At 37.1% G+C, this 144,179-nt stretch overlaps 5 protein-coding genes across 7 annotated transcripts; all 5 read left to right on the top strand.

Moving 5' to 3' along the window:
- The first annotated feature begins 17,317 nt into the window (after positions 1-17,317).
- On the top strand, positions 17,318-21,008 carry rpl38 (ribosomal protein L38). Its single transcript, XM_023340377.1, has 5 exons — positions 17,318-17,359; positions 17,555-17,581; positions 18,110-18,170; positions 19,087-19,209; positions 20,936-21,008. The coding sequence occupies exons 2-5, from the start codon at positions 17,579-17,581 to the stop codon at positions 20,959-20,961; spliced, it is 213 nt and encodes a 70-aa protein (XP_023196145.1). The 5' UTR covers positions 17,318-17,359; positions 17,555-17,578; the 3' UTR covers positions 20,962-21,008.
- A 1,833-nt stretch (positions 21,009-22,841) lies between these two features.
- Positions 22,842-78,232, top strand: ttyh2 (tweety family member 2). Of its 2 annotated transcripts, XM_014471794.2 has the most exons (15): positions 22,842-23,344; positions 43,015-43,187; positions 49,135-49,246; positions 55,816-56,036; positions 60,239-60,334; positions 67,202-67,274; positions 69,074-69,143; positions 69,243-69,298; positions 72,501-72,593; positions 72,690-72,782; positions 73,182-73,324; positions 73,492-73,677; positions 73,773-73,851; positions 74,870-74,896; positions 76,363-78,232. In XM_014471794.2, the coding sequence occupies exons 1-15, from the start codon at positions 23,216-23,218 to the stop codon at positions 76,441-76,443; spliced, it is 1,632 nt and encodes a 543-aa protein (XP_014327280.1). In that variant the 5' UTR covers positions 22,842-23,215; the 3' UTR covers positions 76,444-78,232. The 2 variants fall into 2 exon arrangements, with proteins under 2 accessions (XP_014327280.1, XP_023197389.1); XM_023341621.1 differs by lacking the exon at positions 74,870-74,896 and having other exon boundaries at positions 22,843-23,344.
- Positions 78,233-79,930: 1,698 nt separating this feature from the next.
- Positions 79,931-117,916, top strand: kif19 (kinesin family member 19). Its single transcript, XM_014474105.2, has 20 exons — positions 79,931-80,452; positions 83,962-84,042; positions 102,997-103,107; positions 103,220-103,307; positions 104,060-104,196; positions 108,701-108,826; positions 108,908-109,102; positions 111,197-111,343; positions 111,565-111,687; positions 111,777-111,933; positions 112,054-112,228; positions 112,621-112,819; positions 112,899-113,169; positions 113,869-113,993; positions 114,090-114,253; positions 114,347-114,446; positions 114,967-115,090; positions 116,069-116,457; positions 116,669-116,840; positions 116,923-117,916. Exons 1-20 carry the CDS (start codon positions 80,414-80,416, stop codon positions 117,048-117,050), a joined length of 3,051 nt encoding a protein of 1,016 aa, XP_014329591.1. The 5' UTR covers positions 79,931-80,413; the 3' UTR covers positions 117,051-117,916.
- A 636-nt stretch (positions 117,917-118,552) lies between these two features.
- Positions 118,553-123,693, top strand: LOC102238095. 2 transcript variants are annotated; one of them, XM_005794817.2, is made up of 5 exons: positions 118,553-118,661; positions 119,671-120,316; positions 120,463-120,663; positions 121,044-121,173; positions 121,255-123,693. In XM_005794817.2, exons 2-5 carry the CDS (start codon positions 119,920-119,922, stop codon positions 121,724-121,726), a joined length of 1,200 nt encoding a protein of 399 aa, XP_005794874.1. In that variant the 5' UTR covers positions 118,553-118,661; positions 119,671-119,919; the 3' UTR covers positions 121,727-123,693. The 2 variants fall into 2 exon arrangements, with proteins under 2 accessions (XP_005794874.1, XP_023197352.1); XM_023341584.1 differs by having other exon boundaries at positions 118,564-118,661; positions 120,272-120,316.
- Positions 123,694-124,319: 626 nt separating this feature from the next.
- On the top strand, positions 124,320-130,337 carry LOC102237836 (rap1 GTPase-GDP dissociation stimulator 1-like). The gene is made up of 5 exons (XM_005794816.2): positions 124,320-124,768; positions 127,151-127,258; positions 127,848-127,970; positions 128,083-128,208; positions 128,793-130,337. Exons 1-5 carry the CDS (start codon positions 124,675-124,677, stop codon positions 129,263-129,265), a joined length of 924 nt encoding a protein of 307 aa, XP_005794873.1. The 5' UTR covers positions 124,320-124,674; the 3' UTR covers positions 129,266-130,337.
- Positions 130,338-144,179: the final 13,842 nt, after the last annotated feature.

Genomic DNA, 144,179 nt, shown 5'->3' with positions numbered 1-144,179 from the left:
CATTAATGTACCTAAATTGCCATTCAAGTGAAGTTATTGATTTGAGTTCAATTGAATTAAACTGAATTGAATTGAATCAAATTGAACTGAATTAAAACTATGGCTTAGCTAATGCAGTCAAATGTCAGGACAGCAGGACATTGTGCCCTCCAGACCAGGCTTGTGAAACACTGGTTGAAGTATCAGTTTTAGTTATATACTTTAAAAGTCATAAGAAGTTCATTGAAATTTTCATAGTATGTTGCTGTAGAACACAAGTGTACTAACTTTCCCTGCATCATATTCGACACGGCCCAACAAGGTAAGAGGCAACAGTTGCATATTGCACTGTGAGGTCCTCACAGCTGATCTGACTATCAAGTAATTTATGTTCAGAGCAGTTCAGTGACATATGCGCGGCAAAAATACGTTATAGAAATCATTAAGGAACTTCATTTGTCACAGTTTCTCCAGCTAAAAAGCTCTGACAACTCACAAAAGATACTCACTGTTTGGGAAAAAGAGGTATTTGTAGGAGAAAAAAAAGTTCATTTTTGAAAATATATTTTGACAGTGACAAAGGTATGGCCATGCAGCACAAGATTAGAGGAAGACTTTTTACTTTTTCAGCTGAACCACATCGCTGTGTTTATCTTTGTTGTGCATTGTACATTCTTGTAGATGTTTTGTTTGCTTTTCTTGATGCCATGAATAAGAATAAATGATCACAACACAAGTTATCATGGAAGTGGTGTATGCACATCATAAAAACAGAATCTGAGGTTACAGTACGTGACCAACTCCTTTTATTTTAGGGGGAAAACCATTTAAACAAAATCAAATCCTGGGCAATATATCAAGATTGTTGTCTGAAATTTAGAAGTTCTTTAGAAAAAGCAACTTCTGTTATTAAGGTCACCTCAACAGCTGATAAAACAAATGAAATCAAGGACTTGTCACATGGAAGATGGTTTTCTGGTTAGATAAGACAAAGCTAAAAGTTCTTACTTAGATGTTTCTCATAAATTTGTCAATAAAAGTTTGTCTTAGCAGCAAGCCATTTAGTTCTAAACAGAGCATTGATTATTACTGCAATGCAAAGTTTGAATCCATGAGGCAAAGCATTGCCATGCAATGTTCAAAGTCCATGGGTAATTTTAACACCATTGTAAAAGTAATTCAAAACAGAGAAACCAATTAAAGAAAAGACTTTGTCAGTTGTTCAACCAGCAGTGTTTTTAGTTAAAGAAAGAAACTGCTAAAAAAAAAAATCACTTGATCTTTGCAGGCTAACTTCACATTCCTTTGTTGTATCTGGTGGACAAATCAGCTGGTGAGGTCCTATCATCAAATACAAAGAGGCAATCTTCTTTAAAATAATGGAGTATGGAATGAATGATGGGAGCCAATAAGCCATGAAAGGAAATAGATTTACATCATGATTATAATTTAAAATGGAAGCTGAGTTTGTGGTCAATGTAGAGTACAAATATACATTAGAAAATCAGACTCTGTGTGCAGCTCAGCGAGCACTCCTCAATATCACCAAAATAATGGGATCCCAGGGTTTGGTAATAGTTTTTGCACAGTGAGAATTCTTTTGTTTTCTTCTTCTTCTTCAAAAATATGCTTATAAAAGAATGGTCATTTGCCCTCTTGGAAATTCTCTACCAGCTGGTTTTCTCCATCATATTTGTTTAACGCCACAGTCGTAGACGCTTGACAGATGACATATGACTTAATTAGTGATTTTTAATCCTTTAAATTTCCTGTCAAAAAAATTAAGCACTTGTAAGGATCCCATTATTTGATGAGAAAATGCCAGGAGAAATGAAAACCTATCTTTCCAAATGATAGTGATTGAGTTCATAGTCAGGAGATTGTGGAAGAGCATTCTCACGTGGGCAATTTGTTATAATATCTTCATCTGATAACAGTCATTTTTTAATCGTTTTTCCCCTACAGTCTCTCCTGGTTCCAAACTGGGTGTTGAATGAGAATCTTGTGAATTTCCTGAGAGAGTCGTTCCACTAATGGCTTTTTAATCACCCTGAAAATCACTAGATTCACCGTAGGGCCCACTCTCCTTTTACTTGTAATGCACTCTGTTATTGTTTCTTCGTCAACAGGTTGACGAATTCAATATTTTCACCACTTAAAAGTTTATTTATTTCATACTTATGTCACACTTTATGACACATCAACAAAATGACATTGGCATAAAATACAAAATGTTGGAGGAGCCAAAAATCATGATGCTAGTTAAAAATTGCAGCAGCTTTTTATAGCATATACCATCATTTTGTTAAATTTTATGATTAAAATGAACAACAAAAGAAGCACGAAAAATAAACTGTGAGCTGAAGGCAGGCAGTCAAGAATCTCAGTGAAAGTCTCCAAAAAGTAATAAAGTCTAATTTGGAATCCCAAATACACAATGAGTATCCAGCACATGAGCTTCCAGGTGATAGGACAAAACAAAATAGTGCATAACTACAAAGGGCAAAGAAAATCATATATCGGCATCCTTACTCTGACACCCTTAAGTAAAATACAGTGCCACCAAATGTCTTCAGATGTCACCTGATTAATAAACACACTTTACGTGTGTTTAATCCCAGTACTAATAGAGCTGTTTCATGGGGTTTACAAAGGAGCTAGATGTCAAGTTTGCTGATGGCAACACAGTGATTGGATGCATTTCAAAGGGTGACAAGTTAAATCTTTCTTAAGATTTAACTTGGAAAAAAAAACAAGTAAAGGTTGTGAATGCTATTGAAATGAACTGTTCAACTATCATTGCGGGGTTTTGCAAAGAAATTAAACAACTCACTTTGTCTGGGTGACCTTAACGTATTTCATATTACATTTTTAATGGGTAGAGGCAAACAAAATGTGGGTGACAATACAAATAACCTCTAACATGTTACACAATTTCTCCTGCACCTAGCACATTTTTTAATTCTGTTGACTTTTACAGAGTACCTTTGCTAAATACCCTGGGAATGAGGATAAAAGTAAGCATAGCAAGATTCCAAGAAGACTTTTTAAACTCGACTTCAACACAATATGAAGACTGTGGCCTTAAGTTTGGCTTATGAAGGACAATCTGGAATTAGTTCAGGAAGTGAATTTTTATGGAGTAAGCGATGTTACACAGGTCTACCAACTTTATGGCCCCGTGTTTGTCCCGTAAGATCATCCATAATTCATCCAGCAGGCTTGCACTTGCCCCAGTGCCTTTAAAGAGTGAGTTCGGCTCAAAGGGTGTGGGTGAATGGCATAAAGAGTTTAATAGCATCTGTCCAACCTTTTTTGGTTACTTTTGCACTATGATAAGTTGTTGTTCTATTTGTGCTACACAACTACTCTGGGGAAAGGGGCTTCCAGACATCCCACTGCAGTCAGTGGAAAAGCCATGTACAACCTTGCTGCTTCCATAGGATATAAGAAGGACAACAATTGCCAATTACTGCTAAATTAATGCAAATAATTAATCGATAAACAGCAGCTTACAGTTTCCTGATCTAAATTGTGCTCTGTCTGCTATCACAATGGAAATTTAGAACGAGAAAAGCAATTACTTTCATGAAGTAATTATTACTAGGATTTTACGGCCAGCTCAACCCAAAAATTAAGTCCATCATTTAGCAGTGAGAAAGAATATTCTCCAGTGGAAACAACCTCTCACACCAAACATCAACAACAGTGGCAGATGGGTGATGGTTTGGGATTGTTGTGCAGGAGATTCCCATATAAATGTGTTTTTGTTAAGATCTTTTTAAATACTATTGTGCATTTGCTTTTAATTGTCTGCATAAATTAATGTAAATGTATCTTTTTATCTTTTTTGACTATGCTTTGATCTAAAGTTTTCTTGTTATGCTATTAAGGCTTTCTTTGTTAAGAACTTTGTTATCTGTAAAATGGGCTACATTATAAATTTACTGAAGTTTGTAGGATCTGGGCATCTTATAGCTATTTAGTTTACCTTAAACTCTTATGTAAATCAATATATTCTGCAGTCAAATATAAGCCTAGCTGAGATTGGCCCATGCACACAATAAAGAAAAATAAAACATATTCTCAAAACACAATTTAGCAGTTGAAGTGACTTGTGATCCTGACTCCAGGCTGAGTGTAAAAGCATGGCCAACCAGTTGATCAAATTAAAGTGCAGAAATGAAACTTTATAAGCAAAAATAATTGCCTTGTTTCACTGGTAATCAACCTATGTAAACAGAATAACTTTCACTTGCTGCTTACTTCCACGATGTGTAGTTACCGAACAAATGTTGTAACAGTGAGATGTTCCCGGTTTCAGGATCAGAAGCCATATTTTAAATTGCTTTATTCCTATCTTTTTCTGTTTTTAACCTTCCGAAGGATCTACTGACGTCTCAAAATGCATCACATATTTATTTATATTTATTTTACTTTCATATCAAAGCGACATTTTTGATAATGTCAATAATGTTAATAATACATTGACATTATTCGTCAATGTATTGGTTTTATCTACTTGTATCTTTATGTTGGTAAAGCATAGATATGTATGTTTTCCAAGTGTATTGACATTGATCTTAAAAAAACTATGTCAAGATACCCAGTGGGGTTCTTAACTTCAGGGGCCACTAATATAAAGATCCTCTTCAACTTATTGCTATTAAGACAGTTAGTTTTCAAAATGACTAACAGCATTCATGGAAGCTTTTTTCCCTATAAAACTGGATAACATAATAACATTAAGACCCAAACATCTGAAATTGTGCTACCCGGAAAGAACCCACATATGCACAGGGAGAACATCCAAACTCCATGTAAAAAGACGCCGGGCCGGGATTCAAACCCGGGACTTTCAGGCTACTAAGTGTGCCACTGTCCAGCCCAACCTAAAGTCTATCTATATGTAAAGAAAATCAAATAAAAATAAAAAAAAGTATTGCACAAAAAGAAAAGTTGGCAGAAGGGCCTTGGTGGAATATACTGTATAAATAAGTTTGATTAACATGTGAGAAAACAATTTGTTCAATTCCTTCTAAATTCATAACCACTGTGTAGCGCTGAATGGGTATCAGCGAATCATTAACTGGCTTCTTTGCCACCAACTGACAAATGGTGTCCAATCAGGGTCTCACGCCTGGACTAATCACAGGCACAGGCTGCAGCGCCAACCATCAATTCAAATTTATCCATATGAGCCAGAGTGGCAGAATGTAATGCTCATGTTCATGTTTAAGGACAGTCTTGTTAGAATATTTAAGTTCCTGCTGAAAAAGAAATATCTTCCTTTGATGGATAAAACAATTTCTCAGCATCACTGTCGTAATAAATGAGATTTTCTGTGAACTTAAACATCAAGAAGACATTAGTAATTATTTTTCTTTTTGGAACTAAAGCATTTAAAATTAAAAGCAATATTTGAGGCTGCTTTTTCCTATCAGATTCCATGAAACATGTTGGTATGAAGTGACCTAATTTTCCCTCAGAGACCCTTAATATTTCTTTTCATTAATATTCTTTTTGATCTCAACCCGAGCAGCTATTTTTACACAGCTCCACTCCTCCCCGGGACAAAATTTTTGTTATCACTGTTTTGCACTTTAAAAAAGGTCCTGCAAAAGGTTTTAATGTGTCCATGACCTTCGGGGAATTCATTGACTAAAATTTAACTGTAGGTTTTAAATTTGTGATCTCCAGGTGCACAAAACTGGATTTCAGAGCACAGTTTTTAAGGAACTGAATACAATTTTTTTTTTCAGTGGTGGTCAGCTGAAAAGATGACAATTTTTTAAGAAAATGCTATACTAAACTCTTTAGTTTGCTCATTGAGGTGATTTATTCAGTTAACTTCATTATTCGTGTGTCGAGATTGACTTGTTTGTGGAACTACACAATAGAGGGATGAATTGAATCATTGAATTTTTGTCCTCTGATCTTATTATTGTTCATTGACTGTTGCACTAATCTGCTTTTGTAGAGCTCACTCAATGACCCCCCACAATATTTCCATCACGTTTGGATTTTGAATGGCCAGTTAAAACAGCTTGATTCATTTCTTTTTTGGCTATTGTGCTGTTGATTAGCTGCTGTGATTGGCATCATTGTTTGGACCTAGCTTCAGTTGTTGGAAAGATGGCCTCGTATTTGACTGTAGAATGCTTTGGCGTAGACAGATCCTGTCTTCAGTTTTTGGTACAGCACTTTCATTCAATGACTTCCAAGTAAATGGTAATTTACCAGAATTTGAAGAAATAGGCAACACACTTTTAACCATTGCTCTATTTTACCTCACAAAATTCCTCTACAAAGCATCTCACATTACAATTTTACTTTATGTTCTGATCCCTCCCAGTTTCCAAAAATCAGAAGTAAATGAAAAACATAGATGGTAACTCAGTTAGATGAAAAGAAGTTCAATTTTTTTTTCCTATGTGCATGCCTCAACATGATATAATATTATAAACATTATTCCAAACATGGAATCTCACAAATCACCATTCTGTGCATCATAAGGAAATGGAAACAGTATTGTTTTCCATTTTCAAAACTATCAAGAAATCAGTGCCCTCTACATTGGCAGGCATCACATAACAAGGGTATTTTATTTGAAAGTAAATGTTTGCTTATGTATTTATATTAAATTAAAAGCCCATTTACTGCCCCCCTTCCACCCCCAAAGTAAGCCATTGCCCCATAGTTAAATTATACTGGAGTGAGTCTGATGCAAAATACCCTTTTGAAATATTTATTACATCAAATTTGAACATTGTAATGTGATGAAATGTAAACATTTTCAATAGTGGTATTTCAGTTAGAGTTTAATAACTAATAGGATTTTTTACTGAAGTGCTTATTAGGAGAGATTAATTAAATCAACATGGTGACCGTTTCATGCAGTGTAACAAGGTGGCCTTTTGCGACTGGGTTTTACAGTGAGGATGAACAGTTGAGGCAGAGTCAGGTGGGACAGCAGTTTATTCTTCTCACAGCATCAATAATCATTTCACAGGTGAAACTTCAGCCTTAAATAGTCCCAGCTGTGATGGACCAAACCACCTTTAATTCACAGGGGAGACAGAAAAGACAGGTGAGTCACTTCATATTAGCACTCCACACTTAACAGATTATGCACAAACATTTGCTCAGTTTTACCCACCAGCAGCTCATTGCTCTGAGTAACAATTATCCTCCCTTCACAGGCAATCACCTCACTTCTCAATGAGGAGCAGCTGTGGAGAGCCCAGAACAAAAGGCTACATGCTAATCACTAAAATACTCAATAAATACAATTAAAACTTCTTGTGTGCAAATTGTTATTTATGTGCAAATCTATGCTTAAAGTGCAGAGCTAAATAAAGTGCTTGTTAATAAAGTGCAAAAAGTGCTTTTAAAAGTGCTATACAGAGATGTAAAAATAGTCCCAGTAATGAAGATCTCTTCATTACATGCAGGGAGAGCACATCAAAATATTATAAGATGTAAATATATCTAAGGGTTTTTTCTAATAAATTATCTCTGGTGTAGATGACATTATTAACACATAGTGTTTGCACCTTATCTGGATTGGTGGAGAATATTATGTAATTTCTTACACCAATCCAGGTGTATTCTTACACAATCGGTGCTATGTATTTACCGTTTAATACATATACAAGAAACAAGAAAAAAGGAATGGTGATTTCTTAGTGCTTTATAATAAGGCTGGTTATAAATGCAAGAAATATGCACATGTGAAGATGTCAGAAATTACTGTAGTGGTATATTTTTAGACTATTTTCAGATGTTTCACAGTCAGTGCAGCACAGTTGCAGAAAGGATAAATAGACCCATTTTCAGATTATAAATATCTCAACTCACTATATCAATATAACGGTGGAGAGATTCGATGAATATTCAGAGATGCAACAGGATAGGTGGAAAGTGAGAGATTTCAAAATACCATCTTATAGCAGTAGAAATGCAACAGTAATAGAGGCACAAAAGGTACTGTGCTGCTGAAGTGATTTTGGCATTTGAACATAGATTTTGAGCCCCATCTTCCCAAAGTGCCCTCTAGCTATTTTATAGTTTAATAGGGGTGTTTGAAGATGGCCTTATCTCATTCTGTAATAACTCCCATTGCCCTCAGAATTCATATTAATATTTTTTTGGGTACAGATCATCTAATTACCAGTAGCAAAGAACAGCTGGAAGGTACATCCATTAGAAGAGCTAATGAGCCAATGGTAATAAAAGCAGTGAGTAAGATATAGACATCATGCAGACATGGGATATTCCTTATTAGCATAATAGAATCGGTCCTATTTGACTGTCTGTCCCCCCAACTCTCTATTCCCTGAAAAAAAGAAAGAAAAACATGGAACAATTAAAAAATGAAACAATTCTACAATGCATTGTTTTAAATGTATATATACATTTGAAACAAAAGCCTAATGTGCATATACTAATGTAAATGTACATTAGGCTTCCCCCTCTTTATAGACAAACTACTTTTTCACTTAGCAAGTTGCAGAGAAACCATATACATCCCAGCCATCTACTGTCTGAACAGCTTGAGAATAAATGAACTCCTTAAAACCTTATTCTTAGTGGTTTTTCTTATTATGACAACATAATCACAGTTCTATTGTCACAGCTCATGACAATAGAATATTTTATTTATCATTTAGTGGTTGCCAAGGACGTTTTAGTTGGATATTCCTCTTCATTAAACTCCTACAGGAAAGAATCAGCACATTGTCCTAAAGTCTGCTGAAAAATATAACTACTTGAGATGTATTAGGTGGAAACTTTGATCAGCTTTGATTTTTACTGCTACAGACCAGGCCCAGCGGCATTCGGGGGCACTGCAGAGTCAAATATGCCTGCCCTGGATGGGAAGTTATTGTTTTGGGGGAGTTTTTTTTAATTTTTTTTATTTCAGAGTGGCCACCTTTTATTTTTTCTTTCTCCATTTTTCAGCCATACAATTCAACCTATCACTGAGTGATGGCAACATGCTAGCCAACTACAGGTAAAGAAGAGTGGGTCAGGTCAATGATTCATAAAGACCTGGTTCTTTTAAGTACAAACTTTTCTCCTTATCCCTTTGAAACTGACAAACAAGGGGAGAAAAGCCCTTTATCACACAATAAAAATGTTTTCTTTTAACTATTTGACTGAATCAATAACAATGGTGTTAAAATGCAGCATTAAACCTGTGTAAACACTTGCAATGATGACACTAATCCACTAAACAGATCTTACTGAAATTAATTCAACTGTTCCCACTTTGTGGAAATGATCCAAATGTTTCTGAATCCCCACAATAAGATTAAAGTTATGAGTTAACAATAGTTTCAATGTGGTAACATTTACGTTTAGATTAAAGTTATGTACTATAATTAGATATACCAGCTATAATCCCCTTATCCATTTAATTATTCAGGCTTACTTGAAGCTTATTTAACATTTGACAGTTATTAAATCAAATAAACTTTTGATCTTGATTAGCTCCTGATTGTGAACTTCTGTTCAGAATGGAAGGTTTACAGTATATCTACTTAAAATGGATGAGTTAGAGAACAATTTTATTTTTAAAAACGTACTTTTTTGGCTATTGATATCTTTGGTGTCCAATCAGTTCATCTGAAATATCTGAGAGATAAAGGACAACTTTTTAATGACAAATTATGTCTTGTTTTTCTCTTTTAGACTGCAGTTTTGATTTAAGAGTAGCTAGTGACGAATTTGTAACGAAGCTGTGCGTGACTGAAGAATCAGACAGAAACCAACAAAAAACAACATCTCTGCAAGTTTTTTTTTGTCAAATAAGCATTTTCATCTCTCCCTAAAGACAGAACCTAAACCATAATAAATATTAAAAATAATGTATTTGTAGGTTGAGAAGCACAGTTGAGTATATGGGCTACACCCATGAAAAACTTGCCAAATACTTTCTACCAAAGCCAGACATTTTATTCGCTACTCACTCATATTTGGAGATGGTGATGGACGAGTGACCAAAATGTACTAAATTTGTATTAATCCAACAAACAGGGGCCTCTTCAACAAGCATTTGCCACACATCTGCCAATGTGGTTGTTGGTTCAGTCTGGCAGGAACAGCATTCTCCAGCTGATCAAACAATTGCTTAGGCTATGTTCACACTGCAGCCTAAAGTGACCCAATTCTGTTTTATGCCTTAATACTACCTTTACCTGATCTTTTTATGACAGTCTGAACAACACAAATCAGATTTTCTTTTTATGCGACCCAGGTCACTTGGATATCCGATATCTGATCTTTTCAAATGTGACCTGAATTTGATCGACTCTGTCGCTTTTATCTGACCTGAATGTTATTGATACATTCAGGTATCAATGCTTTCTTATACGGGCAAGCGGGAAGAAAAACAACAACCATGGCAGGCTATGATGAGAATTAAGCTGATAAACTGCTGGCTGCGGTCTGCCAGCAACTTCAAAATTGTAAGATATGCTCCACCATTAGCTTCCACATTTATGGCAGTTGGCAAAACACTGAGCACCCTCTCTGTCTGTGTGCCGTTATTGTGCCCTAAACATCTAAAGCTAAAACTGAAGAGCATAGATTACCAACACAGAATTGGTGACTGCTTGACACTTTTTTCTTATCTTATAGTTTTTTTCCTCATCATTTACTTGGGTGTTTTTTTCCCCAAAACAAAAAATTGTTTCTCCAAGCTAATACGTTACTTAATTTCTATCTAAGGCAGGTGAAACACTGACATCCAAAGAAATGCTGAACAATTGTTTTAGGGTGCAAATGTAAGATCAGTCTCCAATTAGGTGCAATTATGGTCTTAATGACTCTACCTGTGGGTTGAATTTGTATGAAGAGATGAGACATGCACATGGCGCTGAGCAAACAGAGGCCAGGAAATAAAAGCTGGCGTATCAGGACCTGCTGCTCAGCAAGGCTTACATTGTGTGTGCTGAGTAGTTCAGGCAAGAGCAATAAGGTCGAGGGGATGAGAGACAGCAGACATGCTGACATTGCCACTGCTTGCTGCCAGTTCTATGTGTGTGTGTGTGTGTGTGTGTGTGTGTGTGTGTGTGTGTGTGTGTGTGTGCGTGTGTGCGTGTGTGTGTGTGTTAACATTTCCTTGTAAGGCCCCTTTTTCTAACAAACACTACTTTGTGATGACACACTGCTTCTTCTCCAAACCCCATGCTTAGACATAAATGCAGTTTTTAAAATGAATAGAAGTCAACACAATGTCTTCAGTATAACTATACATAACATAACTATACTATAACATGATAAACTAGAATGATTTACTGTAGAGAGACAGACTTAAATAAGAATTGAACTCCCTAATGGAAGAGTTACTCTAAGTAAGAGATGGACCAGATTGTTATTAATGCACCAAAATGAATTGCAGAATTAGTACCATTTTTTCTACTGCAATAAATGCTGCCTTTATTATAAATATAGTTGGATATTTTGAAAGGCAATGTTTAAATGAAGTCTAACTTATTTAGCATATTATATATTTTTTTATCTTGGTTTTTCTTTATTTTTGTCATATTTTATTAACAAAAACTAAACTTTTTTACAAAATAAAAAACTTTAAGAAACTTAAAAACAAAAGAATATAGGGGTATAAAAGCAAGCTTCCTTTTTGGGGGTATTTTATTACTTCTTTTTTGTTTTCTTCTCATATTTCGTCCTTTTAAAAGAGTAGATTTATAAAATATTACTTCTGTAGTGATAGGGTTATTTGGTTTAAGAAACACAAAATTCAATTCTAAATTTTTGGTATTCATTTGTGTCTCAAAATGAGGGTTTTTCATTAATCACATTATTAAGACGCACTAAAAAAATGTATCCATGAAGTTATCGTTCCTGCACTCCAAAAAGTCTTTCTTTCTTCCTTAACTTTTTGTCTTTTATGAAATCCTCTGTTGCTGCTCTGAAGCCTTCAGTGGATCTTCATTCTACGGCACAGAGATTAACTGTCACAAAGTCAGAATATGGGATGGATGGTCCTGTCCAGAAGCCTTTAGGCTGAGATTGGTGGGAAAGGTGAAAGAAACACCTGGGAGCAACAAGTAGAACAAATGACAGAATGGTCAGAATAGATCAGGTGTCATAGTGTCTGGAGCTTACTGAGTATCCACCCTGCAGTAAATAGCATTCAGAACAATCTTGGTTTGGGGAATCAGGTAGTCACCTTTATTTGGGTGGAGACTATTTAGAGCAGGGACTGATTCAAGCAGTTTAATTTAAATTATGTTCCATTATTTTCATTTTCACTTTTCATTATTTTTACATAAAATTGTCTTCATTTTGCATGAGACATATTTATGTGTGTGTTGCTGCACTAAATGTACATATATGCATGGTGGCTGCTGAACATATCCCTTTCTCAAGCATAAGCAGCTTGAAAGTGCTTTGTAAAAGAGACAAAAGTGAAGTGTTAAAGAGAACAAACATAAGCTCTGCTCAGAATAAGTTAGCTTGACTCTCCCGTAACAGTTTCTCTTCATCTTTCCGAACTGAAATCCTCCTAATGCGCTCCATTAAAGTCAACTAGATAAATAGAAAGATAGACATTTATTGTCATTGTATGCCAAGGAAATACAATGACTTTTTTGTTAGCAGTCGAGTGTCAGACAACAAAAGCTCAATGCAAAATTGCTCAAAGTGTAATAATTACTATTCACAGTTACGCCACAAATCTCTGCCACAGATGTCGAATGTTTTAAAGGCAACATTTGCATGTGTAGAAAGCTCTTCTTTCTCCTCAATTTTTCTCCCTTCAGTGTCCTTGTTTTCTGATTGAGCAGGTCTGACCAGTGGGGGAGTTGTGACAAAAAACACCTCTGATTTCTCAGACAAGCCGTTTGCAGCTCTGCACAAGTCTTTGAATGTGATAAACGAGAACCTCACAGTAAATTTCCTCAACAGTTTACTTGGCCACACTGACAAATCCAAGTACATTCGCAATTGATATTCAGTCAGTGTAAACTTGCAGTCGTTCTAATAATCTCTTCTCATCCACACATGTACTTGAGGTTTGCCTCTGATAAGGCAGCTGAAAAAGGAATCAATATTTGACTGATCAAGCTGTTCAATAACCAGGGAGAGATAAGGGTAAGCGACCCAGAAGAGAGGATTTTGAAGTACCCTCCTTTTGCTTTTCTAATGAAACTTAGACATAGCTTCAATTACGCTCACATTAATTTTATTGCTCATTATCACAGTAAGAGGTTTTCTGCAATAACAACTTTTCTATATGCCTTAAATGAAAAAAAAACCCAACTCATATTCTCTATTTCCGTTAATTCATGTTAAATGTGGATTTAAAAAAAAAACCTCTTGATGGTGAAAGCACATTTAATAAAGATGGAAAGGTAAGACATTTTAAATGATCTTTGATCAATTCTCACCCATATAATAGATAAAACGATGATTAATAATTGGGCCACCTCCTGAACTAATCACCAGATCTCAGATAGGGCTGTGGTTGTTATCACCTTTGCAGGCCTAAAGGCAGAAATGATGTGTATCATTACCTACAACTTCTGTGGGGAAGCTACTGAAATTCCATCAACTTCACTTCATGCGTCCACTAAAACTCAAAAAGGATCCCCAAGTTAACATGATTTTTGTTCCCTGTATGCCTTTTTAATAAGCCCGAGCACAGCTACAGAGTGCTATCATCCTTCAGCCCGAGGCAGTGCATTTTTATTCCAATTACTTCTTTCACACGAAAAAGGGAATCATGGTTTTAGAGAACTATTTTAACACCAGGTGTGTTCCCATAAAAAGAGGACCTCAAATGAGATTTTGGTGCTGTATGAATTTACCAACACTCTGAAGCTGCATAAATGAATCAACGCTGCCTGGGGCAGCGCTCATTGAATCCAGCTCTCTTCAGAGGTGAGTGTAATGTGAAATTACACATGTTAGCAGGCAACAGAAAGTTTACTTTAGTAGGGACTTTAAATTAAAATAGAAGAAATGTGCATTCCTTTGTGAATTTTTAGTTGAAGTAACTTTGACAGAGTCTGGTGCTAAATTTTATGATGGTTAATTATATTTATGACAAAATGCAAAATCCAAGGCATTCCTGTGAGCATCCAAAAAAGAGATCAGCTCTGCGAACACCCTGCTTTCCCAACGGATAATGGATACCGATAGATCTGATTCCTTTGCACACAGCGTCTCCCAACGTTGCAAGTGAGAATGAGTCGCCAAATTGGCGGCATTTTGCTGCCCTCTACTGTAGGAAAATAAGAACAGCAACAAAACGAACATTTCAGGTCAGGCTGGGCTTCAACAACGGTGCATAATGCAAGTCCCAATAGGAGGAAATAAAGGAAGCATACAGATGTTCATAAATAAATAGTGTAAGTGATACTTTTAATCATATTCTGTAAAAAAATTTATCTGATCGCAATAGATACTTTATGATTGAAAATATATTGTACACTGAAGATCATTCATCTATCCAGATGGAGCCAAACTCCAGCAGTCAACGAACGAGAGGCGGGGTACACCCAGGACAGGTCGCCAGACCGTCACAGATATTTAGCACTATTTATACAATTAAAACTATTAACAATGTGAAATGTATGTATTCATAGTGAAATAGTTGGGAATGCAGGACAGCTGCATTGAGGACAAGCCTCTGTATATGGGGCACTTGCTCTACCTCTATAGCAGCGCCCCTATTTACCTTTAATTCTTACAGAAAAGAGCTTATGATGTAGCATTGATCCACATCAAAGGCATTCCTTCCCTTTACAGTTCTCAAACCTTTTTCTGTTAATCCTCTCACGTAATATAATTCCTAAAATTTTGATCCATCTGTCCATCTAATTCAATCTCCAGATTCATTTAACTGACAAGTTATGAGACTGAAATGAAAAAAGCTCTGTATACTAATATGTTGTAAGGTAGTTGAGATTCACTGCACAAAGTGAATGTGAAAGACTTCCTCATCTTCCACCTTGATTGACATGAAACTTGTGAAATTTTTCAATCTTGAGCAAAACATGTCCAGGAGGACGAGCACAGAGAGGTTTGGTGTGTGAGCATTGACAGACAGGCACTAAGTATCCGTTAATTAGAACACCTGGGATGAGTCTAACTGGGCCTAAATGATATCAGATATGTTTCTCAAGTTCCATGTACTTTCACTTTTAAACATCATAAAAAACTAACTGAAAAAAAAACAGAACAGGGAAAAACAGCAATGGGTCTCTTTATTATATTGCTATTTTCTGAGCCACAAAAATCCTCTAAAATAAAATCTATGTGCACAAAATTACAAAGCCAAACATCCCCGTAAACACGACACAATATAATAAATTTAGCTCCATTGAGCTTACCAGACAATATCGCAGAACTGGCTCATTAACTACACTATACTGCTAGAGAAGTGCACTTTATCCTTTCAGTTTTTGGAGATAATAAATGAGAGTACCCTTAGAGTGAAAATGTATATACCCAAAGGCATTTTACTGCAGCAGCATTTAGATTTATCTGTTTGGACCGGAAGGTGTAATTGAACTCATAAGTCAACAAGACTGTGATAATGTGATCGGTATAGGAGGTATATGTTGGATTTTCTTTTTCTCTCTTTCCGAAAACAGATTTGCTGTTCATCTTTATCTTAAAAAATACAATTCAGATTATAAATCACAGAAAAAACTTTCATGTACACATTCAGTCATTTTTTTAATCTTGATGATGCCTTCACTGCAAACGTTATTGCTATTGTGGTTCTCTTGCTACTGCAATATTAGTCTGGAAAGACTATTTTAACACCTATTAAAAGAAAGTACATCCTATGTCAGTTTTTTTGGATTTTAAGTATGCAAAACATATAACAAATTATTGGATATTTATCAAGTTCCAAACTATTTCAAATTGAACTGCAGCAACTTCCATTTTTATTAAAGAGAGAGGAAATGCTGTGTGTGGACAAAACTATGTACATCCTTGCTGCTTCTATAGAAACTAGAAGGGGAAATATCAACCAATGCATTGGCATTTTTAACAAAATACTACTGTTTGAAGATATTTGAGTGTCAAAGGTGAGACTATATGTTTGTCAACTGAAGGTTGGCCCAGACTGCCTCATCATCAACATCTTCTAAATGAGAAATTGCTCCTAATGTTTTGATAAAACAAACAGTTGAATCATGAGATGTACTTAAAGTTTTACAAGTGGCTTTTTTTTTACTAGTTAAATAATGACAGCATGAAATGTGTTCTTTAAATTTGTTCTTGATGTTAAATCTAAGCCCTGAACTCTGCTGTAATTTTTCCCCACCACTTTATCCCTGACTTGCCTGCTGTTTTTTGACTTTATGATGCTCTTTGTTCTTTAATGAATTTCTGAAGCTGCTTTTTTGTTGAGATAAAATTACACATAAGTGCATAGATGGACTCTATTTACCAGCATGACTTACTTCTAAAGACATTGTGTGCTGGATTTTTTCACAGTATGAAGGCAAGTTAAATCAAATAGATGTCTCACTTTTCAGATGTTTTTCGGATATTATATATTAGAAAAGAAGAACCACATTCGTTACACCTCACAATTCTGCGTTAGTTTATGTTTATCTATCACAAAAATGGCAATAAAAACATCAATTATTTAATTTATGTTTGAGATTGATAAAGCATATGTCAATTTTAATGTAACCTAAATACTTTTGCTAGGCTCTGTCCTATATTTCTGTTCAGAGAATTGAAAAGCAATGGATGAAATGAAGAATAAAGAACCACAACCGTTTTTATAATGACCTTATGAAATACATTCTTTACATATACAGGAATCTGCATAAATTTCCAGATGACTGCTGTATGAGGAGTGCCTTGCTAAAAAATCAACAAATGGAATTGCAGTTTAATAATTGAATATATCAGCTCTTCAGGGTTCTATTTCAAAACAATCTTACCCAATTTCAGTCATCAGTGTAACCAGATAAAGTGCTTTAGTTCTTCTATAGTAACAATCTGTCACAAAAGGGAAATTTATGTTAACTAATCTCTAATTTCAGTTTTAAGCTTATTGATCGAAAGGGTGTGTAAGCTCTATGTTGGTCTTTTTCAGGCTTCTGGACCAAGAAAACACAAATTGTCCCTTGAATTGTTTGAGTAAATAAATAAATAAATAAATAAAGTGTTCAACATAAATGCTGTAGTTTGTTGTGCCGTGGTAGTCACTGTGGGTATAAATAAAACACTTTGCGTTTTATTTTTTAACAGAAACGATTCATCGTAATTGTTAGTTCGCTATTCAATATTTTTGGTGTCTGGCGCTTGCCGTAGGGAAATATAAAACATTGTTGAACCGGAAGTCCCGCCCCTTTTCGTCCCCTTGCTGGCTGATTGAGTAAGTTTTACGTTCACACACGGACAAATTTACCGAATAAATCTTCATCCATCCTCTTTTTCAAGCATATCCTCCAATTTCTAACTTACGGATTTGAACTATATAACCTTTTATTGTTATCGTGGTGTACACATTTTATTTTTAAGGCTATATTTCTCTGTAATCTGATTGTTGGATTTATCTTTCCTTCCACAGCCTTCAGTCCGCTCACACGGCATCATGGTGAGGACATTTATTCTATTTAAACGCATAAATAGCATTGCTCATAAGGTTGTTAGCTATATTTTTACCACCTGTGGGTTCTTTGAATGCTTAAATTTTGCTTTGGTGAGAAAATTACTTGGGCTTATACGACATTAGCATTGGAACTTAGCATTAGCAAGACTTAGCTCTTGGATCCACCAATGGGCCGTGCAGCGTTTCAGTGACGTTTTAGCCCATTTAAGCGCTTCGTATTAATGTTAATTATAATATTTATTTAGCAGCTAAAACTTAGAGGTTTGGCCAAAGCTTTCAAGATCAGTTGAAAGTGCTATTTGAACGCAGCAAGAAGTCCAAACATCACAGTCTGAAGTGTCAGTGATGCATTTCACAAACTTGCAAGAATAAAGGATGGACCAAGTGCTGGGTTTTGGATTTAAACAGAAACTTCAGTTCCACCGGTCCACTTACAAATGAACTCAGATCAGTTCTTGTCTGTGCTTCCAGTTGTTTTGTTGTTGCTAATTTATTTGTACCATTTGTTTGTAGCCTCGCAAGATCGAAGAAATCAAAGATTTCTTGCTGACAGCCAGGAGGAAGGATGCCAAGTGTAAGTTGACACTGCCAGCAACATGCAGTGTATCGAGCTTATTGTTATGTTTTTGTATGACAAAACTTTGCAATAGTTCTATGTCCTAATTTTAGGATTGCAAGACTGCAAGCTAAATGTATCATTATTTCAAGGCAAGATGTTCCCTATTGCTGCTGCTTTTATTTGTAAAAAATATAATTTATCACTAATGCGGCCTCTTTGTTGAATCAAGAGACTGGCTACACAGAACCAACCCAAAAAAGCTAGCAAGTGAATGAAGTTGATTATTTTTGATGAGGTCAGCTGCCTTGTCATTCTGTCATTAAAAATTCCTCTTTTTCTAAAGTAGGTTTCTGCAGCGTCGTGAAAACAGCTTTTGTCTTATTGAAGAAAGGCTTTTTTTTTCTTCACACAATTCATTACCAGTTTGTTCATCGTTAGTGTGCATTTAAAGAGGTTTCACTTGAAATCAGGGGTTTTGATAGTTCTGTAGAAGCCTCATGTTGCCTTTTGATATGGTTGTCAGTATCTGAATGTTTGAATATGGCTCAAATGTAAAAGTGCTGAGTGAAAGTTGTGATTAGCAACTTGGCTGCACAAGTTTGCATTCTCTTGCTGATTCGTATATAATACTGTTCTTGTGATGCTGAAAAATGAAGTTTATTTCAGCTTTATATAACTGACTCATGAAGGTTTTGGGCCAAAACTGACATTTGGATCTGTGGTTTTTCCATTTTATAGTTTATCAAATAACAATTTCCAGGTATCTATTTCTAAAACATTCCAAGTGTTTCACCTTTTGCTGAGTGCCAGTAGTATGTAATGAAACTGGTAAAGGATTAAGAATTGAAACCTTGAATATCAAATTCTCAAAACCTTTTTGCAACTTTAACTGTAAGATTAATTTAAAAATATTTCCATTTGTGCCGCTTAGCCGTAAAGATCAAGAAGAACAAGGACAACGTGAAGTTCAAGGTGCGCTGCAGCAGATACCTGTACACACTGGTCATCACAGATAAAGAGAAGGCAGAGAAGCTCAAACAGTCCCTGCCCCCAGGTCAGTAGTAATGAAGGTATTTGGCAGCAAGTCCTCGTCTTTTCACAAATAAATCCCAGTTAGAATAAAAAATGAACTCTGACAGTGTTGCACATTTATTTGTCAGAGATATGTGGAGAGCTTTGGAGAACGTAACTGACTTCTTTAAAGAGGATGTGTTCAGTCAAATGTTTTTCCCCACCAGCTTGTTGAGAAACAATTCTAGAAATAAACATATCTGCTTTCTTACAAATTCTCTTAATACCCAACTAAGTAATGAGTTTCAGAACACAAACAAAAATTCAATGTATAATGGAAAAACTCATTATGTTCACTGGGCAGGAAAATAACCCAAAGTAAATGTAGCACACTTTGTACCTGATTAAATCAAGTTAATGTGTTGTGGGCAGGTTTTTTCACTAAAAATGCTTTATCTTGTGTTATTGGGTCTGTGTTGTAAAACTAGTGACAAATTCAATTGGGGTAACTGGTGCAGTTGACATGTTACAGTAGAATCTCGTGAAACCCTGTCATTTGAGTCAACTAAGAGTCGAACCAAAACAACCAACGTTTTCAGAATAAAAGCAAATATGAATAACCTCTGGGACTAACATCATTAATTATTTTAAGGAACACCATTTTTGTAGTAAAAATAGTATTTTTCTTTTTAAGTATTTATTGCCGTCCTTTTGACATTTACGTTCCAAAAATGACAAAACTTTGACATTGATTCTAGTATTGGATTTTAAACAGAGCCATACATCAAGAGTCAGTCATTGCTGCGGTAGCTATGCATGCAATGTTTTCAATTACAAAGGAATGCCTGGATTAAATATTTAGTGAGCTGTAATGTTTTTGTCATCCACTAGTACAAAAACATGATTTATGTAAGAAGGCTGGAAGATTCTATAAAGTTTGATGAATTTGAAAGTATTTACTGGGTTTAAGAGTGCAAAATATGTGGATTAAAAATAAATCTATGAAAATGCATGTTTCTTGCAGTTTCTTACTGCGCTTACAACAGATAAAATTTAAACTAATTAATGTTTATTTTCATTAAAAAACAATTCCAATCATCATATTGAAAGGATTTGATGTCTACAATTCAATTAAAATTATACCCAAGGTCTTGCCTTTAGTCACTGAATGCTAAATACGATCTGAACACATTTAGCACAGATATAGGTAATCCACACATTTTTCCAATCTAGGCTTTTATAGTGTTGTAAGAGTTGAAGAGATTGTGGTTTCTTTCTCGCTATCAAAAGTTAGTTTTCTTAGTGGTTATTGGCAAAAATAGGTGAAGACACCATACAGTATTATCCAGAATGTTCAGATAAATCTAGAAACTTAAGACACTGAAAATACTTACAATTTCTCAAAGAGAAGATCATTTTGAGATTTGAAATTACTGAATTTTGATATACCACTGAAAAATCTCACCAAAAGATCTAGCACCACTAAAGCTTGTGCAAAAACAATTTGGTCACACTATAGTGACTTTGTGTGAAGATGGAAAGTACATGAAAGATTTCTCCCTAATATGTGTAAACCAATATGTTGGCTTAATCAGGTTTTAAAAGGATTATATGTTTTAGTGTTTATTTGAAATCCCAGTTAAGTATTCATCAGAAGCCCTAGCAGAACCTTATTTTATTCGGATAAACAAAATCATTTTCTGCTGCAGAAATTAGCTTCCCTCTTGACATGATCTAAATATTTCCTAACCTTTTTTTTTCTTTTACAGGTCTGGCTGTCAAGGAGCTGAAGTAAATCCATGATGTACAGATAATTGTAATAAAAATGGAAAAAAAAAGTTACTTTGTGTGTGTGTTTTTTTACCTTTTTAGCATACTTTATGTTAAATATCTCCAGTCACGGTCATGTTAACAAGATTAACCCTCTATGGCATGACTTTTTATTTTTGTGGGGAAGAAATATTTTCCTGCATTCTTTGGGAGCTTGGTGGTCCCTAATTACATGTCAATCATAAAATCGGACTCTGACACCTCCTGGAACCAGATTTGGGTTTGTTGCCTCAGGGTAACATTGGTCTAGAACACCAAGATTGTCTACACTGATTATGAGAAATGAAATACAAATCAAACAAAAACTATATTCATAAAAGAACTATTTTTTGGACAAAAATATGTCAAAAATCATGCCCCCCAAAAAATAAAATAAAGGAGCAATGTGAGGTACAGCTATGTGGTTTGTTGCCTGAGGGCAACGCCATGCCATAGAGGGTTAAGGTGTTGAGTTAATGTTTTCAAAATTTTCCTATTGGTGTTTTTGTTAGACTTGTACAGTAAATATTTGCATTTAAAAGTTGATATTCCTTAAAAGAAGGTGCAGATGTATGCAAAAGACATCCTTATTGTTTTCAGACTTTAACTCGCAGTATTTACAAATTTATCTCAAAGTACACCATGGTCCGAGATGATACATTTATTCCTGCTGCTGAATTTTTGATAAAATAATTTTGATAAAGACTCAAGTAGACCCCTATGTTTAAAGTAAATGTGATAAATACCAGACCAAGTCTACTTTTCTGATCATAAATGGACTGGTGATAAGTAATTAACTGGTGCATTGGTTTGGCTGGCTGCTTAACCTGCAGTTGACTGCTGAACATACATGCTTGTGGAAACTTGTGAAACGGGTTTTTGCAGCTTTATGCTTCCAAACAGCTTATGTGAAGCACTGTTCACTTTTTCAACAAGCTGGTGCATGGCAACAGGGTCTGGAGGATAAATGTTCCATACAGTCAAAAGGGATATTTGGCCCTTTGCACCTTGTTGATATTGACTCTGATGGAGTCTTGATGCCTTTACAAATTATCAAATCTCTAAAATATGCAACACGTGTTATCAGAGGTGATGCACAAACTATGAACAATTGCTATGAAACTAAATTTGTGTTGAACAACATTTCAGTAAAAAGCCTACTTCCTGATGTGTAGTTAGTCTAGTTGTTGGGGTTCTGCTAGCAGCTTGTGTTTCTGTAAATATTGCACAACTTTAGAAACAAGTTATTCATTCAGTGTTTTTCTACACTTGATTAATTTTCCTAAACTGCTCATTTTTGGTATCTGAACGATAAAATATTGGAGAATCATGGGTTTCTGATTCCTGTCACCATGCCACACCACCCCAAAATTTACCAGACCTTCCCTGACCAACAAGTATTTACTAAACTTGTCTTTTTATGAATCTACTTAAAAAGAAAAGCTAACAACATGAATGAGTTAATTTTAATTATCTTTATTTAATGTCACTTTTTAATCCATCATTTATTTCTGGCTCAGCAGGATCACAATAAATTGAAAATTTATTTTATATTGGTTTTGGTGTCCCACCCCGAAACTTTCTAGACACCCCATCTGTCCACCTTTGCCATCGCCTTCTGGAAGCGCCTCTCCTTGTAAGTATCTCAATTGACCGCTAGATGGCAGTGTAGATATTAAATCCACATGAACAAATAAAGCGACCGTATAACGGCACAAACTAATCCATAATAGTTTAATAACCGTTTAGCCGTGGGTTTAATATATAGTTATTTTCTAGAGATCAGGTCATTAACTGCTCTTGCAGAGACTGAGGTCTGCGCGCTCCCGTGTCGCTTCTTGTCCCTCACTATCAGTGCGCGCTCCCGTTGCTGACAGTGCTGTTTGGAGCAGCTGTCGGTCGGATAGTGTGTGAAGATCCTCGGACACGGAGACATGAGTGCAGAGTGACTGGATTCTTTTGAAAGGAAGATTTAAAAAATCCTCCCCGGGCTTCAGTTTACGTCACCCCTGCCGCCTGAGCTGGATTTGTATTTCAGCCCATGTTTTCTTTATTCCCCTCTCTTTAGGCTGGAGTTGCTGGTTAAACTGAGCATGCTTATATCTTTGTCTTTGTTTCATGTGAGACTTGATTAAGATCTCGGGGCTGCAGACCAGACCGCCCGCTTCAAGGATTGAGAGAGAGGCTAATCATCCAGGCTGCAGCCCAACTTTTTTTTTTTATTCCCAGTCCGGTCAGGGATGTCTTTGACTCGAGTGGATTACATTGCGCCCTGGTGGACTTACTGGCTTCACAATTTTCCCCACATCAACCTTAGATTTCAGCCCACTGACAAGAGCTTCCAGCCGGAAGATGAGAACTACCAGCAGGTCAGTAGAGCAAAAATGAGATACAAGTGGGACTCAAAATATCGGTTGTGGGCATATCTTTGGGATTACGGAGTGAGTGGGGTAGCTACACAACTCTTGAGTTTATAGGAGATTGTTATTTGATACAGAAAATTCAAAGATTTTTCTTACCTCTAACTTTTCTACGTTGTTAACCACAAATTCCTTAGTATTTTATAGGTATTTAATGTGACAGTCTGATACAAAAGAGTGTCTTGATTTAACAATGGAAAGTAATTGATACCTAGTTCTCAGTCTGATAGTTGTGACATTTCCATCCAGTACCTGTAGACCAGCATTTTCAAGTCTTACCTCAGATTATCAGCCTCATTAAGGTCTGAACTTTGACTGGACCACTTTAACACTTGAAATGTCTTTTATTTGAAGCGTTCTGTTTTAACCCTGCCCAGCTTGTTTGTCCCTGTTAAATTCCAGTGTTTCCATGACATGATGCTACTACCATGTCTTGCTGTGGTGGGTTCATTGTGTTGGTTTTCCACCACTCATATAATCCATCATGTAGACTTAAAAGTTAAGTCTTGGTCTACTCTGTCCAGATGACTTTTTTACCTTTGGTGGGTCCCATAACTTATTTCAAACCTCAAACAACATTTCTTGTAGCTATTTGGTTGTTTATGGAGTAATCAATTAACAGTTGCCATGTGGACAAATTCTCCCACCTGATAATTGGATGATTAATTGAACAAGTTTGAATGAGAATCCTATTGTGCTCCTGTAGCTCCCTAATGTTCCTCTTTGAGTTTGCAAAAAGGAACATTAGGGAATGGTAAGTAGATTAAACTTACCATTAATAACTGTACAATTTCCCACAAAGCCTCTGAACTTCTAGTATTCACATGAGGTAATCATCAAAGAGGGTGAATAATTTATTTTGTGATATAGACCTAAAAACTTGTCATAAATTATGAGCTGCAAGCTTTGTGAGCTCTCTTAAAGACCTTCTTATGGCATTTCACCACTAAAGAGCATTAAGCCATACTTGTGGGAAATGCTGCCATGGGAGTTAAACTGATTCCCATCTCCACATGCTGTAGCAGGAATATTTCACACGCCCTTTCTGTGGACTGGGATTGATTTTTGGATGACTAAAGCTCAAACCATGAACATTTTTAGTCCCATGAATATTTAAATATATCTCTTTAATTTTCTTAAAGTTACAGCCCAGCTTCCCTTGGTGTGAGTAGTTTCATCCCACTGAGAATAAGTGACATTTAAGGTGATTTCTGCAGCACGTTGGCTCAGGAGTCTCCAGAACTTGGGTTTTGTGGCCTTCCAATATTCAGACATGTTTTTTCAAATAGTTTCAAGGTTCCACATTTTAAATTAAAGTGTATTTTCACAGGAATCAAAAAAACAAACTGCACCAGCTTAATTATAGTCTGCATGACAAAGCCACAGGAAATCAGCTCCTTACTCATCAACTTCCTAAACCCACATGTTCTGACACTATCAAGGCAGAACAGACTGCTTATATTTAATCACTGGTGATGTAAAGTGAGCTCTTTGCAGTGCGGGAAACAAATATGTGCATTACATGTTGCACTAGACCAAAAAGTAGAGTGAAAGAGGACTTGTAATTCAGGAAGTGAGTTTGCTTTAATGAACAAAATGTTATACTCATAACTTTCAGAGCTGAGTGAGTGAGCTGAATTAGAAACCCTCTTTATCTACTGGTCATTCTTCTAGTTTCTGTTTGTAATGTATGAACTATGATCTTGAATAGAAGACAACCCAGGCTGACTCCACCAAGCAAAGCCTTTACTGGACATTCCAGTATAGTATCACACGCTGCAATGAATCTCTTACTCTTAACTCAGCGTTGGACATTATGTCTTGGATTTTTTTTTAACTATAAAACTCAAATTCTTTTCATGGACTCACAATCCTGTGTTGAGTAAGGCTAGGACAGACTGCACGGGATTTGTAAAGTAGACATTTACTTTTGAGTAATATGTACTTCTTACTTATTTAACAAAACCTATACCTAAAACTGATGGGAATTTCAGACGCTGTAGAATAAAGAAGTTTCCCTTTTTGAATTGACTTACTAAATAAATAAACTTTGTCACTGATAACTTTGAGATGAACCTGTATAACTTTGATGTTTGATGTTTTGAATCTTTTCTCTTAAACTGCACTTTGAGTTCTGAATAGGAAACATAATTGCATTGTTTCTCATATTTGGCTGCAGTATAGTTAATTTTAGAATAAAGACTTTAAGTTGTCACAGCTGTTGTTTTAGTATTGTAGTAGGAAGAATTCCCAAATGTTGGCATGCTGAATTTGTGTTTTCCCACAAACTCATTGGGTTTAGTGTCTGTGGCTCAGTAGCTTTGATTAAAAGCACTAAAGTAATGTTTTACCATCAGTCGGGAACATAATATTTATTCTGTCTTATTAGGAACTGCAATTATTTATTTTCTGTTCTTCTCATATAAGCTCATCCAAATTGGATTTTTGTCTCTTTTGGTGTTTAGAAAGTTGCAGAATGAGACAGAGAAAGGAAACATGTTTTTTATCTTCTCTTACTGCTAGTTTCAATTCTCGGATCCTCTGAGATGTGCACTCATGGCCATGGGGTGTAGGTGCGAAGGATGGTGTGTCTCAGCAGGTGAAAATTACTTCTTCTTTGTGTAAAAAAAAACATGCCATCCAAGTGCAGTCAGTCACTTGTTTGGTGGGAAACCCCCAACTATTGTCTTTTCAAAGTCTATTTCACTTTCCTTCCCATCAAAGCAAACTGGCTTCATGTATCCATTTACCCATCTACATCTTAACTGTAGTTTCAGTTTTCAACCTCCTTAGGGTTACAATGAAATTTTAGAACAAGGCTATTTATGTACATGGGACATTTTCAGCAACAAGGCAATCCAAAGTGTTTTTCATGATTAAAACAAAAATAAAAAACGCAAATGAGACAGAACAACATTGCAGTGGCAAAGTAAAAGAAAACCATTACAGGTAGAAATGCCCTCTACAGTCTGTGACGTTACTGTTGTTATCAATCAAAGGCAACTTTCAAATTCTATTCTCTGAATCACAGGGAGCCAGTGTACAGACTTTAGAACTGGCATTGTGTTGCTCTACTTTCCTAGTTTTAGTGAGAACACAAGTAGCAGCGCTCTGGATCAGCTGCCACTGTCTGACCTTTGTGATCCCCACTGTTGCAGGGATCAATTTGACTGAAGATAAACTTACAGATGAGTTTCTCTAGATATTGCTGGGACATTAGTTGTTTAATAATTGAAATGTTCACTTGGTGACAGAAGGCAGACTTTGTAATTTTCTTTATGTGTCTCTGAAAGTTCAGGTCTTTGTCCAGTTACTTTCTGTTCAGCTGAAGAAAGCTATTGCATGTCCACTCATGGGTTTGTTCTATGCATCTGCTCAGAATTTTAATGTGTTCTTATTCACCTGGTGACATTGTAGTCTAGCACTGTGTACCATCTGCATGGTAACTTATCTTATTAGTTACCATGAGATTAGTTATGGTAACTAATTTGAGCTAGCAGGAGGATGTAGATATTAAATAAATGGAGCACCAGTCGCTTCAATGATATATCATGGACTACAGTGTCAAATGCCGTGTTAAATGTCATGCAGAAGCAACACTGTGGTTCTTTCTCGGTCTGTATTTATGTGAATGTCATTAAACACTTTCACAAGGGCAGTCTACGTACTCTGGTGAGCACAGAAACCAGACTAAAAGACATCAAAACTGTTGATCACTGTTAGAAAGCTTTTTAAAACACACATTTTTTAAACACTTTGCTGATGAATGGATGGTTAGAGATTGGCTTGTAATTTTGCAATAGTGCTAAATAGAATACTGAGGTTCATATAAATTTCAATAAGGTTAAGGAATGATACAAACCAACCAAATGACAGTCTAATATCCCAAATATTCAATATAAATGAAAAATGTTACTACCATTTGTATTCAGGCCTCTTTCCACTGATACTTGTAAATAAAATCCAGTAGAACAAATTGGCTTAAAGGATCACCTATTTACTGTTTAATATTCTCACTATTGAACATTTATGTAAGTATACATACAGCTGTCCTGAGTAGGCCTCAGAGGTTTGATGAAGTGCAATTCACCCAAGCTGACAAGCTAATCAGAGAAGAAGCAAGGATTCGTGTAGTAACTTTGGAGGAGCATCAAACATCCAGCTCACAGGGGATTAGTGGACATATGACTGCATATCATGTTCTTTGCAAATTTACCTTTTATTAACCCCCTACTTCACATCACCTAAACACACCATGCCCCCCAAAAAATTAGTGGAGGCAGCATTGTGTGGTGGGAACATTTAATTTATTTAATTAAAAATAGATGGGGATGAGCTTCAGTGGAATCTACCACTGCTTACAAATGCTCTTTAAATGTGATTTAGTTTCAGCTTTTTGCAAAAGGTAATAGAGATAAAGTGTGTAACACTTATAGCTGTAAGTGAAACAAAAGGTTGTTCTGCAGAGTATTTACTCAATTGGAACTGAATACAAACACATGTCATAGCTTCCAGATCACTATTTACAAAAAAATGTTGAAACCCATGCCTAAATACCTTCTGCCCCACAGTTAAGACCTTCTTTCTGTTGTTTGATCATGAAGAATTCCTGTGCCATACATGTCAAACTGTTTTGTTTTCATGATCTGACTTGTATCTTGTTTTTATCGTGTTCATACCACTTTTCCGTTTTTCCCTGAAGTGACTGACTGTAGCCCAGATGAGTTTCTGCATTGTTTATTGGTAAAGAATTCAGTGTAATGGAGCCACATGTGAGTCTCAACTGACTCGTCTAATGTTGAGCTCATTCTATTGTACAAAAACTGCTGAGTGGAGGTTTGTTTTTTCCTGCCTCCGTGGATCGTATTGAGGAACTTGGCGACGGCTACAACCCAGGACACATGCTCTGTCAGAGGAATTGTAATTGGGCAATTGTAACATTGGCAAAAAGTCCTGTCTTGGCTTCTTTCCATGAAATTTGAAGGAATTTCAGAGGTTGGGGTCCTCTACTGTTCTTTGTCTGAATTTCTGTGTGCATGTGTGTGTGGTAGCTGGTTTTTACTCTTTCAGTCAGTGATGTCAGTAACATCTGCCTGAAAATTTTCTCTAATTTCTGTCTTCTGACAATAATCAGGGTATTCCCTTTGTATCTAGTAGTTATATATGTAGAGGAATTTTGTCCTGCTGACGTCTGAATAAAAAGCCACTTCTGAATAAAAAGCAGCTTTGCAACCACACCACTCTCATACATCACACTGCTGTATTAAGGGAACTGCTGTATTAAGGGATTACTTATTGTTCTCCAAGTTGTAAGGAAAACCTAAATCTTGTTCCCTGATGGTAATTGTTTAGTGAAAATACCATGTTTTTTTCAGTTCCTCTCCACCAGATCTGTCAGATGTAGAAATATATTTTTTCTGCTCCATCACTCCTAGTGCTGAAGCCTTGAGAATAGATAGAGGACAAAAACTGAAATAAGCTTGTCCAAAATAGGACAGAGGCCTAGTTTATTCTGGATTTATTGTGAGTGTGTTGAGGCAGACATTATGTGTAGGTCAGAAGGTCTGTGTCCATCTGACTTCTCTTTTTTCTCTCCACTTCCTGCTTTGTGAATCTGACATGCACTTCTTGCTAATGACAATGGCCACACAGACTTTCTATCATGAGTCTCCTTTGTAGTATTCTAGTACTTTGTAAAACAAACATAATTCGTGATAACTTTTAGCTAAAATTTGGAGTCTAGGAGAAAGAAAGTAAGTGGACACATACAACTTGGAAAAACTGCTGATGAGTCACTCAGCATTGTGTATAAAAGTAGTTTCCAGCAATTTTGTGTGAATACAAATAATTGACATAAAATGAACTTACTGATTCTGCCTGAAATAATCTTTCATCTTCCGTTGAGCTTGACTCAGAGACTGTAGAGTTTCACATTTATCTAATTCTGATATTTCCTTGTAATATTAATAAATTCACTGTAATGGAAACATTTGACTAAGTGCCGGAGCAGGTCTTCCTTATAGTGTTTTAAGGTTGACGTGTTTAAGACTGCACTATGTAGAGAAAATCGCACTGCCTGTGCACTTGGCCCCGCCCTGCTCCACTTGAGCAGCAGTGACAATAGCATCCTGTCAGTCACACATCCCCAATGATTTACACTAGACTTACCCTCCGGTTACAACAAGCAAAAAGATGAAGTTACAACACGCTAAGCAAAAGCTAAAAAACAAGAGAAGTTACACTGATTACTTAAATTGTGGTCTAAAAACAAAAGTAGTGACATCTTAATTAAAGAATTACTTTGGGCTCGGGCCTATAATTAAAGTTCAGGCTCGGACACAATACCAATGGAGTCAGACCAGGTTGGGTTGGATTTTTTTAGGCCAGATCTAAACTCTAAGGAGAACAACCCCAAAAATACGTACAGCCAGAACTGCAATGTAATGACAAAAATCAAATTGTATTTGTGTGAAAATGACTTAATCAAAGTCCAGGCCTAAATCTAATGTTCACCTCTGACATGTCTCTACAGAATATGTCTCTCTTGTGAGGTAATGTAGCTTATAAGGATGTGAAATAAATGAACAACCCACAGACATAAAGTACTATTCAATTACAGGAGCAAACATTCTCTTTATATGCTTGATTATTCTATCTCATGAGATTTTTCTGTAGTAATTTTCTGAAGAAAGCAGCCCAGTTGAGTGCATCCAGACTGTCTGGATTCCAGACCTTTTGTAATTTTTCCTTCACTTTTGTCTTTTTTTATGTCCAGATCCTCATTCCCTTCACCCTTTCCTTCATCTACCTATGGTTTCATCAGAGCCATTGTAGGCCATAAGAAAACTGGCATTAATTTAGAGGGTTATTTCTTTTAAATTATTATTTTAAATCATTATCTTTATTGACAAAATGTAATTCTCAAGATTATAGTTTGATTTAGCAACTAAATGCACTAACCGTCCGGTTGGGGTATTTTTCTTGAGCTTGTGACGGCAAATGAAAATTATTTGTGCCAACAGCTAAAAATCTATTATCTTTTCAGCTATCAGAGCCTCCCTAATTGCACTGGAAATTTACTAACTCTTATAGCATCCTCCACAAGAAAATCAATCTTAAATCTGTCACTTCTGATTCCCATGCTCCTTGTCCCACCTCAGCCTCCCTCTGCGTGCATTGATGACTATGTAACTCTTTGTTAAATCAGTGATTCACTTCTGCTGAGCTTCTCCAGATCAATTTTTTTTTCTTTCTCTGCTTCCTGTTCCACTCATACTTGCATACAGAATGTATTCATGGTTTCCCTCTGGCTTTCCAGAAGGTCATTAACTCCTATTTGTCTCGATAGTACTTGAAGCCAGCTAGCACCGCAATTGGCTAGACTGGATAGCTCAATACTAATAAAGGGTTGTGCAACCCTCATGCTGATCTGACAACATTCAGTTAGTCGGTCTTAACACCACTCCATTGTTGTCAACAATAATGGAGATTTTCTTTTAACTTGTTTGGTGCTTTGTAATAGCTCAGGTCATTTAGAAATTAAAGCAGGTCAGATCAACAACATTCACCCATTATTCAAAGCTTCGCAAATTAGGACAAGTGGATTGTATTCAAGCAATCACATTCCCCTCCAGTGTAAACAACAATGAAATATCCTCTTCCCTGGAAACTGGGGGGTTGGGTTTCCTTTGTTGTAGGGGTGTAGCATCAGAATTATGACCCCTTGACTTCCCTGAGGGAAGGGTCTCGGGCTTCAGCGTTTGGGAGGGTGTCAAGGAAAGCAAATTAATGGGTTTTGTGGCACTCCTGAAATGTCAAAGTAAGCATGGCCTTCAAGGAGAAGCAGAAAGGGGGCAAATGTCAACAAGGTTTTTTGGAATAAAAAAAATGCAGTTATAGTTGAAGAAATTGAAAATAATACCTTCATAAGGTAAAGTGGTTAAATAACTCTTTTGCTGTTTAGTTTTATATTGCCACCTAACATCACATTCTATCTGTCATACCAAGCCATTCTTTACTTTAAACATAAGGTGACTGTTTGTTGTAGACTATTGCTGTCTAGAACAAACATTATCTGTGCAGGGATGTGTGGGTGCTGGTGCCTATCTCCAGTGGTCATTTAGCGAGAGGTGGGATACACCCTGGGCAGGTTGCAAACAACCATGCACAGATTCAACAGTATGACAGAATTCTGACTATAATTGACTAACAGAAGTTCTGCAGCAATATTTGTCCAACAGATTTAATTAAACAAAACAAGCTAGATGAGCCGATCTAAAAAGTAGTTCTCTGCATCTATCACATACATAGGATTGGATTCTTATTCCCAAGTTCCAACTTTAGCAGGAGTAACAATATTTTTACAATAATGCAAAAAGAACACAACCTAAAGCCTGCAAGAAGCTTACTTAACTTGCCAACCTTCTAATAAACAGCTTACGTCTATGCAACTCACAGCCAAATCACTGTTTTTTTCAGAAAACAACCTTTACAAACTTGTGCTCCAGGTGTTTCTTTGAGACTCTCTTGCAATGTCACAGAGAGCAATTATGCAAGAGCAACTCAAGCAATGTTGTCTTCCATTAATCACTGGGCAAACTTAGTGTATGAATGTCATTTATCAACATCAATTTACTGAATGATGTAATTGAATACAAGTTTTATTGACAACACACCATGGTTTCTAAAGTGTAACTTGCAAAACTGTGTAAATATTCACCTTTAAAACTGCTGTTCTGATATGTCTATTTTTAGGTGGCTTATGAGATTCCATGTCAGTCCTTTTTTTTATTATATCACTTTAATCACGTAATTTCTTGGCGCTTGTCTTCAGTTCAGTTCTTGGCGCTTGCTAGCTGGCAAAGTGTTGATGTTCCTCTGAATGTATTCTTCTTAGCTGCAAGCTATTCAGATTCTAAAATCTCATCCTAGATAAAGCTCTGAAAGAGAAAGAAAAACAGAAAGTGTGTCAAGAAAATATCCCCAACAAACAAACCACCAACACCTGCATGGACCATTTATACAAAACAGGATGGATCCACATTTTTTAAATCAACTTCTGACCCTAAAATCTAAATATCCAGTCTGTTTGGCACAAAAACAACGGCACATTCAAAGTCATGTGAGTCCCAATTATTCCTTATGCTGGTTCTCATCCTTGAGAAGCTCCTATGGGAAAGGGTGAGTCACTGTTTACATTCACAAGCAATTGAATAGGTGTACCTAATTAGGTGCCTGGTTAAGGGTTGTATACAGTGGTGAATTTCAAGCTTGAAGTCTATCAGAATGAAATCTGCATTACTAAGGAATGCATAAACATTTTCTTAGAGGATAAATGCTGCATCAGGACATCAAAAAGTAAAATGGCAGGTTTTCTTATATTGGTCAAAAGTACAGTTTATTAATTTAAAAGTATTCAAAGGAGAGTACCAAGCTCCAGCTTTTTCTGTGTTTTAAGGTTTGAGCAGTCATCCACTTGTCAAAGAAGATCATGTTTTAAATCTGTAACAGAAATGAAAGCCCTAGCATGTCGGCTAATGGCCATTTAATACGACTGTTAAACTCCCAACAAACTGTCTGATTGAATTTGTTTCCATCCATCCCTGTTACGGCTTGGCCATTCCTAGAACTCTGTGTTGTGCTGGTTTTTAAATGACCTGGCGTCCATTCTCCCCTAAGATTACCCGATTGTGACAAATTCAAAGGAAGTCTTCCTAGCATCTTCTGTGTGCTGACCCAGTGGAGTGCACTATTCTGGAAAGGGTCCCGGTCCCTGGGGTATTCAATCAAGTGCAGCAGTGTGACCAAAAGTAGGGAACACAGTCAGCACAGGTGGTTTTGTTGAAATGTAGGTAGAAGAGGTTGCCTTGAGATTATTATTTGAAAAAGCCATCAGAAATCTTAATTAAGCCAGAATCTGTGGAGGGAAGTTGATTATACAAACTTTTTGCACGGCATTAAAGAACGAAGAATTTTTGTGAAACCTTATGGGGATGTATTCCTCACAGAGTGAAATGAAAGTTTCTGCAGCCCACTGACTTTGACATTTAAGGTGGGGTTGCCTCATTCCTCCATGTCGTCTTCACTCAGTAACTGACCTGACACCCATTTAACCCCCTTCATGTTGAAGAAATGTCACTGTCCATTCCAGCTACACACAGTGTCACACACACAAGATATTTATGCATAAAGCGCCTGGAGACCTTCCCACCTACGCACAGCTGTCTGCCACCTGCTGTTGGAGGAAGACATTTTATGTCACTTAGTTTCCATTTAGCACATCTTTACGTTTTTGGACTTTCTCTCATAGACAACTTCGTCCTGCGTTGGAGATGTACAGCAACAGATGGATGTACACTCACTATTTATTAATTATGTTTCTGAGTCATTTACTGTATCAGCTTGACACTGAAATTTTTTTCCATCCACTCAGTTTTTTGTAGAGATGTACTGAAGAGAGATTTTGGCTAGCTGGCAAAGTGTTTCAATTGAGATTTTAAAATACTTTAATTTCTTTTTGGGAACTATAAATAACAGCCATGTACTTTTTACCACCACTAAACAAGTTAACCCTCATCTATAAAATAATTATAGAAAAGTAAAACTTTTTTTCAGACAGAATATTCTCTCTCCATTGTTAATAGTAAAATCCTCCTGTTTACTGACTGATGTATGAACAAAAACAATTAGAGCATATTATTTAGTTCTACATTTTATAGCTTACCAAGTTTAATTTTTTGCATTGTTCAAAATGAAAGGGTTCCCCACATCAAAAAATATATTTTCTACCAAATCATTTCAAAATAATCAGCGTCTGTGTTCAGCAAAATATTAGAGATTCAAAAGCTGTTCACTGTCAGATATGTTAAGTTGTTAAACTATTCCTTTTTATGTTTTCTTCGTGTAGCTTTATATGAGCCTTAAGAAACCTTTCTGTGATCAGTAATTATGTATTTATATCATGACAAGAGCCCAAGTCATATTGTGTGTGAGCCAAAGCAAAAAGGGTGTGTTGCACGTACAGTATGTGATTAAACACAATTTAGCTGTAATTTTTCAAAAAATAAAAACTGTACAAAGATGACATTTTTAATCATCTGTAGTATATTCTACTAATGATTAGCCTGATTAAAGTGGTTAGCATTATTAACTCTTTGTCTGTATGCTGTAAATAGACCTTCAAATGCCAACATTTCTTTTTCCAGCAAGTGTCATGATAGACATGGTATTGTCAAAAGGATGAAACAGAGCAACTTTGCTTTAAAATGTTCAGCTTCCTCTTATTTGCTGGCTCCCCATAGTTACATTTCTCTTTTAAAAATACTGTATGATTCGTCTTTTGGATTCCTTCTTTTTACAATTTCAGTCACCAATTGATTTTCCTGCTCTTCAGAGTGGCACAGCGATGCAGTCTTCATCAAAAAACACTTATTGAGGTCAATCTTTTAGTCTCTAATGCACAAATATGAAGCATTTTAAAATATTTCTCCACTAAATTCACAGTCCTTGTATCAAGCCAGTCCAGGTTCTTCTGACTTTCACATCTCACCCCTGAGTAATGCATTCCCTGGTTGCTTTCTGGAATCAACAATGAGGCACAATAACTTGTCTTGGAGCTGCTCATATCCTACTCAGCGTTGAATTTGGCCTTTTTCTAAGTCTTACGGGTGACCAGAAGATTATATCTTAGTCCATCCTCATACTCTCTGTTATTGAATAACAAGAGTGCCACAGGAAAAAAAAAACTTAATCTGTAAAATGACCACAACTGTTTTCAGTAATGATTTATACCTTTTAAAGACTGATTTGCTTATACTGATTTATTTTTTTTAGAAAGTATAATTTTCAGGCGTGTCCTATTCAGGAGATTTTGTCTTAATAGTCAGAATAATTGAAGAATCAGGATTTGATGATACAGAACCCCAGTTTGATATTTCATTATAACCAGTTCCAAGTATATGCAGTGAAATAACACCACAGTAGTACTGTGACCATTCCCTGCTGACCTCCTAACGACATTACAGATGCTATTTTATTTAGCTTCATCTCATGGGCTGATGTTTTCAAGTCTTTATTACTAATAATTATGAGGCTTCTGCTCACAGCTAATGAAAAACTTTTTTTTCCCCATTTATTTTAGGCTGGTCGTTGGACCAAACTGCAGAAACTGACATTGAACATGGAGGAGGTTTTATTAACGAACACAGAAAACTTACAGGACTTGAATGAGGAGAACAGAATATGGAGCATGTGGAGAGTAACAGGAGGAACTGGTAAAGAACAAAGAAAATAAGTGAACTTATATACTGGAGGAAAAGTGGAGGATGACGGGTTATCAGGGTATGTGAAACAGCTGAGGAAGGAGCAAACTGAATAAGAGAGACTGAGCGAAAGAGACTAATTAATACAGAGGGAACAGAACTTGACACAAATAGAACAGCAAACCAAGGGAAAAAGACTAAAACTAACATAAGAGAACAAACCGAAATGCACAGAAAAGAAAGCTCAAGTTTAAAGTAAGAAACAATACACAAAGAAATGGATCAAGACCAAATAATTATAACGAACACAGAGAAGTGAAGTAATTACGGCAAACTCTTCCAAACATAAACAACAAGAAGAGGAACAAAAAAAAAAACTAAACTAATGAAAACCAAAGCACCCAAAGATCATGACATTGAAACATATGCTTAATGGAAAGTATGTTTAATACCAGCTTAAAGCTTTTTTTCAGAAGGTAATTATAATCTCACAGATGAGCCTCATTAGAATGCATATTCCAATTTACTGAGATGTACCTGCAAGTCAGGTTCTGGAATTCTATAAATAATACAGATTACATCTGAACAAAAAAAAAATAAATACAACTAAAAAAAGCATTGTGTTTTCAGGGCAGTACATGGTGTAGCAGAACAGCATGCACCAATAATACAAAGGCACTTAGGTCTTGATGGAGCCTGGGGTGATTTGATTCTCAATCTTCCTGAATGTGTTCTCCTTTTATCTTTTTGCCTATTCCCTGTCTGATTATTGTTAATAAAGGACACTCATGCCACAAAATATTTAAAACTCATCATAGCTTCTTGATGACCAGTTTTTTGTTTTTTGGGGGGAGGGGAGGGGTTGCGAGTCACACATACAGACTCCCTTCCCCATGACTTCCATTCATGGTAAATTACATCTGTAAAGTAATATTTGTGTGAAGCAACACTAATGTCTTCCTTTATGTGCTGAATTGTTTAATCCTCTGTTAATTTTCTCGGATCATTGTAGCGTAATACAATTAGCTTTTTCTGCTGCAAAAGGTCATGCATTATTCATGTTGGATGCAGTGGTGACATTTCATCTGTGTATCTGATGTATGTCTGTGTATAAGAGAGGAATCACTGGTAAAGAGAAAAACAGAGGGAACACAGTATCAGTGGCAGCAATAGCACTGCTCATAACCTAATCCTGGAAAGAAGCGCAACTGAATACAAGGAGTCGGACCAGAGTGTTTTCTATAAGGAAGGAAGACAGAAATCCTACACTTTTCAATTCGAATTGAACACTCAAAAGATAAAACAGATTTTCTTTTAACTCGATTAGTCTCACTTGTTCCCAAAGCTGAATTTATGATGATATGTGTTTTGAGTGGTAGCCTGCTTTTAACATCGGACATAATTCTGGAGAAAATATTGTTTCCTTTTTTGAATCGTCTCAGATGTTTTATTCATCCTCTGGATTCACATCCTTCTTTAATTTAATGTTAAAATGTCTGTACAGAAGATGTGCAGATGGTAGTGCAAATTTACCACTTAGCTTTGTTTTTAATTGCCTAACTGGTTAATGGTTAAGTTGAAAACATCTAGATAGAAACTATAATACAAATATAAAATAAATATTACATTAAATAAATGTTAGATGAATATTTATAAAGGAAACTTAGTTCAGAATATTTATCAAACAAATAAGTCACATTAAATTATGCTTTATCGTTACCCAAATTTTTCTTTTAGCATATGCATGTAGGACGTTTCAGTAATTCTTGGTGGTTCTGGTACTTTAGGAGAAAATAGATGCTTTCTTGGTTAAGCGCTTCAGATGTGTGTTTATGAATGCGTTAGTGTTTGCCATATTTTAAGGATTGTCATTGTATTGGCCATTATAGGATCACTCTCCATTTATCTCACTGTCCCATCTGTGCCATCACTCTCCCTCTGGCTTTCCTCATACCTCTGATGTGCCTTTGGGGATTTTAAATGTCCTCTGGGTTCTTTTCTGACCCGGGTCAGTGTTGCCTCATTATGCCTCAGCCTTTGTCTTGTTGGTGTGTATGTTAGTTTGAATGTTTTTCTAGTTTTTTTCCTTTTTTAAGAGTATTTTGCACACTAGTTGGTTTCGCTTCACACACATTAGTTCATACAAGCACTGATTTTCCATTCACTTTGACAGACAGCCCAGTGTCAGTGACTAGCTAATGTGCATGTTCTGCTTCTAATAAAAACAGCTATTTTAACAAATTGTACTAATTCACATATTTTTGACATGAATCTTTTCCTCATTTTCCTTTCAAAAACTTAACATTACTTGAGCTTTTTCCATTTTATTTTTAGTTTGGTCTTATGAGACAGAACACCACAAAATACATAGTTGTGAAGTGGAAGGAAAGTATGATCTTCAAAATGTTTCAAAAAAGGGCTGAGAACTGTGTCGTGCAGTTGGATCCCTCTCATCAGCTCTGATCAACTTCCTTGTTCCTGCTGAAAACAAAATATGATGTCCCCATAGGTTTTTGGTATATAAATACAGTTATTTTGAGTGCTTCCTGTCATACCTAATCCAAAAGCCACTCTTCCATTGAGTCAAGATTCGCGAAGTGTATGACTAATCCTACTCAGATCAACATGTTGTTTCTTGTTGTTGACAGGAGACAACAACATGTTGCCCCGCTGAACTGCTTATTATCCATAATTGACTTCTTTGATTAGTTCTCTCCTGGCCTGGACGTTTATAGACGCCCATGTGCTGGTAGGTTTGCAGTTTAGCCATTCTCTTTCTATTTTTCGAATGAGTCGACTCCATTTACTAATTAGGAGACTTCTGAATATTTTAGTGAGGGAAGGCATTGTAAGGGGGACTGCTACAAAGGGATGCCACACTTCAGATTTGTGGGTTTTGAAAACTATTTTTCAATTTAATCCATTCTTTGAAATGGAATCAAAGAAAACTTTTGATAACTATACGTCAAGTGTTATTTTTTTTAAATGAGTCGGTAAGTCATCATTGCGTAAGGTAACACGGTGACCATATCTTGTCATGTGCTTCTGATTTCATGTTTTCAGCGTAATTTTCCTCAGTATTTTAAGAAAATTGTAGTATTATGCAATGTTTCATCCTCCGGGCAAAGTGTCTACAACAGGATTGAAATGATAGAGAAACTGGGCCGAGCACTAGGAGAATCAGTGTGTTTGAGGTAGCTATTTAGATGATTTAGCTACGTCTCTTTGCATCATAAATACACATCCCCCATGCACCCTGCCGTGTCTTTGTCCAACTTGCATTGCTGTCTTTTTCTTTTCTTCATTCTATCTTCTGCCTCACCATTCAACCTCATTTTTAGCATGAGTTACACATTTAATCCCTCCCCCAGTAATTATGTCACCACCGCCTTTGTGCTCATCTGTCCCTTCTACTGAGGCTGCCCAGATCTCATAGACCGCTCAGCTAGGTCTTCCTTCCTGTCTTTCCTGTGTTGTTGCCTCCAGCCTTTTGCAATACCCCAACCCCCCTTGTCTGCTGAGACTGCAAAGAGGAAACAAAGAGGAAGAGGACAGTAGGGCCTCTTAAATTAACGGCGTAAACAATAAGAGCAGAGGTGATAATGTCTAAGGCTTCAATGGGACACTGGTCAATCCAACTTGATGTAGCAGTTAGTGGACTGACCTGCAAGTGTCATCTGACCATAGAGGAAATTTATGAAAATTTCTAATTTTCATAAACAAATTCCTAACTTTTCCTGACTCAAATTAACAGAGGTCTCTATTCATTTTGTTACCTTTTTGTGAGCAAATTCTAAAGTTTATTGTTGGATATTTCCATATTTGTGTCAATCTCATGGATGGCTGCAACATTTAGACAATGGAAAAGAGAATAGAACTAGAAAATACAAATGTGTTCTCTTTATAAATACTTTTATCTTTCAAATCTTATCCTGTGTTTATCAGAATTCTCTCCTTTTCCAAAACCTTTGAGATTGTGCAGGATCCTCGTTTGCTCTTTGCTCTGTAAAAGATAAATGGTTGGGTTTTTTGTACTTAATGGAACGATGGAGTACTGGTTGGAAGCTATGAAAACACATTTGTATTTTCCAGTGCTTTTGTGTTTAAGTGCATGTGTTTGACCATGTGCAGTCACTATGTGCATCCTGAATGGGCTCTCCATAATTCAGAAGCTATTATTTTAACTCTGGACTACAGAGAAGAAAGATGGAGTGACAAGAAAAATATATGTTTTTGTGCGTTTTATAACTCTTTTAGAGGAAATAAGCTGGACTTGGTTAAGTTTTTTTTTTTTTCAGAACCCTTGTTAATTACAGTATCCAACAGATTTTGAATTGATTTATATCTCTAAACTTCACAAGACAATGACCCATGACTCACAAACAGGGTTTTTGTCCTATGGTTTATCTTATGCTTTATATTTCTAATCTGGCATATGAACGGCTTTCCTATTCAGTTGCCCTCTGCTCTTTGCACTGTCTGCCTGCAGAAAAATCACAAGCAAAAGCAAGGTAATTTGAACAAGTCAGTCAGATGGTGCCTAATAGAAATAAACAGGGGTAATTCACCATTTCACCCATCATTCCTCCTCAAAGTGAGAGCATCAGTTAACCTGCATGTAATAAAACCAGGGACACCTTTGAGCCTCCTCCCTACTTCTTCTCCCTATTCAAATAATCTGATTGTCTGTGACCCAACCCCCTCTCCCTGACAATCATATTATCCACATGAGACCGAAATCTTTTTCTCACTTGCTGTGCTCATTTCGCCCACACTCAGGTTATGCTTTCAAATTTCATCATTCCAAACTGAATCCAGACCCAGACAAATGATGAGACGGGGAGCTTCTGTTTTGTTTCTCTCTCACCTTGGTAGACTGTGACATCCACCTGTCTGTCTGAGAATAGTACTTCATTCACTTTCTAATTGCTTAAAAAAGGGACACAACTGAAGCTAATTTGTATAGTTTTTTATGGGATTCTTTATGGTGCATGGAAACTGTTAAAATCTTCTAAACCATTTATTCTCTAAGTTACTAAAGAATAAACTAAAATGCCATTAGCAACACTAAAAGTTGATCAGAAAATTCATCCCCACTTTTGCTGTTATTACTATATTAAGGATATAGCCATAGGACAGCTACCTGATGCCCTATTTACAGTACATTTTCAAAAGCGTTTTCCGTTGTGAATCCCAGAAAAATGTGTTTACATAGACATGGAAAGAGAACGCTCCATGTGAAGATGAAAATGAAATGATCTGGTGCCTAAAGGAGGTGATCAACTGTAAAGGATGGGATAAAACTTTGTGAGCTTATTAGCCTGGCCATTGCCTTCATGCAACTCTGCTTGAAAAAAATCTTGCTTCCAGCACAGTATGGGCCTTCTCCCCTTAACTCTGATTCTGTTTCTCTTGAGTCTCTCCGATGAATTTTCTACCAGACCAATCAGCAAACAGATGGTGAAGTTGTGAACAAAGACGTTGACTTTCTGCTTTCTTTTAGCAATGTAGTCCTCCTGTAGTTTTAGCAATGGCAGCAGAGGAAGTGAACAAAGTCATTCAGTCCATGCTGGCCACACTTCCAAATATTGGATTAGAATAACAGCAGTCTCATTCCACTTGGTACTTCTCTCTTCACAAATGTAAGCAGTTAGGTAAAACTTCAACTGAGTCCACACCTCCAGGAAGTAATTGTTTCTCAATAGCCGAGAGCCCAGTCTCTCTGTACGAAGCAAATAGCGTAGGATAAGGGGCTGGTTTTTACCAGGCTATGAGTTTACTAATCCAAGAGTGGGTTTTTGTAACAATTTGCTTGTACAGAGGTACCCATGTGATCTGATGCATGTAATCCATGGATCTTCGCTAGCGACATAAATATTGCACAATGAACATAATTTTAACACTAAAACAAATCTGAAGAGATACAGAAGCACAGACAGAACACTGAGGTCCGCCATTGTTGTTGTGTTGTGTTTGGGTGAAAACCAGGCCTGCGTGCACAAGCCCAAGATGACGTTTCCAAAACGTGTTTAGTGTTCATTTATTTAGACATGATTTGCATTGTGTTTCTAAAATCTTTCACTCTGGAGCCTGTTATCATAGCTTTGCTTTATTGTCCAGTAAAAATTATGTTGTCTTGTAAAAATAAGACTAAAAACACAACATGCGCATATGTTTTACTGTCCTAGCGTTGTTGTATAAACAGGGCATCTCGTAAATACAGAATTTCATAATATTGCATCCATTTGCTCTATTCAGCTTCATCTCAAGCTAATACACTAATTTCCTTGCTGTTTAGGGTTTAGCATTTAGAGGACATTTCTGTGTGGCTTATGGGGGTTTACCTGCCACTTTGTAGAATCTGAAATAATCCAGCAGACTCTTTTATTCATGCATTCTAATCACACCACTTGGGATGCAGGAGACATGACATCACAGACAAAGAGCAGATGGCTCAGCATCACAAAGATTTCAGACAAGCTAAAAAGGAAGGGGAAGCGTTAAAAAAATAATACAAGAGCCTGAGCCTGAAGAAGCCCATCTGCTCACAGATGGATGGTGAATTCATTTGAGGTTGTTATAGTCTTGTTGCTATTTTCGTCGTTACAGTGTTTCGCAGAAGGTGGGATGGGGGTTAATGGTGACATGAGGAGAGAAGTGAAAGTAAAGGGGGGCTTCTGTTTTCCAGCTGGAGACAGGCAAGCAGAATGCTTTGTTGCCAGCACTGCCACTGACATAATCACAATTTATTGCTGTCATGTGGTTTATTGTTAAATAATGATAGTCACTCTGCAGAGAGAGTGTTTCATTTGAAGCCCTAGAGCACTGGTTCAAATAAACAGTGTAAACCTTTTTTTTTTTTTTTTGGAGGCTGTTGAGTGGCACAGTGCCATTTTCTAAAGTTTGATCTTGAACTGGATACACCTCTGCCCTTCTCAAAGCTAAATTAATTTTTTTAAGTAATCGGGTGAAGTTTTGTTTGTATTTTAGTCAGCAGATGTTTTGCTGTTCTATACAAACAAGCAAATTTACCATTTTAAATTCTAAAGAATAATTAATGACTGAAATGTTTTGCTAAACTTCTTTTTTGATGCCTAAAACATTGTAAACTTCAAATCAGACATAAATACTCTAACTATAGAAATATCTTTACACATATTTGGGACTTTGTGAACAATAAATACATATGATGGGCTGTATAATGTTGTTACATCATGACATTCCATACATAAAATATGATTTCTCTGGGGAAAATTGATCAGATAAACACATGAAAGGTTCCCTGAATTGCATAATGACTCTCTCTGTTTACTTTTGATTGTAAAGCAAACAATCTCCTCCCCCTTTTGTCCCCTTTAGTCCCTCATATTCCTGGGCTGCGTGGCAGCGGCAGGACTCGGCCTTAACCTCCTTTGTTTGGCCGTCTACCTGAGCTTTCTGTGCTGCTGTCGCAAAGATGAAGAAGAGGAGACCAAGAAGCCCAATTCCTGCTGCGTCACCTGGTCAGCTGTGGCTGCAGGTCTTATCACATGGTGAGAAAATCAGTGTTTGCATTTCTTGATTTAGTTTATTTGCTTTATTCGAATGCTTAATTTTCTGTTTTTAATTGTGCAAGAACTCAAAATTTAGGCCTACAATAAGGCAGTCAGCATCTTTTTTTCTTTTGATGAATTCAGTCTTTGATCTGCTTCTGCAAGTTCTCTTTGATCTGTAAGAAATGGTGAGATAAAATTTCTCTGATAACCCTTACTCTGAACATTTTCATAGGACTTGGTTTTAACTTTTTAAAGTTTTGTGTATTCACACAGAGTACACAAAATAATGGAAGAATGTGTTTGTGTTTCATGGCATTTATAGACTAACAGACTCCAGTATTAGGGCTAAAGTATGGCCCCATTCATCTTTTATCAAACCTAGTGATTCCTTGGCATGAAACATATCCCACAGACCTGCTGACCATTTATTTTAATAAAAGTTGTAGAAGAAACTGATGTATTGTTTGTAGTGTGGGGATGTGGACATTTGTGCTTTCCATCCAGCAAAACAATAATCTTCACCTATTTTCTAAATTATATGGAATAAATAGTGCAGACTACAACTAAAATATGTCTAGAAAAATGCTTTGAATTTTTTAAAAATATCTTGTGTAGAGCATAACACAATAAGAATAACACACATTTCATATGCAAACATAAAGACAACAATAAACTATACTTTCTTTGTTATGCATGGATGGACACTGTTAATGGCTTCTTTTTAGTCTCTATAAGCTGCCAGTGAAATATTTCAATAAGTTCAATGCATCTATCCTGTAGAAACCAGGGATAATCTTGTCTGAAAAAGTACAAGATTTAAACTACTTTCAAGATTTGGATAGGTATGAAAAATGAAAATAGTTCAGAATAATATTTATTCCTCTGAATACCACAATTTCCCAACTATAAGCTGCTATCCTTTCACACGGTTTGAACACTGTGATGCGGGTTTCGAAATGCTGGATTTCCATGTGTTGAAGAGGATAGTACAAGCGAGACAGCGGTGTTATTGTGAGCGACAACGGAAGCGAAACCGAGGAAGTGTGTGTGTGAGGCCAGGGATGCCTACGGGATATTTTCAGAGGATACAAACAAAAACCATCACCGCACCTGACCCACATGAACACAACCACATCCCCAACGTGCATCATCGGCATGGCACACTAAACCAGCACAATACACCTGACCCCTTACAAATCCATTCCACATGCGCGCTACACACAAGGCACTTAGAAACAGCAACATTGCACCACTCACCTGACGGTCACTTTCTGACCTACATGAATAGGTCACCTAAGAACATCTGCCCCGCATAAGGTCTAATGTACATAATGCAATGCAGGTACACATGCATGTATACAGACCCATTCAATAAATTAGAATGTTATTAAAAAACCCATTTATTTTAGGAACTTTGTCACTGAGTGAAACACATTATACTGATCAATTACACGGAGATGGATGTTTGAAAGCCTTTATGTTAATTATGAAGATTTTCCACTTAAAAGGAAAAATGACATTTAAAATAAAAAATGTGGGCATTATGAAAAGTGTGAGATTTCAGCAAATCGAGCTTTGCTGAAATCTAGAGCTAATAGCTTAGCTGGACTTTCCCCACCAAGTTCAAGGAAATCAGGATGGCCAACATCATTGGCGTGATGTTGAGTAGGCCACTGGATCCAGCTTCAGATTTTTGTTCCTATATTTGGAGCATAGATTAGTGTTTAGGTTTCTCTTAAACATGGACTGTAATGCTGATGATAAAGTTTAAGAAACATGTGGACTGATTCAGCACCAGCATCAGCAGACCGGCTGTGTTGGTAAGATGGGAGTGCTCAAAGTAGATAATTGAATTTATTACCAGGACTGAATCATGTGACGCTCATCAGCTGGTTGGAGATATTAAATTAAAACCGAAGAATTACGAGCACTGTGGGTTTTTAAGCTCATTGACAAACACAGTGGTGTGTGGCTGTGCAAAATATACTAAAACTCTCATCTAAAGAGAGAAAAATTGGGGAATTATGGTTTTTTGGTTTACATATTTACCGATGTAAAGTTAAATATTTGAATTTAAAAAAATACTCTTTAACATTTTGTAAACTGAATATGAAGAATCCAGACCACCCAGACATAATTGCTTGATATATATATTTGTATAAAAACACGATTAATAAACTTAACTGAGTGACACAATTTTTTTTCAGTGATTTCCGCCTTTAACGATTTCATAGTGGCTGCAGCTCATGCCAAGTGAATAAGCTTTCAATATGTGCATTTTATTTATTTCTGTTTGTTACTTAAAGTGTCCTAAATGTGTCACTCTCCTGCTCTTCAGAGATGCATATTCTAAAAATCCAAATGAGAACAGTAAAAACAAATCCCAGAGTAAATCAGGACAAAATAAGTTGCTTGGAGACAAAATTCATGTTATTGACTTGTAGTCTTAATTCATTGCCCCCTGGTGTCAGATTGTGTTCTTGGCAAACTATGAATGTTTTCCCGTGTTCTTGTGTTACTACATAACACTTTTATGTCGTTCTTTGGGATTTTATATTACAGAACTATAGAAAATGGTGCATTTTGTGAATTTCAAGACAATTAATACATGGTTTTGAAAGAAAAATACTTGTAAAAATCTAAAAATTGATGAAGTCCATTGTGACAAAAATACCTCAGAATACACCGGATAATATTGCCCACCATAGTTTAATTAAACATGTACTGATCAAAGTTATTAATAATAATGCTCATGGTAAACAACACATCCTCCATTGTTTTGTAGCATCTTTTCCTAACTGGGTGCTACGTCATGCTGATCAGATTTCTTACTGAAGAATTTAAGGAAATTTTTATGAAAAACCACAGTCTATGGCAGCTAAAATAAGTAGACAATGAAACAATAGACCAAAACATTACACCAAGATGGGGTAGCTAAAACAAAGAGGCAAAGCTCACTGTGAAGCTCTGTAGGGCCGAGATAAGCTCCACATTTAAGCAATGATTCCTTGTAGCTCTTATTCAAACTGGCATATTGCTTTTCCTCAGGGGATTTAGGATAGTTTCTAATGGTACGTTTATCTTGTAGTGAAAATGAATGCATGTCTCTGCACCTCCAAACCTGAATTTGATTGATCATAGTATCAGCATAATTAAAAACGAACCCTCTGGAATTTGATGCAGATCTCAACAACTTGATTAAAACGGGAATGCCTCATCTGTCTTGGTTGAGGAACCTTGTGTGTACAATTATTATTAAAAACTGCTGAGGTCTTGACCTTAATTACCATGTCCTCTCCGCAGATGGAATATTTTTGAGGATTTTACTGAAAGAATACAGCTTTCATTATGTTTGAGGTGCTTTTGCTAATCTGTACATACAGAAACTTGCAAATGTTGAGGTTTAAATCTAATCGGCGCTTGTTGGTATCAAGAACCAGTAAACAACCTCATGATTGAGGTTGCATCAGTAAAATATTTTAAATCCGGTTTCAGTTAGAAATCTTTATCTGTTTCACAACTATTACATAATGTAGCTATAAAAAGTTGCACTCGCTTTTCTATCACAGATAGAAACTTCAGTTACTATTTATTGTTATTTAAAAGGTGTTTTCTTGGCAAGACTTAATTTTACAAATTACGGTAATTAAAGTCTGAGACCAATGATGTTGGAAATCAACAATCCTTCATCTAAATCCCAACTCTCTCAATTAGAGGCAGCCCATGATGGATGTTGCTGCCAATTGTACTGGACACCAAGCTTGACAGAAATTGTCTTCATGTAAATCCTATTAGTCCAGATGGTTCCTCTCTTTTTAGCCTTTATTTAATTCTTGACAGCTATTTTCTAATGATATGTTGAGATAAACAGTATTTGGAGAAAGTTTATTTACCACTGAAATTTTACCTTTGGTAAATATAAACAATTACCGGTATTTTATTTCCCATTCAGTTATACAAATATGTCACACTTCAATAGCAGCATCCTTCAAGGGCACATTTGAAGACTGATCACATAGAGGACTCATCCAAATGCAGCTTTCACATTTGTTCTTTTATTGTTAATATAAAAACCCTAAGTACTCACAGTGTGTCCTTTGGCGCCTCACACACCCCTAATTCCTTGTGCGACTGCATGAGTTTGGCTGACAGTTGACAAGGGCACAGAGAGGACTGTAGTGTGTCTTACTTAAGTACTTTATCACATTGCAGTACAGACTTCAGTGCATTTTCCTGTCGTTTTATGTCATAAATAACACATAAAATGCATAATGTCGCATGAGCTTCACTTGGTGGGTCTGATTTTCATGTTCCGTTGCAGTGTTTATTGGCAGAAGATAAAAGTTATATCTATTGTAGTTTATATTTCTTGCATGACTCAGCAACATTTCATATTCAATCGGCCAGAAAGCTACAATCGCTGCTCCCCTAGTATTTACTAATATTGTACACCTTGAATGGACTAGCTTGTCAACAAATGAGCAATTTTCCCTTGAGGACCATTCTATTCTATTCTAATCTATATTTAAAGACTTTCAAATAATGCAAAAATAATATTTTCATTTTGAAACATATCTGTATTGATGTTTTAACTGTGGAAGAGTTCACAAAGTAATATTGAGTGCAAAAGGCCTGATTTTCAGTCCGACCTTTCATGTATCTTGGCATACTCTCCAGTGAGCTAGTGCTGGAATTTAACAGACTTTTACAAACCTCTCTTAAATTTTCTAAACTTTTACATGACAAGATTGTTCATTAATATTTTTTTTTAATTATTATTATGTCCACACCTGAAAGCACTGATGGTGCATTTGTTGTAATGAATGGGATTATTTTAGAATATCACAATCACAAGTTATTTGCAGTAAGACACCTTTTTGGTGTGTGTCAGAGACTGACTCAGCTCATTCCTCTTAAAAGTAGTAACCCCTACAATCTGCACTTTGTCGGTTTGCTGTTTTTCCTACTTATTTCCCTAATAGTTTGGACAAAACCTTCAAATTGGGTGGTTTATCTGCAGGAGGTCAGTTAATGAGAGAATGCCTTTGCCTCAGTAATTAGGAAAATAGCTGCTGTTTTTCTGCTTAATCCAAACATAGCTTCCAGTACAATTATTATCAATTCTGCAGGATCAGTGGCTTCAGGTGATTTTTACACTGAGTCTAAGTGTTCAGAAGGCTTACCTAAGGTTCTCCCTTTAGTACTGACCTGACCCAATCTTGGCCTGTATCTGGTGCATGTTCCCACATGGGATAATTATGGATTTCTACAGGAAGAGTTCTGTTTGTGTTATCTGACAAGATAAGCTAGTAGATCCAAAACCTCTGTAACTACATAAAAGAATATCAAAGCCCTGGGAGTGTTTTTGGGTTTTTTTTCCAGTAAAAATGATCTTTTCCTTATCATTTTCTGCGCTCCAGCTGAACAAATCCGACCTATGGATTGTTGCGTCTGCTGACGTGGTTTAAAATCATGCAAACAAATTGTGTCATTTGGGGAGAGGGTATTGTTAACAGGTTTCACATTTTTGTAGGTCTTAAATGAAATGCATTACATAATGGTTTACATTTGTATATTTTCTTTAAAACTGTCAGTAAATGAGTAGATTTTTGTAGGTAGAACAAATCAAAATATTCTTAAGGTTCATCACTGTGCAATATTTGTACTTTGTACAGGTATTGCACACACCCACACATACACCCAAGGGAATTTAGACAGGCCAGTTAACATAACATGCATGGTACTGGGAGGAAGATGGAATAATTGGACATCAAAGTCCTTGCAGAAGGTCCCAGGCCAGGAATTGTAACCAGGACCTTCTGACTGTAGCCTATATCCACAGGCAAGGGTCCTGTGGATATAGAAGACATCAGCAACTGTAGAACTCTGCTCAACTCATTAACTTATCAAAGACTTACCTGTCCTTCCCCTCTTTTCTCTGCAGCATCTCTGTGGGTGTGGGTTTCTATGGCAACAGTGAGACCAATGATGGTGTTTATCAGCTGACCTACTCCCTGTACAATGCTAACCACACCCTGGGTGGTGTAGACAGCCTGGTAAGTTCGACACTGAATCACTTGTATTGATGCCACACAATTAATAGCTTAAATTGCTTCACAACAGAGCTAGAATAGACAGAAAACTCTTGAGTAGTTTTAAACTGCATTTGAGGTAATTTTGATTCGCTCAGACACACTTCAGCACAAACGCCTGAGCAAGGATGAAATCTCAAAAGACTCAACTTACTATGTATTTAAATGTTTTCTGGTGTTTTTTATAGCTTTGATCTACTGTGCGAAAATTGACAGCCTGTCAACACACAAAAAGCTCACCTCCGGCCACTGTAGCCTCAGTGGAAAACAAAGCGTTGCACTCACTCCTGTTTGTCTTGTGTGCACATGATGCTATTTTTACCCAGCCATCACTCAGATGTCTAAATGAAGGTTACAGCTTCAAAATTTCCTATTATAGTCAAATCAGCTTTTGACTAAGAAATATTTTCCCACAAAGCTATGTCCCACAAATATGGCTAAAATTTATATTTGTAATATAAGGTCTTCTGAGCTGTTATTAAACAGAGCTCTTAGAACTGTCTTCTGTTGTCTGGAGAGTAAAGTATAACGTGGTAAAAATAAATAGGAAGTATGAAATTTTTTAATGTTAAATACATGAATCCAGTCCAAATACTTTGGAATCACAATCTGAAATGCATTCTACAGTTGATACACACATGCACGCCTTCATATCAAGTGGTCCATTAAAATCAAAACCAAAATACTTCAGATTTGGAAGTAAATCTGCAAGGCTTCTCATTGGGACACAGACAATGGGGAAATAAAAGTTAAAATCTTTGAGAACCATGTATTTCTATTTATCCACCTAAAGATTAGACACTGATTTGTGACAGATAATACCATTAAAACAAATAGAAGTTTGCATTGGGGGTCTGAAAACTTTTGCTGTTATTCTGTTTTGTAGTGGGGGAAAGTAACTTTAATAGTGCTTTCCTTCTTTTGGTAGTTTATAACCAGCAACTATTCTGCAAAAGTGTCTTCCCAGGCATTGACCCGGGGCCCTCTGGCTGTCGAAGAGCGGGGATTAAGTCTCCATCTGTGTTAATGGAGATTAATGTGCTTCTGTGAGAGCTACTCAGTGCTACGACTCAAAGCGGCCTTGGTGGTAAACACTTTGCAGCGAGAGTGAAGAGCCTACAGCACTCTTATTTTGTAGCTATTTTGTGTCATGTTAGGACATTTAACTGCAATGGCGAGGAAAAGTGAGCTGAGATTTTATTAGAGTTTCAGTCCCATCTTCCTGGTTATTCATAAAAAATGAAAACTGAAAATATGTTTGACAAGTTGAGCTGATGCCTTTGGGATTAGTTCCCACTTTATGAGCATTAACCAGTAGAAGCCACTGATTTACCCCACTTCTGTTTTTCATATGACTGCATCCTAAGCTTGCATTAGACAGAGGCATGGATCTCTTGCATCTCCAAATTGCGTCCATTGATACTAAATATCGCCATTGAAATTTCTAGACTCTTCCCCCATTTTGTCCTCAGTGCCACTTAAGCAAGACACGATAATCGTTACCACATAGTCTGTTTGGGATTTGTGAACTTGTGCAAACATATGAAAGGCCAAGGTGGCCTTTATTTCTCACGTGCACACATAAGAGTTTAGTCCCGTGTGTGTGTGCATGAGTGAATTTGTTGCATGCAGCTATAGACTGTTAAGGAGTCTAATTCTTGAGTTATACAAAGAGCCCAGTGTGCCGCACACAGCTCCCAGTCTCCCCCCACCTAATCAACCATGATCCCAGGAGACAAAGCCCTTTGATTTGGAAGAACAAGAAGCAATGCTAGGATGCCTGATTGGCAGAGTCGGGAACTGAAATCAGTATTGAAATCTTTTGACAATGAGGTCCAAACTCCTTTCTGGCCCACACAAATGCCTTTTAGCCCAACTCCAAGAGAGTTTAGAAGAGAGTTAGCTCAGAGAAGGACAGAATAAGGAAGAAAGACTGTTGACTGTTTGAGTTGAGACGGTGATTAGTTACGGTCTGGAATATATGCTTATCATGTGTCTATCTGAGAGTGATTTAAAGAAATCCCCAGCTTACATCATCTTAAACAGGAATGTTAGATCTGGAAAAGCCATGATTCTTTCTATTCACTGTTAAAGGATTGATGTGACATTAAAGGAGTTTGGCCATGTTCATAATAACTCTTTTGTTTGAAGATGGGTGTAAGTAATCGCCCAGTAGACTGGGTTGACGTCTGGGTCATTCACTGAGTATTCAGCTGGAATGCAAATACAAGCTATATGTTCCTTCACACTGTTTTTTAGCAATTGCATAAAATAGAGTATGTATATTTGTTAGGATTATAAGACATTTCTTGCTCAAGAGATCAAACTTTCCCTTGTCCGTCATGGATGATCGACCATTAACAAAGTAAAGACAGAGCCAATCAGTATAGAGAGGATGGTGAAACTGAATTTTCAAGATGCTAACTGGAGGCCTGCTATAATTACCAACAGCCTTGGCTTTGATATACAGCTCAGTCTGCAATGTATTTTTCCTGCTTATGTCACCACCTTGACTCTAGTTAACTGAACTGTACCACAAGGTGCAGCTTCTTTATGTGTAACCCATAGTGGAAGGATAACTTCTCTTTTTGAATTCAGGACTAAAAAATTTATTTACATTGGGTTTTCAGCTTTGAGTAAAAGGAGGGATCATGATCAGGAGAGGCTTTGCTTTCTGTATGTGGCATATAAATAGATCTTGATAAAACTCAACTCTGAACTAGTGAATCTAAGCTTTTTTCTAAGTTGAGGGTCATCTTGGACATACCTATGTTCAAAACCTAGAGAAAAGCTTAACTGAGCTGCTCATATATTTGCCTAACCTTATTTTTAATAAGAGCCACTGCATCCTCTTTCTATTTTGTATACTTTAAGTACATAAATAGTGGGATGGATTTAAAATAATAATTGTTCCCAAGTGGTAGGTGCGTTTAATGAAACAGTGTACCCACTGAAAAGAATCGGGTGTTAAAATAAACTAAGATGTATATACACCCAAATAATTTTTTTTATAAATGTGTCCCAGTGTCTTCTGCAGAGATACACAATATATGATAGATGTGCATTTATGAACTCTGTGTTATTACATGAAATAGTGTAAGAAAATTGATTTACAGTGGGCAGTGGTGTTATAAAGCTCATAAATCACGTACAACAAATTCTGGTAATTTTTTTACACAAAAACATCACTTGGGAAAACTCAAAAACGATTGACTTAAAGCATATTAGTTTTTCTTCAAGAAACCCTAACCACCCGTTATGCTAATTGAAAAATAACCTCTAAAACTTTCATCGATAAGTTTCAGGCAAAAATAAAAACATAGATTTTTAGAAAGATGCACTGCAAGCCAATGAGACTGGTCTATCTTCATATAGGACTAAGCTGCCCAAGTACTTCCAACCCATGTTCCATTTCATGCTCCAACTCCCACATTCAATATTAAATGAGGAAGCTTGGCAGTAAAGCCAACACAATAAATTAAAGCTGAAGAGAAGTATCAAGCTGTTTCTCGATTTCAGATTCAATAACGCTGAGAGGAAAAAAATATTTTAAAAAATCTAGTTTCAGTTCAAATGTCTCATTAAATTGTGTTGCTCATTACATTTTATCATCATTCTTTTCTTAGGCAAGAGTAACAAGAGTTTGTTCATCATTAGTTTGCCCAACATTTGACCTTATGTAGAAATGTACCCATATACATGGTGTCAAAAAATCCTTTGTGTCCACATTTGCCTATCAGATATATAATAACAAATTAAATACATACTTAAGGTATCATGGTTTTTACACAAAACAACATTTTATCACGTATTAGGGAACAAAATATAAATAAATGTGACACAATGACTCCACGTGAAAAGCAAAACTTTAAATAAAACCCATTTATCCATCTTTCTCAAATGACCTTCAGCCAATATCTGAATTCATAATGTTGAAATACCCTTTTTTTCCAGCCTGAGGTAATACGTCATTTATCCACGTTTTGTCATCTTGATCTTTTTCTCCCTTTGGCAAATAAGCGTCCTCCAGTAAAAAAACAAAAAGCCTTAAACTAAACTGCAAAATGTTTGTGTAGAAAATATGACAGGAAAAGAGGGCTTCTCTGTGGCCTATAAACATCAGAGTGAGATAAAAACCGGGCTAAGAATCCTATCTTTAAGATCGGTGCACATCACTTACACAGTGAGGATTAGACCCAGACAGAGAGTAGAGATTAGTCAGATTGGCTAGTTCCCTAAGGGTTTCAGATAAAATTCTCATTCTCACACAAGCAGCAAGGATCAGATACATTCCTACATTTCTGCATCTGCAATTTTCATCTCCCCGGTCTGCAGAGGGAAAAGTATCTGGGAATGATCAAATAAACTACAAAACACTACAACCTTGAATATAGCAGCTGTACTTTGGGTTGTCTTGTTATTTATTTGTTCAGTGGTCAAAGGATGAAATGGAAACAGAAAAATAAATGTTTGATACGAAAATTGATTTCCTGTTGTACTGCATCACATCTCTGCTTAACATTAGCCTATATGGAGAGAAGAATTAGAAACTGTATAACAGTGGCATAGCCATTAGTCACCCCACTGTGTTTTATTTGAGCAAATTTTCTTCATCCATCCATTAATCTGGTTTATTTGGGGTTGGGTTGTGGGGGAACCAGTGTGAGAAGTGAGATCTAGACTTCCTTCTTTCCAGCCACTTGGGCTCGCTCCTCTGGAGGAATGCTAAGGCATTCCCAGGCCAACTGAGAAACATAGTCCCTCCAACGTGTCCTGGGTCTTTCTCTAGGTTTCAGCCTAGTGGGGCGTGACCGAGCTTCTCACCCTCTTGAGAGCCCAGATAACACATCAACTTCTTCTAGACATGATCTTGCTTATCACAGTGATAAGCAAACTGCAGTGGGTCCTGATATCTACTTACTTGCATAAGGTGGGCGAATATGACACCCAGAGGAGGGTGGGATGTCTGTTTGGTTGGGGGTAGCTGAAGAGGAGGGTGATTAGTTTGTTCCTGAACTAAATCTGTTAAAGACTGTGTTCAATTCATCGGCTCTGTCCAGAATCCCATGTATCTGATCCTCCTTTTGCTTGGAGGCTGTGATCTTCTTCACCCCTGACCAAACATCTGACCAAACATCTCTGACATTGTTCTTTTGGTCTCTTTTAAAATGACATTCACCAATAAGGACTTGTGAAGTCATATTTGTGGAAGCTCATTGGTCACTAGCCAGCCAGCTCATTTCCTTCCTCTTTATTTTAAGCTTCAGTTTTTCTTTTTTTTTTGTTTTTTGTTTTTCTTTTTATAAAGTGTGGTTCATGTTGAAGACAAACCCAGTTAATTACTTCCGACCAACCTGTCCTTGTTTCAGCTTCAGCAAACAATATCCCCGACAAACACAAAAACAATATATGTTGGCACCCGGAGCTGAATGGAGGCATGTATTACCCTTTTTAATTATCAAATAGCAGGATGTCTCAGTGACTGCTATTTCTCTACAAACAGCTTCTCCCCCTGAGCAAAACATATAGCAATTAACTACCAAATTGATGGGTAGTGTTCATAGAGTATATGTTTACACCCATATGTGGGATAATGATGTCCTTGGCAATGGATTACAATAGTGTAATTCATCACATTAAATGCCTGAGCTTTTGTTGTTGGTTGACTTAGAAGACCATACTTTCACCTCATCGAATGAATCAGATGCTGTATGGTTACAGGCTTAAATAAATATACAAAACAAATGGCTTTGTAACAATAATTTTTTTTTAATTCTTTGATTGCAAAAACATCAAAACCACTATTTCACCTTTAAACTCTCTAAAAGGTGTTTATTTAAAATAGACACCAACGCTTGGTGTTACATCTCTCCCACACTGTGCCTTCCCTTCAGTCTCGTCCACTCTTTAACACAGAACCATCTCATTTTTAAGATCATTCTGCCTTTATCCTTTTTCAATATTTCTAAGGCTGAAGGAAGTAGTCAATAATAAATGACAGCTTGCAGCCCCAGCATCTCTTATAAACTTGAAGAAATGTTTGCACAGTTTAAAAATACATTAGATGTGGCAAAATTATGTTTCCATTTGATGTTATCTGAGATGCTATAAAATTTTGTAGACGTGTACACATGCCAAAGAGCACATTAATAATGATATTTATTTTGATGTTCATTTTAATTCTGACTATTGAAATTAAAAATATGCTCAGGCATCACAGTGGCCTGAACCCCCCCTGCTCAAATACAGATAGTTTTATCCTGAAGGGTTTTTCAAGTGTAACAAAGGAATGACCCCACAGGAGCAGCTATTCATCGGGTGGTTGAGTGCACTGCTACAAGCAACAGAAAAATCTATATTTAGACTTTTGTCCTCTCTGCAAGGGAACAATGTACAGCAGAACAGTTCAGTAAGAGCAAGAAATAAAACTATTAGAGCTTTGAGTTTGTATGGTTTAGGATTGAATCTTCCTAAATAATATTATATTTTGTTCAGCAATTTTTTATTTTTTTTTTTGCTCTTCTTTTCTCCAGGTGACAGGCACAATGGGCAACATGAGGACTGGCCTCCACCAGCACCTAGCAAGGCTGGATGAGATCTTTGCCACAAGGGGCGACTACGTGCAGACCTTGCAGTTCATGCAGCAGATGGCGGACAATGTGATCAAACAGCTGCTGGGGCTGCCCGACTGGGACCAGGCCAAAGTGGACCTGGCGACCATCGCTGATCAGACTGCAAATATAGAGTACTACAGGTGAAGACAAAGCCAAAAACACATGTCTGGCTCATTAAGTGGAGGGAGGGGAGCTTGGGTTGTTACAGTGGCTTACAATTGTTGTTATATCCTGTGACATTTTCTACATTTAGGCATTTTCTTGGAATTTTATTCAATTTACTAATATTAAGCAGTGGATAATTGTAAACTGAAGGGAAAATGATACGTGATTTTCAACACTTGCTTTTCAATTCTACTTTGCTTTGTGTTGCTTTATCACATAAAATCCTAATAAGATACATTAACATTGCTGGTTCTAAGATAAAATGTGAAAACATTGTTTATGTTTATCATGGTAAGGCACTGTATATGATAAAATGTCACCTTTTCACACCTGAGAGGACATATTCAGAGTGTGTATCTTCCTTCAAATTTAAAATTCTGACTCTATCCATGAATATTACACAAAGTTGCTGTATAGGCAAATTTATGCAGAGGGCAAAAGTTGAGCATGCATTTTGAAAATGCAGGTCCATTACAGAACGTTTTCAGGATGCAGCTATTTGTGTCCAGAGAGTGAGCTGCATCTTCATACTCTGATGTCCATGCTAGGTGAGCTGTGAGGAATTTATGTGAGGAGACTTCCAAGCATGAGTCAAACTCCCTACAGACCAGGAATGAAGCATTACATGTTTATGAACATTAAATCTAGATATAGTCCTTTGGTTCTTAGAGAAGCAAATATGATTCACCATATGATATCAAGTTTCTTTTTACGGCTGCAATCCCTGAGCAATTCAACCACACAATTATATATCTAATTTATGGGCTGGGAGTGAAATCCAGCATGTTATGACCCGGATATATCACTTTGTATTGCATAATGCATGATTATACATGGATGCATCACCCACTTATTTAAAAAGTGGCTCTAACATGGAAACTAACTTACCAAGCACAATGTGTGGAACTCTAATTATTTGAGATTATTGGCCATTCTGACGTCAGTCAAAAATATTAACAGTTTTCAGAATATTTGAACCTCGTTATAGGATATGACTATTTTACAATACAATAGTTCAATATTACTTGGACTCTTGCACGTATCTTGTGTTATTGTTTTTTGTCACAGACATTTTAGACCATCTAATTTTAATATCATATAACAAAAGTTTGAATAAACTTAAAAAGCAGCTTTAAAATGATTTTTTAGGTTAAAAAAAGGCATCCTAACTAATCGCATCCAGGCTTGAATACTGCCAGAACTTAAGAATCATAAAATATTATTTTAATGATTCTTAAGTTCTTAGGTGGTGGAGCAGGGGATGAGCACAACCCACATAAGGAGGCCTTAGTCCTCAACGCTGCTGATGCAGGTTTGATTCCCGGCCTGATGACCTTTGCCGCATGTCTTTCCTCTCTTTCAATATCCTACTTTCCTGTCTGAGCACTTTCAAATAAAAAAGGCCACTCGAGCCAAACAAAGAATCACAAAATAACTCAAACAGGAACTGTCTGACAGCATGAGGTAGGCTGAAGAATTTTAAGAAGTAGCTTAAGTAGAAGGTTTGTTGTATACACTGAGGAAAGCAGCTGCTATTACCTTTTCATTATCTCTACAGGTCATGGACCTTAAATATTCTGTCTGTTCTGAGATCATTTTTAGTCACAGGCCCAGTGGCCTTTCAGCATTTACAGACATGCTGTATGTTTGTATTGATCTCTAAGGTGACTCTTCTGCTTTGCAGATAAAGTAGTCCCATGCTAATAGGGTGGGCTATCTTGGTGGACTGACACTACAGCTCTCATTAGGCTTGTTTTCAACACTTCATCCAGATAAATAGTTCCTGGAAGGTTTTATGTGTTTACATGAATGTGTAAATGGACGCACTGGTACCGAGCAGCAGCATTTCCAGAAATCGTTTCGTAATGCTTCGAAACAATTTAGATTGACTTACAGCGCTGATGTAAAATTCTTCGAATTCACTGAACCTTTTCACGTTTTATGATGTTACAACCATAAACTTTTATGTATTTTATTGGGACTTTATATGTTGGACCAATGTAAAGCTGTTCATATTCATAAAGTGAAAGGGGGTTGATGCAAATAAAGATCTTAAAGTGTGGCTTTCATTTGTATTAAGCCCTCCTGAATCAATACTTTGTGCAACCTATGCGAGTTTGTCTCTCCTAGTGCCACACATTTAAAGAATGGTCTCAAACTCCAGTCCTCAAGGGCCAGTGTCTTGCAACTTTTAGATTTCACTCTGCTTCAGCAAACCTGGCTCCAGTATTAGCTCATTAGCAGAACTCTGAAGAACTTGAGTGGATGCTCTTGAGGCAGTTTAGCTTTTAATTCAAGTGTGCAGGACCAGGCAAACGTCTAAGAGTTCCAGGATTGAGGACTGCAGTTTGAGACCATAGCCTTAAGGCACTTGGTTGGACTGGATTCTACGTATTTAGGGCTATCTATCAATAAAAACCCTTGAAAATGCATAAACATTTGTAACAGGACAAAACTTTTTTGTTTGCAGCTTTTTGTAATAAAGCTTTCACATTTTCCTCCCTCTAACCAAAAGTTTCTTAGAAAACACTTTTTTTGTGATGCTTACATGAACTCTCTCCACCCCCTCATGCATCTGTGCTTTCCCAGTCTGACTAATTGGATTAAGGATGACAGAGGCAAACACAGTGGCACCGCAGTGCCTCCCATGTTGATGCATCAGCTTCTCATGCTTTACTCCATCAGTGAAGGAAAAGATTAGACAAGGGCGAATCAGTGGAAAGGTGGAGGTGAGGGAGAAATGAAAGGCTAAGAAAGATAGGGGAGGCTGGGATAACATGAAGATTGGGAAAAAGATTAAACAGAGAGGGGGAGGAATAAATAAAAAAAAAAATACGTACATGAGAAAATCTGAGGTTTTGTTGAGTAATGAGAATGCGGGGTGGTGGGAAGTAAGTCAAAAATGGAAGAGAATATCAACACACTGCTGAAGAAGGATCAGAGCAGTGGAGCAAAATAAACCCTGATGGGAATAAATAGACAACAGCGGCTGACAGGTAGGATAGATTGATAGATCTTAGTGCAGGAGTGAAAAGTGTTTTCTTTCTTATTTTCATCAGAACATTCAGCCATATGGATTCAAAGGGATTCATAATTAACCAGCTGGACAGATTCTGTTGTGTACATCTGCAACTTGATTACTATTCACAGAACAGATGGTTTTACTAAGGAAGACAAAGCTGGTTCTCAAACACACACATTCACAGGCCCCTGCTATGTTATGCATGTCTACTAATGTGAATGTTCACATTCACATCACATGCCCTCTTTCGTTTATCTTCCACATCTTACTATCTAACAGACCCAATAGAAAAATGTCAGTTTTTTTCCAGTTTAGACTTTCTTTTTGTATCTTTGTAATTATGCTGGCAGATTGTGTTTGAAAGTTTAATCAGACATGGGTAACTGCATGGTTTGAAAACATTTTGGTTTCTACATCTGCTCAAGAAGAATCGAAATCCATTTGTTCAAATAACTGTTTCTGCTGCTCTCTATGGAAACCTGAAATCAGCATGTTGTCTTGTGTTTGAGCAGGAGCATAAGCTTAATATTGAGGTTGTTATTGTATTTTATCCCTTTTATTTGTATTTCCATCTATTCATTTTACTGACTTTACCAATATATGTTATTATTCCACATATTTACTAAAACCTGCTATTTTTCCCTCCTTAAATTTCACAAGGTTATTGTTTTGTTATGCGCTATTCTGACTCTAACAAATTTGAATACCTATGCTAACTTTTTTAATGCTGTCATTTTCAAATGGTTATGGATACTATAGATGTCCTTTGTGAACATATATTTCCTTAATATGCCCATTCAATAGGTAATAGATAATCAATCAATCAAACTTTATTCATAGAGCAGTTTAATGCAGTGAGGTTTAACACAAAGTGGTCTACAGAAGGCAAAATCAATCTGCAAAGCACTGATAAGCACCAATGGCTTTGATTTCAAGGGGAGGCTACTGTTCTAACAATGTTTTAGCATATTAACTCTCCATTTCTTGTAAATGTGCTTTTATTTTGAGCCACACATACCATGATATTTTGGGGGATGGAGAAACAATAACCTTTAAAGACCTGAAGTGTCTCTTTAAGAAATTCCCATTGTATATTTCTACTGACATCCATTCACTGGCAGAAGTTTAATTGTTTTCTTCCGCTTGTGTCTCAAGATGGCTAACCTACCTGTTGCTCCTCATCCTGGACCTGATCATCTGCCTGCTAGCCTGTCTGGGCCTGGCCAAGCAGTCACGCTGGCTACTCACCACGTAAGTCTACATGCACCTTAAAACGGCTACTTTTACATGGTCCATCTTTTTGTTTTGGTCGTGTGTGTTGTTCTCTGTTTTAAATGGTAAAGCACAATCAGTAAGATAGTATGAAAAGCTCACTATATAAGCTACATAGCAAAATGTGAGACTACCCAACTAGTTAAACAGAAGCCAAATAAAAGGGAAAATTGTTTTCAGCTGTAATTGCAATGCAAGTTTAATTTGCTGAAATGTTAGAATGTCAGCACACAAAGTTAACTTTGAAAACAATCTCTTACAGATTTTAAATTCTATAGTTATATGTAGCTGCATTAAATAATATCTACATTTCATAATCAGTGGAAAGTCAAACTGATTGACAACTACTGTTTTTTTATGTTGAGGGAGTTGATGGTCAACATACCAAAACAATTGTTATCTTTATGGGGCATTTACTTTTTCACAAATGATGATTTGAATAGAGTTTTTCCTGTAAAAATTTAAATAAGATCTGAGGGCTACCAGCTGTTGGCACTGTGGTCTCGCAGCAACAAGGGCCTGGGTTCAAATCGCAGTCGGGTCTTTCTGTATTGAGTTTGCATGTTTATAACGTAGTGTAGGGTGCAGAAAAAAAAGTCTAATGAAAATGCATTTAATGTAGCTGGATCTTGAAAGGATATTCAGTGCATCTCTAGATGGAAAGAAAGAAAGAAAGAAAGAAAAAAAGAAAGAAACTTATTTCTTGTAGTAGTTAAACACACTACTATCGTGATAAAGTTGCTTAATTACATATAATATGCAGCAGAGGAAGAAGAGATAAAAAGAGGTTTGTAATGATTCATTTTAAACTGGGGCAGATCACAGGAGCGGGTGTGGGGTTTCTATATCTTCCCATGGGAAATATTCTGTGTACAAGGCAGCTAAGCCCTGGATCATATCCATGTACAAACACGGCTCAGCTTGCCCCGTCTTATTTGACCGTTTGCCTTTCAGTGCTGCCAGCAGGAGGCTGAACTATCTCAGAGTGTTGCCGTCTCAGTGGCTTTGCTCTACAAATTGAACCAGAGAGCTGTGAGGAGATGGGAGCTAGGCCACTAGATGTTATCTACAATATAACTTCCTGAGAATTGTTATTCCACTTAAACACTTGACCTGCTTTAGACATGAATTAGAAAATGTCTGACAGAAGCAAACATGGCAGATGTTTGAAGTGTCATATGGTAGACGATTAATTATTTAGCTTGGTCTTTTAAAATGTTTTTCACATTAATATTTAATGGATTTGATCATGTAGAAGTGACAGGAAAACAAATAGATTTCTGACACACATAAATCTATGTATGTCTTCTCTGTGTGTTAAGGCACAGAGTAGCCTTAACATGCTTCTCTGTGCATGTTAAGGCTGGCCCTATAGGTTATTATTGCACTGGAATTATGTGCTAGATATCAAGTTTGATTTTTATTCTTGGCGTCTATTGTTCATTCTGTTCTCAAGAAGGCGTTTTCAAGAAGACAGTAAATCCATTGTGGTCTAAAATGATTTGACTGAATGCTCCTCTGTCTTTTTTAGGCAAAGTGGGCTGAAGTAAACTTGCCCTACTAACCACAAAGACCCCTATCCCTCCTCCCACTTTACCCTTTAACCCCAACACAAACACAAGGCGAGTTAGTGTCAAGAGTGCCTGCCGTCCCAGTGGAGGCTCTCCTCCAGTGGAGTGGAAGTGGTTGGAGCCAAATTACACTCTAGAGGGCTACTAGCTCCTTGTGGTGCTTTGAACCGCCTGATTGGGTGTTGCTGAGACATAGAGAATAACAGCTTTGACAAGACTTTCAACTCACATGTGAAACAGGGAGGGACAACCGTAAACTTTGCTGTAAACTTTATCTCTTTTTTTTAAGGTTGAGCCTTGTTCTTGGAGGTGTAGTAATGATTAAACACTGACATAAAACTGACATGTCAGCATGTGAGCACATAAGAAACCTGTTGGTAAAATTATATCTTACCCATTTTATTACCTGAACTTTATGGATCGAAAGTGCATCCCTGAACAGAAGAACATCGTTAGACCGGTTATGATCAATGACATACAGGAAGGCTCTTTGGGAAGAGTAATAAGCAGCTTTACAGGGGAAGCGAGCTCTCTATCAGTAACCTTGAGTGTCCATTCCGTGAGCCATCTTGCACTTTATAAGTTTGATTAAAAGCAACAGAACTAAAGCAAAGCAGACAGACCATTTTAACATATCTTTGTTCATCTCTCAGGAACGTCTCTCTGCTCCTGTGACTCACCCTTTTAGTCACGAATGCCTATTAAAACCTCTTTGCTTAGTATAAACTTTAGTACTTGTAAAACAAAACACAAATTGTACATATCAAGATGCTTCTAAAGAGAGTATCTGCTGAATATGTGCTGAAAACATTTATTTTTCATTGCACTGTAAGCGCAGATCCAGGGCTTAGGATTTTTGTTTTTCTAATTTAGCCCTACTTTGTACTCCACAGATTTAAAGGGTTAAATTGATGAAGAAAAATGTCCAGAGTTACTTTTTAATTAAGTTTCTAGCCATCCAGCTGAAGTTTTGGTTGAAAGGTCTGAGCTTCCATATGCTACTAAGCCAACATTTGTAAGCAAACCTTAATACTGTGTTGTAAATTGCATTTTTTTTGGTATGGCTACGTCAGGTTTTGTATGCATTGGTAGAAGAAAATGCTCTGTACTTTGTAGTCTTTATGATTGCCATCTTGGGTTTGTAATTTTGGAAAGGAGAACAGGTTCAAACCACAACTGTTAAGAAAAAACTGTTCTTTTAGCTACATGAAAGCTACAATATTCTTCGTTTTGCCACAACTTTAAATATCCACACATTTGGAATTGGTGACGTTAAAAAATGCAACTTTTGAAACATAAATGGACTTTTCTTTTAGAGGTAACATGCATAGGCCATTCCAGAGAAAAAATTATAAAATAAATATGTATATTCGCCTCTCATGCATGTGTTTGCATTTTTCATCCTTTTCAGTTGTCTTTTCAACCAGTACATGTCCATGATGCTTCACAGAGATGTGATTTTGGCCTATTGTATACAATAATAATGACCTTTTCTAAGTCGTGTGTCTAAGTGCAGACTGGAGGAACGGCAGTTCTTTAATATTCAACGAGTCACCGAAAGATCTAGCTGTGTTCCAACAGCAAAAAAAATCAAGTCACAGGTGACAGGTTTTGAGATGGTGCTCAGAAGGACAAAGAGCGAGAAAGATGTCATGCAGCTTTGGAATATTGGTTAATCAAAGAACACCAAAACATTAACCTTTAAGCAAATTTCCAGATTTTAAGTTTTTCTCACCAAATTCAGATTTTAGATGCTTAAAATACCTATTGGTTTATGTAATATTAAAAGCATAAGATGCCAATCCCATTCCATCTTCACAGGGATTGCAGCTTAATAAGGGAAACTCTGACATTCCTCTCCCAAGCGACACTGCAGCTTCATTCAGGGAGATCCCAAGATATTCCCAGGTCAGAAGGAAAATATGTCCTTCCAGCAACTTTTGGGTCTGCCCCAGGGTCTCCTCTCAGTGGAATGTGCCTGGAAAACATCCATAGGGAAGTCCCCTCGAGGCATCCTGTTCAGAAGCCCGAACCAAAATTTCATTTTGAGCTTTAGTGCATGTTCCCTTACAGATGACTGAGCTTCTCTTTCTTTTTCTAATGCTGTGTCCCGCCGCAAACAGTGGAAGCTCATTTCAAAATTTCAATTCAGTTCAGTTTAATGTGACTTTTTTTATTTCAACGGGGAATTAAGTGTTGCTGTCATATCGATCAAGTATCTTCAGAGTCATTGTGGATGCTGATGCTGTGGTAGAACCAGAGGCTCAACATTTGGTCTGGGTTTCCTTTATAGCATCTAGAGTCTAGAGTGAGCTTTACTGGGGCGGTTGAGGAGTCTAAAAGTACTTTCTTACCAAACAGAATTAACTCAGTAAAAACATAATTACTAGCAGCATAAACAGACGTTTCAGACGTCTACAACCCAATTAATGCTTTCCAGCAGTTTCATTTTTTTATTCCAAAAATTAAAAGCATCTCGGGCGTGCCGTGGTGGCGTAAGGCATAGCGCGACCCGTATTTGGAGGCCTTCAGTCCTCGACGCGGCCGTCGCGGGTTCGACTCCCGGACCCGACGACATTTGCCGCATGTCTTCCCCCCTCTCCTTCCCTGTTTCCTGTCAGCCCACTATCACATAAGGGACACTAGAGCCCACAAAAGACCCCCTGGAGGGGTAAAAAAAAAAAAAAAATTAAAAGCATCTCTAGAGTTCTTAAATATACGTTTAAGTAGAAAAAGATGAAAGGAGAAATACAATGAGACATCTTATTTAGGGGTATCAATTATTTATTGCACGACTCACTGAAAAGCAATTTCAGGCAATAGTATGTGGAGTGTTACAAGCAACCCTGTGATTATAAATATCTGAAAGTGCATTTTGGATATGTATTGAGAATTCTAAGAATTAAATCAAAAATATTTATCAAGTCTACCTACTAGAATTTGAAATGGAGATTTGAACTTGTGTTCCTTGAAACTCCCTCAGGTACAAGTTTATAGTGATCTCTAATTTTAATTCCAAGAATAATTCCTTGTTTTTAGAGTAGTAAATAATAATAATGAAAAACTGTAATTGGAGATCGGAGCGTGGTCTGATTACATGTGATAATGACCTTCCATACAAACAAGTCCTGTGCTTCTTGCTTGAAGGTTACTTTGTTCTTTTTTCACCTCACCAAAATAATTATTTATCCATTAATGATAAAGGTTTATTCAATTCTGGTATGAACAGTTGTCAAGTACTTCTTTTTCTTTTTAGGATAGAGGAAAACCTATTTTCTAATGTGATTTAATTCATAGTGACTGGTGTGCATCCACCATTGCATCATTTGCCTTGCTCCATGGGCTTTTGTGACTATTTCACTGAATCTGCTTTGCTTGAGGTTTATACCCCATTTAATGCTTTTCTGTTGAAGTTAGGGAAGCCGTTTGACTACCAGAGGAGCACAGGATTCAGTTACATAGCATCGCTCCCTCGCTCGGCTAGAACTCGACCTGCTGGCACTGGAAGGGCAATCTGAGGACATTTTTTCTCTTGTCCACCCATTCAGTGTAACACTTGTTTAAAGCCGGTCTCATACTTCAGTAAAGTCAAATGTTAATGGTTAGATCGATAAATCCTGGCCATTTGTTCATAGAACTATTGAAAACAAAGCTGCAGTCATTTTTGTCCACTGTTGATCTTTTAGTTGATGCAACAAATAACCATTTTATGTAAATTTAGGATGTCTTAGAAGCGTCTCCCCACAGATTTATCGGCACCCCTTGAAATAATTTGCAAAAAGCATTAAAACAAATCAATAATTAAAATATTTTTTTGTGAAATGCTAGATAAAGTGCTGTGACTTTTATTTATTTTTTTATTACTTTAAGCTCAAGCTCTGTGGAACGTAGTTGTGTATTTTTGCCCACTGCCGGTCAGCTGACTTTTCCTCACTTACAAGAAAGAATGAATTCAGTTGTTTGAAAATATCATCAGGGTTTTAGTTCACTGAAATGAAACAAAATTTGAGCATCCGCGCGGGTGATGAAAGTCCCATTCACTTACAGGGCCATAATGAAATGCGGGTCAACGGAGCGGAGAAGGACTACTGACAGCTTAGTCGTGATGCTGCACTTACAACTTCAGAGACATTCATGTGGACGCCAATGTGTTTTCCAATGTGTAGGATAGTTATCTCACTTCTTTTCTTTTCTTCATGGCCCAAACAATTACTGTCTAATGGAAAATGGCGAAAATAAATTTAAAGTTAGTCACTATTACCTGTTAAATGAGTTGTTAAATGTCTTCTGACATAATAAATCAGAATACTGTATACAAGAGCCAATCTTGGGCCCCATGACAACAAATTAAATTGGGCCCCCCCCCTTCACAGCTGCTTTTACACTTTTTTGAGTCTATCTGACCCATCAAAAGCATTATAATTTTAAAGGCTTGCAACTGCCTTGCTTTCGTTGGTCCAATGCTGAGATTAGCACAATAGTCATTGCTAGTGAATTTTACAGTCCACATACTGCATGCAAATAGGCTGCTTACATTTTATTTTATTATTAGTTTTACCTTATTGAAATGTCTCCCCCTACCAGCAACAGTCACAGGCAATGTGCAAAATATACCTGCAGTTATCCAGACTTCTCAAAAAATGCTATGTTGTTGTATTTTGTTCAAACGGCAGAATATAAATCTAAGAAAAAATATGTTTTCTCCATATTTGTTAAAGCTGTCACCATATTGTGACAGTTTGTTATGAAACAGATAATCTGTGGAAAGATCAATTTTCTCCAACTCCTCCCTGAGCTGCTATTGCTGGCTAAAGTAATGCACAGTTCTGACCAAAAACAACCAATCAGATCCAGGAGTATGCTTTTAGCATTGTCCATCTACATCATTCAGTCACTGATAAGTGTGCTAATGGAAGATTTTATAAAGATTGTTTGAATTTCTGTGAGTAGTAAATAAATACGTTTGTTGTGTAGTTGTAAAAAGAGCAGAGAGGCAGGAAAAATCCACACAGATTGAACACAGTGTTACTCACCTTTTTCACTGGGACAGGGAGGAGAGGTTATGCTGGTATTGCCACTGCTAGTTAACATCACTTTGTGTTCCTTTGTGGTGTAAACTAAGGATTGAGCATACTGTTTATAGAAATGCACTTTAAAAGAGCCACTCGGTCATTGTTCACTGAGGTTGTTGGCTTATCTGCCTTTGATTTATACAGGTACATCAGTTCATCTGTGGCGTTGCGCCGAGTCATGCTGCTGCTTTGTGTCCCTGCAGGATGATGGTGTTTGGCGTGCTGACACTGATCCTGAGCTGGACTTCTCTGGGCGCTGACCTTGCTGCTGCTGTGGTAAGATGATTCACTTCCTTCCTATCTGACTCACAAGCCGTACAATGAACTGGTCATTACTTCCAATACCAAGGACAAAGTATAATGAATGGTGTTATCTGAATTTCTGCATTTGCATTTGCCCTTTAGTGTTTAAGTGTGTAAATTTAACAACACATGTGCACTCCTTCCAATCTCACAGAGCTTGAGGTATTTTAGAAGAATAGTAGTTTAACTCCCTACATGTGCGAAGCTGGGAGAGACATACCCAGAAAAACTTGCAGCTGTAGTTGCTGTGAAAGTTAGCGCTACAGTATATTGACTCAGGGGATTGAATTCAAATACAGGACCAATTTTTTAGTTTCATTAAACCTAGAGAACAACCAACAAAGAAGGCCAGACTGCAAATGTAACATTAAAACCCAGCAAAGCAAATGAAACAGCACAAAAATACAGAGCAAAAAGTAGAGGTACTACCCTGACAATGATGCTTTAAAAAATAAGCATGGTAAATAATGACTAAAACTGATCGATGTATTCAGCGATAAGAAGCATAAGATTGTTGCAGTCAGTATAATGAGTTGGCTCTTAGTATTGACAGTAGAAAGATCAGATTTTTCATTTCTGATCAACCTGCTATTGGCCAGGACTGATCAATCTAAAAATCTGAAAATTATGGTCATCAGACAACCTGTCTTTGCATCTGTGTTTTATACAAAGTGAAATTTCTTATATGCCCATTTCCTGCTGGTAAGAGCCTGACTCACCATATCTTAGGCAAAAAATAATGCTTCAAATACCTCAAACTGTGCATTTAAGATGGTCTTACACTTATACAACGAACTGAAAAATCTGCTTCTGTTGAGGAAAACATATTTCTTTACCACTTTTAAAACATAGTCATAAGAATGACTTTTGTTGCTTCACTTTGATTATCCCTCACCACCTGATCTACACTGAGGAGAAGTAAAATCCTGCTGTGTTCATTGTGGAGACTCTGCCTTCGTTTGCATTTCTGAGGATCTTTGCGGGTGGTCGCATGCTGTTTGACACACATTTTCGTATCACCTACTGAGAGATGCATGTATATCTGGTTGGGAATATTCAGATTGTAGGCCTTGTGTAGTCTACAGTTGGATTATTGCTTAAAAGGATTAAAAATATATGCACAAGGAATAAACCCCTTTAGAGAATGTCTTATTATAGGCTGTGTGTAGACAGAACTTTGCATTCTCAGAGTTTCCCGTCTGTCTTCTTGGGAATTCTCACACTCTTGCCCCGCTGTTGGAAAGCTCCTTGGTATCCCTTGGTTCCAGCAAATGGGCTGCGTTTTTTTTTTTTTTGTTTTGTTTTGTTTTTTCAGAGATTCAGCTCACTTTATCTCATCTGAGTGTTTGGGGCTCATTAGTATAACCCCCAGAGAAGGGTAAGCTATTCGCAGCATGTTTGTCCTGAGCCCTTGGGACATTTAGCATTCAGATAGCAGAGTTGAGATGAGACTGCCGCTCATCACTTTTATTATTCTTGCCAGTGCAGGTTTCTTGTTTCGCACTCTGTGTAGTAATAGTTGTTGTGACTGACAGAACTAAAAAGTGGTGCTGTCAAGATGTTGCAGTTTGAACCGCAGCATGGTTATTTTCTTGTTGGTGTCAGGTAGATTGCCTTGTATTCAACATCATTGCTTTATTCTTGTGGTGGTTCTTCAGAAAACTACGTATTAGCAAATCAACACAAAAATAATTCCTTGCTTTAAATTTGTGGTTTTGTTTGCTGTTCACATCTGTCAAACATGTTTTTGTTTGTTTTTGTCCTTTTTTTAGGGCACGAGTGATTTCTGTGTGTCACCTGACAAGTACGTCATGGGTCAGACAAAGGGTATCATCACTGCAGGTCAGGCTGTGTATAAATAAATTAATAATAATATAGTGAAAAAATGTATTGTAATCAATGTGTGTTTACCAGGATAACAAATATTAATGTTTTCTACAGATATCGTCCATTACTATATTTACTGCAACCAGACTCTTTCCAACCCTTTTCAGCAGGTAGGAAATATGCTACAATATGAAGCAAAATACAACTTTATTAGAGTACTTTGCAGACATGAGTTTCAACTTAGCACCTTGAGTACATCCACTCTAACATCACTCTAATGAAGTGAATAATAAGATCTTATGTATGCAACCATAAAATAAAGTAATCACACCATAATTTAATAGCTTTCAGAACCAGTACCAGTACCTCTCAGTAGACTTTATCAGACTTTATTGTGTTACCATATTCTTGAAGAGAACAAGGTCAAAGGTCTGGTAAAAAACAAGGTGTGTTTTTTTTTCTGAGAACTAGAGAAAATTTGTTGGGACATCTCCTCCTAGGAACAATGGCAGCTAAATGTTTTCCACCTCAGACTGGAGATTCATCGGTTGAAATTTTATGGCCAATTTCCTGAGTCTGATTACACCCAGACGTGTGTAATTAAGTAATAACTCAAACAGAACCTGTTAGAGAAAATAAACTTGGCTAAAAGATCTCAAACAATAAAACATTACATCCTAAACTGAAAAGCAGAGGAGAAACAAAGTCACTATCAATCTATAAACAATTACAAACCCTAAGACTTTTGAGTACCATTATCCATAAATCAGAAAATATTGAGTAGTGATTTACTCCGCAAGGCTGACCTACAAAAGTACACCAACAGCATGAAGAGAAATTGTCCCGAAGGTCATAAAAGAACTCAGAGACGTTTAAAGCTATGGTGACATAGGCTGTTGTTTGGTTCAGGGGACGGTTCCTCTGTCACACAAAACCAGATTGGTTAGGATAAATAAATTAATTCATGATTTAATATCAGTTTTCTGTAATTAGAAAAACAGTTATCTCAGGCGTTAGAGTTTAATTGGTTTTTTGGAACATATAAATGTGGCATTTTTGAGGCATTTTTTCATGGCAGTAGACAAAAATATACATTAAAAACAATTTATTACAGCACAAACACTTGCTATACGCAAACAAAAATTACAGTTCTATTAAAATAAAATGTACATACTCATCCAGTTCTGTTCTTTTAGTTTGCTGCTCTCTTCGGACTTCATTTCTCTGCCCCTCAAGCCTCATCTTTGTCAGCCTCTTTTTTTCCCGTCCCGTCCTGTCTGCCTGAATCACGTCCTGACCTCGGCTCACAATCGCAAGACATCCATCTCTTTCTCCTAGATTGTCCCTCTTTCTTTTGTTTCTTGTTTGCCAAAGCATGCCTAAGTGACTCAAAGCAGCCAAGAAAATGAGTATGAAATTGCTTACTTGATGAAACAATTTGATGGAGCAGAGTCATGATTCCAGGGCATATCACTTAACTCCCTGAGCCTATTTCTGCAAAATCTGGCCCAACATAGCTCAGAGCTTATTATCTGGCTCTTGACGTGCCCCTCAGAGTAGCAGTACAGGGCAGACAAGCGTTGCACACCTGGTAAACAAGCTCTCTTCGCTGCCACACAGATTGCAACCACGCATAGAGCTCATAAGCAACCTGGAATGGCGGAATGGCCATAACACAAGCATTTCCTGATTTGTTTAGTTTTTATTCCCCTTTTTTGTAACCCCAGTCAGAATTACAACAGCAGCTCTCCGTGAATCTATTCATCCTGATACATCTTTGCTTTGGGCATCACTCCTATGCTCATATCCTCTTTTTATGTTTCCCCCCTCTGTCTCTAAACTTTCATCATCCAGTTTTTTCTTTCTTTTTTTCTCAGATCAGTTTCATATCACCTAAAATAAAGACAAATCCATTTCACCGAATGTAATTTTCAGCTGGGGGAAGTTGAACCACAGACCATCATGTTTTATGGATGTATACTAAAGGCACAAAAAAAAAAATCAGACAAAAATAATTACATTTATGGATACCTTTGGTAATTGACCGCATCCTGTTTCAATTTAACATTGTGCATCCTGCCTGGGGGTTTCCAGACTTCCTGTGTAGTTTGACTGATTGTAGAGATAATGTTTTACTTTAAAGAAAGATAATATATCACTAATTTATGGTTATGCTTAGATATTAATTTAAAAAAAGGAAGTAAGGGTGCAGTATTTGAAGAAAGATGAGAACTGAAGGGTTTTGTGCTTAATGTGGAGGTTTGTTCTGCCCTCTGTTGGTAAAAATATAAACCCACATTCCTGCTGTTGAGGTCGTCATATTGCCTTTCTGACAGGCATCTTACAGTAGCTCAGAGAGCAAATTATTCATTCACAGTCAAAGGTTTACCAATCTACTTTAGTAAACTGATGCCATATAATCTGCTCCATAAATTGGTCATAACTCATCCACACTTTATTTATTTGCCATTACATAAAGAACACCCAAATATGCCCAAGTTTTAATCATTTTTACACTCAACACCCATATTTTCATACATATTTGATTAAAATTGTATGTAATAGGCTACACAAAGTAGTACATTGGGGTGAAGTGTCGAGAAAATGTTAAATGATTTTTTATAAATATCTTACAAATATTTCTACATAAAGAAAGACTTTAATTTTTTCCCTTGTTTCATGTTTTCAACAAAAGAAAAATTAAACTGGTTCAGTCAAATTGGATGAGGAACATCTGTGATTAGCAGTTTCTAAGTTGGCCCCACTAATTTGTTGTTAGACGTAAGTCCGAACTTTGACTGGACCATACTAACAAATGGAAATACTTTTACTAAAGCCATTCCATTGCATCTCTGGCCAATAGAATGGCTAAGGTAAAATTAACCTTAGCTTTGCATAGTGTAATTTAAAGTTCATTTTCAAATAATTTTTTTTTTGTTTTTTGTTAAAAAAATAATGCTAAGTTAAAATTTATTTACGTTGTTTTGGTTTCCCCACTTAAGTTGATACTTAGCTTAGCATGAATGGTATATTATTCCAAACCAGCAGCTGAAAGCTAAATTGTCTATGTTATGGTCCTAGCTTAATTTCGATTTGACTGCTGGAGTTTGTGTTAATGCTGTTAACCTGTTTGGATGATTCATTTTTAACACATTAGCACACATGAGGTCACGAAATAATGAGCTCATAAATTGCTAGTGTCTGCAATTACTGAAGTGTAAACATATTTGACTTTGTGCAACATGTTATCAATTCTAACATGTTGCAATTCTAACATAGTGACAGCATCATGCAGCTTATCTTTTTTCCTTTATGCTGTGGTAATCAGACTGCCTCTCTGACTTGCAGTTAAATGTCTTTTATCCTTTTCAGCCTCTGACCATCTTCCAGCGATCCCTCACCACTATGCAGATCCAGATCCAGGGTCTTCTACAGTTTGCGGTGCCCCTGTTTCCCACCGCTGAGGTACTGCTGTTAAATTGCTTGATCTGTTTTATCAGAGACTTGTTCCTATTTAAATGATTGTGTTGACATTTTCAACAACATTGTCTCTCCACACAGAGGGATTTACTAGGTATCCAGCATTTGCTCAACTCCTCTGAGGCAAGCCTGCACCAGCTAACGGCTCTGCTGGACTGCAGGGGGCTCAACAAGGTTTGTTCACCACAGTCTAATTGGCAACACAGTATTACAAAGTAGGCCAGCTTAGAAATAAGTGGCAAAACAGGATTTGAGCATAGAATGAATGTGGACCCTGAATAGCACAGAGAACAACAAAAGAAAAATCTCTATTTTTTCTTTTAAGATAATGTTCTTGAAACTTTTTAAAGTTCTTTTTATTTCCTTTTGTGTTTTATTTAAAACTATGGTTTAGGACTGTGATTTACAGCCATAAACATAAGCTTTATCATTACTATGTTATGCAGTGATATGTTTTCCCTGAGACAAGCGAGCACATTGACTGTGATTGCTTTTCTGCTGGGAATTCAAACATGGTCATGGGAAACTGCTCTTCATTGGCTGATCTTCCTGCTCTCTATTTGACCTCTTTAGGACTACCTGGATGCAATGGTGGGGGTGTGCTATGATGGCGTGGAGGGTGTGCTATACCTCTGCCTCTTCTCTATCCTTGCTGCCTGTGCCTTTACTGTCATGCTTTGCGCCATTCCCAGGGCACTGAGACAAATCGCCAGCAGGTCAGTTTGTTCTCAGGCTCACCTCACTGCCATGAATGCCCCTTGTCTGAACGTTCAGCACATATTTCTGTGGCATTGAACATTTATTTTTTGCTCAGATAAGGAGATATTTTACAGCCGGAAGGTTTGTTTCTCTGTTTTCCTTTTTTGTTTGTTTTGATGTGTAGAGAACGAGATTATGATGACATAGACGAGGAGGACCCTTTCAATCCACGGGCCAGGAGGATAGGCTCGCAGAACCCCAACCACACTAACATGCACAGCTTCTGCAGCTTTAGCAGCAGCATGGGCAGCCAGAACAGCCTGCACCCGCCCGCACCGACCGTCTCCAACCCCCCCATGTCTGAATACATGTGAGTGGGAGAAAATGTAGCTTTGTTCGTTGCAGGAGTTCACTTCTTTAATCATCTTAGTTGTTTTATGCAATCTTTCTTTGTTGTTTTTGCAGGAACCAGGCAGCTCTCTTTGGTGGAAATCCGCGGTATGAGAATGTGCCTCTGATTGGACGAGGCTCTCCACCTCCCTCGGTGTGTTGGGTCCCAGAGACCAAGTCTTTTATATAATGTTATATCCCTAGAAGCACATCACTCACTGACTCAGACTTTATTTGTAAAATTGTCTTTCACAACATTAAAATGACAAAGAACATATAATTTAATTTCTTCACGTAATATTTAAGTCCTCTGCATTTATTTTATCCCTGGTTAAAACATGGAAAAAATCTTCATTTAAATTAATTTCATTTTGCAGCAATAGAAGCTATTATTTTAGCTAGTTTACTTTTTAATTGAGTTGTACAAGATAATTAAAGGTGTAAAGAAATTCTGTGATTTATTATTTATCTTAGTTTCAACAACCTGGTAGTTTAACAGCAGTGTGTAGACCTTTTACATCCAGCGTAATTGTATGTGGTGAGATACCGAACCTTTCCATGTTGTCAACAACTTACAGGGAGGAGAATGAATATAGTTAATATTTAATTTGAACATACCACCATTTAACCTCTCTCAGGACCTTTTTTCAAGAGAAAGTGATGCAGGACTTAATTCTTTAGTTGTCTCTGAACATTTTCCTCCTCACCGATTTATTTCACACACTGCTGGGCTAGTTTTCCCCCGTTACATCAAAGGGATAAAAATAGGAACGTTTTGAATTAAAGTTTCATTAGGCGCAGCCTCCTTAAAAACATCCTGAAGCCAGGTATACTTGGCTACAATCATAAGTGCATTTTAGATCAACTTCCATTAGAAACAAATACATTTTCACACAACAATCATACTATTTATATGCTTTTTTACATTATATTTTCAGCAAGACATCAAACGGAATATGCAATGTTCTCTGCCTAATTATTTGTTTCCTAATTAACACCAGTAAATAATACACTTTTAGATTTTCCCCCATGACTATAACTGTGCAGAACCATGCAGTCGTCTTCAGCTAACTGCTTCTTTTATATATTTTTTTTTCTGCGTTTGTTTGTCATATGTGTGTGTTTGTATTTTTCATTTCTATATCCCCTCTTTCTTTTATCAACTTTTGGAGATTTACTCTCAGCCGTATAGAAATCCAGTAAGTCTTTTTCTTCTTCTCCTCAGGATTACCTCCTTCCCACTTCCTTTGTTGTACAGTGTCTTCACTTCTGTATCACTTCATACCACTTTGGTTCCCTGTGCAGTTTTTCCTGTTTGGCATGGCTTTCAAACCTCACTACTTGTCCTCATTCCTGATGACTTCTCCTTTCACCTAGAGCAGCGTTATGTCTCCCCCTGGTGTTCGCAGGGTGGTAGCTTCAACACTGCATGAAGTCTTGATTCAGTCACTGTACTCTACAACTTGAGATGAGCAAGCAGGCAGATGCATCTCAATAAATTAGTATATCGGCAAAAAGGTTATTTATTTTAATAATATAATTAAAAATCTTGAACTCATTTAGATTTATTACATAGAGAGATGAAAAATAAAATGTATACACTAAAAAATGTTTTCGTAAAATATAAAAATGAGCATACTATAAACTATGACTCTGCATTGTACAAGAAATGTACCAAATGCAAAGTCTGTTTTGTTCTTGTTTCTCACAGTGATACTGTTGTTAATAAACCAGATATTGGCACTTTTAGAGTGAAATACTACTGGAAAGGTGGAAACCAGCATCCTCATAAAGCTTGCCAGCAGAGCCCAGCATGAAGTGTTGTAATATTTCCTGGTAGATGATGGCACTGATGTTGGGGTAGATAACGTACAATGAACCAAAAGCAGCAGATGGCAACACAAATCATCACCAGCATTAATCTGTATCTCAAGTAACTTGGATTCTGTGGTTCTTTGCTTTTCCTCCCAATTCTGCTGTATTGTATTCCAAGTGAAGTGCAAAATCTACTTTAATCGGAAAAGACATTTTTCCTCCCACTCAACTTTTCATTAATATTTTTAGTTCCACTACTTTGACAACAGCCAACTTCATCATCAATTAAAGTTTGTGGCTTCCCCTTATTGTTCGGGGAACCAAACTACTATTGAACAACTGTAAAGTCATCAGTCATCACCATGATTGTGTCAGGCATAACATAAATCTTTATGAGTTTTACTTTTTTAAATTAAAAACTGAAATTGAGTAACTTTTTGAAGCTAATCAAATTTATTGAGAAGCACCTGGACAAACATAATTTATTTATTTTAATGAGTATTTTCATTGAGCAGAAATTAGGTTTGTTGGAGTAACTAGGCATATTCCACTGAAAATGCTATCTATTGCTGACTTTGTGGATATAAAGTTTCTTTTGTTGAGGATAGCAGCTGGTAAACTGTTGCTATTTGCTGCCTAGAGGAATTAAAGGTTATGTTCTAGCAGAGACAAATATACAATTGCTAGGAAACATTTGCAAAGGACTAAGCATTGCAAAAGATAGATTTTCAGTGGACCACTTCTTCATGTCTCTTTCCTTCTTTATTTGTTCCTCTCTGAAGACTTGCCCTGCTCTGAGCGTTCATGTAAAATATTTCTGTATATGTCTGTGTTTGTCTTTCCTCCACAGTACTCACCTACGATGAGGGCCACTTATCTCTCCATGACTGAAGAGCAGAGCAGACACTTTGGAAGCGACTTCCAAGCCTAGGCTTCGGTCTGACATCTGCGAGGAGGGAGCCCGCAAAAGAGCAGGAAGCAGCTGTTGGATGCATCACAGAGGACAAACTTCAACGTCTCTTCAGTCCAGAACTCCGGGCGACCTGTGAGGTTTCAGGCCAAAAGAAAAAAAAAAAAAAAAGCCAGTGCTGTTCTTCACTACAGTGCCTTTCAAAAGTCGCCATGCCACTTGATCTTTTGCATGTACGTTTTGCACTACAAACAAAAGATTTAATATATCTCATTGGGATTTTTTTTTGTAATAGACCAACACAAATTGTGACTCATTGGGAAGTAGAGTAAAAATGATACAAGATTGTTAGGATTTTTTTCAAATACAAAATGTGCAAAGTGTGGCTTGCACTTGCATTCAACCCACTAAGGTAGCTTTTTCCTGCAATTACAGTTGCGAGTTTTTGGTTTGTGAAGAAGATTCAACTCTTACAGATTTCTTCAACAATGGCTTCCTCTCCCCACGCTTCCATAAAGAATCATTTATGAGGTTCATAAATCCTAGGTGACATGTTAACAGTTTCTTGAACCCAAGCTGTGGATGTCTGCAACTCAGAGTGATGCTCTTCTAGATCGGTTTGTAGTTGCGTGATATTCCTTTCCTTTTCACACGGCTGCAGGTGACTTTTAAAAACAACTGATTGTGCTAGGTTTTATTTAGGGCTATCAAAAACAAACAAGGCTAAAATCTGATGCACACCAAACTTATTTATGTTTTCTTCTTTATTCATTTATTTTTATTTTATTTCAACTTCTAAAATTGTGTATCAATTTGCTTCCACTTCTTGACAACACAGTATTGGTCTATGACATTAAAAAAAACAATCATTACATTGAAGCTTTTGGTTGTAACAAGATTTGCAGAAGTTCAGTCAGTATGAGGACATTTGCTAGGCACTGTATTTCAAGGTCCAACCTTTCACATGTTTGAAGATCTTTCTTAACATTGCATTAGCTGTTCTGTAATTGTTCTTTGGTTTACTTGATATCTAACGAAAAGTTCAGAAACATCTTGAAAGACCAGATTAGATACTTTTCAAATGAAGATTCTTCTGCTTGTCGCTCTGTGAAGCTTTTTTTTCTGACTTCTCACAGCTAACATCTGGATATTTAAAGATTAACTCATAAAAGTAAAATCTGAAAAAACGAAAGATTTTATCTCCTGATATGCCACAGAGTTGAAAGTTGTTAAGCACAAACCCAGCACTGAAGGCACACTGCAGGAGGTAATGGTGAAGAGCATTTTTTTTTTTTTTTACATTCTTACACAAACAAGCTTTACGTTCCAGAAACCGAAAAACTACCTTGAGACCTTCGCTTTTGTATATAATGTGTAAAATAACATGCTATTCTTTTTTTATTTAGAGTTCTTTAAATTGTGTGCCATTTTTATATATTTTTTCTAGTTTTTGTGGCAATATCACACAAGATCACCCTTTTTTCTGTGGTCTAAAACGTCATTAATTTTTATTGTGCATATCTAATCCAACCAATGCAGATCATAGTCAGGTAAGCAGTGCTGTTCTGACTACGATTATTAAAAAAAAGTGTTTTTTTCTCCCTTTAAATCCAGTCATTCAAACAGCACAATTTTATTGACTAATTTTTTGTAAGAATTTAATACAGGCAGTGTTGATTAATAGTATTTTTTGTAGCATGTTACACTGTAAAGGCACTGAGTGCGGTGCTTAATTTTGTGTCCCAAAAATTTTGTGTCCCAAAACATGAAGTCTAATTGTGAGTTGAATAAACCAGTTTGAGTACAATGAGTGATGAGTCTTTGTTTTGCTGTTGGATGAATAAAAACAACAAAAATAAAACACAACTAGAAACAGAAATATATTGCAATGTAAGCAAAATATCTAAGAATTAAGGAGAATAGGTTAACCAACAGAAATCTCTCCTGGACTTTCATGGTCTAGGATGTCAGAACATCGAGGACTGATGAATGAGATTTATTATATACTAGAGCGAAACAATATGTCTCTCATTGTACTGGAAACGTCTCCTAGGTCAGACTGACATTGCATATGTATGGTAGGGATCCAGGCAGATGATTCACACAGGTATGTAGGGCTCTGAGGTCCTGCAGCCTTGCTGTGATTCAGTCTCTCCATCTGACTTCACCTGACTGAGTTTGCTCATCAGCTTTTTCCTGGTGAATATTCAGTATTTAACATAGACTAAAAACTAGTTGCTTATGTTTTATGAAGTTAATTTAAAAGGAGTCCAAAATAATTTGAGTAAATAATGTTTTTTTCATGGGTCATATATTTTTTACTTGGACTGGCCGTCTGTTAGGTTGAAACTAATCTGCACTGTGCATTTTCTTCCATCCAGCAGATGTCAGTGTAGTGTTGCTAAAGTATTACTGACTATTAATCTTACCAGGTGTGGAACCCTCCTTTTAACATAGCACAATAAAACCCTGAAATAGTCAGATGTTGGGGAAAAAAAAAAAACACTTCTTCATCAGGTGGGGCTCTATTTTTGTTTCGCTTTGTTGGTTAAACATTAAATTCTGAATTAATTAATTCAACAAGTTATATTATGATATTATAATGTAATGTTATTCTACACATTCTTCAGACATTTATGGCAAAGCTTTTGGGTGAAGAGTTGCATAATCGGCAAATTGTGGGTTGATTCCAACTTTCACCCATGCACTGATGTGACCCTGGGGAAAGCAGGGTCACATCAGTGACCCTGTGTGTGTATGTGAATGAGAGTCAAGAGTGAAAGCTCTTTGAGTGGTCAGTAAACTAAGAAATTGTTGCATAAGTTCAGCCCATTTAAACACTATTCCAGCAGGAACAGTAACAGTTATAATTGAATCATGAACACCATGTGGCCGGCAGTGCTGTAGATGTTGTGTCACCTCCTGGATAAGTTGTTGTTGATGCACACTTACAGTCATTTTAGTAGCCACAAAGTTCAACAACGTTCTCATGTTTTCTCCATTTGTGGAAAATGGCACTTACTGTGATTCACTGGAGTCCCATAGGCTAAGAAATTGCTTTCTAATCCTCTCCAGAATTCATTTATTTTTGTCCATCTTGAGATTAGAATATTATTTATTTTTTTCTTCAATGAGTCTACTTCCATTTGTCAGGCATGCTCCATTTACTGTAGATGTTTTTTGTTTTTTTTGATTCAGGTCTACCTGTGGCTATTGCAGGAGTTTGCAACCATTTTAATCCAAAAAAAAAAGAGTAGTTTTCCCTTCACATTCTCTCTTATAATTATGATTCAGTATCTTATAATTATGACCTGGGGTGTAATAATTATGAGATATATGAGCTTAAATAATGAACAAGTAATTTTGTTTTTACTTTGATCTGACAAAATATCGGACTGTTTTATTTTACAATCGGAAGTGTGTTACTAATGTTTACAGTAGCCGTAGCTGCCTTGATAACGCCTGCGCCGCAGGTCTCCAGGGACGACACGCACGTACGCAAAAGAAACAAACGCGCACATACAGAGACCCAGCAGCAGAAGGCAGGCAGCGGAGAGGAGGGGAGTGAAGCAGGTGGAAGTGCTGCTATCGTTACCTGACTCATTCTTCTTTTCGACAGGAGGGAGATGATTTTTTTTCCCCCCTCTCCTGCGTTTCCAAGCTGCTGCGCAGAAATCCAACATTCACGAGAAGAAGTGGGAGCGTCGACTTACTTTAACAAACACAGAGGAGGATAGAGCGCTTGTTTGGGGGGAAAAGTAACGACCAAGCATTGTTAGGTTGGTGGCTACGCGTGTAAAAAGTGTATGGAGATTCAGTGTATGTTAGGGGTAATTAGAAAGCAGAAGCCATTAGTCAGAGAGTCTCTAAGAGTGTGGTGCTTGAGTGTGTTAGGGGAAGGTGGCATGCAGGTGCCCGCACCGCAAAACGAGATGGCCCAGTGCTGCGTCCGGTGTTAAAGCTGTTCCCCTCACCTGGACCCGAAGCGAACATGAAGGACACGGGGGAATCAAAGGACCAACAACTAACTGTAAGTTTAAAAATCTCTTTAAACTTAGTTTTTTTTTACAAGTTACTATAACAATTACGAATTAAGCCTAAATGTTTCCTGTTTTATTGACATCTTTAATAATTCTAGTGTAGCTTTTGTTGTACGAATACTTGAATTGAGTGATGCATATGTAATTGTCATCTTATTAGACATTTGTTTGACTATATTAAACGGTGAATTGCACAGGTAGGCATACCTTTTGAATTTGATATATATGTATATATATTGAATGTTTTATATATATTTATATATATATATAACCATAAACAAAATGTATTATATTATGAATTCTGAAAAGTATGGCGTTCAGTTCTATTCCACTTTATTGAGGTAAAATGGTGTGTAAATACCATTGCAAGATGTTCAAGTCTTGTCATAGAATAATATTTTGATTTTTCTTTGACTAGACTATATTAACACATGAATATAGTTTAAACTAAACTAAACTATTCCGTTGTTGCTCTGGCTGTATGTTTAGATTTGTTGTTCTGCTTACACTTCTGCCCCAGTTGCAAATGTGTTGCAGCCTCTTGTGGGTTTTCTCCCCAGATTGTCTTATATTTAGCTCCATATATCTACCAATCAACTCTGCTAAAGAAATGAAGCCACACACCATGGGCTGTCACCACATGTTTTTCTGTTGGCATCGTTTATTCAAGGTTATGAACATTGTTAGTTGTGATCCACATGCAGTGCTTCACATGTCTTTTCTACCTTCAGACATGTTTACTGTGTACCCTGCAAAGTTGTGGATGATATCAAATGGGGCTGGTTATGGTTTTCTATTACAAAATATATATTTTACTTGCCACTCATTGATGAAGTGAAAAAATAACCCTGCATTAAGCTTCTCCATAGCATTATCCCTGACTTATTTGATGTGTTCCTTGGTCTTCTCGCTAATCTGGACTCTATTTACTAATCAAGTAACCTGTAAAGGCAATTCGTTGCAATTTTTTAAATATTTTTTTTTTAATATGAGTGCCAAGAAGGTTATATGGACTTCCCAATTTCAGATTTTTATTGGCAAGAATCTTTGAAAACTATTTATTTTTTCTTCCTTTTTGAGTCGGCCACTCACATAAAATCCCAATAACTGACATTGAGGTGGTGTCTGTAACATAACAAACACCACCTATGAAAACAAACTAACAATTTACATTACAGACATGATGAAAGTAAGGTACATGCGGCCACTGTGTATTTTTTCTATTTTTCCCCTGTTGTTTCTCATTATACCTCCCAATGTCATCCACTGTTGCTATTATTTCTTCAATTTCCACTCTCTCTGCTTGTGCTGTGTTCTTCAGTGCACACCTGAATTATTGAGGTGGCTGTTTCAGCTGCCTGGTCTCTCTTGTCCAGCATGTAATAAAGCTTCCACAATGTGCTGATGGAGAAAAAGCCATAGTATGACCATCTGGTGTCTTGGTCAATATGAGATATACTAGTCTTATTGGCGTTATTATAAGACATATTGCAGCACAAATGCAGCGCATTTCTTACCCTGAGATGACTTATCGACAAAAAGTTTGATTTTATCTCCTCCACTAATTCTCTAAGACTAATTTGCAATGCATTTGGATTGCACAAAATATCAGATTGTAGTAGTTGCTGTAATATTATTGTCTGAAATAATGCAAACACATATGATTGCTTGCATGCGACAATCGGCTGGCTATACCATTTCCATTTGTGTTGAGCGCCATTTGTTTATTTAGCCAGTTGGATGGACATCCACTGTCCTCCCCTGATCCAGAGCTTGTTGAACAGAATCAGGTTTCCTTAAAATCGTTCAGGCTTAGGATGCAGTACTTGTAATTCTACAATTCTCTCAGTAAATAGTTTCGCATCTGCCTAATTTAGTGTTCATATTAGTGTTCATAGCTACAATCTATAGGTCGTATAGATTGTAGCTATACAGTCTACAGCTACAGTGCTGTGTTTAATTTGAAAGTACATTCTTATCACATTAAGCCACATCCACTTACTCAAGCACAGCACCTCCTAATCTGTCAGATTAGGAATTGCTGTAAGCCTGTTGGTTAATTATAACAGATAACCTGCCAGTGTATTCATTGTTTTCATATCTTGCCACTTTACAACTGGAAATGTCAATATTTTTTATTTGGATTTTATATGATAACATGTAGGATATAATTGTGGAATTATAGAAATTACTATTTTTGACTGAAAACATAAAAGGTTTTCTCTTTACTCTGATATTCCTAAGTAAAATCCCAAGTACTTGGAATCAACAGGGTTGATCCCATAATTTATACATTTCATGGAGCAGTGTTCAAATGTTCATCACTAATGTAGAGAAAATTGCACAACTGCAAACATTGACCTGACCTGACAGAAGTACAGCCTAAAGGTTCATGGTAACTCCAAAAGAGCTGTAAGGATCTACAGGTCTGGTGGGAGAATCTGCAGATTCACCAACTGCTTTTATGGAAGAGCAGTCTGAGAAAACCATTGTTGAAAGCCAGCCATGTGAAGCTAATTTGGCAGTTTGCCACAAGACACATTGGAGCCATGGCAACCATGTGGAAGAAGGTACTCTGGCCAGATAAGAGCAAATTGGACTTTTTTGCCATGTGCAATGCTACATGTGAAAAAGACATAGCATTCTACATTTTTCTTGAGTACATAATCTCCAGTAAGAAGTGTGATGGTTGCAGTATCATAGTGTGGGGATGCTTTTCTTGTGCTGAAACTGGGACTGGTCAGATTATTGTTTGGAAGCCAGATAGACCCAAATACAAGACAAGAAGAAAACATTTTGGCTGAAAAAAGAGTTGAGGCTTTTTGCTTTGTTTGCAGTAACTTACCTTCTAGCAAGACAACAACCAAAACACAGAGCCAAAGTTTCAAACAAATTGGTCAAACCATATTCATGTAAGAATGGTCCAGTCAAAGTACAAACCTAAATACTATGGAGAATCTTGCAACTGCAGTCAAAGATGGTTTTGAACAAGAATCATCTAAGGAAGCTGAACAAATCCATTATAAAAAACTCCTACAAAATAGGCAGAGTTTGAACGAACAGAAAAAAAGCAAGCATCAAGAGCAATTTATTATGAACCATGCTTTAGTGTGTGTATTTTGTTAAGGATATATTCCTAGAATTTGAGTAAATACTGTAAATATTTCATAAAGCTTCTTTAAACGGCCTGAAAAATGTCTACCTTTAGTTTCTTTGACATGTTGTGTGTCATGCTTTCACTATAAATAGAATTTTGAGTGTGGCTATTGTTAAGTTCTCAGCAACTCTTAGTGTGAAATTTAAAATTTGTACTTTATCTTGTCTATTTTTCTAAGAAAAACCACCCTTGCCATATTCAAAAACATTCTTTGGAAACGAGAAGTTGTGTTTGAGTGATGGTTCACGTTTATTACTTGCTTACTAGGTCTCGGCCTGGTAAATTGGATCTCGCTGTGTCAATGAAATTCAAGGATAACTGAATTCATATTGCTTGCCACAGGTTGCCTTGAGGATTCGACCCCTGAGTGATGCGGAGCAAGAGGAGGGGGCGACCATTGTGGCCCACAGAGTGGACGACCAGGTGAGATGGCCATCATTTATTCTTATCTCTTTGTGCTTGTGTGGCTGATGGGGTTGGTGTGCGTTTACGTGGGAGAAAGCTCTTCTTTTTTGTCTCCTCCGCATCCCTCCTGCATGTCATGAGCCTACAGAGATAAGATATCTGTAGGGACCTGGCTAAAGCCAGGCAGCTCCTTTTGAAACTTGGTAAAGCTCAAATGTCACATTTGTTTTGTAAGTGAATGCATACGCGAGAGTGACCTTTCAAGCTACGTCAGAGAAAAATAATCCATAAGCAAACATCTAAATGTGTCACCACTCTGAATGGCTTTGGGTAACTTATATTAGCAACGAAGAGGCTATACACTATACACTATACTCAATCAGAATTTCAAAAATAAAATCTAACAGAAAAAGCTAGGGCAGCAGAAGCAAAAAAGCAAAATCAATCAATATTACAAATAAAAGCTAGCTTCTTATAAAAAAAACAAAAAAACATCAAACTTCAGAGCCGAATCTTCTAACAGCTGCGTATGTTCTTCTTTTTCCTCCAACACAGTTTAAGGTTGATTTCTCCCTTTACAAGTTAAAGTTTTTTTTTTGAAAGGACACCTGTTTTATGGAAAAATTATAAAACATTATTTGTTTAAAGAAAAAAACAACAAAGGTGTCAGTTTGAACCTTCAATTCATGTCCTCTTTTAATACTTTTCATATGTAATATTATGAACTGGGTCCAAAAAGCCCTCTAACATGGTTGAAATGGCTCTTTTCAGTGGTTTAAAAAGCCAGGTACAGAATTAACAAAAATTGTGAAATGGTGAGCAGGCAAAATGACTTTCCATTTTCTATCATAACAATGCTTTTTTGCTCATCTTTCTTATAAAGGTGTTAATGACTGTCTGCTTGATAGCTCTCATGTTAGCAATCTACCCCATGACCATACAGATCATAACATTTCTGTATTACAAGTCCTTTTTTCAATGGAGTCATGTGATATTCAGATTTTCTCAGAAACTGATTTTTTAAATTTTACTTGCATGAACTGAAAAAAACTTAAAACACTGTGTGTTAAAAATCCATATAATTTCACTTTTGGAATTGTGAATACTGAAATGAATGGACTTTTACTTATTTAATGATGTTGACATGTACACAAAGCATACTTACTGAGCATGTTACCTGTGATCTTGGACAAATATCCAATATGTTCAGACTCCATGAGGACCCATATTCACCATTAGGTTTTACCTTCAGCCACATCCCCTTGGGGACCTTTTAGCAGCATTTGGAATGATGATGAAGGTAGTGCAAATGCTAATGAAGATTTACACTGATAACGTGCAGAGGTGTTTCCTCACTCATTAAAACATTTCTGTGAACACTAGTTACTATCAGTTTTTCTTAGCCAAATACAAAGCTGATATTATGAATGCCTCCCTGCTGGCTAAAGGGGGTTTATTATTTAATATTAACCTTTATTAGCTTTATATCATGTTGTTAGGATATTCCCTCATTAAAAACATGGAATGTTGCTTTGACTCTTTCATGCATGTCTGAGAAATTCTTGAATCTCCTGTGACAAACACTCGGGGTGCCTAAATGGTTGCTTAAACCAAGTGCCGCCTATTTACACAAAGCTAAAAGTACATTGTTGTGGTGACGTGATGCAGTGTCGGAAAGAGCAGGAGCTTATTAAAGAAACAGAAGTCAATGTGCCAAACTTTTTTTGGTTATGTTTATTCTATGAAGCATTTTTATAGCAATAAAATGTAACGTCCTTACTTGATCATGCTATAAAATGGTACCATGTGCCTGGAAAATACATAGTATCCCTTTTTCAGGAAAAGTGCCATGTGTGGAGTGGAAGGGTGCCAGTGGTGTGATGATCAGTTTTTACTCTTATTTTTAAGACAAGGCTGGAAACCAATTCTCAAAAGAGATAATCTGTTTGGCTGAGATTTGACTTGTTTGTTAGGTGTAATTCAATTATACCTGCACTTACCTACGACATCAGCACTTCTGCCTGCCATGACATCACGATAACAGGCTTGGACTCAGGGGATTAGAGCATAACAACAGGGTTGTAGCCATGGTGCTGACAACCATCCCAACACCCCCACCCATTCACCGCATATTACAGGGCCTTGTTATTGTATTTAGCTCAAGCAACCACATCTTCGAAAAAAAAGGGCTGTCCTCTGTTACCTGTGCAACATGCTGCAGGGTTGATTCTCTTCCCAAACAACACAGTCCATATTATAAAGAGACATTTGCATACAATGTATAAACAAATCTTGTTGCTATTTTTATCTCTCACTGTCTGATATTAACTCAAGACTAAGTCTTTTGCTATGTTAGGTCAGTTAGGATAACTAAATAAAATAATTTTTGCTTGTTATAAAAAAGTCTATCGATTTATGTGTATTTTCTTGCTATTTGGAAGAATTGCCTCCTGAATGGTGTAACTGAACCAGGTTTGTAGGGCACCTTCCTCACACACACATTTTCTCCTCGACCCCAACAATGTTTAATGAGACTGCAATTAAGGCTTTGTCACTTCACTAAATTGAGTTTATCTTAAAAGCGCTTTGTAGCTAATTTGTGTAATGGTTGGGATTATTGTCCATTTAAAGGACCCTTTTCTGACAAAGCTTTAACATCCTGACTGATGTCTTGAGTTGTTGCTTCAATATTTGTGCAAAATGTTCTTTTCTTGTGACGTCATCTATTTTTAAAATGCAACGGTCCACTTTGCAGTTAAATGCCCACAAACATGATGCTGCCCTGTTCGTACTTCGCCGTTGAAATGATGTTTAAAGAGGCCAAACATTCACTAAGCATTTTAGTTTTTTCAGACAAGACATTGCTTGAAAAACCGATGAGAAATCTTTGGAGGAATGGCAACTTCTAGATAACCTTTGTGAATAACGATATTCTCATAGCATCTTCAGCCAGTCAGCATCTTCACAAGGTCTTGTTCTGGGGTCGATTCACACATTTCACAGACAGACATGTTTATCTCTGGGAGGTAGAAACCCTTTCCTGAATAGTGTAATGGTTTGGCATTCCCAGGATTTATATTTCAGGATAATTGTTTAAACAGATAGCTATGGCTCCTTCAGGTGTTTGCATACTGTACCCAAAGGTGATCTACTTGTGGAGGTCGATAATCTTCTCCTGATATTTTGACTTCTTTTCATTTCTTCTGTTTTTTTCTCCAAAATGTCACACATTGAAGCATTATGTCTGAGGTGTTGCTTTAAGTGACGTCAACAGGTGGCCATCAATTTAACTACCTTATCAAAAGACATGACATTATGAAGCTAGCGCAATCAATTTCTCTAAAATTATTTATGTATCTGAAGCTAATAAAGCCATACGTTTTGTTTTGTTTTTTTATTTTATATGTTTATTTAAAAAATGGAAAAAAATAATAATTTGGCAATCTTGACAAACTTAAAATGAGCTAAGTTTAGCCTAATTTAATTCCAGGTAGTGAGAAATTGTTTATGTATGCTTTTATAAATGTGTATGTAAATGGTTTTTTTCAAATGTTCCTCTCAAGAGCATCTGACACTGACAGTCATGCTGAGTGGTCTCTGTTGTGTTATATCACGCCCAGTTTGGCACGTTCTTAGAGGATTAATGGAGCTTACAATGTGCACTTGTTATTGTGACAGGAGGACTTTTTTAATCAACAGGCTTACAGAAGCTGTCCTCACCTGAATGGAAGAAGGGGGGCATCAACATGAGCATTTATTGGGATTATACTATAACTAAAAGCTGAATCTGTTTACACCATCCTCTATCACATACTTTTGATGCATATCTAGATTGAAACACTTAAACATTACACCAAAACTACATATTTAGAAACATAAAATATTTTGTAGTAATTAAGTTGTTTGTGAGATAGTAGACACTCAAAGACCATATGGCCTGCGGGTTGCGCTCAGACAGATTAGCCGTGTTGCTGGCGGCTGACTTAGCTGCCTGAATGGGAGTAGCCATATCTAGCTGTACTGGCAGAAAGCAGACAACTTAAAGCTGGTTAAGTCTGCGGAGATGAGCTCATTGAAGAGATTTATCTCAGGTTAAGCCTTCTGCCACCTGCTCTTTTTCTCTCTGCGTCTTCCCCCACCAGACAGCCTCAAGGACTCACGCTGTTTTGTTTTTATCTGTCCTTATTTACCTCTCTGACACAATGAACTTGAGGTAGCAATACATTGATCAGCGTGTCTGGTAATTAGACATTAAAAAGACTGAAGACAGGCTGTTTGAGTTTTCTTTAAATTATAAGTAAAATTAATCCTTCATATTTCTTTCAAAACAACATTTTGACATCAGTTTACCATAGTGGGCCAGAATCTGACACACTAAGAACAAGTGTGAATTGACCCTCTTATTGGTTTATGCTTAAGAACATTGTTAGCTTTGACTTTGAAGTCTCAAACAGTGTTTTCTTTTCTACCTTATTATAGAATGCCATGAGAAAAAGTGAGAGGTTGTAGTTAAGAGGCTAAAAGCTTCACTAAACTTAGGCTCTTAGAGATAAGGCTCGTCCCTCAACTCTGTGAACAAGAAACCTGAAACTGTTGATGTCTCACCAACAATTTATTTAAAATTACAAACACTAGTTTCAGGAATTGCATTTTTTTTGTTTGACTAATTTTTTTTAGTTTAATCTTTTGTGGAATCCCAGTAGAATACATTAGTGAAAAAGTTAAAGGGTTATGAATACTTGTTAAGCAGTTCTGCCTGTAGGAAGCAGGTGGGAATGTCTTACGGTGATTCCTCGTTTTCATGTGGAAATGACATTTAAAAACTCTATTTCTTTTCACCTACACATTCTCAAACAACCAGCAAATTGCTAGAAAATTATAATTATTGCCATAATATAACCACAGATGAATGGGCTGGGATCAATACATGGCTAATGTGCCTGTGTTAATTGTGCAACCTGGACTGCCAGGATAAAATGTCCGTTATTACCAGGTATTGATGGTAGCATATTAGGTGCATCATTTAAAAGTAGCTCCGCTCTTGTCTGGTGTTGGACTTAAGTGCTTTATCACAACAAGAACAGATATTTTACGTAAGATCTTCCTTCATGTGGTCCATTGAAACAGGCAGGGTTATATGCATAGAGGCAGAGTGTTCAAGACCAATTCTGTTTCACAGCAAGGGTTTAAAAAATATGCAACATTTTGCAGTCTTGATTATGACATCCAGGGCACATTTTCCTCCTTTGTGAAGCACAAAACACCTTGTGCCAATGTAGAGTTGCAGAAAGTCTGAATGCATTGCTGTTGGTGAAAGGAGATTCAAATTGCCTTCTTCTTAGAACCTGTTTTGCAATTTGTCTCATTTAGAAGCTATTGTAAATTTGAGTCTTTCCACATTAACAATATCTAGTGTCTTGTACTGATTATGCAAGTGGAATCCAGTAAATTAAAATATCATATAAAGGTAAATTTACTTTTGGAATTATATTCAAAATGTATGTGAAACACACAACCATACATACAATTGCATCAACAAAATATAGGCAGAAAATAATACATAGAAGGGCTGACCACAGTAAGCTGTGCAGGACTCTGTGCTTTTGTTTCTATTTATGTTTAAGGCACTTTTTTTTTACCTTTGAAGTAAAAGCTTTAAAATTGGTTCACTGTTTTATTACTAGTGACAAACTTTTCCAAATCTGGGATTTTGTTTGGACATTATTCTAAATGATTAACACATTAGAAGTTACTTACTGTGTATTATGTCTGATTGTGAAACATGTTGAGGCACTTCTGGTGCAAAGACAGACATTTTACATCATTTCCACCTGTTCAACACATCCGTATTTTGCTGTGGAGTCTATGTATCTGCACATGACCACATCAACTGCATACATGACATCTTTACTATTTCAATATAATTTGATAGTATATCAGCAGATGAGCTGTGACTTTAAAAAAGGCCTCTGTGGTACACAATTGAGCTGCATTGAGCAGTTCTCATACTGAAAACTAACAGTTTGCTGTACATTTTTTAAAAATAGGAACCAAGTCTCTGAAGACCTTTTGGCTTTTTCAGTTTATGTGAAAGAGCTTCATGATTTACTGCATGCAAAGCCTCTTTCAGGTCTAATAACACTGCAACGACCTTTGCATGAATTACTTCATCAATATGGTGTACCATGGAGCCAATGAGTCTTTTTCATATGACGTGTTAGGTAAGCCCACATTGCTTTTGAAGTGGCCTTCTGCTTACTTGCATAGTTGGAGCTGGTGCCTCTTATCTTGCTGCTGACAATGCTCCAGAAATTGTCTTTGGGGTGTAAGTTAGTCCAGTTTTATTTATGATGGAATATGGACAAAGTTTTTGCACAAATGTACTTAGTCAGTCCAGTTTTATTTACATAATTATGAACATAATTTATTACCACCATTTATTTACCCAATTTATTTAGTCCTGTGTTGGTAGAGAGTTCTGATTACAACAATACTCTTTTAGAAATCTGAGTATTACTAAAAAGGGGGAGCTTTTGTGTAGGGTGTTTTTTTTTTTTTTTACAAGACTATGTGTTTACATACCTTCTTGACTGAATTAGAGAGGGAAAAGAAAAATACAAACAGCCTTGCTTTCTTTATAGTCCTAACCTCTTTACTCACAGACTGTGCTATAATAAGGACAAGAAAGGGAGAGGTGCATTTTGATTGACAAATTTAGTTCAACTTTCTTCAAAAACTGGGTTAATTTGTTGACCCGGCTTACCTGTATGTCCCAGAAAGCAGATAATCTTTGTGTCCCTCTTGTCCTGTACTCAACCTCCTTGTTTTGACATTCTCTGCCTGAATCCTCAGGTCTCTGCACATCCCTCTAAGTCTCTTTTGGAAAAACAGCCACTGTGGGCACATTTGTCCCTGTTTGTGTGTCTTGCATGTGGTCCACCTCAGTGGCCTTCCTGCTTTAAAATGCTTGGTCTGGGGTAGAGGGCGAAGCATAGCAGCTTATTATGGTGGCCTCTGAAGGACAATAGATACTTGAGTAGCCATGTTGTCACTCCTGATATACAACTAAAACCTTTTTGAGTCACAGCAGCAGTTTTGATGTATAAAGCTGGATTTTTATTGCAACCACAACATAATGTAACAAAACAAGTGAGCAGATAAAGCCATCAAGCTGAAGCGGCTGTGAGTCATTTCCATCATACTTTGGCCTTAGCCATCTTTTGAGGCGCTCCAGTCCACAGGGGGGAGGAGAGGAGGAAACAACCCAGAAAGTTTTATATATTTCTGTCATTAGCTTAATAAAGCATGTTGTGTCTTTTATTTGCAAAAGAGAAATCTGAGTGGGTGTCCTTTCTGAGAAGAATCACGAGCAATATTTCTGGGTATTTAATACCTGTAAGCAGGAAGTTTAGGCTATCCATGGGTGTATCACCTTTAATAAATGGAAAGCTAATATTGGTCAGCAGTCTCATAGACCATTATTGATGCATTATGAATCAAATTCCACTAGGAGCTTGAAAGGACCAACCTGGCATTCTGTTATAAAGCAAAACTTAGAGTGTGATGATTGGAAAAGAACAACAATTGGGCATTAGTGAGGCGAAGTGGAAATGTCTCCTATAGATCTCAATGGAGATTCTTTAATGCTGCTGGTAAATCTTTCAGCTGAGCATGAATAAGTTAAAATTTTACTTCTCCTCTACTATATAAAGTTTTAGAGTGAAAATTATTTAAATTTAATCAAGAATTTATTTTTTCTGACTGGCATCTCTCAAAATATAATATCAATGTAAAAGAAGTATATTTTCTATTTACATTTTATTTAAAAAAATTGCATTTAGAATTTATTTTACCCTTCTCAATAAGCTGTGGAAAATATTTTTTTTTGCAATTACAGCAGACAGACACTCTTAACTGTCTTTTTCAACTGGTATTTTTTGTGATGAGATAACAGCATTTAAATACATCACATCCTGTCCTGGCAACCTGTCCTGTACATCCTGGACAGGTTGCCAGTCTGAAACAGAAAAAGATAGAAAGACACAGAATGAGCAATCATGTGTGCAGACAATGGCAAGAAAAATTTTATAGAGATTAGTTAACCTAAAATTCATGGTTGGACACTTAGTATGCACAGGGAAATCTTGTAAATTTCATGCAGAACCATGGGATTCGAACCCTGGATCTTCTTACTGCAAGACAGCAGTGATACCAATTGTTCCACCGTGCAGCCAAACTTCTACTGCCTAACATTAGCAAATGCACTATTGCCAATAGTACATAGCCTGTATGCCTATGCAACTTGTGAAACTAATGCTATCCCATTCTTGATACATTTGTTTTGTCATTAAGCTTTTTAGAAAGTCGCAACTGTTTTTTCTCTAAATTGCATTGAGTGAAGAGTCCCTGGGCTCCATTCTGCATGAATATGTGCAGCATTTAATCAGTCAGGCTCTGCACAAATCGTTTGTTTTTGCAAAGGTGAATGGGCCAAAATTTATACAAGAGACTCATTACAATTTATTTAACACTTGGTGACAAGTGTTGGTGCAAACTGTTGCATGTAAGTGAAACAAATCAAGAAAAACAAAAAATCTGTTAGTGGGCAAATACTTTTTCTCGCCACAGTACAAATATAACCTCTAAATTAAAATGCAACTTGAAGCAAATATGTTACATTTTTTATTTTGCCTTGGAAAATAAATGGGCTGGGGGCTTTAATACCCATGAACCCAGAGCTTCAGAGCTGTGGAGGGAAAGCTCTTAGAATCTGTTTCTCAATTATCGTTCACTGTTTAGTATTGCTAACATGAGAAGCTGTGCTTCAATAGGAATGCTGTTTTTCAGCAAGTTTCCAGAGAAACCTGAAAAACATTCAGTTTGTGATGAAAATGCATAAATATCTTTGTTATGTCCGGTCCTGGTGATTGGCTGCCACGTCTGTTTTACACCTCTGACATTTACACCATATAGAAAAGAGATTAGTAAATTTACTGGTATTTATCTTGGACAAAAGCTGTTACCGTAGAAGTAAACTGCAGACTCTGAGAATGCATTGGCCAATAAAATAAATATATTACCTTTTATACAAGTGGTTCTCAACCTTTTTAATTCATGAAATAACTCCTAGTCCCAGAATGGAGTTGTAATTTTTGGTTTTGTGTACCCAACTGACATGTAGAAAGTCCCATTTGGTGTGTGGTACTTCTAGACATTGTAACTTTTGTTTACATCCTAAATTTCCATTTTACCCTTACTGTCAGTGTGATTTGATTTCCATTTTTTCCCAATAAAATTCAATCTGAACATTTCATCAAACTGTGGTTTGCTTTACAGAGAACAACGTTCACAAAATTCTCTGCTTGTTAATGATTTTATTTTTATTTCTCTGACATTTAAATTATGTCACTGGATTTTGAAGAGAACACTGTATGTTCTAACCTAAATCCTGTGGAAAGTCCAATGTGTTTCACAGCAGTAAAAGTCTTAAAACTGGTAATGGTTCCTTTTATGTTTTACACTGACATCCTCCTTTCCGTTATGCCTGATGGGATAAAATGGACTAGAGGTCTGGAAATAACATGCTGTTCAGCACCAATTTGTTATTACAGTTATTACATGTGAGCAGGAGTGTGATGTTAACTTGACACTGCACTAAATGGCTAGTTGTGCAGCTTGTCACCTTCATTTGAAAAGGGTATTATTACCTGATTCAGCATGCTTTATTCTGCCTTTTAGTCTATTATAGCAAACCGAAGACAGTCAGACTGGACAAATCAAAAAAGTGATGGTCATCAAAATTATTGTATTAGTGGAAGAGCAAAGATTTCATGTTTATGTTCTCCAAAATGATACATATACATCTGTTTCTATTAAATAACATCAGAATCAACTGCTTTGAAAAACATGGAAGGCTACCCTGCTTTAATTTAAAACAGTACTGTAGATAACAGGAAATAGTGTATTAAACTGCTCTTTCCATTGGAATTAACTATGCAATAATAAATTCCAGTATTTGATGGTGTTTAAAGATAATAGCACATCTCACTTATGCTTCTTGACCTCATACTGCCTGGGTGTGCTCTGAAAAATCAAATCACATCAAAATCAAAAATCAAATCAAATTTTATTGGTATAGCACATTTCAGCAGCAAGGCATTTCAAAGTGCTTCACATCATATCAAACACAGAAACACAATGCAACATAGAATCAACAATCAAAACATGACATTAAGAAAAGTTCCATCATTACATTTGTAATTGATTACGTTTCAAATACAATCCTAAACAAGTGGGTTTTTAGTCGAGATTTAAAGGAAGTAGTCTATGCAGCTCTTCCTCAATACCAAGACATATGAAATCATTCATACACCATCAAAGGTTGACCTAAACTTTGTCAAAAACATAAAATCCTCCCTAAATAAACTTTTCTTACTGCAAGATTTGCTGCTGCAAAGGCTATTCTTGAATTACAACACATTTGGGGTGAAACTGTACCCAATGTAGGATGGAGAAGAGTGCCTCTCTTTGTCTTTTGTGGGTAGTTGATGCCCCTGGCCTTGAAGTCACCTCTCACCTTACGACCAACCTACCCTCCAGCGTCCAGTTACTGAGCTACCATTCCAGTCTCTGAATGCTTGTGTATAATGACACAAAATGAGATGATAACAACAAAGCTAGGAATTAACCCAACATACTTTACCTACAAGAGAGTGATTTCTGAAAACTCCTGTATATAATTTGTATTCACAAAAAAAGAAGAAAACAAGAAGAAACTGATTATGTGGCATTACAAGTAATGCTTAATATAGGTTATGTGCTATTGTTTTTAATCAATCGTTTTTGTTTCACATAATAATGCAAATGCATACTGATCAAAGAAGGAAGGAAGAAAAGGAACAGAACACGTTCCTCTGATTATTTGTCTGTAGAGTTCTTCTGTTGCATTACACAAAAGTTTAAAACTCCCTCTACATTTGTTATCAAGTGTCAAGAGTTGGAATTACAACAATCCTGGTCTGACAGCACCAGTTTGCCATTCAATCGCGACAGCCAGACATCCTACGTCACTTCAGCTAAAGAACAAGACTTTACAATCAGGCATACTGTATCAGGTATGCTTCGGTCCAACAGACACCTCCAATCTTGGCAAGTCTCTGAAACAAGATATTCAGTGGCATTGTCAGGGCACAGAGGGCAGGGCTTGAGCATTTCTATCAGATAACCAAGTGCATTTGTGTCCAGTGTGAGTTTCCAAAGCTTTAGTTGCATTTCTGAAAGGGTAGTTTAAAAGGTTGCCTTGCCAGGTTACTGCCAGGGCCTGATTGTTTGGTTTTTTGGTGATCTTTACTGTTTGTTCTTGACACAACAGTAAAAGCACGGTTGCAAATCTTCTGTGAATGAAATGCAAGCCAGTGACAAACGCATTAACTGGGGACCCTGGTAAGAATGAATAAAAAAGTAATCCCAAAGTAATAAACCAAAATTTTTGACAGAATGACAGGTGACAATTATTTTTTGTGCGACCTTTATTACATTTAAATTAATAGAAAACCTAGTTTTATTGTCCACTGACACAGGAAATCAGCTGTACAGAGTAATAGTCCAGGCTGCCTCAAGACTTACCTAAGTGTCTCTGATGATGCAATCCGAAACCTATTTTTTCCTTCCGGTTCATTTGGCACTGAGTGTCTCCAAGTGGTGCATAATGCAACAAAAGTTATAGGTGAGGTAGGGAGTGAATTTTACTTTTTGCTATGCATCACTGCATCCAAATTACTGAGATTTTTTTTATTCTAAATATTCAGTTGGATTAAAATAATACATGGATTATTTGGTGCTTGGTGGGCGGCAAGTACTGTTCCAATTCTAATCTCTCAGTGATCCTCTTCAACCTCAACCTCATGTCCTGCATTTATCTTCTTCAGCTGTCTGTCTCCTTATCGTTCTTTCTTTATTTTTTTTTAAATTATGGTAATATCTGCTTTTGATTAGACAGTGACTACATCCATATCCTGTTTGTTTGTTTTTGTTTTGTTATGCCATTATAATGAAAACATTTTTACTTAAAACATTTTGACTCAGGTCATGCTGCAGGTATCTCATATGAGTTTTTATCATAATAATATAAGAAATCAGTGTTTAGTACTTATTTTAAATTAGTCATGCAGTTGTGAAACAACAACTATGACCAGGTTGGAAAAACATACACACAAAATAGTTCTTTCAATTTATCTTGCTTATAGATCCACTGCAAATCTAAGGCACAATAGAAGGAATCAAATAACTGCATGAATCAAAAGCTGATTGTCATCTGCTATTATTTTTTCAGTTGAGACAATAAATATTTTATAAGCAAATATTCTAATAAAGAGAGCAAAGGTTTTTATTTTTGGTGGACAGTCTTGCTTCACTGGTAACAAAAATCTGAAAAAGTAATAGGAGATGGCAAATCACCATTAATTACTTTAAACTTTTTATAATCAATGATAAAAACTTTTGCCCATTATTTTTAGAAATGTTCTACCTAATATTGACAGTTTATTATTATTAATTATTATTATTTATGAATATTTATTATCTGTGAAAATACTATATTTTCTTCTTTTATTATCCATTATAAATGCACTCTGCTCCAATTGGAGAACATCCATACTGTGTCATTGTGTTCTTGGTAAGAACAGGCCTTTAACTGTACTTGCAGGGTAAGTACTTGCAAAGAACACAATAACAAAGAATTCAGAGATGAACCTCTGAATTAAGATGTGACACATGGACAAAACACAGCTTTTAATCTTTGTGACGCATTCATGTTCAACCCTTTCAGTTTTATTATGGGCAGTCAAAGAAAGAGCCATAAAGACACGGCACAAATGTAAACAATAAAACCTGACAGCAGTGCATGTACGCTGATAGATTGGCTCTATCGCTCTGATACAGACCGGGTTTTGTTTAAAACATCCTGCATTTGTTAAAACTAGTGCTGCCATTTAACGTTAAATGGTCATGCTGTAAAATACCCATGTCTGCCCAGTAGGACAGACATGGGTAAATGCTTTCAACATTTCCAAATCTCGCATGTTTCAGAATAGACCAAGTTTGCTGTTTTGCTTTTCTGGTTTATACTTAGTTCCTTTCAGACTTCTTCTTGCGGTAAGAACATCTATGCTAAAAAGTGCTGTTGTTAGTTTGACTTGATAGCCCAGAAGTTATGGTGTGTTGACTGAAGGGACCGGAATTGAACTTTCACCGGCCACTCTTGTGGGTTAATGGAATGTTTTGTACCAGGTGCTATTTAAGACACAAGTCACTTTTTGTTTCAAACACACTATTGTGGTCTTGGTTAGACACTAGCCTGATAAAAACCTGCCCCTTGTACTACGCTTTGCTCCATACAGATGGTCAGGACTGTTGAGAAACAATTGCTTCCTGAAGGAGTGGACTGTGTTGAGGTTTTAAATTTTACCCAATTGCAAATGTTTGCCCATGTAATATTCCAGTTTGACGGTAAGAAGCTTAGTGGAAGTTGTCTTCGCTGTAAAGAACCATTCTCCACTGCAAAGAGAGAAGTGCCGAAATGAATGAAGCAAGTGTTAATGGTAATCCAATGTTTGGAAACATGGCCATATTGGACTGAACATATTTGTTCACTTCCATTGCTGCCATTGCTAAAAATACAAGCAGACTACAACTCTAAAGCAGCGCAGAAAATCGACTTCATCATTTACAACTTCTCCTTCTGTTTACTGATTGGCCCAGTAAAAAATAAATCTACCAGAGACAATCCAAGTCAAGGAAAGAAAGCGCAGCCTGTACTGGAGAAAGGAACTTTTTCCGAATGGAATTGGACAAAAACTATTTCAGCACAAATAAATAATACACCATAAAATGTCATATCACTATTAAAGATAAATGATATTATCTTCTACTGATAATATCATTTAATCAGAAAAATCTGAAAAAGATTAGATTTTTGAGCTTCAGCTTGGCCAAGTCGAGCTTTCAGTCACCAGCCAGTTTCATGGTTAATCTCAAGGAAGTACAAATGCACATCTAAAATACAGGCAAACAATTTAGTCTCTTGTTTTGTTCATTGCAGCACCAGTGACAGCAGCTAACCACCAAGTTATTAGTGACTCAAGCCTTTGTTTACATGTAATGAACCTCTACCTTTACAATCATCCATATATCTTCTGACTTTTGTTGCCTATCTTTGCAACATTTTCTGTTTGGCACATAACACTGGAGGGAGTCAGAAAAAAGCACCCAGGGCTCGGTGACTTGTGAAACCGCACCACATCCAGGCTTTGAATTATGGATCTGTGGTGGGTGAGAGCGGTGCTATAATCAGCAAGATGGCCAACCAAGTGATCCCTGCTGCTTTAATGAGCGGGCCAGCAGGTGCTGTTGATCAGCCAGGAAAGGCGTGGCTGTGGTGCATCGTCGCACCCCAATGCGTCTTTATGGTGTTTTGAAAACTCCATCACACTAATTGGTTTCATGTCAGTGCATAAGCAAGCTGTTGTTTGACTTTGGCTTCTTGAAAGTATATGAATATTTTAGGAGTGGCTTTTATTTAAAGCCACCATGTGCAAATACATGTAGTGACCACTTTGTTTTGTTTGCTTCAGGGGTAGAGTTCAGTGGGGTCATGACTTGCATCTAAATGAAAGGCATGATGTGCACTGGGGCTTTGAGTCAAGAAGTCCCTTCTGTTTTTACATTGTTGCACTTCTTATTGCTTTGGGGTCTCTGATCTGGACTATAGATTCACCTGTTTTGTCTTTTTCTGTAAAAAAAAAAAAGACAGTTTCTTTGGGCAGAGAGTGGCAGTATTAGTCTGAGGCAGTAATTTTTGAATCCCACAGAAAATAGACTTGAAGGATTTGATTGATGCATAGATGCATCGATTGAATTATTATACAATTCCCCCAAAATATGCATCACAGTTTATATTGTTTTACGTGTTATAGGGTGGGAAAATATTTGGTCAAGTATCAAATATTTTCGGTACTTGACCTGTTCAACCAATCAAAAAAAAATCAACAAAAAGAAGATTGCCAGCAATTAACAAAAACTGAAAACTGGTTTGCAGCAAAAAAAAAAAACAACTCTTGCTAATATCTATCTCATAAAGCTTTGATCTTGCTGATCTTTGAGAGAATATGATCTGAAACCTGAACCAGCTAACAAGTGACTGCTCCTGAAAGAATAGGAACAGCAGTGGACTTCATCCATGTTTTCTGCCTGGATGAGTTTAATTATCAAATTAGTGTTTGTTCAAATTAATGGTTGTCTACTTAATTTATTAAGTAAAACAGGCAGCAATAACATTTGAGAAAAAATATGTTTTCTCAAAATTACAACTTTGAAAGATTCAAAGTTGCCAAATAAAGTTGCTCAGTTGCTTGAAGGTTGTTTCCTCATGAAGACACCAGAGCAGCTTAGAAAGTAATTAAATCGGCCTCTTTTGGGTAGTTAAGTAGTAGTTGCTAATCAGCCAACATTTTCACACAGTCATGTTTAGCTCTTTTTAAGTCATTATTTAGTTCCAAAAAAGAGTTTCTTCTACAAAACTACTCCCAAGTTTCATACTGGTTATAGCATTTGCTTACCACCAGTTTGCATCTCACAAGCACTGACTATAGCAAAGGAAAAAAAATAAAAAATGGACACCAACACTGTCAAAATATTGCATTCAATATTCATTTTTAGTTTGAAGATGGACAGGATTTTTAATCTGTAACACCATGTCTTTGGGGTATCAAGTCATCTTTTCACCTAACTGCTTGAAGTGACTTAATTTTTAGATCATTGCGCTCTGAATAAAGTGACGTTCTCCTGTCATCCACTGAGTCATGATTATGCCAATGTGCCTGTTCAGATTTGCTTGCTAAAGAAGACATGCTTCATTTTTACTCCATGTCCAATAGCACGTGTTTTCATTTAGCTGCATGAGCAAATAACATGTAGGAAATTTATCATCACAGCTTACCTTGTCCTTTACATGACTTAACTCTATGCTAATTCCAAACACCAGGAATTAGCATAGATCAAGGGTGATCTGTACTTCACCCTTGACTTTATTTCTCAGAAGCTTCTTAATACTGAACACAGAGTACTTTAAAGGGCATCTGCATGTGTTGAAAACTTCTGTGAGGTCAGTTCATTCCTGGCCTTAAATCCCCAGGGCACATTCCCAGACATCCAAGCAATGTGATCAGAGCCAGCCCCTTAGAGTTTTATCAAGGGACTTAAGAAAATTAGAGATCTTATGTCTTCCTATACACCAGCTGTTACATGTGCATGTTCACGGAGGGATCTGTGGAGGCAATGTAACTCAAGAAACACAAGTGACAGATGGGAATAGAGGTGTTATCAACACCCTGAGTAGCACATGATTTTTCCCCGGAGCATCCACATAGACAAAAGTGTGTGTGGACATTTGATACCTGCATCACTTGCAGTTATGTAAGAATGCTGTTGCATGCTCATCAGCTTCCTTAAGGAAACTCAGGGATACTGATATCTTATACAAAATATGCTAAAATTGAGAAGTGGAGCTGCACAATTTCAGCAAATATTGAATTTGATACTTTTGATGGAAATGGAAATAATCATATTGATTATGACTAACCCTCATTTTCAAGACACTGTTCTTTCTTTACCCTTTTACAATGTTCTAACCCCTCTCCATAAGCTCTAGCTTTTCAGCCACTAAAAAATATTCCTATTGTATGGGCGTCAAGGAAAAAGGAAGCTTTCATTTTCATTCATTGAGATTTGAACACATTTGTGGTTCATTGTGATTGTGAGACCATAAAATCAAGACTCTTAGCAGAGAACAGGAGGGGTTAGTTGAGTACTGAAAAGTTGCACTGATTAGTCTATTTCAATGTTTAATCTCTAATTTTTATCTGATCTCTAATTTCAGCAGTATTATCAAAGGCATACTGTTGTTTGTGAAGCATATTGGTTTTTGCTGAGACCAAAAAGCTTATGATCTTGTATTTTAAAACAAATGTCTCTTTGCTCTCATAACTTTTGTTGTGAAATTAAATTAGAACTAATTCATCTCTGCAGCTTCAAGTATAAGGAACAGGTAGAAGACCATAGTGAGAACACCACTTAGTGCTGCACGCTTCTCTCTTTTGCTTCTTCAGTGTTGAAATCGTTGTTGCTTTGTCTTTTCAGTCCCTCCTCATTTTCTCTTTCTCTTTTTCTCAAGTGCTACATCCTCCTCTCCCGTTCACCTTTTTACTGATTACAGCCTGTGCGAGTTTTTCTTGGCCTCCGCCTTTATGCATTGTTGTCAGTTTATCAGAAGTGAAATCTCTGCTCTTGAATTTCAATTGAGAGGCTTCAAAGTGAGCTGCTCGATGGTTAGGGCGTCATCAAACAGGCCGTGTGCTTCAGTGTTAGAGGGCTCCGAGGACTCTCAGGGTCTGCTGCTGAACAAAGCTGACCAGCTAATCACACTAGGTGAAGTCCCAGCTGCCCCATCGTTCTGCAGCATCTAATGTGAGGATAAAAGGCTTCCTTATTTTTATTGCCCTTGTTGTCTATCATATGCCACATGATGGGGAGTGTCTTCCATTAACTCTAATATTTCCATCTCACTTGCACCTACTCTGACAGATATTGATCACCACTTTTTATTTATTTATTTGTTGGATATGTAGTGTTCTTCTCTGATGCACAGTTTTCAGAGGCGATAAAACAAAAGATTATGCATTAGACAAAGGCTCTGTCAAGCAGCACAATCAGAACAACTTGACATTTCAGTTTCTTCATAATAACGTACATGCTGTGTGCCAGTGCTGTCAAGGCTGTGCCTGACACAAGGATGCTTTTTTATTTTTGTTTGACATTCAGTTTTCTTTTGTTTTTGAAAGGCCATAGGTCATAATGTGTATAACTTCGTTATTTGATCAGAAAAATAGGAATGCCTATATGCAATTTATTTGTTTCATAAGATTTCTGCTCATCTTGCCCAGAATGTTAGCTGGAGATAGGCACCAGCACCCCTCCTTACCCCACTAGGGACAATGGTGTTAGAAGATGGATGGATGGATGGAAGATTTCTCTGTTCTTTCTGTAAAATACGGTTATATGTGACATTTTCTGTGGTTTCAAAACCTTTTTAATAATGCGAAACTGTGGACATAACAATTTGTCCTGGTTCTTAAGCCCTCTCTTTCTATTTGTTCTTTCATTTTTATTCAACATCCTTTCAGCGTGATCAGAAAGAGAACTTTTGATTAGTGAAAGACTAATTTGTGATGTCTGTACTCCAGGGGGTTTACTTAGAGACTGTGGAGTACCTCTATTGCAATGAAAGAAAAAAAATACAAACAGTGACTCAATTTACTGAAAATTTAATGCACCCTTTTTTATTTTTGGAGGAACTAAACACATTTGCAATCTTCCAAGCAAATGTGCTACGAACCATTAAAACAACTGTTGCTGATGACTGTATTAAGTACCATGTCTCATTGCAGTTTTCATACTTACACCGCAAACAAAGCGATTCACTAGAAACTTACTAAACATCTGGAAGAAACATCCATCTTTGAAAATGACTAGCTCTATCACGCGCCTCTAAACTTCAAAAGCACAAAGATGTGCTTTTGAAGTTTAATGTTTACACTGATATCTTTTCAGCATTCCTATTCAATCTGGAATGTGTTCTAACTGAATAGAGAAAATGTAATATGGTATGAAAATGGTTGTTGTTGCAGACATAAGTATGCATCCTATTACCTAAATGTTTTAGTCATCCATCCATGACAATTCTTGTGACATAATTTTCAATGATCAGTTTAGTAAATTAAGATCCAACTTGCTCATTACCACAGCATTACAGTGTGACTGACAAAGACACACACCATCAAGGATAAATAGGCACCCAGATGTCAAAGTGGGCTTTGACACCATATTCACTGAGTCTTTTTCATTCCTCATTATTATTAGATGGTGGTTCTGATGGACCCTATGGAAGATCCAGACGACATCCTGCGTGCCAACCGCTCCAGGGAGAAGACTTACATGTTTGACGTGGCATTCGACTTCTCGGCTAGTCAGGTTATTTAGAGAAGAGAGTTCATAAGCTGAATCATAAGCTGAGGAAAGCTAAAATAAATGAGCAACATTTTAATGTTTTTTTTTCCTATTTTGCTTTCCTCCTCATTTGCAGGACGAGGTTTACCGAGCTACAACCAAAGGGCTCATTGAAGGCCTCATATCAGGCTACAATGCCACGGTGTTTGCCTATGGACCCACAGGTTTGTGTTTAACTCTGTCTATGTGTGTTCTACAAGACCTAGCCAGACATCCAGGCCGTTATTCTCGAAGTGCATGTATTATTATGCTGACCCTCACTATGCGATCAGCCTGAATTAGTCAGCACCCTTGCTGGAAGATAAAGTGAAACCTTTTTGAGATCTTTTTTTTATTCAGCAAATGTATAATGAGAAAATGAGTCATGCTTTGCCTGTAGTGGAAGTAAAAGGCTTACAAAGACTTTTTAGGCTGGCAAAGACTAGTTGAGCTAGGGAAGATATTCAAACAGCAACATTTTAGTGAAAATAAGTCAATGTTCAACAGTGAACTTGCGACTCAACTTAAAGTTAAAAAACTTTAACATCTTAAAGAGACCCGGGCCAATTTCAAGGCATCAGATACGGCTGAAGCTAACATAGTTACTTAATTGTGCTGTAAAATGGCATTGTGTGCCTAGAAAAATACATAATACTCCCCTTTAAGCATTAAACTTTATAATAGATTTACAAATCTTCCCATGCTGGAAAAAATGATTTGATATTTTCAAAGCAACATTAATTTCTTTGTGCTCCGTGGAGCACACAATTTGCATATTACCCTTTAATATACATATTGTGGAGAAAAATAATCAATAATTGTTTGAGCTTAAATCCCTTTTTTGTTCTTCACAAGAACAAAAAAGACTCATGCTTTGTCCGTGTTGGTAAGAACTGCACTTAGCACTCAACAAATAAATTGTCATGCTTTGTTCCAGGTTGTGGGAAGACATACACCATGTTAGGCACTGACAAAGAGCCAGGAATCTATGTTCGCACACTGAATGACTTGTTTCGTGCCATTGAGGAGACTAGTGATGACATGCTGTACAGCGTGTCAATGTCCTATCTAGAGGTAAGTCCTTTATCTACAAGGAAGTTCAGATACATTACTCCCATTTTAGGATAGCAGACTCATTTATTGAAGGTGTCACACCATTTTATTCATCCTACAGCGCTAGTCAAATCACTATACACACAAATTTAATGATTTGTTCAAAAAAGCATTAATTTTTTTACTTTGAATACTGGTAGTTGGTTGTTTTGTAACATCTAGGCCTTTAATCTTTTTTTTTTACAACAATCAACTTACATATATTTGTTTTAGGATTTTTATTTATGTGTAGTAACATAAAGTACTACATATTTGGGAAGTAAGAAGAGAATAATACATAGCTTTCAAAATCACTTGTACATAAAAATCTGAGAAGTGTCACATCCATTTGTTCAGAACCCCTGAGAGCTAAGTAGATGTGCCTGAAATTACAGCTGCATTTTTAAGGGGATATGTGCCTTTTACCTGTTCACATTTACAAACTAAAATCTTTGTCCTTTCTTCTTTGAAAATTAGCTCAAGGTTAGTCAAACAGGACAGAAAGCATAATGGTAATTTTTCAAATTGTATCACACATTCTCTTTTGGATTTAGTCCTGGAATTTGACAGGACTAACCCACATAATATAAATGCTATGAAAAACTGTAAATGTTGGGCTATCATTACAGGCTTAAATATGATCAAAACAATGTCCTTGATGCTCAACTTTGAACACTAAGTGTTTCGCTCTTTGTGTTGCTTTTTCTGAACTGCTGTTTCTGTCATCTTATGCCTTTGAACAGTTTTTTCTCCCCTTTTTGCCTTGGTTTGTCTGTGGGTAATTAGCTGGGGACTGATTATGCTCATTTTTCTGTGTGCCTGCTGGACTCAGCTTCATACCTCATTACAGACAAGCAGGAACAGCTCAACTTGTCCATTTAGTTCCCTTAACAGCACCAGATACAATGAAGCTGGTTCAGTTGTGTCATAGAGGTATAACTTTACAATTCTGTGAGTGGTCTCTTATTTTCAGGCACAAGCACTGAAGAAGATAAAAAGACCCTTTCAAATGCAAGAGTCTCTTGCACTTCTTTTTCTTTTGCTTTTTTCTCTCTTGTGTCAAATGAAGAGCTTTTTTGGTGTTCTGAACATTTCCCAAAACTTTTCCTAAATGATTTTTATTTGTTAAGCAATGCCAAAAAATATTAGTTATATACTAGTCCCTTAAGTGCAGCTCCAAATAGCAGTTTATAGGATTAGTACACATACGGATTTCCAAGAAATACAAAGAAGTCTCTCAATGAATCTACCGTAGATGAAGTTTTGAGAAATGCATAAAAACTGACTTGCCCAAATGATACAAATATTTAAAACATTAAGAAAAATCCAAATATCTTCAATAGGCTCCCTTTAAATAATTTTTTGTTGTTGTTGCTAAATTCAGCATTTTTCCAATGTTGAGAATATCTATGTGCAAGCCTCAGAACTTGAATGAATATCCGGGCTCCAGACGGTGATATTCTTCCCATTTATTATGGTAACACCTGCATTCTCTGTGAAAAGGATAAAAAGAAAAAATACAAACCGCTAGATCTAGATGTGGCAAAAGCACTGCATTGTCTGTCCTTCTGAGAATTGAATCAGCATGCAATTGTTTTCAAGAAGAAATGTTTAATTCAACATCCTACACTTACCGAACCAAAAACACTGTCCAACTGAGTAAGCAAGGTTAATGTGGAGCAGCACGTTCAGTTCCACATCCTAAGGGATCCTAAAGGCTACATAACTTGACAATTAGGTAAGAGTGAAGTGTGTCATCAGTTTATCTCAGGCTATGTATTGAAGTTTTAATTTGATTTCCAAACTTGACATTAAAATTAATTCAGGTATGTAGAAAATCCTCATTTCTCGTAGTTATATTTAATGTAATAGTTCTGGTATGATTAAAATGCATCCTGGTTATTCCCATGTATTGGATGAAAGTTTTATTCTTTTAAATTTTAAGGAACTAAACATGATCAAAAACCTGAGTTTGTCCTGTTGTCAAACTTTGACTTTTTGTCATGAAAAATAATTACCATGATTAATGTTGATCTTGTCCCCAACAAAACTTTACATTTATATAATAACATTACCTTAGCGCCAACAGGGCTCCATATATTTTAACCCTGCATTTTTTCAGTGAAGGTTACAATAAATTTATTGTTTGGTCTGTACAAAATTCATCTTGATTAAATGCTTATCCAACCCAATATGCCCAAGAGCTTCATAACAGATGTTGACTGAACACAAGTGAATGTCATTTTCAAGGCTTGTGAAAGATTCTGGCCACTTGCTATACAGGCTTTTGACCTGCCTGAGAGATTTCAGTTGTCTGAAGCGTTTTTATCTGTTTCTCCATCATCTACTTGTCCTCGATCACTTCAGTCCATTTGTACAGAGTCTGGAGGTCTGTTTGATTCTGTCTGAAGAAGCAGGTATAGAATATTAACTAGATTTATAACGAAGCCATGTTTACTGTAGAGTATCAACAGAATTTGCTCCATTCTCTGGCTGTCAAGAATAAATTGGAGTAGCACAAGTAACTTAATGACAAAATCCTGGACACTAAGAGCAGTCAGCATTCAACTGAAAATCAAAGTGGCACAAATAAGCACTTGTCTCGCACAATTTCAGCCTATTGGAGGGGTTTTTGCATTTGGCATCAAAATTACGGCTTTTGTTTTCACTGCCAGACGCTGTCATTATGAACACTGAGGGACAAATTTATTGCAGGGTAGCTTTTTAGTTTCTCTTTGAGTGGGTGGGAGTGAAATTCTTTTCCATCAAAATGTCAGAAACTGCATATAGAACAAGCTTTCTGACCTGCATTCATTTTGCAACTTTGAATCCTCAAATGACTGCATGTGTGACGTGTGTGTTTGCTGTTTCCAGGGAGCAATCTGTTACTGCCGCCGCCTCATAGTGAAGAGGTTAAATGACATTTTATGGACGAATTGAGCAAAGTGCACATCTGTTGCTTCTCTTGTTTGCATCTCTCTTTCTGTCACGTGTGAAATCACTGCAGCACATGCACAGGAACACACCAATACATCCTACAGTTCTTCCTCATTTATTTCAGAACACAATTGCTGTGTTATTGAGCACACCTTTCAGAGCTGGTAGCATCACGTTGTACCCCAAGCTCTTTTACACTCCATCTGAAGTAAGAGCTGGGGAAGTAAAAAATAACATAGCCAATGTTAAGATGTCAGTTTGAATGACAGCCTACTGCTCTAGTATATGTTTGGCTAAAAGTGAGTTTGGCAGTAAGTGTGTCCTAAAATTTCAGACTGTCACCCTGTGGTCACTTTTCAGGATCTTGTTTCTGCTTTCAACTGAATGTGTTTTGAAAGGTTTCAATTATTTTATCATTGTCCAAAATGTTCTTACACTGGTGTGATAACAATGTCATACCCGGATCTTGGATATCTTTGAACTGTTGATTTTTGTCAGTAACTCCAGTCTGAGAAGAAAAAAAAATCCCTGACATGATATTGATACATTAAATAGAGAAAAAATAATTAAATCACTAATTCCTTTCAATTTTTATGCTTAAGACTTTTAGCTAATGACAAACATTTCCAAAAATTGTGTTTGGCACATCTTGTTTCAACTTGTACCATGTACTTTTCAGTGATGATGTTAGTTGCTCTGGTTTATTGGTTGTCTTTTTTCTTATCTGAAGCCTTGAATGGAAAAATAGCTCCATCCAGGAGATGGAGTTTTTTTTATATTTTCTGTCTAACTAAATTAATGAGTCACAAAACAAGGATACTTTTTGTTCTCACTCTGGATGTTCTGGTTCACATCTTTAGATGTCCAATGTTACTTGAAAACTTCTCTTCTCTGTTTTTCTTTTCCCAAACTCTTTTCGAACTTAATTATAAATATCTAATTTTATGTCATTCAAACTATGCCTTTAATCTCAAGAGAGACACTAAGGAACTGTTTAATGATATTAAAACCTTAAATCAATTTGGATTATATTTTAAACATTTATATTAAAGAAATCATTTTAATTCTGTTCTACTAGTTTGTAGAAATGCTTGCACAGCTTCCTATTGAGTTTGGCCCTGTTTATTGAAATATTTGATTATATAATAAGTGCTCAATGTGTAAGCAATTTGATTGATGTGGAGTAAATCTCCTGCTAGATTAATATCCAGAATGTGATCACTTCTTTGAATGTGTTATGGATTCATTCCCCGCAGAGATGATTTTTTTTTATTTTTGAGATTATCTATCAATCTTTTTAAATTACTATACTGTATACAGTAGTAGTATTAACCAGCTACACCATATGCTTGAAAAATAACAGTAGTAGAGTAAGTGTTTGAAATATACCATCTTGTGTGTACCAGTAATTAATGTGAGTTTTGTTATTTAATTGAATTGCAGAAAAAAATGCATATTGTATTCTTATTACATGTGCTTGAAGACACATTCTTCCAACTGATTAATCCTGTCTGAAGAATGTTTTACATTTCAATCTATATATTTACAGATCTACAATGAGATGATCAGAGACCTGCTGAACCCGTCTTCAGGTTTCTTGGATCTAAGAGAAGACTCTAAGGGTGTGATTCAGGTTGCAGGCATCACAGAAGTGTCGACCATCAATGCCCAGGAGGTGAGAGGATACCCAGTGTGGTTTCATCACACGGTTAAAAAGCTATGAACACTCCTGACTGCCTCACTTGTGTGTCCTCAGATCATGGAGTTGCTAATGAAGGGCAACAAGCAGCGCACGCAGGAGCCAACAGCCGCTAATCAGACATCGTCTCGCTCCCACGCTGTGCTGCAGGTTGCCGTCAAGCAGCAGAGCCGTTGTCGTGACGTGTTGCAGGAGGTCCGCTTTGCTCGGCTTTTCATGATTGACCTCGCCGGCTCAGAAAGAGCTGCTCAGGTGGATAGATTTGGCGCTTTGTGCTTGCATTTAGACATCTTTTGATAACATTAAGTTATCAAGTTCAAAATTCAAGGTCCTTCTACTCTTTGCATGTTATTGAACATAGCGCCTCGTAGTACACTCTTCTACATCTAAACTGTAGCTTCCCCTGTTGACTTATTTTGCAATTTCACTTTTCAAGATGATAATCATTTTATGAGAGAGACTACAGTGCCTTGCAAAAGTACTCATAGCCCTCAAAGTTTCTCAATTTACAGCTGCAAACATCAATGGATTTTACTGGGATTTGTGTAATAAATCATTACACAGTATCACTTCACAAGTAAAAGGATAATTTTTTGCCATTTAGATTTTTTTTAATATAAAATACATAAAAAGTGTTGTATTATTCTCCCATTATTCCCTAATGTCCCTCCAGAAAAGGCATGAATTCTACCAATTGTGTGAAAAAGTTATGCACTATTTTCTGCTGGTCTATTGCTTAAAGTCCCCCCCAAAAAAATTAAGTTTGTGGTTGTAGTGTGACAAAATTTCCAAAGAAAACTGCAAAACGCTGCATGAACCACTCATATTATTAAATGCATATATCTGTAGTGTCAACTTTGATTACACTTTTGTGAATCATACTTCAGAGTTTGACATTGGTACACGACTTCCATTTCATAATCTTTAATATGGCCATTTCATCAAATTTACTGGGCATCTGTAACAGCTAGTAATTATTCTTTTTATTGCTTGGCTATTGTAATGTCTTGTTCAATCATAGCACAGCTGAGGGGCCAACTCCCATAATGTAGAATTACATGATCAGATATTACCTAATACAGTTTGCAACTTCATGAACAAAAATTAATCTCTCATTTTTTAGATCCCGAAAATGAAGTAAATCCTCTCATTTAGTCCGATCCTCTACTGCACAGGATGTCTGTCATGATGTCCTGCATGAGATCCTTGTTTTATGTTCTGCAGGCTTCCTCGACCACAAACAGGACTCCAGGTTATAGTTAAAGTTGCTGCCTGTCATTCAGGCTGATTTAATACAAAGTGTTTCCCCCAGAACATCAACAGCCACTCCACTCAAATCTATCTTTAGTCTCTCCTCAACAACATGTTGCTTGGCTCTAAAAAGACACTTTTGTAGATGTTACATTTGCGGTCAATGGAAGGGAGATTCAGAACCCAGAAGGAATCACAGACTAAGCCTCCTCTCTGTCACTTTGCACAGAAATGCAGAAAGAAAAGGTCAAAGCAAATTCTCTGTAAAAGAATTTTTTTTTTAGATGAAGCTTCATGCTCAACCCTTGTTAATGTTTTAGTGGGTTGACGGTAAGCTTTACTCCAGTCAAGGCTGGGACAGTGTGCTCACATCCCTCAGGTTTGAATTATGTCTCCTTTTAGCTCCAAATTTCTAGTCCGGAGACTCTGACTCTCCTGAATGGAGAGTCAGAGAAATCTGTTCCTTTCACCATTTTACGTGCACTAATCTATTACCATTTTTCTGCTTAGAATATGTTTATTGGAAAGGGACTCACTGAATCCTTTTTATTTTCTGTTTATTTGAGCTATGAAGGTCTGTCAAGCTCTGTGATTGTTGTGAGGGCTTTTCAGACTCACCCTGCAGCTTCAGGTGCAATATATTTATTTGGTAGCGCCTTCCTGTTTTGGAGGACGTCACTCAAAATGCTCATTTTGTTTCAGAGAAGTATTTCATAACTACTTATATACTTTAAAAATCAAAAACAATTTTTTGTTTTTCTGACTTTAAAATATGATGCAAAATATGACTAAATCCAAATTTATTTATGAAGTATGTGTCTTATTTTTCTCTCACTAAGAAAAATGTGTTTCACTGAAGTGAGGTGAAATTGTTCAGTCTTGGGCTACTCTTTGACTTTTTGTCTCAAAACCGCATCCACCATATAAATAAAATCTCCTGGTACTAGTTAGATGCCTTTGTTGCTTGCTATTCCCAGTCTCCCTCTAGTTCCTTTTACTGAAAGCTTTCATTTGACCCCCGTCACAGGGAACAAAGTGATAAAAACCCCTGTGAGTTCAGAGGTTTTCTCACCCATCGATCTCTGCCTCTTTCAGACTCAGAATAGAGGTCAGCGACTGAAAGAAGGAGCTCACATCAATCGCTCCCTCCTGGCTTTGGGCAACTGCATTAACGCCCTGAGTGACAAAAATGGCAACAAGTACGTCAACTATCGAGACAGCAAGTTGACTCGCCTCCTGAAGGTACTGCAGTTGAGAAAAGATTCCTTTCTTTATACAATGTCTGGCAAAAGATGTCATATATTTTTAAAACCAAGTATAATTTTCCTTCTACTTCACAATGATGCATTATTCAGTCATATTAAATCATAAGACTGGACCTATAAACACAACAAACACACAAAAACTTTTAAGCCACTCTATCTGTTGTATTCACAAAAATGTCTCTCAAATTTCAATGACAGGACTCATTGGGTGGGAACAGCAGAACAGTGATGATAGCCCATATTAGCCCCGCCTCTATAGCTTTTGAGGAGTCTCGAAACACGCTGGCATACGCTGACCGTGCCAAAAGCATACGTACACGGGTAAACTTTTATTTCACCCTAATAAAGGCTCACCTTGAAGTGGATTGGGTTTTTTCAGACATATTGTTTCCAATCACTGTTTGCTTTAGGTGAAGAAGAACCTAATAAATGTGTCATACCACATTGCTCAGTACACAAACATCATCTCTGACCTCCGCTGTGAAATCCAGCGGCTCAAAAAGAAGATTGCAGAGCAGGCGACCCGGCAGGTCGGCTCCGACCGAGCTGACATCCGAAACATCCAGGGTAAATTTGATCGTCTGTACTTTAAATGAGTAAAAGACACATCTCAACATCTGTTGAAAACTGTATTCATGTTTCTTTCTTCCTTTCTTTCTTTCTCTTTGTATTTCTACTGTCTTTCAGCGGAGGTCCAAGCCCACTCCAGCCAGCAGAGCAGAGCAGAGATGGACGAGTTGAGGGAGCAGCTTCTGGATGCTTTCCGGCAGCAGATGAAGATCAGGAAGAGCCTGATCGAGCTGGAGAACAGCAACATGGAGATCCAGATCGACACCTCTAAACACCTTGTCACCATTGCAGAGTCAGTCGGATTTCTGCTGTTTCTTTTCACCGCAGAGCACACTTGTTATTTAAAATCTAATAATCCAGATTGTCACATTTTAGCAGCTGTCTTCCAGTTAATATTCATAATTCTCAATCTCTGCTCGGGGGTTTAAATCAAAGAGACTCTTATTCTTGCTCTGATCTAGTTTAATTAAATTAATTAGTGCACAGCAAGTATTTCTCTGTAGCTATTTTATGTTATTAACTGTTAACAGTGATGCAAATCTAATTATGAATTTCCTTGACTACAAAATCTATTCAAAGTAAAGAATTATCTCACCATATTTGTGCCTACAAGCTTTAGAACATGCAATTGCAACTGTCAGTAAAAACCTTTATAACAAAATATACATATGTTATGTGCTATAGCTGGGAGCAGGAGCAGAGCAAGCGCAGGAGAAAGTGGCGTTCAGAAAGAAGGAAGGAAAGTGTCAATAAAGACGAAAGTGAGAAGGATTCGGATTCCCCAGACTCTCCCCCAGACAGCACAGAGACCCGGGAGGTAGCAGTGGCTCGGGAAAACTTAGTCACCCTCATGGCTGAACAGAAGAAGATTCAAAAGCAGAAGGTTTGCTTCTTCAAAATGTTAGGGTTAGAATGCATTCTGATGTTCTCCCGTACTGAATGAAAATAACCTCTGATTGAAGGGTTTACTGGAGCAGAGGTTTCTGGAGCTCCGGGATCGAGCGCGGCGCCTGGAGGAGCTTCTTCCTCGCAGGGTGAGCTCAGAGGAGCAACGCGAAATCCTTGGCCTCCTCTGCAAGGTCCACGAGCTGGAGATCGAGAACACAGAGATGCAGTCCCACGCTCTGATCAAAGACAACGTCATCCGGCAGAAGAACTTTGTGGTTCAGCGCTTTGAGCAGCACAGACACCTGTGTGATGAGATCATTCAGCAACAGAGACAATTCATAGATGGTAAGTTACTTTTAAATCATTATACTGTGTTTGACCTTTGCATGGAACTCGTCTAAAGATTTTCCAGTTATCAGTTGAAAACTCTATGTGTGCTGTGTGCATTTCTCAGAGATTATTAACCCTGACAAGAAATTACAAGTTGCAACCCTGTGACTTCGTGTACAAAGGCTTGAGTGGCGACATGGTATACTCTTGAATAGAAAAACTTGTCCACTCACATAAAAAAAAACAGATGTTTAAAACTGCCCAGGGGCCTAGATCCAAACATATTTTTTCTTGAGTCAAGGTTGACTGGCATAGTCCTGATAAGTTCAGTTCCTTCTGAAGTCCCTCACGCTGGTGCAGGTATAGGTACAGGCAGCCTCAGTCTTCAGCACAGCTCCATCAGGGTTATTCTTGACAACTTAAAGTGGCTAGTAATCAAATTTTCATCTCGGGCCAGAAAATAATCTCGGTTTCTCAAAACACATTCTCTTCACGCTGCACCATTTGGGTGGTTGTCCACTTTGGAAGATATTTCATAAAACTATTTTATCGGGATGTTAGTTGTTAAAGATTTGTTTTCAGCACTCACAAATCATCCTGTGAGAGTTTCTGCTACTCATCCATACTGAGTGTGCAACGTTTTAAATGCCTGTACATAAAACTAGCGATAGTGGCGATAGCAACCATGTACATGTGTCCCTCTGCATGTTTCAGAGAACAGCCTGCTTGTACCACCGCACCTCCAGGAACTATATGAGATGTACATGAGGGAGCTGGATGAGAGGAAGCTGGAGAGAGCTGTAGCCTTGGACAAGGTGACCACCAGACAAACCATCAAGGTGACTGTCATGTCGAATCAATTAGTCATTAGTCTTAGATATGAATTAAACTGACAGGACAAATTATGAAGGCGTTTTCTGTATTCTTATTTGCAGGAAGGATCTTTACCAAAGATCTCTCTGCCAGGTCACGGTCACGATTACACACAGGATGTAGATTCTGACCAGGAGAGCTTAGGCAACATGTTCACAGAGAACAGACGAGGTCAAGCCAGAATGCGCAGACACACCTTACCCCCAATTCTCCCTGAAGCTGAGCCGTAAGAAGAGATCATTTTCTTATTCTTCGCTCATAACATGTACTTAAAAGTTCATTTACTCATCGACTTGATTTCATATTTTCTCTGCCTCAGGGACAGGGTGTTTAAAAGCAGTCCTCATGCCAAGCAGATAAAGAACTCGGCTGTAATGACCCCTCCTCCGATACACATAAATGGGAAAGGCAACAGAGAGGTAAGGACAATTCCTATACACCAGCTACTCTGCTTTGTTTCTGGTAATAATCTGGTAATATAATTTACTGAGGTAACTCTCAGTAAATTATATTATCAAAATGTTTATGTATTTCAGTGATTCAATTCAAAATGAGAAAGTTTAATATTGTATCAATTTAAGAGTTCCTAAGAAAATTAATTTACAGAAATAAACACTTATAATATTTCCATCTTTGTGTATTGCATCTACATCATGTGCGAGTTTAACATCAGAAATTAATTTCAGAACATTCAAAACATGAATGCAGTCTAACCAGTTCTTTTCCTTTTAAACAGCACCACCCTGTGTTTTATTTAGGCATGCACAAAGTTTTACCTCTTAGGTTTTCGTTTTGTTTTCAAATCTTCTGAAGAAACGTTGGATCTCCAGAGTAAAAATGTACTACAAGATTTGATTTTGGAAAGACACTAATATTATCAAAGTAGCACTGCAGTGAATGTTTGGTCGCAATGAGTCCCTCTGATCCTCATGTCCGCAGCTGCAGCCTCTGGCTCCTGAAAGCTTCACAAGCTACAGCCATCTCAGCCACAGCATCAGCAGCCAACTGGACTCATCACCCGAAAGCAGCGAAGCTGGGGGTGATATGACCATTTCTCGAAATGGTAAGATCCTTCTTCAGATATGGTATTCATTATGAACTTGTTAATACCTACAGAGAAGCTTTTTGTTTGTTTGTTTGTTTTCATTAAAGTACTTCCAGTGATTGTTCTGTGAAAACACAGCATGAAACATTTATCCCAACAATCCCTCAAGTCCAGCTGTTCTGTTCTTAGATAACAGCGTGGGGAGACAAATTAGCTACATGAGTCACGTCATTTATTTTAGTGTCCCAAACAGCAAGCAAATGTCTTCACATCACATGCACAACATATAAATAGAAGGTGAAGATTGTGAATGCAACACAAACCTACTTAACCATCTGCCTTCAGAAATTAACAAATGGACAAGAGTCTACTTTTCTTTATTTTAATCTTGGTTTGAATCTAGCTGTTTTGGGAAGACCTCAGAGGTTTGGTAGAGAACATTAGAGGACAAACAGCATCATAAAGACCTAGAAACAATTTCAGGGATGGGCAGGAGAAAAACTTCAAATATTAATACATTAGGTAGCTAGTAGTTGGGGATTTAACAAAATTGATTAGAAGAAAGCTTCCATTAAACATATGAAAGGAAGTTCTCTGGTCACCAAAATAACACATTTTGTCTTGGATATTAAACGGTATGGATGACGGAAAACTAACACCCTGAAGACACCATAAAAACATGGTGAGGCTGTGGTGATTCTTCTTCTCGCCATTTATGGATTTCTTTGTGTTGCTGTATCATAAAATCTAAGGTATATTGTTGTAATGTGACAAATTATGAAACAGTGCAGTGCAATCATCCAACCAAGAGACAGGTTAATGCATCACTATGTCCTCAGGGTTTGGTAATTCCTTTGCTAAGATGCAGAAAATAGCCTCCCGGGCACAAATTATATTTTATATCTTAAACCAAAGCCAAGCAGAAGATATTTTATATGAATCATTCCTTTACTTTTATCCCTCACCTAAAATATTTCTTTTACCATGTCTGCACAGAACGGCAGCAGATCCTTAAAGGGGTTCAGAACATTGTGGTAAAAGCAGCCCGTCGACGTTCCAAAGCCCTGGAGGTGGATGTCCTTCGGTTACCTGCTGCCCCCTCTCCCCTAGACCACAAAAAGCAGAAAAGCAACCTCTCTTTAATCGAGGGGCCCCCTAGAGGTCTACCCTTGCGGCGCGGCAGGCAGCCAAGCCCTGAACTGAGACACGCCACCTCTGATGATAACTTGTCCAGCAGCACAGGGGAGGGACCAGGCCTGCATGTGACCTGGACACGTCCTCGCAACCACCATGCTACCAACAAGAACCAAACACCTCGCGAGGTGGACTTTGAGGCCCGTCGCAAGAAAAGACGCTCAAGATCTTTTGAGGTCACTGGTCAAGCAGTAAGTCATTTTAATTTGTTATTAAATGTTGTGAGGTGTTAAATATTTTGAAGGTTATAGACAAAGATGCTATGTCCACCTTTGTCATCACTTCTACATCAGCTTTGACAGTTCTTGTCACATGGCAGTTTGTTTGGCTGAGAACCATCGATGCTCTGGTATCTAATTTGTTGCTTCAGTCCTAACAATTCCTCACTTCTCTCTCATGCAGCTGCCTCAGACCAAAGCCATCAAAGCTCAGAGGTTTCGGCCTCTGGACAGCACATCGGACCCTCATCTTCATATTAACGGCCAACCCCAGGCCCCTATGGTGCGTCCACATTACAGAGGGGTCCCTCCTATCGCCAAAGTCAGGCCTCACCACAGCAATCACACACATACAGGTGAGCAGTTATCTTTGTTAGTGGATAGAAAGTGACATTCTTTATGGTTCAATCTCTTTATTTTATTAATTTGTCTCCATAGGAACAATTGCTGAGTCCTCCACAGCAAGCATTAATAACCTGAAGAGAGGACCCCAGCTCCGGCAGCCCCACCCTCTTCTCTATGTCACCACCACAGGCACCGGGGCCCAGCGCACTCGCAGACACTGAGCCCAACACTAGCACTCACAGCCACACCAGCTGAGCCTGAAACTCAGAGTTAGGGACTAGATGAAAAACTACGACAGAAAAGGACAAGCAGTAAGCAGACGAAGGCTGGCTGTCTTAACACAGGTGCTGTCTTTTACTTGCACCATGTATGAGGCCACTCTAAGATCCACTTACCTGAAGACACCACAGATTTGTACATTTACAGTGCCCATTCTGTCCTGTGCAGTGTCTTCACTTTAGTCCGCCGCCGTACTGAATATCTTGTGTTTTGGTGAAGTTGCGAAGATGTGAAGCTCACTGTGAACGCAACTCAGCTGTTTGTTGTGACTGTTTCTGTTTATATATGTGTGTGTGTATGTATTTTCGGTCTTTGTTATGAAAACCTTAAACAAAACAACAAATCTAAGACACTCTAAGCTCAGCTTAAGGATGTAAATACAGTCTGACTTCATGTATCAAAACAATGCAGAGAAAATTCTCACATGCATCCCAATGTCAGTGTTCTACTACACTGAGCTATGCTCTACTGGTAAAATGTATTCATCATTTTTTGTTCTTGTCAGACTGAAGCCCTGATATTTGTGGAGAAAAACTAAATGTGTGTATTTTGTGGATTCTATATCCTTTCCCCACACCTGAGGTCTCTGCCTTTTAAACCAAATATTTCCTTATTGCATATCATGTTTGTATAAATGCATACCCTGGCATCACAAGATGTTTTGTTTTCCAGATTAGTTGATTCAGCTTTTAATTAACTGTTCAACAAATGCCTTTTTCTTTTACGATATTGACAGTTTTCATATGTGTTCCTTTCTATTCTTTTTTTTTGTACATTTTTTTATTTGTACCTAAATAAAATTGACTGAATTGTGTACTTTTGATCTACTGCCTCTTGGCTTATTTGATATTTTATAGGAATGATGGAAATGTGAGTTTTGACATTTAAGAATTTGGGAAGACGAGATGATTATGTCACAGCTTTGTAAGTCTTTGCTCAGTTAAACATAGGCAGATTCTTCTGGTCACATTTCAGAAGAATAAGAATGAAATTGTGTCAACTTGTATATCTCACTGCCATGTTCTAACATGTCCACTAGATGGCGGAGTGGCATTTTTAGAGGAAAAGCATTTAATTTTAAGGCTTTTGCACCGATGTATTTTAACTTAAGAAATTTCCGTTTGATGCCTCATTTGGTATGTTATTGGAAATATGCATCCCTGTAACAACAGAAACAAAATACACACACGAAATGAAATTGAAAGCAATATTAGCCTATAACACATTTTCATTTTTTTTTTAAGACTGATAGGTTTTATAAAAAATGAGAAAGGCAGATTTAGTTCTCAAAATTACTCCAAAATATTGCATGTTTGTCTAAAAGTGCATTTATCTACCAACGTTAGTCTTGTCCAATAAAAAACGCTTACAGCTTGATCGATAGGTCAGTTGACCAATCAGAGCTTAGATTCCCGTCTCGCATGATGGTGCACGTATGGCTGATTTGCAACCCGCTGAAGCAACAGTGGAGAAGAAGAGAAAATGTCGCTGACTTCAACTCGGACCGTTCTAGGATCAGTGGCCTCTTAGGGAAAAAAACAGACGCTAGTTCGGTGAGTAGCGCCGTCGTCATCAGTCACAACTTAAATTGGGATGCCTGGGTATCTGGAAGTCAACACGGACAGTAGTTTTTCTCTGCCGATTTAGGTCATTTTCCTTTGACAGCGACCGAAACAGACGAAAACAGCAACAGTAGCGGCTGGCAGCCATGATGGCTGTTTGGAACATTGGATGCGGCGGTTTTATTCACATTTGCGGAGTGGTTAGCTTACAGTTAGTTAGCACGGCTAAAACATTAAATTGTGGCTTAAACGGTCACATAAAACAATTAGGCTACCTTTAAACGCGAAATTATACGTTTCTATGGATTTTAATAGTTTGTTATTTTTAAGTTTAACCCACGTTAAAAAAAAATCTGTAAACATTTGTAGAGAATTTCATTCTTAAGCCCAAAAATACAGTTTTTGTTCGGTCGGTTCATTGAGGAGCTCAGCTCTAATATAATCGGCATGCACTGATTTTTGCACTTTCCTCTTTATTTGTCGTGACGCTTCGCCTGTTGCTCTGTAGTTTCACATGTACTAATGAGAGAAAAAAAAATAGAGAAATTGCCACAAACTAATTTAACTAAGTTATTAAGTATATCTTAATATAAATTAGGTGGATTTGTAAGGTTTTCCCATTTTGAGACAGATATTTCCTTATTTATCACATCAAAACTTGTTGCAATCTTTTTTGATTAGCAAACTACAATGTATACCAGGTTAATGCATTTACAAATATTGTTGTGAAGAAGTTTAAAACACTATTACGTTATAAATCAATACATATCTGTGGAAAGGGATGTTTACATCCTGTTACACTGAGCATGAGCTATTGTACAAAGAACAATTGGGAAAAATGTGCAAAGCTGGTAGAAAGATGTAATATGCTCAGTGCTTTTTCCGGTCATTATTTTTATCTAAACATTTTGCTTCAGATTTGCACAATGATTATCAGTTCAATCCACTCCTGAGTCCAGATAAAAAACAGTCTCTAATCAGGTTTTATTTTCTCTTTCAGAATAAATCTTCTGCTGTGATGTCAGGAGTAGTTCCAAGTATCAATAAAAATAATACGTATTGTAAATGAGAGGTATTTTCTTGATAAAAACAAAAAGAACTGTTCCCCCTTTTTTTCTTTTAGCTATTGCTATCAATATTAAAACTGTAGTAAGATTATGTATCCAGGACTTCAAGATAAACCTGAGCTAGTACTTATACCCTCTTATTTTACTCCTTCTGCTTGAAAAGACTGATTTTTTGTGAAAATATGGACCCTGCTTCCAGGATGGTGGGTCTGGATCCCCAAGCAAACATGGTTTTCACAGTTGTAAAGCCAGTTATGAGCATCTTTCAGGTATCCCCAGAGCAGGGCAGCAACATATCTCAAAGTGGCATGGGCATGCAAAGTTTATCTGAAAATCCATTAGTCCTCCCTCAGCAGGCACAAGGTCAGGCTCAGTTAGATCAGAACCATTTGGAAATGCACAGCACTCAGCCTCATGTTCAGCCACAAATGCAGGCTACTACCCAGCACCATGGGGAAGAGGTCCCCCAACACCAGGAGGTGTCAGCAAACTCAAGCACAAACTCTGAGTCTAATACCGAGATGCCCTTTGCAGAAGTGTCTTCTCTCCTGGATCCCAACATGAAAGGATCCAAAGCTCGTAAGTGACCATCAGTGAAAGTTTTGGTCTTCCTTCTCTTTGCCTAGTTTATTCAGGATTTATGTATGCAGTTTGCATAAATTCGGTTTTCAAATTCCCAGCCCTGCTGTGCTGATTTGTCTCAATCTGTCTGACTTCATTCTCAGGAAAATATCTCATCTCATATGATGAAATTAAAAGACGCCTGCAGGCCCCAGAGAAGATGTCCCTGCGGTCTCTGGCAGCATACACTCGGGTCAGCAGAGGCCCAGCCAGCAAGAAAACACTTCTGGAGTCACTGAATGTCCTTGGCCTCATGCCCAGCACAACCACCGCAGTATCCTCCTCCTTCTCCAAGCTCACTGAAGGTGACAGATGTGCTTTTAATAAAGAGCAGCATATACAAACTAAGGATATGTAGCAAATCCAAAAAAGAAGTGTTCAGAGATGCTTTCTGTCCAGTCTGAGTGAGCTTGAGCAATTTTGCAAAGATTTAGGGGCAAAAACTCCAGTTTCTGGATGTGAAAAGCTAGTGGAGACATGCTTCAAAATACGTGAAACTGTTTCTGTAGCTAAAGACGATTTTATTCTGTGTTGATCCAGGAAAGCTGAATACAAATGCACACCTGGCATTCGCTACATAATGTTTCAGTTATAGAGATTGAAGTCTGTGGTTATAATGTGACACGTGAAAAAGTTTATTTGACAAGTTGGATGTTAAAATAACTTTTTGTTGTTTTATTTTCAGGTGACACCAGAGCTCTGTGTGAAGATATGAAAGATTTTTCCCATGATTACATTGACTACAGTAACATGGCTAAACAACTCATCCCTGAGATGAACACAGTTCAACACTGGTCCAAAATTATTGAAACAAAGTATGAATGTGCTTACGATTGATCAAAATTAGTGTGATTATGAGAGTCATGTCAGTGTAACACTTCGCCTCTTTCCCACAGGAACCATCTTGAGGACATGAGAAAATGTTTCAAGGACCCAGTAAACAGCGGTGCATTTGACAACGTCACTCATGGCCTCGGTCTTGGAATGTTGGACGTTGCATTAGACATGATCGTCATGGTAATCGATCAGCAGATCCGCATCCTGTCTGGTGCAGCGGCGTCAGACCCCGTTGACTCGGGTCTGCCGTCTCGTCGCATTCGCAGGCGCCAACGCAAACTGCGTTCGTCCGACAACGAGAAATCTCGCAATATTTGTGGGGGGATGAGGGAGCAGGGGAAGATCGTTTTAAAAAGCAAGGGACAAGCCAGAGACAGGAAGAAGATAAGGATGGAGTCAGGAAACCCTGAAGCTGTTGTGTCCCACGCGGAGCAGAGCAAGCCGGATAATGTTCAGAATAATGTCCTCACCCTGGTCTCTGTGGGTTATGAAACTGTCTCTAGTGGTATGAATGCAGCTGGAACTGTTTGACGCCTGCTAAAATCGCTAATTCACACAGCTAATCTAGGACAAAACACCAGCTAGACCAAACCACTTAAACTCCAATGAAGAAAACAAGTGCTCAGTCACACCCTGATGCATCTTTTACTGTTTTCAGACACTTAAACTCTTTTCAAAAACCAGATGACATATTGAGGCTTCTAGACATTACTCCCATTATTCTCAACTTTCTCCATGGCTATTTTCTTCTTATTAGTAGAATATCTGAAAATCACTGGAGAGTAGATTGATTTTGATATAGTAGGATTAATTGGTTTGCAGTGGTTGAGTGAAAAGCATAGATATACAGGTGTGTCATTAATTGCTGGAAAGTTAATTTATTTCATCATATTCATTCAAAAATAGACACCTATGTAAAAGTCTTACATGCAGTGATGCATTTCAAACATTTATTTCTATTATTTTTGATGATTATTGAAAACCAAAATTATTTTTGTTGGAAAATTAGAACATTTCCTTGGAAAACAAGAATTCAAAGGCTTTGTTTTGTGTCTGCCATGCAAGCGTCGAGTGAGATCCTTTTCTCTATGATTTTGTAGGCCTTAACATAACTTTCATGTATTGAAAATCATTTTTATTTTCGCTCACCTAATTCTGAGAGACTAAATTTTATAGTTTCATTGCCTGAAAGCCACAATGTTTGGGATATTTACGTAAATACGTACTTAAAATCCACCTGAAATAAATGAACTTGTCATTGAACTTCTTCAGATGCACCTGTGTAGCAGCATTAAATGTTAGTAGAAAGTCACATGATTAATTAATCTCATGAGAGATGAGTGGAAAGCTGTGTATTAGTAACAAGGTATTTAGTAGCTTTGTCAAAGAAGGTAATAAGTGGCTGAACCAGCCACTGATTGGCTTTGTGTACCATTAATGAGATTTTCCTCTTAGACTTTGATTGTATGAATGTTTGTAGGGAAGCAATGTTCAGGCTGTTACTGACCAATACTGACGTATGGTTTCCTATGAGGTTGGAGCTGCTGATTTATTTATTTAAATTTTTTTTTTTTTTTTGGGATAAGAACTTTCACTAGTATTAATTCACCTAATTTGTTTCCATTCAACAACTGTACATACTAAACACTGATTATGAAATAACTAAAAATAGTCCAAAGGTTATTAAAAGAGAAGTTTTGAATCTGAAAGAAACTAAACAAGTTGCCTCTTATCCCTATTTATTCATTCAGGCATTGGCCTTTATCTGAGTTTTACTACCATGCTGTTAGTTGATGCATTTAGAGATTAAAAAATTGGCATTTAATAAAAAAGGAATTGTATCTGAGCAGCTGATCACTGGTCAGAGCCAATCAAGGGCTTTTATTTCTTTTTTTCACCTTATTTGGCTGTTTGACCAGTTAAACCAGTAAACTTTTGTTTGGGATATAAATTAATTTGTTTAGTCTTAGTTAAAACAGGGCTGGTGACTCTTATTCTTCACCTGTCTTTTCCTCTGGGTATTGTGCAAAACTCTGGGAAAGCTGGTTGTAATAGCACATATTTCCTTTTTTGATTATTCAGGTATATAAAGAGTGTACAGAAGAAGAAGAACTCACTCTTTCACAGTTCTGTAAATAATCCAAAGATTCAAACCATGCAGTGTAGGATTTGGAAAAACCTACTATAGTTGTATGATTGGTTGTCTTGGGTTTAACTGTTTTTACATAGTAACATATTATTTAAAGCCAGTAAGGCAATTTCAGAGAAGTCGAACATGTAAGTGAGTTATTTTCTCTTTGGTGAGTTTTAAGTGAGTAAAATTGTTCTTTTATGTTATGATTTCAGTACAACTCATCTGAATGTGTGCTGGCTTGAAAATTGCCAGAGATAAAAAGATTTATATGTTTGCGCTACATCTTTATTTATTATCTAGATTATTAGTTTCTCAGTGGTGTTATATATCATTTTTCAGCTTTGAATAAAAATGAAGAACTTTATTTGCTACCATGTTTTTTTATTCTTAACTTGGTGAGATTTGAGAGAAGGGCTTAGTTTAGTTAGTTTAAGCTTGTGCTTGAACATTGGGAACCTTTGGACTTTTACTATTCTATCCAGGTATAGATAAATGCGGAAAAATATTTTAACTTTTTTTCCTATCCCATTATGTAAAAGATCGATCTATACCTCTGACTATTTCCTCTAGCAATCCTTCCATTTGCTCATCTGTCATTTAGTTTGTCTGTTATCCAATCATCCATCAACCCTCTATCCACCAATCCGTCTCTGCAGGTTGCAGATTTAAAAATTCTTGAGTGTTGCGAAATATGTCCCATTAAACTCATAATGAATGGTTCTTCTTATGAAAACAGTTAGTAAATATGAATTAGAAAATTTTAGAAACTGTCTTGTGATGATGAATTAGAGAAAGAGGTCACGGGGATATTACATTCAAGCAGTTTAAAGACTACTAATCTGGAAGTGTTCCACCTAACAATCCACCTGTGTAGAAAAACATGCCAGATCCCCGTCTGTCCGTGTTTTGGCTCAAATGTTCTAGAAGCTGAAAGGCATTATGTGAGATTGTGGGGCAGTAGGAATAAACTCGGCAGAGTCAGCCAAGTGCTAATACCTTAACAGTGCACACACTCACAGAGGCTGCATGAGAGCGCAGGTTTAGTGAGGATTTGCTCTGTATTAATCCTGACAGGGAACAGAGAGCCAGCTGGAGCGTACAGGGAAGAGGCAGAGCAGGCACAAAACAAAAATAAAAGTATTTGGGCTGAAAGACGCTGGAAGAAAGTATGGATGGAGTGTACCTGTGAGATAAAAGTTAAGCTTAGGTTCTTGTGAATGTCCTCAAAGCAACAAGCAATTACTCTAGGGGATATTGGTAGAAGGAAACTCAGACAAACAGTCACAATATGTCAGTCTGAGAAAGTTTCATCACCAGAACTTCAGAGACGGCAGGACGGAGTAACATGGGGCACCCTAATGTGCCACTTTCCTATAAACAAGCTCGGGCTCACAGGAATAAACACATATCCAGCCGGCTGCAACCCTACACACCAAACGGTGAGTGGAACACTGTTGGAATGCAATGTTTTTATTATGTCCACTTTGCTGCATGTTGAGTCTTGATGTTAGCTCCGACTTGTGCATGCCTGTGATATACTCGGTAATATGACTTTATAATGTGCCTCACATGAACACAGCTGGACATTTTAATCTGACTACTTGGCGAGCATGGGGTGTGTTTAAAATAACAGCAGTGTGGAGTTAAATGAGTGAGGTCATCCATTCTGTGTAGTTGTCTAAAATGGTTTTTGAAAATGGAAACCGAAATCAACGAAATGTGGAATTAAACAAAAATCTATCACCCTGATGTTTTGAAGAACAGTCTCAGTAAATAATCAGCTACAGGATAGTGAAAGATGGCCCAGCGTTACCTCTGAGGATGGTTACAGTTAGAAAAGAGCTGTTTGAAGCCAAGCATTTCAGAAAAGGGTTCTGCAAAGTCCCATTGCTGAAAACACCATAATGAGGCGAAGAGTCAACGATTTAACATGGAACACTGCGCTGAGAACAAATCAGGCAACATTTTATGAAGTGACAAAAATGTGGTTGCTCTTTTTGGATATGGGCTGTACACAGTTTGTCAGATGATCCCAAACACTAACTTCAAAGTATTTTAGTTCAGGGTGTTTCTCATACTTGTGTCAGCGCTATGTATTTCCTACCAGAGATCATGGATCAGTTTGGATACATAAAAATACCTAAAGAGGTCATGTTTTCTAACACTTAAGACAAAATGTAATTGAAATGAGATTGAGACAAAAACCCCTAACCACCAGTGTGTAAGCTTCATGTTGGTCCCTATCCAGCAAGATCTCCAGATCTTAACAGAAAACACATGGGAAGACATCAGATATAAGCCAAGATCAACAAAACAAGAAATCCAGAGGACTTGGGGAATGTAGTCCAATTGTCCTAGGCTGGAATACCGATTCACAGGCATTGGAAGTTGGTCAACTTCATGCAAAACAAAGGCGAAGTAAACCTCAAAACTATTAGTTGTCTGTTTCACAGGAAAGACAATTCCTTTGTCAATGTTTGAGTTCATAAAAGAGAATTGATGCTTCTATTTTAACTACTCAATGTAATCTCCCTCACTTTTGTGATTATTTTGTTTTTGTGTTTTGCTATAGAATAGAAAATGGAGTGTCTCTATTGCATCTGCACATTTTGAGTACAGCTGTGTAAATGTAATTATACCTTCAGATTTAAAATATTTTAATGTTTTATTAAATCACGTCATCCTGCGTAATTCACACGGAACTCGCTATATAGGAAACAACAACTACGAAGCAGTTTTTCTCTGGTTTTGCCAATATTAGTTGTTTTCAGGTACAGCAACAATGATAGAAATGTAAAGTGTTTATACTGCCAGATTTTTATGTCTGCATTTCTGAGATGCAGGAGCTTTTAGCCCAACCATTGCATTTCTGGAACAGACCACACACACATTGTGGTCTACAAACAGGTGAACAAATTACTGTTCTAATGCAGTATCTTGCAGATCATTGCATGTGGGGTCACAATTTCATCCATGAAAAATGTCACTCACACAACAAAATAACCAAACTTTCTTTTTCTTGAAGAGAAATAGTATTTTAAATGCAGCTGATGCCGGTAGGGTTTCTCTTGTGTAAACCTTGGCCTCCTAGGATCAGCAGAAGCAAAGTGAGGCAGGAAAGCAGTGAAAACATGTCCCTTCTCATGGTTACATTCTGGTTTCAAATTAAGCACTCCAAGCTCTTTATTTTCTATCGATCGATTACATTCCCATTAACGCTTCAAATCTGACATCTGGTTTTATTAGTCTCAGAACATGAGGTTTGTTAAGTTAGAAAGAAAAATGTGACAATTTCTGTTTTGATGCATTTAATGAACAGGAAAACAAATCCTAGATAATACATTATTTGTGCTTTCAAACATAAAAAAGCAAGACAAATTTTGCTAACTTAACTTATTGTTACTGCTTGAGCCTTAAAATCTATATCTAATGTAGTAAAAGTCAGACTGGCTGATAGTTGTCAGGCTAAGCTGGGGAACTCTGCTTTTTAGCTGCATTTTGGCTGTTTGCTGGTTAACGCTCTCGTCTCAGGCCTGTCAGTTCAGATGAATGGCCCTGTCCTGGTAATCATATTATAGCTTCTGAATTTAATGCTACAAAATCTGAAAAGTTTTAAGGGTTATGGATGCCTTTGCAAATGTTTAAAAGTGTTTTTCTAAACCACTTTAGACAGCTGTGGTGTTTTGCCCTATGTGTGTCACAATGAGCACCTTGATAGTTTAAATGATTGCTTCCACTCAGCTTGGTTTTTTTTATTGCTATTATTATTTGTGGGTCATTTGCATGAGTCCTAATTTTTGTATTACACACTGTCTCCGCAGATAATTTGAACAATGCACTGGGTGCAATCAGGGTTCTAGGTGTGGAGCTGATTGAAGATGAACTCAAACCTCATTTGATCACAGTGCTGGCAAACATTAGGGAGAAAAGTAAGTGGAGATTTTAGAGATTGCATCAGACAAGTAGATAGTAAGTGGAATTGTATTGTGTTTTATTTGTTTGTTTTTTTTATCTCTTTTTTTTTCTTAGGGGATGCAAAATGCAGACTCCTCCAACACAGTTAGTTTTAAATATATTATTCATTGTAAGAGCCAAACAGAATATCCTGGAAAATAGATCTAGCTGCCATGGAAAGAGTAAAACCCAGTCCAAAACAACACTGGCTACTAATAAAGACTGACAGCGTTCGAGCGGATCAGATCAGGTCAGATCCTGGTCTGTAGGTGAAGTTAAGCTGTATTCATGTCTTGCAGCTTGAGGGCAACAGGATGCAGAGACCATATTCTTATAGTTCTCAGAGTTAGAGACTTAATTCAAGTCAATGTCTTTTAAAGAATAGAAGAATACAGCAACCAGAGATCAATTTGTGTTCTGTTTTTTTTTTTTTTTTTAAAAACATTAAGTTTTTTATTTTTTTATTTTTTTATTCTCTTTTACAGAATTGATTCTACCATGTTGATTAGCTGAACCATTGACATGGATGTTCTGGTATTGAATGCATTTTTTGTGTGTGTCCAGAGAAAGGCGCTGCTGAGCAGGTTGTGATCAGCGGGATCCTGCCAATCCTGGCTCTGTCTCTGAGAAGCAGAGGACCTCTGACTCTGTTGACTGCAAAACTGGTGGCTGAGCTTGCCAAGGAATGTAGGTTACTCACACAGATATAGACACTTTTCATTATTTATTACTGAACTTTGTTACTCCCACGTTGAAGTGTTACAGCAAGCCTATTTACTGAGGCTTCTTGTTTCCTCAGCTGTGGTCCGTAAAGGTTTTGGGGATGCAGGTTTGGTTACAGCCCTGCTGTCAGTTCTGACCAGCACAAATGAAGAGCTGCTCATTTATGCAGCAAGAGCCATCTCACGCATGTCTTATGACAGCTGTAAGTCAAGTGAAATAATAACATAACCTACAATTATGAGGTTTTAGTTTTATATCAGTGTTTTGTGAATGCAAGAAACCATTTCTACCAATATTTCAAGCTGTTATCAAAATACAATCTATATAATTCGTCATGAATTCAGATGCTACATGTTTCAGTTATAGCACATTTTAACCTAATTCAGCCAGTAAAAGTGAATGCCAAAAGACAGAAATATTTATGGGAAAAGATGATTCTGCACATGGAGAACATCCATCCAACCATCCATCCATCCATCCAGCCAGCCAGCCAGCCAGCCAGCCAGCCAGCCAGCCAGCCAGCCAGCCAGCTGCAATTTTGTTATTATGTTGAATTAATGGGAATCAATCAATCAATCAATCAATCAATCAATCAATCAATCAATCAATCAATCAATCAATCAATCAATCAATCAATCAATCAAGCAATCAATCAAGCAATCAAGCAATCAAATTTTATTTGTATAGCACATTTCAGCAGCAAGACATTTCAAAGTGCTTTACATCATTACAAACACAGAAACACAATGGGAATTGTGATTATTGTTATTTTTTTGTCTTTCTAAGCTAAGCAGCAAGAATTGTTGCTACGCCGAGGTGCGGTGCCACGCCTTGTTGCCATCTTGCTCCGTTTCCCTGATAAAGAGGCTTTGGAGGAGGTGTGCCTCATGGCTCTCTGTAACCTCAGCGGCATGGCAGTAGCAGAGGAGGCAGGTATGATCTGGGAAAGAGGAGTGCCTGTGAGGCCTGGGGAATGCGTGTTTCATGGTGTTTCTCCTCACACGTGTGGCTTCGCCTCTTCTGTGACGCTGATTCGGGTCTCTCAGTGGGGACCCGGCCAGTACATGGTCAGCATCGAGGACTTCCAGCGCTGCTCCTCCTCCTTCTGGAATCTTCATGGGAACAAACGGGCTGTGCACTGGTTCCCGTTCTTCAGTTTGGGCAGCTGTTCAAATATGTTTAAGGTGATCAAGTTCTCAACCAGGAACATTCCTCGGACAAAGAGTCTGAAGACTCGTGTGTTCCACACTTTCCTGTGAAAGCTTACAAATATGGTGGCCTTACAAATTGGACTACACAACACTGAAGCATCCATCCATCTAAACTACCCTGGATGAGTCACCGCTGAGAGCAGCACCAAACCTATGTTGACTGTCATACTATTAGAAAAAAAAAGGAACTTCATTACTAAACATGGAAGGTGGGAACAACATTTGTGTGTTAACAAAGAGCACCTACATTTTGGTGTTTGTGTGAATTGTTTTTATAAACTAAACCAGAGCTGGAACTTTAGACTTATTTCAACGTAACAATTTATAACATTTCCAGTTAAAACCACAAGGTTGTGTTTGGACACCATAAACCCGGACACTGCTGAAGTGCAGCATTGCTATTCCTATAGGTTTTAATTCAATGTTGCTCTTATAAGTTTCAATATTGATTCATCGGCAACAAAAAGTAATTTAAATTCCACATCGCAAGGAAAATAATACCAATCAGCTCCACGCACCTCTGGCAAATGAATGTTTAAGCACCTCGAGTAAATGATACTTATGGAGATTGCGGTTTTCTAAAAGTAGCTGGTTGCTTCTAATATTCTGACTTATCGATCTCTATGCACATCTGCATTAATGAAATGACATGTTTTTTATGTATTTTATATTTTGAAAAGAAACAGAAAGTCCTGGTTTACTAATTCAAAGCTCTAAAGTCATGTAAGCAAAGAAATTGCCTCAGTTTTTGTATTTGGAAATGTTAAGAGTGCCCGTAACTGTGGCAAAAAATGTTTTTTTTAAAAGAGTAATTTTTGTTTCTTCAACTGAACAAATGCATTTAACTTAAGCCATGGCATGTTTTGCATTGTTCAGTTAACTATTTTGTGCATTTTCCACAGGTCTGATTAGCTAAAGATGGCAAAGTAAGAGCGTATCTAAAAATAGTGCTAAGATTATGTCCATGTTACTAATTTCTTCACAAGTGCTTAAAATATGTAACATCTCTGCATAGCAATGTTCTGCTTGTTTATGATCTATCTATTTTTACCTGTACTTATAACAGTGTAACATATATATACAGGCAGCTCTGGAAAAAATTAAGAGACCACTGCATTTGAAAACCTCGTGATTATTCCACCAAATATTGATTTCTGAACTCTACCTGAGTTAAAACGTTAGTATTGTTGTTTCTAAATAAATATGACCTTGTTTTCTTTGCATTATTGGAAAGCACTGCTTATTTTTCGTTATTTTGACCATTTCTCATTTTCTGAACATTTTTGCTTGGAATTTCCGAGACATGGTGTCAGTACGTAGTTCGTAGAATAAAAGAAAAATGTTCATTTTACTCAAACATATACCTATAAAAAGTTAAATCAGAGAAACTGATCATTTTAAGTGGTCTCTTAATTTTTCCAGAGCTGTATAGGGATTTGTCAATGTTTCAAGTTTCTTGGAACTAGGTTGTGTATTAAAATTGACCACTAGATGGCACACATGAACTGGAAATGGACGTGATAGAAAGTCTATTTGCATCTGTGCTTAAAACTTTGATGATTTACCACTGATAGACAGCATGTTTTGATGTCTGAGTCTAATACAACATCCAATACTTAACTGGTTCCGTTCAAACATAAGAAATCTTGTGATAAATAGTAAATCCCTTTACAAAATAAATGTCTCAAGTACAAATTGCAAGCTTTAGCTTTTCAAGTCTCTCCCACTTGCCTTCATCTAATTACTTCCCTTATTGGTTTCATCTCGCCTCAGGCGTCCAAACACAGGGATGCGTCCTGTAATCAATCCCAACTTTATTACTCCGGGAACCAGTTAAATATTTGATGTCAGATAAAATGAGAATGTGGAATTATTTACAGGTAGAGAGGTCTATGTGTTGTTTAAATACAGCTGGTCCTTGTTGTGCCTCATTTTAGAAAACAAACCAGCATCATCAACAAAAAATGAGGACTTTCAAAAAATATGCAGAAGACAAGTACATTAATATTTCATACTAGAATTTTATTCTCCAACAAAACTTTGAAGCCTTCAAAGAACACATGGATTTTTGTCTGACATTAAATTACAAAAAATTGTCTTAATATTGACTTAAGAAATCACTTAATCAGTCCTTTTTTTGCCAACCTTTGTAAACTCTTCTGCCACTGATTGGTTGTTTCTAGATATCGCTGGAAGAAGGCATAGGAAATAGATTTTTCACAGATTATCTCTCATGCCGTACTGTCACAATATAATGGCAGTCTTAACAAATATGTTAAGAAGAGAATTACAGCCACCCAAGCGCAAAAAGAAGAAGGTGTCATTTGCAGTGTGGTGGGAGCTGTACGCACCTGAGGAGCTAAAGATTTCTGCTGAAAATCTTAAAACAGCAGGATGCTTCACTGGTGATTGAAAAGGAATCGATTGCCAAAGCACAGGAGACAGTGGACGACACCTGAGAGTGAGTCCAATGAAAAGAACCAGGCACCATTTAATACCTGGTCTGAGGAACATGTCCCCGTTGACCAAGAGATTTATGTAGGAAATATTGAAAAGCAGAACGATTCACTGGTCAGTGAAGAAGAGTCCATCGCTAGAGTGCAGGAGACAATCGATATAGAAGAGGAGGAACAGCCCTCAAAGTCTAAGGAACAGCCACCAAAGACCAGGTGCAACAAGAAGAGAAAGATACCATTTCATATCTGGTTGGAAAAACATGCCCCTGCTGATCTAAAGATTTCAGCTGAAAGTACTGGAATGGAAGACGTTTCACCAGTTACCAAAAAAGCATCGATCTCTGTACTGCAGGAGACAATCGATCTAGCAGAGAAGGAAGAGTCCCTTAAGTCTTGCGCTGAAAATGTTAATAAGCAAGACACTTTTCTGCCTGAAAAAGAAGGTGATCAGGAAGATTCCTTAAAAAGGGAGATTTGAGCCGAGGAAACACCACTGGTCACTAAACAGGATTTAATCTCCAAAACACAGGAGACACTGGATCAGCAAGAGGAGGAACAGCCACCAAAGACCAAGAGCAACAAGAAGAAAAAGATACCATTTCAAATCTGGTTGGAGAAACATGCCCCTGCTGATCTAAGGGTTTCAGCTGAAAGTACTGGACCGCAAGACGCTTCAATTGTTACCAACCAGGAGACGATCTCCATACTGCAGGAGACACCAGAGAAGAAACAGTCCTTTAAGTCTTGCACTGAAAATGTTAATAAGCAGGCCACTTCTCTGCCTGAAGAAGAAGGTGATCAGGAAGATTCCTTGAAAAGGGAATCTTGTACAGAAGAACCTGTGATTTCTAGAACACAGCTGGTCACCAAAAAGAAATCCATCTCCAAATCACAGAAGAAAATGGATCAAAAAGGGGAGAAATAGATAGATAGATAGATAGATAGATAGATAGATAGATAGATAGATAGATAGATAGATAGATAGATAGATAGATAGATAGATAGATAGATAGATAGATAGATAGATAGATAGATAGATAGATAGATAGATAGATAGATAGATAGATAGATAGATAGATAGATAGATAGATAGATCGTAATAAAACACACAAATATGTGAGGCAGTATGAGGAGTATGAAGGTTTTGTGTTTCTATCCTAATGACTCGGACTCCTTGATGCATAGATTAAACAGATTTGTGTTCCCCTAAACCTGGCACAAACACATGACCTGCCAGACACTCAGAGTGTTTAATCAGTGGCTCCACATCTAATCTAATGCAGGAAGCATGCATATATTATGTTTAATATTAAACCTATTAATAATGCATGACATAGATTGTAGTCTATACCCTCAAACCCACAAAACATGGCTGGAGAGTGTTTTATTGCTTGTCTTTGCAAATGAGTCATTTAAACTTTAATCCCTTTGTTTTGAGCAACTCCGCATTATTGCATTATAATCTAATTTAGCCTCTAATTACAACTTTTGTCACTTTGATACTGTAGCCTTAGCTACTCCTAACTTACAGGACTCTTTAGGAAAAGATATCAGTTCTACTGAAAATCAATACAAAAACAAAATGTAAAGGTAGTTACAGTAGTAGTTCCATGCAAGGCCTTTGCAGACATGTATCAAAGTAAATTGTCACAGAACATGTAGCAGAGGCCTACATCTTTAACTAAATGAGGCCATCACTTTGATGGATTCTTGCTCAAGGCTTGTTTTTTTAAAATAACAGTTGATTGTCAAACCTTGTAGCAAGCCTAAGTGTCACTTAAGGGCCTCTGTGACAGGTCATTGACATCTTAGAGGTTCAGAATTAGAGTAAACAAATCAATTCCTCTATCAAGTACAAGTGAAATTTTAGACAGATCCAACTGCTCGTGTTTTGTAACTTATCGAGGACAGTTGTGCCCCAGACATCTTCTGAGAAGAGTCCTAACCTTTGAGGGAACCGTGATGTCAACAGTCAGCCACATATATATATGAGCAAGCATTTTTATCCAACACATGTCATTGATGGAACCCGTAAGTAATTTTTTTTGTTACCACACTACTGACAAAATACATAATCTTTTTTTTATTTATTAAATCTGTTATGATCCTTTGGTTTTTGAGTTTGGGGTGTCGTTTATGTTTGTGTTCTTCTGTTGTTGCTTCTGCTGCATAAGGTCATTGATTCTCATTGTTCTTTACTCTCTCCTCCCATCAATATCCTAGTTTTCATGTCCATAAACGTTCCTGCATTCCAAGTCTTGCTATCCTGTGACTCCCAGTGTAAGTTTTTCTTTATAAAGACAGTAATAGTAAACTATTACTTCCTCAACTAGAGACAAGTACTGATTTTGAAAAGAAGGCTTTCTGGGCATTTAATAAGAAAAAGTCATAAAAGGAGGTGAAGAATTAGTTTCAAAGTCGGATCATCAACAATTACAATTTACATATCATTAGCCTGGAATACGCTCAATGTTCATGAAGCCAAATTTAAATGAATATCTGTGATTTAATTAACATGTCTCAAGCTTATACTGCTCACATGTTAGCAGCATGATTTATTTTCATTGGTATGATGTTCATATTATACAATGAACTCTTTGCAAAAGATAGCTTTTGATCACAGAGTTTTCAAAATAACTCACTAATAAACACATTTTTATTAATGTTTTTTTCTGCGTACAAACATGTAAATATCTGCAGGCGGCTAGAGTTGTTGATAGCTTGACATGGACATGTGCTGTCTTTGACTTGTCTTTAATATGATAACTAAATATGGGCTTGCAAGAACTTTTGGAATGACAATTATTCAAATCCACGTGCAACTCAAGAAATTGGAATATCATGGAAGATGAAAAAGAAAAAAGTGAAACTAGCATATTCAATAAATCCATTCCACACAAAATTGTACAATGCAAACATTTCATTTCAGTGACAACCACCAAAGGCCATTGCTAACGAAGCTGGCTCTTCACAGAGTAAAGCCCTATGGAGTTTTGCCAAGAAGAAGACAAGAGCCACAGAGCCAACAATGCAGACAAGGATTAGGGTTAGCTTGCAAGGATAATGATAAACAAAATTTAAAAACAATTTTCTCTCATGTTCCATACAAGCAAAACATCAGATTGTGTCTTTAATTGGAATGTTTGCAAGCAGCTGGGCTTCTTGTATAGATCTGATTAGGCCAGCATGCTTATTTCCTATGCTTGTTCTCCATATTCTTAGTTGCTGTTAAAATTCTATTTTATGAATAATTTCGTTTACCTTATACTGCCTTCTGTTTATTCTAAAATTAATCCTTTCATAGCTCTTTCATCTTTGAAATTCATATTAAAAATAAATTAAAAATACTTAACTAACAAAATATAGAACGTTTTTTATAGCCAGATGGTAATACCATATAACTGTGTCTAAAAATCTAAAGTGGCACTAACAGATTAATAAACCTAACATACTCTAATAACAGTCACACATTTGATGTCTTAAATTATAAAAAGCATTATAACTTTGAGGAAAATAGCTTTTTAGTCGCCTTTTTAAAAGGCACATAACACAATTTTAATTTTACTGATGATTCTCAATTTCACTAAGGCTTTAGGTTATGCCATTTCCATAAATGAAATTGGATGTATGTAAACGAGCACAAATCAACCAAGATTACACTCGCAAAATGCTAAAGAGTGATTATGTTACTTTTGTTAGCGTACATTATATTAAATTATATTAACAATTATCCATTTATAATTATTAATTATAATTAATTATATTAATAATTATATATTCATATGTATTAATTATATAAATTATATTCACACAAATACAATTTCAAGGATCCTTGAATCCTTAAAATCCTTGAATATTCATTGGCCACCGAAAATGAAATAAGTGAAAGTATAGTCTGGAGTTAAATTGTCTAACAAATCAGCACCTTGAAGCTCACTATGGTGAGGTCAAGTCTGTTTGTATTTTCCTTTGTTTCAAAATATCTTGTTCTTAACTTAACTAGTTATTTGTTCTCTCCTAGTTCTTGAAAACCTGTATTTTCTATTGACTTGTTTCGCAGTTGCTTTTGTGTTCTTATCACAATTTTGGTTTGAATCTTAAGCTTTCTTATGATGGATTGTGTGGCTGGTCTGTTTACATTACGGTTTATTGTCTTCCACTTTGCCTGTTCAACCATTTTTTGAATTTCCTCAGTTCAACTTCAGTTCCTTGCCTTCCCTCACAGCTGCACCCAGTTTCTAATCAGCCACCTTTTTATTGTTCCATAATCAACCCTCCAACTTATATAACTCTGTCTAACGCTATTAGACCATTTTGTTGTAATCCAGGATGTCTCTACGTGGTCCTTGTGAATATACTCCTGGTCTTTGATTTTATTGCTTTATTGTTATTTTCGTTGAGGAAATGATTTGGCTTTCCTCAATAAAAATATGCATTTGGATCCTGTTCTTCATGGTGTTGTAATAGTGTTCTTTGTTTTAATTAATGTTGTAAAAACCAACATTTGCACACATGTTCTAACACTTTTAAAATTTAGTTCCGGCTATTTATTCTGGCGTACCGCTTTTGAAAGTATTTTGATTACATGCTTAAGATTTCGAATTAAAAGTTTAGGACTTAGAGAACAGACTTGTGTCCTGTAAAAGAGTGACTTGCAATAATTCACACTTGTTGCCCTATCATGACATGATACAAAATGTCAATGCAAGCAATTGAAAGCCAGACAAAAAATACCTTTTTTTTTTTTTTTTTCTTTTTTTTTACAAAGGTTGAGCAGAATGTCCTTTTTAAAATACAATTCTATTTCTGGACCCAGATCACAAGTGAACGCAGCACAGATGTAGCTCGCTCTTACTGCTCTGAGCGACAGAATAAGGCTGGTACTGGAACAGGCAATAACAATCAGGACCAAATGCTCAGGCTGTGCTTCAGGCATGCGTCTGTGCATGCGTATGCCTTTGTGTGCAGTGGTGGGGTCGGAGGGTGGGGACGCCATCTGTCCTAGTGTATTACGTCCATCACAGGAGGGCCTTTCCACAAAGCACACCTCCCCATTTATGTTGTGACATAAAAACTATGTAAGGCAGGACAGGTCAGGGCAAATTGTTTTTTTTTTATATACTTCATGTTAAATGGCTGTTTTGAGAAAATAGAACATATTGGCATTTCCAGCAGGGGCAGAGGGGAGGGGCGAGATGGAGAAGGGGTGGAGGGAAGGGCAGAGTAGTGGTGCGCTGAAATGACACAGCAGATGGCTGATTGGAGATTATCACTGTGGGAGGAAACACCAGGAAGTCAATTAGAGGAGGGGACAGCCGTACGCAGATGGTCAGAGCACCAATCAAAACTCTTCTCACCTTATCTCTCAGTTTTAAATGTGAAAGAGATTGAGTGTGAAAGCAAGAGACAGCACACCCATAATATCAGGTTTTGAAAGTTTCCATTGAGAAGTTTTGGGTCACAAAGCCCATTAACTGTGACTGGAATTTTTCTCATGCTTAAAGATTTTGTAAGTGTCCCAACCTGTTGAGCAATGCTTTCAGTCAGAAATAAGATGCAGACAGTATAAGCTGCTTGGAGAGGTAAGTGTGACTCAGTTCCCTGGGAAATTATATTTAGTAAACCAGAGCCGTCCAGAATGAAATTCTTTTATTATATCATGGTATGCAACATAAAATATAGGACACACTTTTAAGACAACTGATAGGTATTTTCTTAACCTACATACTTGCTAGATTTAAAAGAAAAATGCTGTCAGCAAATGTCAGCAATGACTTTGCAGGACTCTTATTATGAGCAAGAATGTGGCACCAGTGGAAGGTTTTGGTTTGGGTGGTCATCTTTATGACTTACTGGAAGTTGAAATGGCAGGAAGGAGGTGATCAAAACATTGCAAAAGTGCTTTGCAAAAAGTTCACAAATTTACTGAAAGCTATAGCTCCATCAATGATTTCTTCAAGGAAAGAGAAATTAACAAAGAAACACTGGACCAGAGATACTTTCTATGGAAACAAAAAATAAGAAAGTACACATCGCTAATAACACAAAGAAGAGACAGAGCTAAGTACAAGAAAGTGGGCCAGGAGTACTTTCACAGGAGAAAAACAAATAAAAGAAGACTACATAAATGTGATGGCAGTAATAGCTCTGTCAATGGCTTTATCTTGGAAATACTGAGCTGAACAGAGAAGTACCAACCAATGAGAGCTTTCTATAGAGGTAAAAATGAAATAAAGGCAGGAATATCTCCATCAATCACCCAGAGAACTAAGCAGATATACTGGGCCAATGTTTTCTATGGGAAAGGCAAACAACTAAGTGAGACGGTTATTGTCATTAATGGCTCTGTTATGGACATAGAGGTATGAGACACAGCCAGCACAGAAACATGTACTACATTTTATGGAAAAGAAAAAAGCTAAATACACAAATGTAATGGTTGCAATAGTGCCACCTGGAAAAAGAGACCAATGAACACAGTAACAGAATATGGGAGTACTTTTTTTATGGAAGAAAAGCAAACTTTGTGCTTTGTATAAACTAAGAAAACATAAATACTTTTTAAACAATCAAGTTTAGCTCATTTGTGTTAAAATGAGCTAATTCATTTTAACACAAAGACAAAGCAAAAAAAGGAACACGTAGTAGGGTTAGCCTAATGCGACTCACTTCTGCTCCTTGTCCTGGATTCCCGAGAAGAGGCAAACCCTCAGAGTGTAAACCACGTTTGACCCCTGGAGAAGCACTTTGCCTAGCACCGGGATGATTGACTGCTCTGTTACTGAGGATATGTAAATGAATTCATATTTCCACAGAGCAAGGTGCAAATTTAGCTGGGGATAAGTCTCAACCTTGTAGCCAGACACTTTAGTTTTGGGACACTGCAATAATAAGGCAATTAATGGTAGAAATAAGTTGGATTGACAATCAGCATACAAAATCTATATTTTGGCCTCACTTTTAAGTGGGATCAGTTTTGCCTTGAAAATTAACATATGGTACATAGTATTTAATCCTGCTCTCTATGTGGCTAGTTTAACTTTGACAGTTAAACAAAACCATCAAGATGATAGAACTTTGACTGAGTTTGGCTAGCTGGTAATAATTGTTTAAATAAACACTTGCATTTTGGAGTTGCAGTGCATCTTGTAGGGAGCATGGCTTGGTGTTAAAGCAAAGAGAAATGCATTTTGTAATCAGTAAAATAGAGGTGCACATTCCTTTGGCTGCCAGTCTGCAACAAGAGATGCCAAAGGTTTTACACAAGTAGAAGTGTGCCAATACAAAAGGACAGCAGTTGCCTGTAAATATAAGAGAAGGCATGCGAAGATGTTTTTTACCTGTACTTTTTGAAGCAAGTAATAGCCATCATCTCCTTTTCACAGAAAAAGCCAAATTCCTTAACCAAATTATCATACATCTTATCTGACATGTTTACCAATGAGTTAGTAATCTCCACGATTCATTTTAAGTCTTCCACATTAACATATGTCATTGCTGGTACGTGTCAGTAAATCAGAATTGAGTAAATAACTGTCATTGTTTTCTGTAAATCACTTAAAATGTGATGCTACTAGCTTTGTTATACACTGTGAAATTTCAAGCATTTGTTTCTGTTTTCCTGGATGATTTGTGGCCTACAGCTAATGAAAGACCAAAATTCAGTTTCTCTGAAATTTTTGACTATTACACATGACTATTACACAATATTATGCTCAGTGATTTCATCACTGAGCATAATATTGATGTTATGTTTCTGACAGAAACATGGTTGAATGATAATAATGAATCGATCGTACTAATTGAATCTGCGCCTCCTAACTACAATTTCTTCAGTGAGAATAGAAAACACAAAAAAGGAGGAGGCGTGGCTTCAATATTTAAGAATACCATAAATTGTAGTAAAATCTCTTTGGGTCACTTCACCTCTTTTGAGTATCTTGGAATTGAGGTTAAAGGCCACAAACGAACTTTGACTGTAACTTTATACAAAACTCCAACTTTTGTGGAAAATTTCTTTACTGACTTGAATGAACTTCTATCTCTCATATGTATTGATTATGATTGTTTAATAATTGTTGGTGATTTCAACATTCATGTTGACAACCCCCAAGACAGAGGGGCAAAAAAGCTCGCTAATATTTTAGAGACTTTTGGTCTAACACAACATGTCAAACAAGCAACACACACTCAAGGACACACACTGGACCTGGTTATCAGTAAGGGTGTGAATATTTCCAATGTCTCTGTAAATGATGTCGCATTGTCGGATCACTTCGCTGTTATCTTTGAAAGTTCTTTATCTTTTAACCCACTTGGACAAACAGCAACCATCACAAAACGTTCTCTCACTGAAAACACAGCAGAAACTTTTAATCAAATCTACTCTTCTTCCTCACCCTTAAGCTGTAATGATGTAGATAAGTTGGTAAATGATTTTCAGTCTAAAGTCTCAGATATTATTGATTCCATTGCCCCAATTAAAATGAAGGTTGTGTCTGGTAAAAAGAAATCTCCATGGAGAAATGCACAAACAGTTAGATCTGCAAGACAACTCTGCCGTAGGGCAGAACGAAAATGGCGTAAAACTCAACTCCACGTTCATTGTGACATCTATAAAGAAAGACTACATAACTATCATTTAACACTAAAACATGCAAGAGAGGCTTTCTTTGCAGATGTCATAAACAAAAACATTAACAACGCTCGGGCTTTATTTGCAACAGTTGACAGAATCACAAACCCTCCTGTGACTTTACCGCCTGAATTCCAATGTATTGCCGCCTGCAACCAGTTTTCCAGCTTCTTTTCAGAGAAAATTCAAAAAATCAGAGGATTAATCTGTACATCCACTATAAAGTCAGTACCAATGCTGTGCCCAAACAAAACAAATACAGGAAAAATGACCCAATTTCAACTACTTAATTATAAAACCCTACAGGAAATTATAAGTCAAATAAGCTCCAGTTCCTGCTGTCTGGATGTTTTACCCACACATTTCTTTAAGAAAGTCCTGCCTGCTATTGCTGCTGATCTGATCCAAATAGTAAACTCATCGCTCTCGTCAGGCGTTTTCCCCCAGGCTCTGAAAACAGCAGTAATCAAACCACTTATAAAAAAGAACAATCTGGACAAATCACTAATGCAGAATTACAGGCCGATCTCCAACCTCCCATTCATCAGCAAAGTTATTGAAAAAGCTGTGTGTAAACAATTAGCTTCCTAACTATAACCAACCTCTTTGACTCCTTCCAGTCTGGTTTTCGTGCTCACCACAGCACAGAGACCGCCCTGGTAAAAGTGTTCAATGACATCCATATAAATACGGACTGTGGCAGAACCACAGTGCTGGTTCTGTTGGATCTCAGTGCAGCTTTTGACACTGTTGACCATGACATATTACTGAATCGACTGGAGAGTTGGGTCGGACTCTCCGGTCCAGTGCTTAACTGGTTTGAATCCTACATAAAGAACAGGGATTTCTTTGTTTCAATTGAAAACTTTTCATCAAAGAGGTCAAAGGTCACATGTGGGGTACCCCAAGGTTCAATCCTAGGACCCCTTTTATTCAATATTTATATGCTCCCACTAGGGGTTGAACCAATTAGTCGACTAGTCGACTAGTCGACTCTAGGACGTCTCGCGAGTTTTTACATTTCATGTCGACTAGTCGCAGTCATGTGATTGCCGGTGGTGACAGCCTGTGCTGATCTGACAGCACAGTATACGTCACAAGACAGAAGAAAAATAAGTTAATACATTAGTTTAAATGATATGTAGATGGATGCATATTTGTGGTTTTACAGTGTTTTTAAAAGGAGATGGAGTTGCAGCTGCAGTCCACTACAAAACACGAGCCGTCTAAAACTCGCCCCCTTCCCGCTAAGGATGTCACTTAGCCGGCTCGCGAGTGTCTTTGTCACGAAAAAATTTAAAATATTTAAATATTAAAAATATTTAGCTGTTCCGGCAACCAGCACTCCCAGCGAGAGGATTTTCTCTCTCGCTGGGAATACCATTACGAGGAAGCGGGCAAGCCTTCATCCGGCTCATGTTGATGCCCTTGTTTTCCTACATGTCAACCAAGAAAAAACCCCAACAACTCTTAGTGAAGAGAATATTGACAGCGAGTGAACTTTATTTACCCCCCGGCCCCGTGCCACCTCTTTTTATTGTTTTTACATGCCATCTAAAAGATGTGTGTTTCCTTTTGAATGTTGGTTTCCCGGCTACTTATTATTTATCATAAACTATCCCGATGTTTTGTTGTTTCACTTGTTGCTGTTCTGTGTAAATGCCGTATTTTTCCGTGAAAACGGGTAATAAAGCCTCTACGTTACTCCAAAGCTTTGCGTCTTGCGTTGCTATGACGTCACAACGACTAGTCAACTCGACATCGACTCGACTTTTATCATGTTGACGTTGACTAGAAAATATCTTAAATCGTTCAATCTGCTGAGTCAGCAGAGCTTCCTGCCGCGCATCGGGCGGAGGAGAAGCAGGTGGTTTCGTTGAATTCAGCTGTAACCAAACGGGATCCGTTCATAACAAGTTTGGCTTGTGATGTTCCAAAAGCTCCATGTAGTCAGTGTGATCATTTGACTCCTATAGTAACTATCCAGAGATCATCAGCATCAGCTGGTGTTTAGAAAAAAAAAGTCAGACCCGACTTTGTGCAACAAACTTTTCCCCGCTGCTCACGAAGAATCTCCATAATAGACTTAGTAAAAGCAGGAGAAGGGGAGAGTGTGTGTGTGTGTGTGTGGAGGGGGGGTAAATATTTGCCGTGAAAATAGCTAATAAAGCCTCCAAGTAGTTGTGAAGGGTTTTTGCGCTTACGTCACTATGACGTCACCGCGACTAGTCGACATCGACTCGACTATTATCATGATGTAGTCGACCTTAAAAAATATGTAGTCGTTCAACCCCTAGCTCCCACTAGCTCAGGTTATAACAGGAAATAATATTAGCTACCATAACTATGCAGATGACACACAGCTCTACATTACGATGTCACCAGGTGACTCAGAGCCCATCCAATCACTGAACAGATGCTTAGAACAGATAAATGTGTGGATGTGCCAAAACTTTCTCCAGCTGAACAGAAACAAAACTGAAGTTATTATTTTTGGACCTAAAGAGGAACGATCTAGAGTCAATGCACAGCTTCAGTTATTACAACTGAAAACTAGCGATCAGGCCCGAAACCTGGGAGTAGTGATGGACTCTGACCTGAACCTCCAGAGCCACATAAAGACAGTTACAAAGTCGGCCTTCTATCACCTGAAGAACATTTCCAGGATTAAAGGACTAATGTCTCAGCAAGATCTAGAGAAACTCATCCATGCGTTCATCTTCAGTCGTATTGATTATTGCAACAGCGTCTTCACAGGTCTGTCCAACAAATCAATCAAACAGCTGCAGCTGATCCAGAATGCTGCTGCTCGCGTTCTCACTAAAACCAGGAAGATAGAGCACATAACACCAGTTCTAAAGTCCCTCCACTGGCTCCCTGTAGCTCAAAGAATAGACTTTAAAATACTGTTGTTAGTTTATAAATCACTGAACGGCTTAGCACCACAATACATTAAAGATCTGCTTTTATTGTATCAACCTTCCAGACCTCTCAGGTCTTCCGGTTCTGGTCTGCTCTGCATCCCCAGAACCAGAACCAAACGAGGAGAAGCAGCTTTCAGCATCTATGCACCACGAATTTGGAACAAACTTCCAGAAAACTGTAAAACAGCTGAAACACTGACTTCTTTTAAATCTCAACTGAAAACCCACCTGTTTAGAATTGTATTTGAAATGTAATCAATTACAAATTTATTGATGTAACTTGACTTAATGATTGATTCTATATTGCATTGTGATTCTGTGTTTGTTATGATGTAAAGCACTTTGAAATGCCTTGCTGCTGAAATGTGCTATACAAATAAAATTTGATTGATTGATTGATTGATTGACCAAGAAAATCTTATGGTGATTTTTGATATAGAAAAGTTAAGTCATGGCTCACACTAAGCAATATGGGGAAGACTGAAATGAAAGGTGTCAAGCAGACTGTCACTCACACCCTTCACAAGGAGAACAAACCAGGCTCAGAATCCAAGTGGTTTGAGATCCAGTGTGAAGTTTCCACAGTCACTGATGATTTGGGGAGTCTTGTCATCTGCTGGTGTAACTCAACTGTTTCCTACCATCCCCAAAGGTAGCACAGTCATTTCTATATGTTAACTCTGGATATGAGTTTTGTATTTTCAGTTGAATTAGTGAAATAAATTGGCTTTTTAAATATATTTTTTTGCCATTCACCTGTAATACAGTGCTGGCAATAATATTGCCTTTCTTCCCACTCCTCTTGACAAAATTAGCTTAATTCATTGAGGTTTGCAGGCATGAGTTTCTGTGCAACTTCCAAAGATGTTAAACTTGATCTCCACTGGTGTGTAGTTGAGATCAAGGTTATAAGAAGGAAGTGTCTCAATTATAAGCAAACGATGAAC

The sequence above is a fragment of the Xiphophorus maculatus genome, chromosome 10 (assembly GCF_002775205.1).
Source record: "Xiphophorus maculatus strain JP 163 A chromosome 10, X_maculatus-5.0-male, whole genome shotgun sequence".
Classification (NCBI taxonomy): domain Eukaryota; kingdom Metazoa; phylum Chordata; class Actinopteri; order Cyprinodontiformes; family Poeciliidae; genus Xiphophorus; species Xiphophorus maculatus.
Note: the sequence above shows the minus strand (reverse complement) of the source record. Positions and strands in the feature narration are given on the sequence as shown.

Coding starts and splice junctions, on each gene's coding strand:
- rpl38 (XM_023340377.1), top strand. Junction 18,171..19,086: donor CAGGAGGAAGGATGCCAAGT/GTAAGTTGACAC, acceptor TGTGCCGCTTAG/CCGTAAAGATCAAGAAGAAC. Junction 19,210..20,935: donor CAAACAGTCCCTGCCCCCAG/GTCAGTAGTAAT, acceptor TTTCTTTTACAG/GTCTGGCTGTCAAGGAGCTG.
- ttyh2 (XM_014471794.2), top strand. CDS start 23,216: ATGTCTTTGACTCGAGTGGATTACATTGCGCCCTGGTGGACTTACTGG. Junction 73,852..74,869: donor GAGGCTCTCCACCTCCCTCG/GTGTGTTGGGTC, acceptor CAACTTTTGGAG/ATTTACTCTCAGCCGTATAG. Junction 74,897..76,362: donor CTCAGCCGTATAGAAATCCA/GTAAGTCTTTTT, acceptor TTTCCTCCACAG/TACTCACCTACGATGAGGGC.
- kif19 (XM_014474105.2), top strand. CDS start 80,414: ATGAAGGACACGGGGGAATCAAAGGACCAACAACTAACT. Junction 84,043..102,996: donor CCCACAGAGTGGACGACCAG/GTGAGATGGCCA, acceptor CATTATTATTAG/ATGGTGGTTCTGATGGACCC. Junction 111,934..112,053: donor TGACATCCGAAACATCCAGG/GTAAATTTGATC, acceptor ACTGTCTTTCAG/CGGAGGTCCAAGCCCACTCC.
- LOC102238095 (XM_005794817.2), top strand. CDS start 119,920: ATGGACCCTGCTTCCAGGATGGTGGGTCTGGATCCCCAAGCAAACATG. Junction 120,317..120,462: donor CATGAAAGGATCCAAAGCTC/GTAAGTGACCAT, acceptor CTTCATTCTCAG/GAAAATATCTCATCTCATAT. Junction 121,174..121,254: donor TCCAAAATTATTGAAACAAA/GTATGAATGTGC, acceptor TCTTTCCCACAG/GAACCATCTTGAGGACATGA.
- LOC102237836 (XM_005794816.2), top strand. CDS start 124,675: ATGGGGCACCCTAATGTGCCACTTTCCTATAAACAAGCTCGGGCTCAC. Junction 124,769..127,150: donor GCAACCCTACACACCAAACG/GTGAGTGGAACA, acceptor CTGTCTCCGCAG/ATAATTTGAACAATGCACTG. Junction 127,971..128,082: donor GGCTGAGCTTGCCAAGGAAT/GTAGGTTACTCA, acceptor TTGTTTCCTCAG/CTGTGGTCCGTAAAGGTTTT.